The following is a 130,392-nucleotide window of genomic DNA, read 5'->3' as shown; positions in this document are numbered from 1 at the left end:
GGAGGAACCTAATTTTTAATGCCTGGCCCGGTCCGGTGCGGGTTGAACCCGGCACCCCGGCGGCGGCGGCGAAGAACCGTGAGCGAATGATCCAACATTAATCTTGTTAATCGCACGGTGCGCTCCCCAAGTTCGGAGGGCTCGGAACTTTCCGCCCGCCCGTCGGTCGGTCGCCCCGCGTGAAAATGGTAATCGAGAACGAACGGACGGCGAACGAACGGAGCTGAAAAGTCAATCATTCACACACGACGACCCGCCGGCCCAGGTCGTCGTTCGTGGCTCTCTTCTGCCGGGTTTTCTGTCCGACCTCTCCGTCCGTGACTCCCATCATCATGCACGGCGAGGGAAAAACAAGCAATCGCGAAAGTCATTAACATTCCGCAAAAAGCGACCCAAACGGCGTGCAGTGCGCGGCCAACGTGTCGATAGAACCTGCGATGGACTCGGGGATGGATCAGACATGGGTTGACTGGCTGTTTGGGGGTTGCAACGTGTGATTGAGATGAAACTGTGTCCACTTTGCCACACGAGACAGCCAACATGATCATGTCGCCCCCGGGTCGGGTCGTTAATTTCCGTTCGGCCCCGTGAGTAAGACAATTTTTCTGCCCAAAAGCGGGATTCTTTTTGTTTTAAGTTTGAAAGCGATCCTCTCGGTTTTTTTTTGTCCGTTTTATGAACCACTTGCGGGACCGGAAGTGAAATCCTTTACGAGCGCCCAAGCTGCGCGCAGGTTCTTTTTAATTCGAAGCATGCGGTGTTTTTTTTAACGTTTAAGACCCTAGGGCCGCTGGTGATCCAATTGCTCCTGGGGAGCAAGGCAAACAAAAACGGACGGATTCAAGTAGAAGACATCGAAACACATTGACCAACCGATGGCACCGCTTTCGTTTGCCGGTCAACGTGGACTATTTTTATGTGCCTATGACCCGGTGTCGCGTTTGCTGGACGCCATAAAAACGGCTTAGAGGCCAGGGCACGCGCACACGCCATCATTACCCGACCCGCTAGTGGACGCACGCTTCTTTAATTTAATTATATGGCGTGAGCATAATATTAAGAGCGGACTTCCTCCTCGTCACCGCCGCCCTGCGCCGTTTTTCTAACGAAATCCAAGCCGGGCACGAATCTCGTTATGGCCCGAACGTTTCGGGGCATCTACCTATTTCTAAGCCGCGTGCCAGAAAAGAGACACACGAACCAGTTCCACGCCGGTTCAGCGCAAGAGCTTTTTGGTGGCATCTAATGACGCATAATTGTGTCTCGTTACTTCGCGCGGCCAGCCCCGGTTTCCGATCGTGCTCGGGCCGGGTGATGATTATGATTAATCTCCGGGCTTCGGGCTCAAGGCTCAAAACCAAATAGACGGAGGCGGACGGACCCTTATCGTGTGTCTCAATCGGCACCGGCCACGGAAGTGCTGGCCGCTGTCAAATAGAGAGCGGCGCGCGCTTGACGCAAAACAAAAAACTCAAAGCGACGAACCCCCGCCCGGGAATGGGACTTTGCGGGGCCGTTTCACTGTGGGGCTGTTTGAAAGGTCGTCGATTCTTCGGCACTGAGGCGGGCGACGCCAGAGTCGTGATCAAGTTTTTAGGGCACACAATGGCACACGGGTCGACGGGAGCGGCCACAAAATGCCTCTCTTTAACCTTTCTCGGATGGAAATGGGGCCCATTTTGGCGCCCCCCCGGTGGATCATCCTTTTTGGGCTTTCGTGACGTAACCGTGCTCGTGATGTACTGGCCCCCGGGGGTGGGGGCTTCGTTATCAACCGAGGCGGCAGGATGATGACTGGCAGTGAGTTACAAATTACGGCCGCCTATCTTCGATCTTCGGGCGCTACATTTTCACACTGTCGCGGGGCGGAAAGCAATAAAACTCATCCCGTCCGATAGCAAACGACGTGATTGGTTCGAGTTTTCTTATCGCCTCACGAACATGCAGTAAAATCGATGCGCCCCCAGACCCCGGATCCGGATTTATCGCGGACAGGGCGAAGAATCAATTAATCGCCAGCTACGGTGAGGGAAAATGCCATCACGGGGATCGCTCGATCGATCGGCTCACGTGTACATGTGTTGTAATATTTTAATGAATTAATTAAATGTTTTGCCCGTTCGGTCTCGGAAGATCCGGCTGCGGCTGCTGCTCCTGCTGCTGGTGGTGACCGGTTCCACGAAGACGGCCCCCGGAACGGATTCACACGCTGACCAGCGAACCGCGGCGCGGCCACGCGGAACAGGTTGTGAGTGATTTCGTTTTCTCCCCTCAGTGCGCCTGGCCGGGCTTATCATCGTCGTCGTCGGACCCGTAACACGAACAAGCCACTCACTCGCACTCTGCTGTTGGTGAATGAACGAATGTTTTTTGGTTTCGTTCTCGCGGCCACCGTTTGGGCGGCGGCCTCGCCTTCCATTTCTTCCGATGCTCGTGGGAAGCGGCCCTTAGCTAGTGCAACGTGTTGCATTCCACGTTTTTCACCATTTTGTAGCTTGATTCTGGGAGCTCCACAAATTATAGTGTTGCCGCCGTCCCAGTGTGTGGGACGAAATCGGGAGTGAACCGGAACCGCGACCAGGCCGCCGGCTTGGTTCGGCTTCACCGATTATTGGCCAGCCGGAGATAAAAACAAATAGTGAGGCGCGCGGCGCAGCCGCTGAGAAGCAACATCTATGATTTAATTACTCATGTCATGTTCACTTTCACCGCCGACCGCGCCGCCAGGATGCGCCGGACGGATCGATTTCCGACGTAATTAGACAATTAGCAGGGAAAAGCTTCTCACAGACACAGGGCAGGCCGCAGGTGGAACCACTTTCTCGATGGATGTGCCGATCGAGTGTGTGGTGAAAATCGATCTCTGCGAGCAACACAAATTATCATTAGCACCGCGACGACCCCCGGGAGTCGCAGGCGACACATGCAGGCACCGGGGTGGCGTGGTGCTGGATTAGGTTTCACCGTTCGGAACCGCCCCTGGGAACCGAGGCGGCCATTCCCAGGCAGAACATGCGCCTTCCCCCCGTGCGAAAGCTGAATGCAAATTATGCACGGAACGGAAGAAGCCCTTCGAAGGGCATAATGGAAGGGTGGCGAACATAAAAACATGATCCCCGCATCCAAAACGCGCGGCATCGATGGCCACAACCCCCGGGGGAAGTGGAAGAAAGTGAAATTTTATGCCGCAATCGTGTGCAGCAGCAATAATAGAGAGCTTTCGACGGCGGTAGCGAGATGTGACTATAAAAGCTGACGAGAGACTCGAGAAAAATACACAACATACAATCCATCAAAAAACTCGTCCCCCCGGGGGGCACAGTAATCGACACTGGTAATTTACATTTTCACCCTCCGCGAGAGCCTTCGATCGCATAATGATGCGAAACAATAATAATAAAGAAAGCCGTCGGCCGGGCCGGGCGATCGCGATGCTGGCTGGCGAATTTATCAGCCAATCCCTTCCATTTTCCGCGATAATGCGCGACGGCGGTGCGAAAACTTCTCGCGAACCTTTTGCGGGCCACGATTCGTGGGAGAGCCCAACGGGGCTAACATTTCGAAGCGGCCAAGGACCCGCGGGACTGTGACATCTTCGAATTTTCGAAAAGATCGCATCTGTTTTTGATCTGTATTCCGTTCGAACGCGTCGACACTCAAGTCGTAAGGAGAAGTGCGAAGTCAAAGTGTGTGTTTTACCATCCCGAGTCCAATTGAGGGTCATCTTTTCAGGCTTTTGGCCAAGCTTAACCTCGCACCTTTCAACGGCCGCGCTGGGTATGTCGCGCGGTTGGATTCTTGCCCCCAAACAGGAACCAAGAGAAGATGCGTGGTGTGTTCAAAAAGTTCTGATAATTTTGTATTCGATGTATTTGATTTTTTATTTTTTGTGGTATTATGTTGCTACTCATGTGGTGCTTATGGTGACAAGTTCGGCAGTTTTCAGTGATTAGTCCATTTTTGACAGCTGCTTTGACTGGGCCTGTTTTGGCTCATCGTCGATTTTTCTGTGCTCCGAAAAATGGATGGCAAAGAATGTTTATCAAATTTTGTGTGAAAAACGAAATTAAGAGTGGCGTTTACTGTGGCTTATGGTCGAAAATCGAATACACGTAGCCCGCGGAAATTGTCAGTTGAGCCTTTTGAACACACCACGTAAATCACACGATCGCCGTTTCTCGACTCTCTCCGGCTTGTTGGAACACACACAGATCCCTCACAACTATCGAAATTTGTTTCAGGGACGAATACCTCATCAATCGTGCAGCTCCCTGTTGTTCTTGGAGTTTAAATTCCAACAAGATGCCGGTGAGATTGAGATGCCGAAATTGACTGAACTGAACTCTTTTGCCAACCAAACAGCGCCACAGCCCAGAAAAGGTACCTCCGCACGGAACGGAAAATGAAGCCCCAAAAGTCGTTGACTTTTCACCGGGCAGTGGTGGCCAGGCCAGGCGGTGAGGAAATGGAATTTTCTTCCGCTCACTGACGCGTATCGCGTGTCGGGTGCTGCTGCTGCCGCTGCCTCGGCGCCCGACGAAATGACAAATGCCTCGAAGGTCGCCGCCACCGATTCTGGCGAGGGCCAGAAGAAAAATATGAGGCCCGCCCGGATTTGGAGGGGTAGGTAAGGTGCGTGCGGCACACTAGTGGAGGCCAGTCAAGAAAACATGACACCAGCAGACACACCGAAACGGGTTTCAACGGGCCCCCGGACGACTACCGTTTCGAAAATCTGTCAAATGGCGGGCGCGTGTTGTGGGCTTTGCGCAATAACTTGCGTCGCTAGTTGGTTGGTTGGGTCGGGAGGGCCCTATTATTTTGTCCGCCAGGTGGAAGAAGTGTAGGCCCAGGCAGGCAGTTAATCACTTTATTGCGTGGAACTCACGGTTTTGTTCACGGCGCAAGGCGCAGATCCTCAACGCAAAAGATGACAGCCGGGCGCGGCTACTGGATGAAATTGATCAGCGCAGCGCAGAGGTGCGTTCCTCGTGACCCTACTACAAGGTCCAGAACAGAAACAGTTATGAAACTGCGATCAGCCCTCTTGAGTCGGTGCCCAAGCAGTTAAGTAAGTTGTTTTCTGTAAAGTGACAATTAAGTGGCCGTATAATGAGCGGCGAACAAGTGAAGAGTCCGGAGACTCCGGAGAGTGGTGCTTTGCCGTTTGCCACTTTCGAAGCCGTAGAGAAGTGTCTCTGTGTTTGCGCAACGGAACTATGCTAATTCTGTGTTTTGGAGGTTTTGATTAAAACGCATCATCCTCTCACAATTCTCACCTTTCGACGAGGTTTGTTTTCTTGGCCGAAAAGCTCCAATATTTACACATAATAGGCCCCCACCAGCCCACTCTCCCAGTGCTTGTTGACCCAATTCCTGACGGACCGGCGGTTAATTCGGGTGTCTTAACACAAAAGTTTCCACGGATTGGCCAGATCAGGAGAAAGAAAACGGCAGTCGGGAAAACACACACACACCAAAGAGCCCGAGGAACGGTACATTCGTAAACGGTACCTACACCGAGAGCGCTAAGGGCCCGATTTAAATTGCTTTTCGATTATTGTAATGCATCCAGAGACGTAAGGAGATCGATCTGTGCTGTTCGCTTTGCTTGCCCGCACGCAACCCGACACTTAATGGGTCATAAAAATAGATTGGGTGTCCCGCGTTCGGAAAGTGACGGGAAATGTCCGGTTCGAACGACCAACACGATCGGGATCGGTGTCACAAGCGCGTCGCAATCAAATGGGCAGCCGAAATGGCAATAAACCACCCATGAGGAGCTCTGATGGATCGTGCTAGCGATCGTGGTAATTTATTTCGCCAATTTCGGATGACGAGAGTCTGACCTTCTCGAACCTAAGACGGACCTAACGGACAGACGGTGCGCGCGCTACAATGGGAAATATTGGCCCTCATCAACAATGAATCCCCCGCCTCAATTACTCCCCATTTCAAGAGAGTGTGGCACAACACAGTTGGCCACTTGGCGTGTGGCCCGGTGCTGCTGATCGATCGCTCGTTCGAAACAAAAAGCCTGGTAATCGGTGAAAAGTGGTTCCATTTCACGAGTGCGCCTGCCGAGTAGTCTCCCTCTTGAAGGTCTTGCTCTCTGAGCAATAGAGTGTGTGATGAAATATCCCCTCGTTTTGGTGTAACAACGGAGGCATACGAACCCGCGGGGAACCGCGATCGCGCGAAAAAGTAATTATCGACAACCGACGCGACATGACGACAATTTCCCGAACCGCGCACCGGATGCCGGATATGTTTACTGCTTTTTTTCCCCTTCCATCCGGGTCCCATCTCCGGGAAATCTCAGCCCCTCTTAATGGGGCTGATCGATTACTGTCCGTCCGCCAAGGGTTGTCACACACGCAAAGGCAGTAAATTGATACGGCGGCGAACGGTGCGCGCGCTGAGGTGGGAAAACTCAAGACGTACGGCACTTTCCTGTCATCGTCCCGGACCGGACTTGTTGAGGTCCAAAACAAACGAGTCGGGCGCCATTACCCCACAACACTCACCGCGCGCGCCTGATTGGAAGCTCAACGGTTACTGCAAACAGGCGAAAGAAGAGCGACCGGCGGTCGGAACCAATACCGGTCTCAGACGACTGTCCTCAGCCTCTGCCCTTTTATCGTTTCTTTTGCTCTCGAAGAGGGACTAAAGTGGACTATTTAGCAAATTAATGGTGCGGGGCCATTAGAACTGGAGCGCGTAAATAATTTGCCGCCACTTTTCTCTAATTGATCGCGCGCGCGCGCGCGGGGCCTCATGCAGATCATGTGCGCCGGGGTCCACTCAAAACTCGCCCCGGACCGCCTAGGCCCCGGATTGAGCCTAAGCAAAATGTCGACGTCGACGGCGAGCCCCATGACTGGGTGTCAAGGCCTGCGAGGCCTGCAGCGCAATAAAATGGCACCTGTTTGCCGGCCCGCGGCCCGCCACGATCACGATTTATTGTGATTCAATTGCTTCGGCCGCCACCGAGGACGGCGGCGGGCGGCCATTGTAAAGGTTTGCAACAAATGGTTACAAAATCCGTCACACCTTGCTGCCGGCTGCCGGGTAGCGCGGAGTCCGGATCGTGGTATTTGGTTTGCAGTGGATCGTGAGCAGTGGTTGAATGTTAAAGATTGGAATCGATCGATTGGGGACAGAATCGGGGTGATCGACAATGATCACGTGGTTGCAATTGTTTTAAGGAGCCAAAGCTTAAAGATCCAGTTGGGATGCATGAGACCTGAAAACCCGTTCCGATGCCTTGGCTCTCCGCCGTTCGATCGGAAGAAAGCTCGATACACTTTCATCTTTTCCCCGGCCGTGGATCCAGTTCATCGAACAGTGCCAAACATAATGGCCCTCTACTCGGGCCACACACACCCAAAATTCTCTCTCTCCCCTTGTCCCACTCGAACGCCCCACAACACCCGACATTGTGTCTCAATTAGTCGACAAAGTAAGAGGCAGGCAATTGGCCGGCCGTGTGGAGGGAGAGAGGCCAACATGCAACATAAGTAGACAAGCGAAGAAAATTGTTGTGTCCCCGCTCCTGGCGGTGGCCCACCGATCGCCGATCGCCTCCTGCACCACACCCAACGATCGATCTTCGTTCGAACCGCGTGTTCGTTTCGAACGGCTCGGGCGCTCGCGCAGGTGGTGTCTGGCGCCAACAGCACCGATCAGTGGTCTGGGTCTGGGTGGTGTGGCTGATCAGAGCACGATCGGCAGCAGCAAGTGAAAAACAATGGAGATCAACCTTTCGCGGGCAGCCGCGGCTTGCTGCGGTTGTTAGATACAATTGAACCACATTTTCCCCGCGGTTCGGTTCGGTTCGGTGGGCCAACAATGACCGGGTGCCGGGGCCAACAAACCACCGATTCCGGTGTTTAATCACCAAAGAAAGTTTCCAACTCTTCGCTCACCACTTTCGATAATTCCGGGCCTCTCGGGCGCCCGCGGGTCGATCCGATTCCCTTTCCTGTGAACGTCTTTCTTAACGTCCACCCTCGCGGGCGCGGTCCGCCGGCAGAAACTGGTTCTTGTGTGTCCGATGGCCATCCAAATCATGCACCGAACCCAACTGCACTGCACCGCACCATCATCGTCGTGGTCGTAATTGTCTGCACGGCGGCAGAGGACGGCACCACAACCCCAAAACTGACCGCAATTATCCAACACAAGATCGAGTGTACGTTGAGAAAAAATGGGCCCATTTTTTCCGTTATTATTGTTTCTCCCTCCCATCCGGGCGCAAGGCCACCTAGTCAGAAAATCGGGTGAGTCCATCTCCGAAATACGCGAGTGCCGAGTGCTTTCGGGTCTACCGGGTTTTTGTTGCTTTCACCCCTACGGATCTGCTTTGCATACGGTTATCCTTTATGGCGGCCCGTTGGCGATCCGTGGCACGCAACCGTGTGCACAAGTTGCAACGGAAACGGCCCCGGCGGAAGGCAGCGATTTCGAAGCCGTTGCTCTGGGGGATGTTTTTCGACTGCGAAACATCGGCGGCGGCGTCGGTGTCGAGGTCACTTAAACGGACCGTACACGATCTTTTTTGGTTCACATCTGTTCAATCATGAGGGGCCGCGGGGCGTTCGAAAAGTGTTCTTGAACGGCCAGACGGCTCTGAGAGAAAAATAAAATCAGGCCAAAAGCCTTAAATGCCGTGCAGAAAACAAAAAAATCTTCACCGAATACCAGTCGGTGGGCCACACGGAGGAGCACACGCGAGAGGAGGCAGCCTCTCTCGTGCGCGCCACGTGTGTGTGTGTGCCGAAGAATGTGTGGAAAGAAAAATTCCAATCGCCACCACTCTCTGGCCGCCGCCGCCGCTTAATTCCCTGAAATCCGCCCAAGAAACGCGCACAACACAACTGACATCGCGTCTGGGTTTAACACTAGATATACCACCGTTTTCAATATACCTATTTATACCAGACCAGTCAAAATGACTGGTCATGTGAAAAATTGCTTTTTATGACTTCAAGTGTTAAAAAAAAGTCTATAAAAAAATTAAAACAAGTTTAGTAATGTTAACTGTAAACGATAAATGGATTTGTATACATTTTTATATAACAGAAAACATTTAATTTTTATCACTTTGTTGGACACAATTTCTACATAAGAACGTTATCTACTACGTTGCCGAACTACATAAGAATGCCTTCAATTTTGCTTGCGTAATTTTCCGCTTTTTCCCCAAAACTCTAGAGGCTTCTAACTCTGTACAAATTCGTATATATTCCAAAATAATTGCACACATCAATGGTCTGGAGTGCCCAATCTACTGCCCAATCATATTTTGAGCAACAATTGCCCTTTTTGGCCTAAATTTGTTCATGGAATAAGGGACCAGTCATTTTGACTGGTCATGGTATAAATCTCCAAAAAAAAAAAAAATTTTTTTTCCAACATATATAAAAAAAAGTTTATTTGTGAAATGTATTCTATGCTTAGAGCTATTAAAAGTCATAACATCATTTGGGGAAAAAAAAATTACATGTAGTGGAAATTTGCCATTCAAACTGCCCGACCAGTCAAAATGACTGGTGTGGTATATCTAGTGTTAAAGTTGCGTTTCCTCGCCTGCTGCGGCGTTCAGCTCTTTCGTAGCCAAGGCAACGCGCACACCGTCCGTAGTAGCAGCAAGCAGTACCCCCCCGGGGAGGGAGCAACGCACGCACACACGCGACGGGCGAATGATGCTGCGAGATGAGGAGGAGAATCGCAACGCGCGTCTTCTTCGATGTGTTCGCTCACAAAAAATGGAAGAACAAACAGCGGGATGATGACGAAACAAAAGCATAACCCCGGATCGGCGATGGCGCGGAGTCTTGAACACACACACACACACGAACGTGGAGGACTCGAGACTCACCTGGCTCACAGCGAAGGACGCGATGCATGAGTGTGTGCTCGGTGCTGCGTTATCGGCTTCACGGCCCCCACGGAACAGGCGTTTTCACGGCCTACTACCACCACCAAGGAGCGAGCGCGCGCGTGAGGGAGATAGAATGCACGCCTCACCTCCTTTCTTTTTCGCACACGGCCACTTTTTGCTCCTCGTTTAATATTTTTACTGTCGCGCAATTGCTATTCTCTGCACAATTCCTCACTCGCGACTCGGACTCGGATGATCAGCGAACGATCGGGCGGGCGCATGACATCGCGCTTCCCGTTCGCGGTTCCTTTTCACTCGCACTTCTCGCACACACACACACACACACACGCAGATGCGCCCCGCCGAACCGGTTCAAAATACCGCCGGACCGGAACGGAGCGCGGATCGCGCGCGCCGCACACAATGCAAACAACACACTCTCGCGATTAACAACGATTCTTTGCTCGGCCTCCCCCGGGGGTGATCGTGTGTTGCAAGTTGTTGTTGTGTTGTGTTGTTGTGGCACTAAACTCCTTTTCACGCACGCAACACAAAACGGCAACGTAAACACTACATTAAACAGCTCAATGCACGTCACAAATCACACCGCCGTTAATTGATCACATCAGGGACATCAGGGACCCTCTGTTCCCTCCCGTGGGTTGAGTGCACACATAATACATTCGATGCGCCGCAGTGCGGGGACAGCTTAACCACAAACAAACGCCTAGCCTTCGAGCAGCCGGGACGCCGCCATGTTTACCCAAGGAAGGCAGCACCACCGTCCGGGGTTCCGTCCGGCCCGGGCGGATCAATGCTGGGCCTTGTCACGAAGCGAGCACACACACACACGAATATGAACACGCCAGGTCCGCGCGGAAGGAACGGGCAGATAGAGAGAGAAAATTAATATATCAACCCGTGTACATGTCAACCCGACAGGCCCCGCCGACACACGATCGCCATGGGGACGGCCGACCGCAAACAAACGGCCAAAACTGAAGCGCCCATTCGCACCGACGCCGAAACAATGGGCTCCAGCAGACACAGACTCCACTATTTTCACACAGACTATTCACACATACAAACAGTGCGCACAAAATGTTTATCGGGCCGAGTGTGGCCGATGTCCGTGCGACATCGGTTGGTTCCCTTTTCGTATACACACAGTGCACAGTGTGGCGGTCGGTAGCACAACGCGCGCGTCCTACGCCGAAACTAACCCTTTACTAACCCGAAGTCGACATACAATACATACTTACGAAGGGACCCGAAGTCTAAACATTACTTACGAAGGGGACACGAAGCAAAAGTGACTTACGAACGGGAAAGGGATAGCCTGACGCTAGAGCGAGAAACTGCCAGATGAAGTCGGAGATCGACGCGCGATCGAAACCCGTCGCCCGTACACAAGGGTTAGTCTCTCTGCGGATGCCCGTTCAAAACCTGTTTTCAATCCGAATCCTTCTGCGAGAGAGCGAAGCAGAGAGAGAGCGCCACAAGTCCCCGCTCTTGCCACTGGTAAGCGCGCGGGTTGAGCTTTGTCGAGCAGCTTCACGGGATCGTGCAGTTTAACGGTAATGGAAGGGTTTGAAATGTACAAACAATGAAATTAGGAAAGTATTCTGGTTTATTTCCCTCAATAGGTTTCGTATTCTTATGCACAAACGTTGACGTCGCTTCACTCATCATCGTCGTCGCTGTCGGAAGAGGACTTCTGCTCCTCCTGGCACGGTCCTTGCTGTTCGTCGATCGCAACCATGACCTCGTCTTCCTCCTGCTCGTCAGAAACTGTGCCAATCCCGGTGCGCTTCTGATAGTTCTGCCAACGGATCACGAACCTTCGCAGACTGGTGACGATCGTCACGGTTGTCCGATCGACGCCGGCCTCTGTCAGCTTGCGGCCAACCAGCGTGTCATCGTCGCATCCGCCGCTTCCACAAAGCCGCACGTACCGTACGCACCAAAGGTGATCGCCGAACAGTTTCTCAAAGTACTCGATCATCTGCTGTAGCAGTTCGTCGCTCACCAGCGTCAGTAGCCGTTCGGTGGCGAACCGGGCCCCGGTGGTTCGATCGAGCAGATGCAGGAACCGGATCAGCGTTTGGCTCGAACTGCGCGTGGATAGCAGCGGAAGAAGCTTGAGAGTCGCGATCAGCACACTCCGATGGAAAGGCACCGTGGCCGAGCGGTGCGCCTTCTGTGACCCGACCGCGGCCCCCTTTGCCGCCCTCTGATCGATTGCGATCGTTTGCATCGAGTACCAGCAGTTAGTTAGCATCCCTAGGAACGCTTCGATCGTATCGAACTGGAAGCTTTCGATCGTGTCGATCCGCTCGTGGATCCACGAAACGAAGCCCAGCGAGTTGACCAGCACCTCGCAAGACCGCGGGATCTTGGCGAGCGCGTTGAGCGAGTTCAGGATGAGGATGTTTAGCTCGCGGTTCGACAGCGGCGACGCGTAAAAGGTCATCATGACGCGAACGATGGGTGATCCGCGCAAAACCACAAAGTCGTCGTGCGTCCGCAGGCCGTGCTGGATCGTGGCGAGCATGAACGAGCGGTGCACGTTGTGCTTCACGTCCGCACTGTGGAAGAGGACCATAAAGTTCGGGATGGCCCGGAAGTCGAACGCTTCCCGGTGAAAGATGTAGCGCGTGAGCGGTCCGTGCAGTGGGCTCAACACATCCGGCAGCAAGTTGATCGTTTCGGCGATGAAGATTGTCGATAGGAGAGGGACTTTCGGTAACGGCTGTACGCCGGCGTCTTCGCGGCCCTTCCCGGGCCGGATCGCCACCGCCAGGCCACGCTGGACGGCGCCGAAGAGGTGAAGCCAAAACTTGGAATCGATAAAGTGGCGCGTCTGCTCCAGCTGCCCTCGGATGCGCACGATCACACTGGCCGCTGCGAGTCGCATTCGTTCGTCGTCGCTCGCCAAACAGAGGAACGGCAACGAAAGTGCCCCGATGCGACCGGCCAGATTCAGCATGTCCGGGTTCTCGGGTGAAAACAGGTAGCCTAGCATCGGGATGAGGAACGCCGGATCGTAAACCTTCGACCGTTGTTCCGGCTTGAGTTCCAGTGCGGTTAGCAGTTGCTTTGAGCGTCGTGCCCGGTCCCGATGATGCTCCACGAAACGCTGCACCTCATTCACCGGTTGATAACTACCCGGTGCCATTGAGCTGTCCTCGTTTAGGTTGTCAAAGTTTACGGCCGGCAGCTGCGAACAGGAGTCGAGCTTCCGCCAGACGGGGAAATTCTCGATCGTGCTTCGTACGCGATCTTTCGAAAGCAACGAAAACACTTCCACGTTGTTTACGCGGAACGCACGGGATCGCGCCCGATCGGGTTCGGTGGCGGTGGTTGCTGCGCCGCCGCCACCGTTCGATTCGAGCGAAAAGTGCTTGATGGCCGTTTCACCCCACAGGAACGGGCGGAACTCGTGCATCTCGACGCCGGCCCGTTGCTCGTAGTGCTGCAGTAGGGCCAGAATGTAGCGGTTCGTGTCGGTCAATGTGGCTCCGTACGCACCGAGCAGGATCGGGACGTGCTTCCGGTCAGCCACGCGCGGGTTCTTGCGCGCCAGCACGAGCAGTAGGTACAGGAGGTACGTCTTCGGTGCGAACTCGTACTGCGTGAGGAGCACCCGCAGCGAGTTGGTGTGCGTCAGGGCCCAATCGTAGTACCGCTCGATGTCGGCGGCCGCCACCGCCTGTTCCGGCGCGATGTCGTTGGCGTAAAAACGATCCACCAGCACGGCCATCAGCTTCGGTAGGACGTACAGTCGGTGATCGTAATGCCGGGCGTTCGTGGCACAGCGCGGCATATCGATGCCGAGTTTGAGGCACGTTTTGCAGAACGAGTTCCAGGCCGCACTGCCCGTCACGGCCGCGTAGCTCATCTCCTGGAGCGGCTTGTGGCGCCTCGCATGGCCAACCCAACCATACAGCGCTAGCACCAGATCGTTCAGCTTCTCGACTGGGCTGTCGGGACGCTGCAGGAAGTACTCTCCGGAGGCCACGGTTCGGAAGAGAACCTCGAAGCACTGCAGCAACACCACGAACACGTTCCCGTAGACAACGGTCTGCGCCGTCCCGTCCTCTTGCGAGGCTTCCAACGCCCGGCCGTATATCTCCATCAGCACGGCCAGCTGGAACGGTTCGATCGCCTCGATGCGCAGCTTTTTGCGCGCAAAATCCACACACTCGTTCCGCGGCATGCAGGCCCGCACGAGGCGCACGTTGGCGTTCGTATTTTCGCGATAGATAACGGCCGCTTTGTGTGGTTTTTCCAACGCCTTCTGAATGCCACCCTTAAACTCGGCGTATAGCTTCGCCAGCAGCAGCCGCCTCGTGGTGTCGTCTTCACTCGACTCGCCACCGTCAAACACCGATCGCTGGAAGGCCACATCTAGCAGCGGGTACACGAGTTCCTTCTTCGTCGTGTGCTGTCCGATCAACTCGAGAACCGTGCCATCGAAGCGGGAGTCGCGTGCAAACAGGAAGCAGGCCAACTTTACGAGCGGTTTGCCCAACCTTTGGCGCTTCTCGAACAGCACCGCCATCAGTGGGACGTCCACGAATGCAATGGCGTGCGTGAAGACACTGAAGTAGCCCAGCAGTGCCGTTTCAAGCTCGTCCAGACTGCTCTCCGTGCTCGCGGTGGCCAGCTCCATGTAAAGACGCACCAGCCCACGGACGGTTCGCTCGGAGAGGACGCCACCGGTGCCAGCACCAGCGGCTAGCTTCTTGAGCGCGAGGCACAGCTGCTGATAGTGGTACGATCGTTCGTTCCCCTTCACAAACGCATCGCCCGGTAGGGCCGCGTAATGGCGCAACAGTGTTCGGCAGTGTGTCTCGTTCAGTTCGAAAATGGCTAGCAACTTCTCCACCAACACGCCATCCAGCTCGGAACCACTGGCCCGCTGTCGTTCCGTGGACGTGCGGATCAACTCGGTGACCACCTTGTTCGAGTACAGTGCCGTGTAGCGGTCAAAGTGGGCCAAATGCTGCAACTTTTCCATCAATCCGTACACGAATCCGGTCACAAGCCGGTGCAGGGTGCGCGTCGCTTGATCCTCGCTTTTCACGATGATCGTAAAGTGTTGGAACAACACCGGCCGCTGAAGGAACAGGCCAGCCATCAGCTCGTCTCGGTCACCGTCCGACAGGAGCGTTCCTTCGCCGAGGAGCAGCTCGAGCAATCGGTCGACGTAGAACGTGGCCACCTCGAGCTGCGCCTGTGTCAGGGTACCGGCGACGATCCACCGCGACACACAGAAGATCGTTTCGTGGAGAAGGTGCAGGAGATCGGAGCGTGTGTTACGCCACGGCCCATCATCGGCCGGATCGAGGACCACACCCTTGTCTCTGGCCACGAGCGCTCGGCTCACGGTGCCCAGCAGTTCCCATTCGTTGTCGAGGGCGCACTCTTTCCCGGCCATCCACTTGCGGACGTATTTGCTCACGCGTGACGCTACCTGTTCTGCCCCGGACGAACCGGGGTCCTGCATTTTCTGCACAGCCCGCTCGACGATCTCCGGATGGGGCAGATAGTGGAAGTAGCGCAATAGGACCGCGTCCAGGTACCGACGGAACTTGGCCGGATGAAGGCGCCGCTGATCGAACATGTACACGAAAAAGTTGTCCGTCACGGGCAGTTCCTCCACCTGGAACTCCGCCCCACCGGTGGTGGTAGCCGCGGTGGTGCCCTCGTCCTCCTGTTCGACCCGCGCAAAGAGCGCATCGAGATCGGTTCGCCGGACGCCCGACTCTACGAAGGCTTCGTCGATCAACGAGTGTCCAGCCGATGGAGCGCTGGTGGTGGCGGCCGACCGTTGGCTGAGCTGACCGCTTGCCGTGCGAGCCGATTGGGCCAGATATTCCACCAGTTCCGGTACGGTCTTTGGTTTCGCGTCGTACAGTGCCCGGAACCAAAATTCGATCTCCGCACCGCGATGCCCGAAGAGAGTCGTTTTTCGAAACAGCGCCAGAAGCAGTTCCGTGGCTTCCCGTTGCATCTCTGGTGAGCCGTTCAGGTACACCTTGGCCACGAGCTTTAACACGGACGGGAACAGCGTGGAACCGAACGAGACGCTTTGCGGTTCGAGGGCGATCACCACCTTGATCGCTTTGAACTCGTAGTTGAGGTAAAAGTGCTCGACGGCCGGCGTCCGGTAGGGAGGCTTCAGGATGTCCCGGTAGGTGGTGATGAACGAGGACGACTCGATGTACGCCGGGAACGCGCGAATGCACACGAGCAGAATGTCCATCGCGTGCTCCAGGGCCAGATTCGAGTATTTCACTGTCCGATCGTCCCGGTGCGTCGTCATGGCCACCAGAATCCGATCGATGCTGGGGAAGAGGGCCAAAATCTGATTGATCACATCGAACTTGATCTTCTTCATATCGAACTGATCGAGCGTGCCGCGGTGCCGCTCGATCGCCACCATGTACTCCTCGCAGCGCGTGATCATCGTGCACAGGAACTTGAGGCAGAACGGGATGTTTTGGCGGTGCTCACCGATGGCCACTCCGATGTATTCGAGCACCGTGCTCGGCAGCGTACTCTTGACGATAAAGTGCGATACCAGTTTGGCCGTAATGCCCGGTTCGAACCCTGCCACAATGTCGTCCGGTTTGTGGAGCCGCAAAATGGCCAACACCAGGTCACGGTTCGCTGCCTGGCGTGTTTTGAGCAGCGAACCAAAGTTTTCCAGCACCGCCGGCAGCATTTCGGGGCACGTTTCGAACACGCGCAGCACCAGACGCCGCTGGTGATCGTGCAGTTGCGAGTTTTTCAGTGCCAACAGCACGTGCTTGTGACGGCTACTGGCCCGACCCACGTCGATCGCTTTGGGCACGAGAAAGTGCCGCCGGGAGGTTAAAAGCGGCATCACCACCTCCTCGGTGGCGGCAAAGATCGTCTGCTTCATCTCCTCCCGTGGCGCTTCCTTCTCTGGGCCGACCCACTCGTAACCGGCTACGAGCGCCTTCAGAATGTCGGTCGTAAATACCGTCCGGTAGAGGTACTTATCGACCGCAGGACACTCGAGCACGTACTGGCGCAAGCTTTTCATCACCAGCACCACATTCTCCGCGTGATCGTACACCAGATTGACGGTCAGTGCGTGCAGCAGGTGCGATCGGGACAACCACAGCCGCACGATCTCCGGTGGCGTGTCGATCAGGAAGGCGAGATTGAAATCGATAAACACCGTCCGCAGCGTTTCGTTCGCTAGATCGCGCCCACCGACCACGACCGTCTTCGATTCGCGGCACTTGTGCATCTCCAGCTCGGGCAGTGTCACGTCCAGCTGGCGCAGAATGTCCTTCCCGTGGGCCGCTGCATCCACCAGCAGGATGGCTTTGAGTATGCGAAAGCCGGCCACCCGGCAGGCAACTGCATGGTCCGCGGTGCGATCACGCAACACTTTTACGATCACTGTCCGGTACTCGGTTAACAAAGTTTTGGCACACTTTGCAGCCTGTTCCGCGTGGCTTTTGTCGTAGTTGACACACTCGATCAGCAGCAAATGAAGCAGATTGAGCAGCACGGCGATATCGGGAAGGTTGTCCGCTTCGCACGAGGACAGCAGATCCAACAGCTGCTTGACCGTTCCGCCGGTGCGAATGTAATCCACAATCAGCCCTGGATCAGCGTACGATCGTTGCAAGAAATGCCGAATCGCTGCGGGACGGGGCGGAAAAGAGGGTATGTTACGTATTGTGGCCCCAAGCATTGGTACCCCGCCCGTGGAACCCGACTCTTACCATCCGTAGCGGCCAGTCCGGATTTCAGCATTTGCCGGAATTCCTTCACATAATCAGTGCCCTCGGCGGTGGCCACCTGGTTCCTCCGTTTGAATGCCACCGAAACCGGTCCCTCCGTCACGCGGTTGGTGTGCTCATCCGATGGTTCGGACCGCGGTTCCGTTTTCCGCTTTTTCGTCTTTTCATCAACGCCATTGTGAGACGTCCCGTTCTGTTTGCGTTTTGTCACCTTAGTAGTCATTTCGGAGCATTCGGTACCGTTCACTATTTTACCCCGCAAAACCATGCGGTCGACACGCGAGAACTCGGCCACAAGAATCGGTATCTGTCAAAACAGCGCGCTGCACACACACACAGACGCAGCGTTTGTTTACAAACGGATTGTCAAATTGATGTTACAACTAGCGCCAAACGAGCACACAGTGGCGATTCGGAGAACTACACGCGATTCAAATATGCGCGTTAAACTCCGCAAAGAACAAAGTAAACATTGATATGACAAAAGCAAAACCGAGCGTAAGCCAAATAAATGGCATCACAATTTAGTGGATTGTCATCGTTTTTACGGAGGCGGTAGAATAATACATTTAAAGCGAACTATAAATCGAACCTGTGTGTCATGAAAGGAGTGCTCGCGAAAGAAGTGTCTGCTCCGTTTATTGTTTTCGAACGTAGCAACCTATGCAGCAAGCTACAATGTTGCGTGGTGTGAAGAAAAATATTTCAATGGAGGTGCTAAATCCGACCGGGTTCCCCCCGGATATGGTGGTTTGAAACAACGCCAATCGGGCAATGAAAACAAAACCCTCGCCACAACATGGCGGGGAAACGCCCAGGAACAAACAACATGGCATTCGGACACGCTGAGGTTTGCTCTCTACCAGGACCGTTCCCCGATCCTAGACGTAGCTCGAAGGTGCGCGCTCTCCCGGAAAACTCTCGATCGGAGCAGAACCGCTCTCTAGAGCCCGAGAGTGCGCAGACGGATGAAAATCTTGCGGAGCACACCGGATCGAAACTGCGGCCAGTTGGGTTAGTAGTGTTGGGGCCGTCCGCACGTAATCGTATCGCATCGTCCGGAGGAGCAGCGTTATCGAGGGGTCTGGACAGGAAGGATTCTAGCGCCGGTGAGATGGGAGGCAGGGTGGCACCACTGATCACGCGATCTTCGATTAACGTACCAAATTCATTCCTTTGTAGCACGCATCGGAATGGAAGTCGCCCCTCGGAGCTCTATTTAGGTCAGCCTAGGGTTTCCGCTCCCGACCGGCGGTGATCGATGACTTAACATCAACAACGGGAAAATTTGGCCCCGCAGAACCACAGAGAGAGAGAGAGCTGCGCCATATTGGAAAATTCTAGTCCCGAATCAAACCCTTTCTCACACACGTTCTGTGAGGTCGCTCTCGGACTACTAGACGATCACGGTGGGCCACGCGGCGACGGGTACATTCCATCGACCGATCGCAGGGTGTCACGCGGTGCGTGAAGTTTGGTTGTTTGGTGCTCTCCGGATCATCCCGTTGACGCTGTAGTGAGGTTTTCGGTGATCCCTTCGGCGGCACCTCTGCCCGCTCACCTGGGGGCACCGCGAGGTCCACTCGACCTGCGTGTGTGGCGCGTCGGACAGGAAGCGTACGAAAAATCGGACCAACCCGTCCCACCGCCGGACGAACCCTGTCGCTTTTTGGCTAAAAATAGTGAAACGAGAGATATTTTTACCATCTTACGGTGTGTTATTGCCGGCGGGAACCGCGTACGTGTGTGTGTGTGTGTCGCGACAAGCGGGTGACTCAAAGCTACGCAGTACACGCGACGCGGGCCGACCGTGGTGGTGTGGAAATTATTTACCTGGCCTCGTTCGCAGACGGCAAATCCTTGATCTTTCGAAAGCATTGAAATAAAACGACGGGTGGACGGCCCCCGGATGTGCACACTTGCGGCCAGCAGCGCTGCTTCCGGAACGGGCCGAATGGGGCTCCAAACGCGACAGGGTAGTGCCGGAAGCTGCGATTCCGATGGTTTCGACAGTACACCGGCCGCTGCTGCCGCTGCCGCGCTGCAGTGGTACTATCTGGCCAACTTGGATCCGCTTTCGAGCGATTCATTACAGGTACGCACGAATCGCTCGCCGTTTCCATGACAACGCGCTAAACGTTTGCTTCGATACCAATTCCAGAGCTCGAAACTGTTCTCCCCGACCGTTTGGGCCGGAAGTACCGTTCCGTTGCGCACACTGCCAACCGAGAGTTCGTCCCCAGTGAGAGCCGACCAGGAGCAGGACCACGAATCTCCGCTGCCACTGTTCGCCGACGATATTGCGGAACTGTGTGATCAGTTCGTCGATCTGGGGCTGTTCGGTGGAGGGCCGAACTTCCGATCGGCACAAACCTTGGGCACTAGCCCTGGTGCGAACGGTCACTTCAGTCCGGCCCACCATCATCAGCCGGTTTACGGCGTGCTCCCGAGAAGCGACTCAACCGCCGTCAACTACGGCCGATGTGTGTCCCCTTCCGGAAAGCAGCCATTACCACTGACGAGGCCACATCAGCCATACTACCCGTTCCACCAACAGCACCAACATACGTGTGACGGTGGCCAGGATGCTGGCTGCCATCTGCACTCGTATCACCTTCGCCATCATCAGCACCACCACGAGGCGTACGAACCGCATCAGCATCCGGCCGGATTGGTTCCGGAGTGCCAACGGTCGTCACAGTCGCAGACCGTTGGCCACCGGTACAACAAGGTCCCGCCGGTGAACTATCTGTGCCATTTGTGTTTCAAGAAGGGCCACTACATCCGCGACTGTCCGCAGGTAAGTGTCCCCAGGCGGTGACATTTGGTGCCGGTTCTAATTCTCTCCGCTTCTAGGCTCGCCCGAAAGCGGAAGGAAAAACTCCGTACCAGGGAAAGAAACGTTGCTTCGGCGAATACAAGTGCCCCAAGTGCAAGCGGAAGTGGATGTCGGGCAACTCGTGGGCAAACCATGGCCAGGAGTGCATCAAGTGTCACATCAACGTGTACCCACACAAGCAGGTATGGGAGCGCCGGGCCGGCCAGAAGGACCGCCGCAGTGTTCTAATGGTGTTCCTGTTTCGTTTCCAGCGTCCTCTGGAAAAACCGGACGGACTGGACGTGTCGGACCAATCGAAGGTTCACCCGCAGATGCTGTGCGAAAAGTGCAAAACCCTGGGCTACTACTGCCGAAGAATACAATAGCGGCCACCAGGATTAACGAATGTGTCTGTATATATATAATGATTACGAGACGCCCACGGGCGGACCGCCCAATTCTATGCCCAAAAATTGTATTATTATTTTGTGCGCTAGTGCAATCGACACGAAAGTCTAATCGGTTAACGATGGAGAGGTAACAACAGTTGGGCACAATAGGGGGATATGGGCGATTGTTGAATAAATCGTCTGATCTTTGGGACACTTTCAAACGAGAAGAATGAGCATTTTTTCTTATTCGCTCAACATTCGCAGGCTTAATCACCATGGCAACGAAGGCAAAGAAGTAGGCCGGTTAACATGGCCGATAGATAAATGCTTCGTTTTGGCAGCAATTGGCCAAGAGTTGCGTACGCAGTTTGTTTTCTGTCCAACGAGAGTTATGACGCTTGACGGAGAGGTAGGCCCCAACGAAAGTGTCCTCTGATAGTAAAAATCTCATCTACCCATTATTTCGCACGACCTTCTCAATGCTGCTCCTGTACCAGGGGCATTACTTGGCCGTGTACCAGTGTTTCAAGTGCCGGAAAATGTGGAGATCACTGAATCCGTCGGCAAACCGCGGTGCCGAGTGTACAAAGTGCCACGTCGTCGTGTACCCAGTCGGCGATTTGAAGGTAAGCAAGGGACCAACGGAACGGCAGCATCCGGCAAATCGGTAACCTGTTTTTGGTACCATAAGCACAACGAACCGAATTTGAACGGTCGAAAAAGGCGCCATTTGTAGAACATCCATCGCGGGTATTATTCCCCCTTCTGGAGCATGATGATGGATCATACGAAGCACGGATCCGGTTGTTCGTCGATGGACGGTGGATAGCAATTTGAAGAATATACTAACAAAATATAGTATGTACACATTTATGCCAGTTCAGTGGTTAGATTTGTGTAGGTCGGATACGAGGGATCGTCGTTAAAAAGCAATTAATGGGCCGCTCAGTGTTTTGCTCCCGAATCACTGGGCACGCGTTGAAACAAAGTATACCATTTATGGCCTTCGGCTGAATCATCTCAATTTTATGTTGGCAAACAAATATATTCGCCTCCGGTTGGAAATCCAGATGAGGATAGACAGTGTTTCGCTTATTAGAAACATCTTGCGCATCTCGCATTTCATTCATCTTTATCATTTGAGTTTAAATATTGTTCGAAGAAAATCAAACAGAATGCCTGCTTGGAACATCAAATATCAAGCTTCAGCTTCCTACTTTGTTTGAGGCATCAACCCACGCTATCGGTGACGAATGCAAGCTATCGATTAGCAAACACTCTTATTAAGACGCGTGGATTTGAACGGAAACAGTCACAGCGAAGCAGTGGAGTAGGAAGTGTGTTCCGAGTGTGCCGTCTACCGGAAGGAACCATGCCGATGTTTAGAGGAGTAAGTCAAGATTTCGATGCTCTAAGGGTGTGCCCAATGTGACGCTTTCCGCTTTATCAGAAACGCTGCTTCGGCGAGTACCGGTGTCCCCAGTGCCATCGTACGTGGATGTCGGGCAATTCGTGGCCCAACTACGGTCAAGAGTGCGTCATGTGCAAGATCACCGTTATGGCACAAGCAGGTAAAGCGGCACAGCTGGACGATGGAGACGAACGAACCCGCACTAATCTGCCATTTTCTGCACGCCACGTAGAGACCGCTGGGAAAACCGGACGGCCTCGACAAGTCGGACATGACGCGGCCTCACCGGGCGGAGTTGTGCGGAAAATGCAAATCCTTGGGCCACTGTTGCCGGAAATCCTATTAATTACCGCGGCGAAAGATGAACGTTGGGACCAGATGAAAATTGAATAAATCTCGCCTGGTTTGATGTAGAATACGGTGCAGTTCTTGTATTTGTGAGGCCTCATGGTTGGGGGTTGGGCTTACTTTGATCTCGTTGCTCACAAAGAAACGTGCGCATGTGTGTGAGATTCCCTACAAAGGGCACCGGAGTCGCCGATAAACAACTATAAACACGTTTAATGGTGTACAAACTAATGGGCTCTCTAAGATTGAGATAGTGGCGTCTGAATCATTTGTTGCTAAGTAGCCGGGTTGAAGTGACCTACGAGATGGAGCAAGCCATGACGAACAAAGAGGTATTGTGGCGTCGTTTTGAAGCCTGGAAGCCGGGAACACACACTCACGGGCGGAATTATTGGTGAATTTCAGGATACCTTGAAGCTAACGCCCTACCAGGGAAAGTGTCGTGCTTTTGGAAAGTTCAAATGTGGAAAGTGCAACAGAGAATGGGCTTCGGCACACACATGGGCCAACTGTTGGCAGAAGTGTTTCGACTGCGGTGCCCAGGCTTATCCGTTCCGGCAGGTAGGATTGGCCGCGCCGTGGCCATCTCTTCTTCCCCCCGCATTATTACTCATCCATCCTGTTCTTCTAAACCGCACAGTCGAAGCTGAAGAAAAGAGTCACCAAGGCCACGGTGGAGGCTTCGCCCGAGAAGAAACATCAAAGTTCACTGTGTGGCAAATGTAAAACGCTGGGTCACGCGTGTTCCAAATTAGGCTCTAGAACCGCCGCTGGAAAATAACCACACTACAATTTACTTACAATGGCTACAGCTGGCGGGGGGCAAAGGGACGCAACACACACACACACACCCGGGGGACGGATTGATTCAAAGTTTCAGTTTATTAAACGACAAAAGAGTGTAGTTTTGTACACATTGTTGGCATCATCACCGTCGGCTCGCGGGGCGCTATGATGGCCGCCTTTTCATCGGTTTCCAAAGAATCGTCCAAATATGCTACTTAACACACACACACACATACAAACATAAACGGGCCGGATGACAATCGTCGTCGGCGCGAATAAAGGAGGAAGAGAAGAGAAAGGAACTAATCAGCGGAAAAACAGAGACCACACAGAGTGAAATATAAACAACGATTAGTTTCAACAGACGCTTTAATATGGAACGCTCTTCTTCTGCGTGCTTGTTTTGTGTTACTTTTTGTGGATTGTTGCCTAAGCTAATACTTGAACGCATGCAACACACGCGCAGAGGGTGGGACACAGAGCACTGGAAAGAGGAAATGGAATGAATAATAATACTCCGTTATGGCCGCGGCACTCCTCGCCGGCGCGCCGCGCGCGGCACGCGTTGGTTATCACATTTGGACGCTTCGAATGTCGGGTTTTATCACACACACGGAACACGTGCGAGTTTATGCGAGACGATCTGAAGTGCTGAAAAAGTAAGGATCATAAGTAAGCAACGATCGTGGTTTGGGACCCGTTTGGGACATCGCATTACTTACCTCACCCGAATACGCCCACGAAGAATGCAATGATCGTGGCAATGAGCCCCGTGTTGACGGAATACGCCACCAGCGCACCATTTCCGTTGTCCCCGGGCTGCGCCGTGTCACTTCCTTCCTTATCGGCTGCGAAGCGAAAGGTGTGCGTTAGAAGCACGATCTCCTTGATCTCTCGATCCGGTGATCGGTGATGCGGGTACGAAATGAGTGTGATGGACGATTTTGTACAAAAACTTACATTTCCAGGATGATATCGTGCTCGGAGAGGATGGCTATGAGGCGACCGATGCGATCGTTCGCACACAAACACACACAGAGATGGCAGATGATTCAGAGTTTCCCGGACGATCACACAGACGAGCGAAGAGAAGGTGGTGGTCAGTCAATGTGAGGGGGCGGGTGTGAGATGAATGAGGATTACTTTCGATCATGATTCGCGCGCGTTCCATGTTTATTGTTTCACATCACATACACACACACACACATGGGTGGTGTGCCCTTTTACATGTTTCTCGAGGTGATACACATAAATCATGCACCATTTGTTTGTGTTGGCCGTATCCACTACGATCAACCTCTATCACTATGTCATGCTACCTAGCTGCACGTGTACGGGTCCCTCTCTGGCTGGCTGGGACACGAGGGTCTGTCTACCCCCTTCGTTGTCGTTCTCTTACTGTTTACCGTTCCGTGTGTCTTTGCATTGTATAACTTGTATCAAAAGGTCTCGTGGTCCCTTCTTCGTCCCTTAACACATCCCTGCCCCACCTGGCTACTACAACACCTAACTACAACCTACTAACATCTGCATCAAGCCCTGCATTCGGTTATTGTCCAAAAGATGTCCACCCCTGGCGTTGGAGCATCGTCAGTTTTGTACGATCCTTTTCGACCCGGATGATGATTACTTTTTGTGTGTTTTGTTAAATTCGCTGATCGCTTCGTCGCGAGATAAGAGAGGTGTTAGGAGGTGCGCCACATACCGGACCACAAAGGACACAAAGGGATGAGAAGGGGGTGCAGGAGGCATATACAACCGGTGAGGAGCATGGGACGGAGGAGGACAAAACATAGAATGAGAGGGAAGAGAGGAAGGAGAGTGTTCCGTTCACTCGAGCGCACCTGTCGTCAGTCTGTCACCGTATTTGTTCATCAGGTCCATCGCGGCCCCATTCGTCCAGCCGAATCCGGTCTGCACGTCGTACTCACCGCCGCCACCATGGCCCCCCAGTTCCTGGGCATCGTACTAAAATAAACCCGCAAACGAGGATTAACGCTGGGTCTTTCCCGCCCGGCAAGGGCTGACGATCATCTTACCTTCTCGAACATGGCGTGCGTTTTGTTGTAGGCAATGTAGTTGCTCCGCACCCACCGTTGGCCCCAGCGGAACGCGAGCTCCTTGGCCTCCGCGCTGTCGAGTGAATCGAGGCCCATCACGAGCATGTGCTGCATCGGGGCCCACACGTTCGGGAAGTCCCACTGCTCGTTGGTGCTCTGCAGCGTATTGGGAACTCCGCCCGGGTAGCGATCAAGCTGCAGCCGCTCGATGTACGCGAGGATGCGCTTCGGCAACGCCGTGTCCCCCTTGTCGTAGCATCCGACCCACAGGGGCGACAGGTTGGTGGGTGTGAAGTACTTGCGGGGCTTCTTGTTGATCAGATCGTAATCGAACCAGGCGCCCTCCTGCTCATCCCACAGCACGGCGTCGATCGCTTTCCGCAGCTCTTCCGCCTTGTCCAGGTACTCTCGCCGCTTGTCCGCCGAGTGGATGTCGTTCCGTAGGCCGTAAAACTCCGCGATGATCAGGGCGTTCCAGTAGAGGATCGCGTTCAGCTCGACCGCCACGATCGAGCGGCACTTCAGGTCGGTCAGGTTGCCCGCGTTCGTGCCGTCCTTGATGAACCAGCGGCTCGAAAAGTCCATGCCACTCTCGGCGGCCGCCTTCAGCTCACAGTAGTAGTCCTGTTTGTCCTCGTCGCGCTCGAAGATGGCCGCCGTTTTGACGTCCTCGCGGTACGATTCGGGCCGCGGGCCGCTCGATTTGTACCCGTACGTGGCCAGCTGATGGTTGTGCACCTCCGTCATGTAGTTGTTCATGAAAAACTGAAACTCACGCTCCAGCGTCTCGACGCTGTCCATCGCGAACTTGGTGTCGTTCGTCGCGTCCACGTACGCCTTCACCATCCCGCACAGGAGCGGCGGCTGCGAGCGCATACTGTAGTAGATCCGGCCACCGTTCGGGATGAACCCGAACCGCTGCACGATCGAAAGGAAGTTCTCCAGCATACCCTTCGTGGTGGAGTACATCTCCGACAGCAGCAAACCCTTCACGATCCAGTACGAGTCCCAGTAGTAAAACTCACGGAACCGGCCACCCGGCACGATCACCGGATTGTCCACGTGAATGATGGAGTACAGGTCCGGATTGAGCTACAATCGGATACGGATAGGTTAGGAAGAGAGATTACGGCACCGGCCAGCCGATCCACTTACCGCCACATCCGTCGTCATCTTGCGTCCCAGCTGGTGCCAGATTTGGTGCAGCTGGTTGGCGAATTCGCGCAGATCGGCATCCTGGATGCGGGCGAGGAACTGCGGCCGGGGTGCCCAGTCGTCCGGGATCCAGTTCTCGAACTCGGCCCCGGGTTTTTCGAAGTTCGCCTCCACCCACTCGAGCAGCTTCGCGTTTGAGGGTGCATTATTTTGGCCCACCATAAACTCGTGGAACGCGTCCAGCGTGTCGTTCGGCGATTTGCGCATCTTCATGTCGACGAACGTCTTTGAGTCCGGGTAGATCTCGCTCATCTGTACCGTGCGCAGCAGCTCCCCATGGCAGTACACTTCGCTGTAATGGGTGCGGGAAGAGAAGCGAATGGATTAGTCGGTAAATCGGTCACTTCGGAACTGGTTTGTCGGTCGGTGCGAGAGGTCCTTCGCTTCACCAAAAATCTTCCACTCCGTTCGTGATTTTGATTCTACTGCACTGCATCCGTAGGTTACTATGATCACGACGAAAGGGTACCGTGTTTACTGTATTTTTCAAAAAGGTAAAGAACTTCTGCTGCTGCTGCAGGGGCCCCCGCGGCGCGTCGTAACGTCGATTCGATCATCATCCGGTGGTAGTACAACGAAAAATTCAATTCCCGGCAGTGACTTCACAGTTTTTTTTTCCGACTCATTACTCGGATACAGCGGTGCGGTTGTGTTGCTCAAGTTGTTTTCGCTGGCGGCAACAAACTTGTCGGAATACGTCGAATAAATTTCGTTCGAACGGGCAATATGGTTGCAGCAGGCACCGAAAACCGAAAACACGTGACACGGCTTTCAATGCAATTAGGAGCACCTTTCTTGCTGATTCTCACCGGACCGGTGGCTGAGCGGCAGCAAAACAGTTACCGTTTCATTTAGCATCTTCATTAGCCGAAAGATTAAAAAGTGGGAGCCGCGCGCGGAACGTGTTCAAACAGATTTGCATTTCTAATGCGGTGCACCGCTCGGGAGACAGACTCTGTTTTTAGAAAATTGCACCCCGGCCCGGAATATTGGCAAGGTCACCTAATGCATCGTTTTAGTTTCGCCGAGGCCTAGTGTAATGATGATTAATGACGACGGCGCGAACGGTCACCTTCCCTGCGCCATTTGGCTTTACTTTCTTACCTCGGACAGGAGGGCTCTAGGGCGTCCCGCTGTCGATTGTCTACAATGAACGTCACTTCTTTGGCCACACGGGCCGTCACAGGAACCAGTACCACACAGAATAGGACCGCGACGGTCCAGAGTGGCACGTCGGCAGCACACGGCACCAGGCGCCTCCTTATCGAACGACACCGCGTTTGTAACATCACTAACTATCGTTGCGGCCGGTTCTGTCTGTAACACTGTCGGACCGATCTCGGTTCTCGGATTCCGGTATCTATCACAGAAGGGATGCTTAAGCTAGAAAAAGTGGGGGCTTCAGTTTCTCGGGATCTTCCGGCCTTTGGAACCGGCTTTCCGGGGCCTGCACCCGAAAGAGTTTCAGGAATTCCGGGGAACTCCGATAGTTGCGATGTAAATTATTCCGCAACAAGACGGTCTCGGTATTATATGCGGTGTGTAGTAAAATGGAATCACAGAACCGGGGGTTGGTAAATCAAGCGGCGCAGAAAGTACCCCAATTATGCGAAACGAAACTGGAATTTAGCGCGAAACAGGTTTCCGTCCTCACGAGGACTTCTGGTGCAGGACAAATGGACAAATCAATCCATATCAATCGCCCGTCCTGTCCGGACAGGTACGAAATTCAATTGTAGACGAATCAAATAGACGATCGAGAAGCGATAAAGAACAATGGAGGAGATCTCACCACGTGACCCGCGTCTGGTGGCCATCGAATTATCGTCACTCAGTGCGGTCAATTATAAACCTGCCAAAAACAATCGTTATCATATTGCACAGGGGAACGTTATCACTTAATAGAATTATGGAGAGATAGTGCCAGTCGGTGATATAACCTCCCCCCTTCGGAGAGTGCCGTCGTTAGACAATCCTTCCGAGACAAGTCGGAGGATGCGAAACACGCGATAACGTCGGCAGTACGGTGGCCAAGTGCCTCTTGTTTGCTGGCGACACAACGACGCCCAATCGGATGACAATGGGGACACAGAGTGCAATGAAGCTCTCAATAGACGGTCACTTCTTTGACGTCAGGTGTTTCGCGCGATTCGTTGCACTTCTGACCCATTCGGCTTTTATTGGCATGAGAGCTGCCAGTGGAAACCTTTGCCAGTTTTCGTTCACTATTTCCAACATTTGACAGGGAAGTATTGGTTTGCGAACAGAACACCAGCCGAGAGAACACTTTCACCGATTAAAAACCCCGACTGACGATCGCACCACGTACACACGCGATCAGCAGAGGATCCGCTGATCCGACGGCGGGAACTACCTAATACCTGTGCGGACCGTACGTAAGTGAGTGGATCAAACCGGCACCCGGGCCTTTTTTATCACAAACCACTCGCTCGGCGCAAACACCTTCACCCGACCAGCGGATGACGACGACTGCCGGGGCCCGGGACCGATGACGATGGCCGCCGCTCGATTGCCGGGTGGAGCTGGGGCACACAAAAAACCCGACCCAACGAATCGAAACCGAAACCGGAACGACCGAGCGGCGGCGATCGTCGGCGGGCAAAAAGTGTCCCCAGAGAGAACCAAGCCCGGCGGGAGACCGGCGGAGACGGGTTTGTCCCCGGATAGCAGCGTCGAGATGTGGGAGAGCGAACGCAAAGGGTGTTCCCAAACGATGCTCTCTCTGTGTGTGTGGGTTTAGTGCGGGGCGTGTTTGATTGCGGTTTTAGTACACCGCAAATTACTATTATCTTGGCCATGGTAGTGTTGGTGGCGGCACCGAGAGAACCGATGGAACCGTAATCAGAAATCTAGTTCTCGGCGGTTCGAAGAATGTGTCACGTACGCGAACGCATATCAACAAAGAGAGCGAGAGGGCCATTATCTCTATTTTTGGCACTCCGGTTTTTTGCGCTCCAAATTGGAAAGTGTTGCCCGCCGGTGTTGGGATGAGAATCGGAGAATTATCGCAAATGAAGGTACCAAATTGCGGCCCCTAATCACCAACCGACCCAACGGTAAAAAAGTTTTTGACAAACATCCATTTCGAATATGCGCCTTAAATGTCACACTTCTCGTAAACATCAAAGTAACCCAACTCTGATTTGCAGCAATTGCGGAAATCATCGAGTTACCATCGACAATCGAGTGCAAAAAATGTTGTTAGTCTCGCGTTGCCTTCACTCGGGTCAGTGTTCCAGCAGTCCCAGTCTAAACTAAAAAACAAAAAACAGCGAATGCCACGAGAGCGTTATCAGTGGCGCATCGGTTTAGTCGAACTGCGCGCGCACATGGCCCCAGCAGCTGACGTGTGGTGCTCGTGTCGTCACTCCGTCACTCCTGATAGTGACGTTCACGGCCACGCACGCGCCGCTCCGCCCCAACGTACGTGACACGACGGGGCGCACCCGGCCGCTTCTCGAGCCCGGTCATTTATCTGTCTCTTACCTCATCAATTCCCAGAGCGTCGGTTCCCGCAGCTTGACACTGACACTGCAAGAAGTCCTTCGCCATTGGGTGCCCCCGGTCGAGGCCAAGGTTCCACCACCACCAGTGCCGTCTACGGCAGCTGCGCAAACCGCAAGAAATTCCCGATGCCGGCGTCCCGCATACCGATGCCCCGATCGGATTAGCCGCACCAGCACCACCATGGTTGGTTGAACTTGTTAAACTTCTGTTTCAGATACACGCCCGAGCAGTACAACGCCCCGACTGGCCCGGGTTCATGTCCAGCACGGAGCAACGCGAGATGCAAACTGAATGTCTAATGCGATCGATCGAGGATCGGACCGTTCTCTCGCTATCAAAGGGCCGAGGTACTTGGGAGTGCAAAATCGTAGCAGACACGTTCCGGGTCCCCAGGCCACGTGGACACGTGAGTGGCGCATCATCACGGGCGGGGATCGACGATCGATCGATCGGTCGATCGTGGGACGAAAGGAAAACACGTGCTTCGCTTCGCCTGATAAGGAGTGCCGTCTGCTGGTGGGGTTTTAGTGCCTCTCTCTCTCACTGCCTCGTCTCTCTCTCTTTCAGGAAGTATTTACTCAAGAGCACTGACACGCGTTTGAGTCAGCGACGCTTCCTGCTGTCGGCCCCAAAAGTGTGCGTCTTATCACGTCTTCGTCCAAGGGGAGCAAGGTGTGCTGGGGCCGGATAATTCTTGCACCTCCGACAGACAAGAGATAAGCCACACGCACGGACGCACGCACGCGCATGCTTCAAGGACCTTCCTATTTATGGCACCGGGTTCTAGCAGCAGCGGATAGCGCGGATCCTGTTTCGGAAGGCACAAATGCAGCACACCGCCGAAAGCAAACGGAAACGCGCATTAATTACTGTGCGCCACAAGTAAGTTATCTTCTCTGCCCAATGCTAACAAGTGCTCGCTGCTGCCAACTCGGGGCGCGTCAAGGATTAAGTCCCACGGTCCCCCATCCGCCAGAGAACAAAGCCGGTTTGCTAACCCGGTCCTCGCCGCTTATCGGTTAAACCAGCCTTCACAGGGCACCCGGACACATATGCAGCCCGGAGGCCAAGAATATACTATCGGAGGTCACGTCGCGGGCGGGAATTGGTCCGCGAATCGGTAACAAACAAAAAGGGGGGCCCGAAGTTCGCCTCGTTCTCGATTCTGCTTTATCGTTCCGGTTTTGTACCGTTTTTTTTTTCGCCTATCCAGAATTGTTTCCACGAAAAGCTCCCCCCGCGAAACTAATGGCCGAATCAGAAGGCCTCCGTCCCCAACCATTTTCGACATGGCCACGTTTTGGAGTGTTTTGCACGATTACTTCACGCCTAATTCTAGTAACCTGCCTGCCGTGTGCGTGCCGTGGCGCATATCTGACAGCTTATTTGTGTCGGCCTGCGGGTCGTTTGCGAAAATTGATGGGCCGCCGTTTGTACCGCTTTATTACCTCTTATCCCAGGCGCTACAGTGTCACACGCTCCGGTGCGGTCCGACGGCCGCCGTAGCAGCACAAAGCACACGCGCGAAACATCATCCCTGACACGGGGAATGGCTTTTGATATTTTCGATCTTTCTTCTGCGAACCGCTCCCCGACGACTGTAACCGGCGGGGACCGGAGCATTTAATACGCGCTTTCAATCCGTCCACCCACACGACAGGCTGCCAGACGGATTTCGCCAGGCGGAAGGTAACGGAGACTCAAAAACCTGTTAAACCATGATTTGCACCGCGTACCTGCCGGGGAAAGCCTGGATCGGACCGAGTTCCGTAACGCCGTTGCTCGACACCAGCAGCATCGTGTCAGTCGTCTCGCGGCACACGCGGTTCCGAAATGGCCAGTTGTGGTGGATTTTCCAAAATCACTTCCTACACTCGTCGCTGCGGCTGCACTTGTACTCTGCCGCGTCCGCACGATTCCGCCACCACCGATCGTCCGCCTTTGTTTTAGCAGCTCATTTTGTCTGCACAAGAACTCGTGGGAAGAGGCTCTTGCTGGACGTAAATCGTCGGAAAAAAGGGGGACTTGGAAGTGGATAAAATGAAAATCGAAATTGATCTTTCGTCAAAGACCACAGCACGCCAAACGGGCGATCGGACGAAGGAATTCCGCCGAATTGCGCCGAATGCGGGAAGTGGCTTGACGGGATCGGTCGGAGCGCGCGCCTTCTGGAGTCCACACACTGCTATTCTAGACTGGCCATGCGAGAGCGCATGGCATGGCCGCGGTTGCGTGCGTCAGCAGTAATCTGACCACCGCACTGACAGAAAGAGGTCTTTTTCGTCCGCGCTGCGGTGCAGAGGCCTTTTCCCTGGCGGCGGCGGCGGCGTGCGGCCCTTACAGCAGCAAGGGGAACTTCGCTCGGAACATTCTATTTGCGGCCACGAGAACGCACCGCTTCGCCACCGCGGCGGGGGGTCATTAGAAATTGAGTTCAATTGGGGTAGATCAGCGCGCGGAGATCACCGAAAGGTTAAACTTATCAAGGGCAGAGTTCAACAGATTTTCCATTTGCTACTGGCCACGGTTACGGTTACGGCCCTCGGTACCGGCGTTAATAATTTGCAGATTAACCACAAATTACCCCGAAGGTGTTATGCGCGCGCAATTAAGAGGAAGAAACGAAGGTGAACCCACATTACCGCGGGGCCCTTTCCCCGTAATGGCCCGTAGACAACGGTTCTTTCGGCCGCGAGCAGGCTGTAAGTGTTTATAAAGAAGGTGTGTTGTGCAAGCATTTTATAAAACAAAAAAATTAATCTGATAAAAAAGATGGCGAACGACACACTTCCGGAATGCGCAGCTAATCGACGGCCACCTCGGCCACAATAGATGTGCGATGCACCTCTGCTCTGCTCCATTCTATTGTTACGCCGTTACGCAACCCAGCATCACAGCATTCTTCCCACGGCTTCCGTCTCCGGGTTCCGATCGGAATCCGGGTAACCATCCGGCCAGATAGAGCGAGAGGGAGAGAGAAACGCGCGTTATCAACAACGTGACCACCGCCGATCGATACCGAAGCGCCAAGTGCACGATCGCTCTAGAGATTGCCAACGGATTAATCGGGCTCCGGGTGCTCCGTTTCGAGCGGCTTCACTTTCACAGCCGCCACCGCGCCAAGGTTGATCGTGACACGATCGCTGTCGTTGCTCCGTTGCTCTTCAGCCACCACCGGACCGGACCGGACCGATTTATTCCCGCTTTTTTTTGTTACCGATCCGCCCTCCACCTGGGGCCCCTCATTCTAACTCACTCCGCACCGCGCCTACGAAACGGGACAGCCGGAAATGACATTCGGAAATGGCATTCACATTTTCGCCATCCGTCGCCGGGGATGGGATGGGTGGCCTTCGGTGTGTACGACGACCGGCGAATTTTAACGCACGGGCCCCAAACCACACACAGACACACAGACAGGGGCACGCAGCGGTGCAGCGGTGGACAATTTTTGCGCCACGCAAAGCGATTTTTTTCGCCTCTTGTTCGCAACGCACGCCACGGGCCGCGCGATGGAAACATAAACAAAGTCACCCTTGAACGGTTCCGCGGTGGCCATAGAAACACGGCAAGCGAGTGAGCGATAGAGAGGGCAGCGCGGTTTAACGGTTTTCGGTCCGCGATCCCGTTCCAAATCGGTCACTAAACCGCGGTGACTCCCCCCACGAGGGGGTGGCGGCATATTAATCGGATTCGTCTCATCGCGTGACGATGACGCAATCGAACGTGTCGTTATCACGCGAAGCAATTGGGTGACGATCATCACTCACACACACGCACGGACACACGCGAGGAATGCACTTTCACTCTCGTGAGCCAATAGGTGGCCCAGCTCTAGAGCAAAAGGATCACCGCAATTCCGGTTACACCCGGAGATCGCACTAACCAATGTTCGGGTTGGGTGCGCACGGATCGCGAAACTCGTGCCACAATCGCACCGAGTGCCAGTGCGAACTGACCGCGGGGGGCACCGTCGTCACGCAGTGCCGTGGCACTGACCCCCCCACCAACACGCAAGGGTGGCCCATTCTCTCGCGCGCGGGTCCGCGCTCTCTCGATTGCGATCGCAGCACAATCTCCCGCTTTGTCTTTGCGCGTTCTCGGCCACGCACACTCGACGCACTCTCTGTGTCGGAATTGTGAGAAAATTATGCCGCTGGCCACCGTTGAGCAGCAGGTGAATTTGGTCCTGTCCACATGCACACGACCTTCGGTGTAGTAGGTTACGGGTGCACCGGGGCATCAGGGCCGGCGGCATTGTGTCACCACCACAACCGCGAGCGAGTATGTGCATGGTTTGTGATGTGACGCTCGCAGCAGCATCCTATTACACGACAGATAGCAGCGGCATGGGGTTGCCCCCCCCGCCGATGTTCGGTCATTGCTCTTCGTTGAAGATGCGAAATCCACGGGAGGCAGCTCAATTCATTCATGCATACAATTAACGGGCGATTGATTGAAAGCGACCAAGTTCGTGGAATGATCCAATCGTGGGGGTCGTCAGGTGCCATGATCCGCCACCGAACCGGTTTATGCTTTGCAAAACGTGTGACACGGCACCGCACCGGCCGCACTGTCAAGGTCCGGTGTCGAAGTGCCCAGTGGGTCAAAGTGCCCGACCAGAACCCTTTTAACGACTTCGGAGGCTTTTTGGTAGTTGAGTGAGTTTATTAAATATGGAGTAAAAGGAAAATACGTAGGGTAAGCAATGAGCAATGCGAATTTTAAACCTTCCATGTTGCGTAGATTCCGAAAATTCCTCTGTCGAAGTCGAAAGAGTGACAAAAATAACTCTTTAAATCCAACTTTTATTAGCAAACTTTAACGCGATCTTTAGCACAGTTCAGCAACAGTAATGTGCCTATATTATACATTATTAGAAAGGTAATGGATCCTTTTTTGATATGAAAAAATCAAATGCTTACATTTGGCATTGCATGTACATTTTTATCGGCAATTAGTATAAAATGCTACGAAAAAATACAGTTCATCAACTTTGATAATGAAGCAAAATTATGGCATTACAATTAAAATTTAGGTAATTTTTAATTATTTCCAGTAAGATTTGCATCCGTCTCAATCCGCCCATGTGCGCTATGCTTATTTTTAGATACACTTCTATACATCAGTGGAGGCACCTGGTCTTTTGTAATCTATGAAATGGCCATACAAAACATGTTGTAAAAAAAACATATTATAAAATATTATTTAAAACATTTTATGCAAAATAAACATATTGCATTTTGCCTTTATGAACTGTACGACTTTTTTGCCCGTCTATGTCGCACGAATTCCCCATAGTGCCATGTCACACCAATAAGTTGCGCCATAAAGTTGCGTTACGTGGCATAAGAAAAAAGTATTCACGAATTTTTTATGGTAAATTATTTCATCATTTTCTCGATAGATGGCAATTTTTGAACTGAATTTTGTAGTGTGAAAAAATTCAGTACAAAAATGTGTGTTAGTTTAAATAAAATGATTTTGAGGATCAATAATAATAATACAATAGCAATAGCAGTGCTACACATAAAATGTTGAATTCAATCAAAAAACATCCAAAGAAAACAAAGACGTTGAAAAACAGACCGTAGATTCTTCCCCCGCCTGTCCGCCTGTCCCCTACAAATTGTGCCACGTGGCGCCGCGCTTTGTTTTGGAACGGATTTTTGGAGGAGGATGGCCACTGACCCACGACGTTACTTGCTCAGGGACCTGGGTCCTAAATCCGGGGGAAGGATGGGATGGGATGGGAGGATGTGTCGTAAATCCGGTGGCTACACCGGAAGTGCCAATTCGCGCCGTCAATTTGTTGCCACTTTATGCTTTATGCCAAATTATGCAAATACTACGCTGCGCGGTGCGCCTTTTGCGCAGCTCCTCTCATAGGGCGCGTGGGGGGGATGGGTCCGAGAAATTACCCGAATTGACGGAATTGGGTGTCCGTTTTACGTCATACGCAGCAACGCAGCGAGCATATGTTTGCGTCATGCGCGCCCCCATTGATGAGATGAAATTGTCCCCACATCGATGACGTCCTCCGCGGTACCGGTGGTGGCCACATGAGAAGCAAACTTAAAATATTTGCATTTTTTCGTACAACGCGCCCACAGCCGAGTACTCGGAAAGACTACCGCAAAGGGTGTAAAGTACAGTCGTGACGTGTGAATGATAGGATCGTTATCTAACCGCCGCAACGTGCTGATAACATCCAGAACCAGCTGGTGGCAAGTGGCGGCCGCACTAACCGGTCGCCCGGAATTAGCGCATTTTACACAGAGTCATCCGGCACAGATTGTGACTCACGAGTCTTTGGTCGCAACCGCCAAAGCGTTAATCAATACACGATTTAATGGACGGGGCCATCCGGACTATTTTGGAGCATAAAACGCCAGCCACGAAATCATTGCATCATGTATTGCTGAGAGACATAATAAATTTGTTGTCTGTTGCCACGAATCAATAAAAATGCCATAATGTAAAACAGACACTGTGAACAAGGAAGGACAAAGGTGATCGTATTGCGCTAATGACTGCTATCGATCCTCAAGGCCTTAATGGACAGACTCTGTGCGCTCGCGAACAGGTGCGCTCGACGCGATTCCGAGACAGATCGTGACCATCGTGATTGACGCATGTATCAATTCACTCGGCTCGACGGAGATCGGGTTGTCTCTTTAACAAAATGGCTACATTGTGCGCGGGGCTGGGGCTTCCGTTCCGAGAACGAGCGGAAGGTTAATCGTCATGACCCTCTTTCGGAGAGCGCAAAATACAGAAGATCTATGCGCCGCCGCGAATCTGTGATGCGAAGCTGTTCCGTTCGGAGCATCAAACACGCGCGAAAGACGCGTAAACAAACCGCTCGCGCCCGAGGACGGATACAGCTGCTCAAGCCGCGCGATCTCTGGCGGCCGCGTGTGTTCCCCCGCGACTGTCCGCGACTTTCGCACATACTTGCGCACGCGTTTGGAGTTCGTGCGTGCGATAACACGACGAGAAACAGGCAGACAAAGTACGATACCGTTCGCCACCGCATCGATCGATGCGATGGTATGTTTACGTCTCGGTATCGGAAAAAGCGACGAAAGAAAAAACGGAGCCGCGAATGGCCCCCCCCCCAACGGCCAACCAACGTGAGCGTGTGAGCGCGGTGTTTGATTAATTTTAGACCGGCAACGACTACGACGGACGGACGACGGTGGCCCTGGCGCTCGTCGAGGATCGAGGTTTGACATTCAGTGTCCGTGGCCAGGGTCAGAGTCAGAGTTTTTTAGAGATTTTTTCCCTATTTCAAACACACTGGCGGGGCAAAGGGTCCCCTCAAGCACTTGCTGTTGGTCCGGTGGGAAGGACCGGCAGACCGAGAGACAGACACACTTTTTACGGACACGGTGATGATGCAACAGCAAACTTCCGGGAAACTCACCTGGCCATCCTGTGGCTGCGAAAAGCGGAACAGGATACGCGTCGCAGCAGCAAACGCAACAGCTTGGGGCGTCGTCGTCACGCACACGCACGCTGCACGTGGAAAACACGCACGTGGAAAGCGTAGCACACACACACAGCGACGGGAACTGGAAAAACGGCTGACAGCTAGATTTTCCCCAAACACGCCAACGACCGCGCAAAATCGAACACACACACACGCGCGCGCCCTCGTTATCCTTTGGCTGTTTGTCGGCAGTGGCCGACGAATCCGTACGACTGACTGGCTGTGATTCAACTGACCAACCACCAAAAACACCGTCCGTCGACCCGACGAGAAGGCACACGGACTTTCGCGAAAGAAACTTTCGGGTCTCTCTCTCTCTCTTGTGGCTCTCTCTCGCTTACGAGTGGAATGCGTACCCCGGGGGAGGGCTTTCCCAAAACTCGCGAAACACTAGCAACTACTGTCAAGCGCAACAATGGCAGTGCCGCCAGCGCCACCGATCGCCAATGACTGATGGCCGAGCCGAGAGAACGGGCGAATTTTTATACACATCACCAGCACCATTTTCTTCTGCCATTTTCTGCTCCCCTCGGGGGCACGGGGGGCCGTTTGCGTGGCTCGCGTGTTGCGAATCGCGCGGAGCCATCGTGTCGCGGCGCGCGTATCGGTGTGTTGGTATCGCGTCTCAAGATACACACGCAATCCGCGAGAGCGAGTGAACGGGTTTTGAGCGACTCACAGTAAGTCGCGAAGTTAATTTGACCATCGCCGCTTCGAAGCATAACGGACCGGCGCGTCACAGCGACCACGCGGCCACCAACACCGAGCGGCGCGCGCAAAAGTGTATCTGTGCGTTCGGCGGTTTTTTTCGAATTTCACAACCTTGAACGGCAGTTGCCCGCGCGGTTGGGGCCCCGGGCGAATCCGCGTCTGGAGGTGTGTCCCTTTCGTTGGTTTTAGTGCGGCACGCGCGTCACGAAGACGAAGCTCAAAACGGTCGGGGGGGGGACGATCAAATCACCCCCCGAAAGATGCATTAATGCATTGTCGTTTATTCTCCGTGTTGCGCCGGCGTTCATTAGGCGGATCTGTCGACAGACAGATTTATGAAGATCGCGAATCGGAGAGCTTAATGTCAATCGAGTTGCTCGAATCGGCGGTCGGTGGTGACACGTGAGATCCGCTCCATCCGTTCATTAATTATTGATTCAACCGGAACCCGTCCAACCGCCAGTCCGTCTGGCTTCCGATGAAAAATAGTTCAAGGCCGGCAGACGGTCGCGTGCCAACAAACCCGTTTACTAGCGCGCGCTGGAACGCTGGAAGCTGGCGCGCGTGTTTCTTCATTTTAAATTAAGATCAATCTAGCGATCAACGGCGGATGCTGCGAGTGTTGCGCCGCGCGGTGTCACCACGCGGTGTTGCGTGACATCCGTGCGGGATCGCGTCGTTGCCGCCGGCAATTAACGTCGTGTTTACGATCGTCGATCGCGATCGCGCGGGGTTACAGTGATGGTAGAAACAGTTAGCACGTGGCGCGCTTTAGCACACGAGCACGAAAAATGGCAAGGGCGGCTTTAAGATAAAACGGGGAGCAAAAACCGACACCTCGCGTTGCTAAAATCCGTCCCTCCGTCAGCTACGTGCCAGAATATCGTGGGTTCGTTCTCACCTTCCCGCGGTTCCTTTGGCGGTTCCGATGTGTCTTCCGGCCGGTCGGGGAGCTGCAAAGCACAAACATAGAGCAATAAAAAGGGGGTCCCCATTCTCTAGTAATGCATCACTGCCGGTTTTTGTATCGTTTTTAAAGTTTTATTTATTATTTTAATTCTCTCTATCCAATAAACGATTCTCGCTCGCCGTCGGAGTTAGCGTTAGCTTATGTTTCGTTTGGCGGAAAATCGCTCCACGCGATGGCGGTGGTGCTAGGGGTGGTGGTGGTGGTGCTCATATGACCTCTCTCTCTCTCTGTGGCCGCTTGCTAGTTTGTAACAAGACAATTGACAAGTGCAAAGGTTTTTGAAGGCTTGTGCAGTGGGATGTGGCAAGATGTGGTGAGCGGGCAATGGGGTAATGATCCGGTCCCTCTGGTGGACCGGACGTGACCCTCGCGGGCCGGGAAGAATTCGGGATCGGCTACCCTTGTGGGCCCCAGCATTCCACTTCACCCATCGAGTTCGATGGAAATAGTTTATTGTACGTTCCATTTCTTCGTTCAATCATTTCTACAATGTTTTTGCTGCTGTTTTATTAACTGTAATATGTTGCTTGTTTTGGTCTCCATGATTATTATTAATATTATTATTATGATGTTTCCCGCGAAACAGCTGCACCGTTACGATAAAAGCTAACTTATTTTGGCCATTGTTTAGCTTCCTTTTTCGTTCTAGACTTTTCATCCCATTCCGTCGCCCAGCGTTTGGAGTACTTTGCACACAAAATACCAAGAGAGGACAATGATAAACGATAACCGTTTTGCTGGTGGAAGCTTCCTAATGGCGGCCCTATGATTTATCACTTTCAAAATGAGAAACTCGAAAATGTATTACTCCTTATAATGGTACGTTCGTTAGGCTCCTTAATATAGTTCCCTAATTTGCTTCCGTAACCTCGTCTTGGCGGAACTTGCTTCCATTCACCCATTGGCTGTATTTATTTACATGTTGTGGGAGAGTCAGGACATTCAGCCACTTCCACACGCACATACGCACACACATACACACGCGCTCTAATCCTGTACGGGTAAACACGCTACAGAATATAGCATAGACACGGCGGGCATAGTAGTAGTAGAGATGGACGATACGCGGTCACTGCTAAGTAGTAGTGGAGCGGAGTAGTTTTTTAGGCATTACATCAGTATCCGGGTTTCGGTTCTCGATTGTTTAAGTTGCGCTATTTGGTTGTTTGTTGGTGGTTTCGGTTCTGTTCGGCCCTTCGTTTTGTTTAGCGGAACTTTGAGCTCTACGACACTGAAGCGGTGCCAATATGCTATGTGTGTGTTTCTTCAAGTGTGAAAGAATCAAGCTACTAACTTTAAACAGTTCTTGTATTCGATTTTGATTAACCTTAAAATAGTAGTAAATAGATCGCTACTAGAGACGGTGTATACAGTCACATACAGTTCATTTAAAACATTGATCCCTGACATTGCGCAAAAACGAGTATCGTTGCTGTATTTTGGTTTACTAAAATGTTTCTCGCTCGCCATCTCTCTTTTTTGTTCCTTTTTGTAACACGGTCTCGCGAACGCAAGTTTGGTCAACTTCAACAGAGAATGCTGTAACAGAGACTAGCCAGAGAGAGAGAGGTAGAGCGAAAGCGATAAGAATAGACACGATCATGCGTTACGAGGTGGGTTCAGTTCCAGAGAAAGAGAGAGACAGAGAGAGACACAGAGAAATGATATCAAAGGCTACTAATGATGCTTCCACTCCCGCGGGAGTTTAGAAATGTCGGTAATAAAACTGGTCAACAACAAAATCAACCCACTGTTTTCTTGGTAGGAACTACGCGATCTGCGACTTCAGGTGTCACTTCAGAAATGGAGTAGACGTTTAGTTCACTTCTACATCCAATGCCACTCAGCTTACGTCGCTCCGTTTACTTCCATGCGCTCTAGCACCATCATTAGAAGAGTTTTGTAACTAAACTGGCCTTAATTTGTTAACGTTTCTCGCCCTAGCTCTCTGCTACGCTCTCTCTCGCCTTCGCTTTCCGTTATATATTAGTAATTGACAGTAGAGACTTTTGCTTCACGCCATTTTCATTTGTGGTCATAATTATTCTACTTTATCTCGTTTGCTTCTACTAATGTGTGTGTGTGAGTTGCTGTTCTAAGTGTTAGAGCTGTGTGGTATTGTGCTTTTGATTATTTGAATCTGCAGATGTGGGAGATAATGTAGATTGGCGTTTTCTAGTGTTTACGGTGTTTTGCGGATGCATTCGCTATTTATTTACTTATGCGCAGTAGGTTTACTAACCGCAACCACCGTTTCGCCATTGATTTGCTTTGTAGTTTTGTATGCTTCAAGTGCTTCCGGGTTCCGGGGTTCGTTACTGGTTTTTGTTCAACTGGTGTCAGCTAGTTGAATAACGGGCAACGGAGATTTGTGCCGAAAAGGAAAACGAAGCCATTTCGCAAAAAGATCTCCTCCTTGCCAAATACTACTGCCTGGCTTTGCTTTGTGCTTGTTCTGTTCTACGGTGCACGGTGTACTAGATCTGAAACTGACACTAGCTTCTAATACCATCCGACTCTCTAGGCTACGAAAATTGAACTATTTGGTTGCTATGGTCACCTATTGTGCACCGCTACTACGTGTAGAGAGCCTGGGTTCGGAGAACCGTTCGCCTTGTGTCTTGGTTCGTACGTCTTCAACTACTTTATCGTTAGTTACCGCAACTAAAAACTACATTTTAGCTAACAGTATATACACACAAGTTGACTTGGAAGTTACATCGAAAAACATAAAACAAAACAAAGCACGAAAAAACGTGAAACTAATGAACATGAAACAAAACGGCCACATCGAGTCGAGGGGATCACTATTTACACGAGGTGTTGTGATGGGATGCTTGATGCTAAAACATAAATTCCACATGGAAACAAACGATTGTGTGTGTTTACTTACCCCACTAAGAGTTTACTGTTTTACTATCCTACTAGAAAGATTGATCCTATCCGCCCTGCTCCGCCTTACACACCACGCAAAGGCTCTCTCCCTGCTGGAACCAGGCGCTTTGTACGAGTATCTCTTTGTTGTATGGTGTGTGTTCGTGTTTGTGCGTGTTGAGGATGCTGCGCGAAGGTTGAACATGAAAGCAGAGAGACAGAGAGAGAGAGAATGAGATAGAAGTTTTTGATTGAGAGACATGAAGGAGCAGAAGTCCGAAACCTGCGCCGAGCGATGTACGAGTGTTGTGATGGGGCGTTTTTTGGGTTTGTTGGCTTGTGTCTCGCGTGCCCGGGAAAGTGTCCATCTCGGTGCACCGCGTCGCAACTCTTTCTAGTAAAAACAAACATTAGAACTGAGCCAGAGAACCGAGAGACCGAGCACCAAAAGCCGAGCCGAACGTGGAAAACGAAAACGAAAGAGAAACAAGTAGAGGTTGGTGTTTTCTTCTGTGTTTAAATGTATATGCGTGTATTAATGTATTTTGTTTTACATGTAAGAAGGGGTATTAATTTATACGTTTTTTTTGTTTCTAGCGCGTTGGTAGCATTTTACTTTTTTGTTTTTGTTTTTTTTGTGGTTGTTTGAAGTTTTCCATCTGTAGGTTTGCTGTTGTCGGTTTTCTTTTGTTATGTTATTTAGAGTTGTTTTGGTGGTTTGTTGAATGTATATATATGCTGTTTATGTATTTTTTCGCCCGGTTCACTTGCCGTCCACAGCGACGGTGCGGGCAGTGCGGGGAGTGTGTGCAACTTTGTGGGTTCTGTGCTGTTCTGGGTCCTAAAGATGCTAGATGTATAGCAGAGTGTGGGTATGTTGTTTACATGTTTAGTGTTTTGCTCTGTTCCATAGGTTTAGTATGTTAGCCGCCAACCAGCGATCAACTTCCGTTTCTTTATCGGTCGTTTCACTCGTTTAATTGAACTCCAACCACCGATACGGTCTCTCATTCATTTACGTGTGAGCCTCTCTCTGTGTTCTGTGTAGTCTGTGTTGTGAAATGGTGTGTTGGCACCACTTGTGTGTGTATCTGTTGCTGGTGAGTTACACGTGACATTTATGATTCTTGTCCATTGCTTTATAGACTAGCGCCTCTTCTCGTCGGAATATTGCAAGGTATAGTTAACGGGGGTCGTCAGAAATTTCGCCCACATCCGTTGCCAATAGGTTATAATAGGGGGGGCGTGGTAAGCTAATTTGCTTCTTTCGACACTGACTTACTAGTGTAGCAGCGCGCCGCACAGGGTCCGCGAAGGAGTCCGGGACAAACGCCGCCGCCAGTCACCAAAAGCAGCGCGTTTGTTCTACAGCAAAACTTTCTTGACACTACGTTGCTTTAATTTTCTATCTTACGCTTGTATTCATATAATGTACGTATGTATTGTATTCATGTATGTATGCCATTATGTTTCTGCGTGTATGTATGTATTTGTTGTAGTATGTTCGAACAAAGGTATGCACAGGAGGTGTGTGTGTGTGTGTGTCCTGGAGTGTTGCGTGTTGTTGCACCAGAGGATAGGATAAAGATTATTATTCTCGCAAACGATATGTTTTGTTCTAGATTTATTTCCTTTTTCCTTACTTCCGATATTGTTTTCTTATATTGCCCAACACACACACACACATTATTTTGTTAGTTTTTTCTTTTGTTTGTTTTTGTGTTTCCAAACACCTTCGCTGGCGTACCCTCGTCGTTTCACAATATGTTTTCGGCTACAAAATGGTGTTCTGTCTCAGCTTGTGGTGAGAGAGCTGTGTTACTTCTCGTCGTCGACTGATCGTGAGTTTCGTGTCTTATGCGTGTGTTTGTGTGCTGTGTGTGTCTGTGTGTCCGTCTGCCCCGTAGTGTGTCTTCCCTTCCCTTTCGATGTTCGCTAGTAATCTCTCTCTCTCTAGTCGCTCGCTATCGATCCGAACCGACAGGTCACTCCACCCATAAAACACTTTAATAACACTTAAATCCCTATCCACATGTAGCGTACGGAACAAAAGTGACGTCGTCGATCGCGCGTCGATAGCATCCTCAACAACGGAAACGATGGAACGGAAATCGATTAGTTCGTTGTGTGTCGTTACTGCCAATCGCGTCTCTCCCGCGCCCCGCGCGAGGGATTGGCAAAAGCAAGGGAGCAAAACCAAAGCCGCCAAAAACCAGGACACACCGGCCACTTCCGCACCCTTTTGAAGCCACTGCGTGCGCCCGGCCGGCCTTGACAACATGATAAAAATTTGCTAGTTTTTGTCTACAGAGAACCGTATTGTGTTAAAATTAACTATTTTTTTTCTAAAACTCTTACAGCTTCTCTCTCTCGATCGTCAGCCTCACGCCGTCACGTTCTGCTGAGACGTTTTAGCTTTCCCATCCGTTTAACACGTTGCTTCGGTTCCTACAAATTACAGCTTCTTTTTGGCACGTTAATGTCTTTTTTTACTATTTTGTCTGGTATGTATTCGACCGGTCTAACCCGGGGTGACGATGATTGAAGCGAAAGAGGCCAATTCTTCAGATTGTGGCGCACAAAACGGCACGTCCCAAAACAAACGGTACAACGAAATCAGCTACCGACACAGGCAACAAACAAGTTAGAGTAACAATAGAGGTAACACTGTTTCTGTTTCTGTGTCTATGGTTTCGGATTCTGCGTCGATCTTTTCTCATTTCGGTGTGTGGGCGTGTTTTATGGGGTGTTTGTAAGAAGTGTTCGTGCTTTTTTCGAGTCCCGGTTCCGTAGGCACATACATTTTTATAGAGAAAAATAATTGACACTTGCCTTCCCAATGCATGCATGCACACTGATCTCTCCCTTCATGAGCGGAACACGTTACCATGTTTGTGAAGGGACACAACCGCGACCGATCACCGATCAGGAGTGGAAGGACTTTTCCAACCTTTTTTTGCCGCAAACATCTCCACATCTCTCAGTGTGTGATGGGACCGAAAGCTATTATCAATTGCAAAATACATACACATTACGGTTTGGCGTTTTGTTTCCCTCTGTTTCGCAGCGCAGTAGTAATCGTACCTTGTCCCTAGGGGGGTTTTGCTTGTGGTTTTTCGTGGTATCGTAATTCGTTAGTCACCTCGTCACCTCGTCCTACAGTCTTGCGTCCTTCGTAAAAGTCTTGCGTCCTCGCACGGTCGGTTTCTTTTCCGATTACGGACTCCGTATGCTGCTCTGTATGCCGTTAGTGCTAACATTTAACCTATGGTGGCTTAGAATATATCTTATTTTTTTGTTTGTTCGCTAATGCAATAATACTTACTATATAGCCTATTCCTTGACCGATCCGTTCCCTATCCTTCACCGTCCATCCTCCCCGGCCGCGTTTTCTTTCTGCATCGGTTCGCTCCAGTAACTGCCTAATTTACTTGATTCAAACATTGATTCTGATAAAGCGATCATGCGACATTAAGTTACAATTGAGTTTTGCATTCGGATCGGAAGGGAGTAGACGGTCAGAGACGGTATGTTTCGACTGCACATGTTTGTGTGAGTGTCCGGAAGAGCGAACCCCCGCTCGATTCGGGGGGCTAGACCCCCTAGAAGAAGTTAATTTGACTTTGATGAGTTATTTGTGTGTTTTGTCTTGGTTTTTTGATTTAGGTTATGCTCTGCTCTCCGTGTAGACTACTCAACCCTCTAGAAAAGGGCCGGAAGTAAGGGGCGCCACACGGCGGCGGTTGTTTTCATTTCGCCAGGGTTCATCTACTCGCTTTCACTAAACTATTAACACCGCTACAGCGCTCTAGGGTATGGTTAGGTAATCAACTGCGACCGGATCGGGTTCTAGTGACCGCGGATGTCCGCACTCTAGAGAAGAAATAGTGCGCCATAGTGCAACGCGATGCAAACGAAGGGGCTAGAGGACTCTAGAGTGAAAGAAAGATTCATAACAAAAAATAAATTAATAACAAAACCGGCAACGATGGTCGATATGTTCAATTCGTTAATATCTCCCACAACGCGGGCCAATCTCTGGCCAACACAGATTACCATTTTAACGCCTTCGCCGCCGTTCAATATTGTCGTAAGTGTTTCTCTTCACAAAACGATTCCTTTCTCGTGTCCGTCTTTTCGTTCGCACGGCTTTTAAATAATGTAGTTTCACTCTTGTCCTCCCTTGAGTGGCCTTGCGATCGCGCCACTGTGGGCCGCGGTTGTGTTTTAAAGTCTGTTGTATATTAAAGGTGGGAATAGATTTTCAGAGAGAGTGTGCCAGCAGCATTCGCGGCCAGCTAGTTCCACAGCGCGGCCTCCGCCACCGAGCCCAGCGCGAGGGCACCGGGAAGATAGTTAATAACTTGCTACGGATTGTGGCGAGGGTTTTACCACACGTAGCACCCGTCCGTCTGTCTGTGACTCTCACACTCTTGACCTAACACACACTTACGCTTTTTACTAAATTCTCACAAATTAGTCTACTTACGGAGCTAAACAACTAAAAGTACACAACACAATCTCCCAGAAATAGGCGAACTTTTGTTCAATGTTTTTTCTCATGCTCTGCAAGCTGATTGCACGCGCTGCTCGAACACGAAGTTGTCTTGTCTTGAGCAACGAATTCGTTTTTGCAGACTCGATTCTCAAGGATTGCTTTGATTGATTCACTCATTTTCGCTATCAGCAGCAACAACAACAACAACAACGCTGTCATTTCCAGAGATTTAAAAGAACACTCGCCCATTAGCCTATTTGGAAAGGTACAATAAAAAAACGAGAACGTTTCGTTCCACACACTTTTTGCTGCTGCTAGATAATGATTGCACATAAATTATCATTTCGCTTCGCTCGCCGCCCGTTTGCAGCGCACGGCGCCCTTTCACCCTTTCTGCTCACATTGAGAAACAAATCACCACACACATACACACGCACGCACACACAGGCATTTGCAGCAAAAAGAGAGGATTGGTGGATTTTTACAGAGTTACAGAAATAGGGGGCAATAAAGCTTTGCTTCCGAAAAAGGATTATTAAAAGCTAGAGCTTAGAGAAAACCAGAGTTCAAAAACGAGAAACGGGAAATCGCCTAGCAACCGATTGTTACGTGCGGGGAGAGACAGAATGGCTACACTCTGTTCTCTGTGACTGATTGTACGGATTTCGATTGTTTTGATTGGCGCCGCTTTGTGGGCCGCATATAATTGTGAAATTAAGCAAAGCAAAACAAAAACCTGCCAAAGCCAGTAACATACGATTAAACAACCCAATGCTTGGATACAAAACATTGCCATTAATAGCTGGCAATTTTTTCCCCTTTCTCGTAATTTACACTGTGGGCTCTGTTTGGTGGGTTCTCTTCAGGGGGATGTTCACTACAATCTATAATATATCTTCTTGTAGATTCTCTGATCGCGTTAATAAAAAATGTGTAAACAATCAAAAACAATAGAGAAATTAACGCGCCTTCGCGCCAATCGGAAATCTGGCCGCACACAGCCGGCTGTGCCACGAAGCAATAACTGTTGGGGGGAGGGTGCGTACTCCAGTAGAATAACGGTACGCGTATGCCTCTCTCTCTCTAATAGGGTTGTGTGTAGAGCTTAACGATTCGTTCGTCAACAACGGCGGTTGGTTTGTGTCTTTGTTTTTATGTAATAAAATGATATTTTTTCAACATTGGACCACCATATATCATCATCATTGTTATTATTATTATTATTATTATCATTATGTCTAATAATTATTTGTGCCATTGAGAGTCAGCCCTCCGCCCTCCGCGCGGCTTCCGGGGCAAAATATGTGCTGTGATCAGCTCAATATCGATTATCCCACGTTAAACACAGCTCTGTACACGGGGTTCACGGTACTCACAATTTGGTTCCAACTCTAAATGATATTCTGCCGGTTTGTAAAGGGTCGCGTTCCCGTGACCTGCGCACGCCACTACCGTGGCTTGATATAAGAGGGCTTTAGGGGGGGAGGGCCTTTTGCACTAGAGATGCCTAGAGTGTAGTTTAACCTTTTAACGGTTTCTGCAGTGTTTGTAAATATTTGAACGTGTAAACCAGTTTTCTGCGCCATACGTTTGCTCGCTCGCTATTCCGGATAGGGGGTTTGGGCTAGTGTGTTGCCAAACGTTTCGTGTCAGATTTGGTTAGTTGTACGCTACTACGTGACGCGCGCGATGGTAGGATATGTTACTTCTGAGTACACAGGAAAAGGGGCTACACACAGCATGGACCGCATTGCGGGGAAGGGCGATAAACCAAACCAGGGCCGGTGTGATAGACATCTTGCATCTTACGATCGGGCCGGGACTTTTGCTTCTTTCAAACTCAGCTCCCGACTGTTTCGTAGCACTGGTACTGCACAGAGGAGCACACACACGCGGGAGGCGGGTTCCAAATCTGAATATCTTTCCTCTTTATTGCAAACAAAATAAAAGGTACCGAAACGAAACGAATGTTGTGTTCAAATAAAAACAAAAAGTAACCAATTGAACAAAACAATAGTAACGTAACTGAACGTACGAGTTCCTTTGCTCTCTGTCGCTCTCTGTCTCTTGCCTCGCTACTATTGCCGCTTTTCCACAGCAGCTCTGTTGTCCGCCACTTCAGTCAGCGGGGGATGGATAGCTCCTCCTTTTGCTTCGGTGCTCTGCTCTATCGTATTCTAATATTGCATTTTACGCCACAAGCGAAACGATCACCGCTTCCTCACCGTCCGTTATTGAAGTAGTTAGAACTACGCTAAACTAGACTAAATACAGTAATATAGTTAAGAGTAAAAGCTCTAACAAAACGACTTATACATCAAATCGAACCTAGGCGCTAACAACGTAGTGAGTTGCGAAACGAACAATTAAAACAAACAATGATGATCAGATAATATCTCGAATCTTTTCCAATTCCAGTGAGTGCCCACGTTTTGCTTACATGTCCTTACAGCCGCGGCTAACAGTGGCGCGCGACAGCGCCGATGGTGGCGTTCGCTTGCGGGAACAGAGAGTATGTGTAAAACTATTGTCTTATGTGAAGCCTCTCCGTGGCCGTGGGGTGTGTGTGTGTGTGGTGCAGTTGTTTCGTGTGTGAGGGTGGGTATGTTGTTGTTGTTGCTGTTGTTGTTCTATCAATTAACGACTTACACTAAACACATTTTACGGTGTATGTGTGTGTGTGTTACGGGTAAACAATTGATGAGCAGAGTAGTGTACTCACCTTGCCTGTTGCACTTTGTTGTGTAGAGTGCTTAAGCTTCCCGCAAGTTTAATTGTGTCACGTGTGTTACTGATGTTTGTGGCGCACAAAGTGTACCTATTGGAGCATCGAAAGCTGGCGCGTAGTGTGTTATGCTTGTTTTTTTGGTGGTGGATGGTGTATGTTAACCCCACGCGGTAGCCCTAACAACCTGCGCTCGTCGCCCGATCTTCCTCGCGATCTTCCCCCCTCACGACGTTTCGCTTTTGGTACATTGCCTCCGAACTCTAAGCCTAACTCGAAAGTGACAAAATAAAAAAAAGTCGCAAAACAAATACCATCCTCTTTTATGCCTATGCCTTCGTTGCACTCTACCTTTATCTAACGTATACACAACACGCTCATTAAATACAATTGGCTGCTTTCATTTCCCCTTGCCCCGATCACACTTTGCATGCATACTTTCATCACAAAAACAAAACGATCGAACGATCATGCGCAGCGGGAGAAGCTGCCGTCTCACTTTTGTCGTTAGCGCGATTAAATGGTCCAATCAGCGCACACATTCTCCTATTCTGCGCATTTTAGTGATTCATTTTGCCTCTCCCCGGTCGTGTGCATGTGATTTCTCTACAATCTATTAGTAAACACAATAAATAATGTCTTTTTTCTTCTTCTTGTGTAAGTGGTGTGTAGCTTCTAGCGTCTAGAGGTCTCTAGAGAGTAGCAGTAGAGCAGAGAAGAGAAGAGAACGGGGCGAAAGTTGAAGGGGCTCAACGGAAACGAAAAGCGAAAACAAGGTACTAAGTATATGAGAAAGAAACAACAAATGGGAAAATGATCTTCACAATAATGGGGCACTTAATTAAAAAAAAAATGAACACACATCGAATTTGCCGGGCCGACCCGCCGACACGTGTTTCTTTTTAGTGATTTTACCACCCTCCATCGGTTTTTGGTTTCAAAGCTAACACATCCACCGTTGCTCCACGTGACTCTTGATTTTCGTGACCATTCGTTTGCTTCTCATCTGTGCTCGCCACACGGCGACAGAGCGGCGATCGGTAGGGTTTTGTTTCCACCAGTCTTTTCTTTTCCCAGTTGATTGTGTGACTCTCTGTGGGGTACTATAATGTGAATTCCGTGTGGAATTCCGAGGGGAACGGAGCGGGGAGACACCCAAAATAAAGCCTTTCCGGTCCGGTCATCTTGCACGTCGCTTCCCATATTAGCCTATATTAAAATATCAGCGCGTAAACATTTATACGGTGCACGACGGTCCACACTCTCAACTTGCACCAAAAACCGGGCCGGAAAACCGGGTCGCTACCGAAGATTGTGGGGGCTGCCCTGGTGATTGTTGAGAAGTCTCTGTATGTCTGAGAGAAGAAGACTGATGTTCGGCCGCCTGTCCTAGTTGCAGTGTTCTTTCACACACTTCTTTTCTGCTTCACGCGGGGTTCGTATTTGATGCATTCCTAAAAATATTTCTCTCTCAATCTCGTAATATTGATGGACGAATCCTAATGTTCATCACAACTGTTGTGGGCTAGGCGAAGCATTTACTCTGCACTGCGTTTGTCTTTATCCATATAGATTTGCCCCTTAGCTGCCCCTGGCAATTGGCGGGATGATAGGTTTCTGGCCCCGTTCATTCTCGGGACGTTCCCAACGCGTAGGTGATAGAAGAGCGTATGCGATGGTAGAACCTACGGTGATGATAAGGGTTTTCATGAATGTGCGCCATAGTCGACACACAAGTACGATGGTTTAAGATGATGATGAGTTCTGCTGCTGCTGCTGCTGGTTGTTGTGTTGTGGCCCGCTAGGCTGCTGCTGCTGCTGGATGTAATGACGCGGTGCCACACTGTTTTGCCCCAAACTGCTTCTTGATGATGTCTCAACTGGCGCTGCTGCTGCTTATCTACATCGGTTCGTCTTCCGCGCCCGGTGTCGTGGGGGCCGAAACGCCAACCTGCTTCAAGTTCTCTATGTTCTCATTGTTCCACGCCCCGTTCATCGTTTTCGAGGACGAAAAGCAGAGCTTCATGATGAACGGAAATTTTGTGCCTGCAAAACAAAGGTGTTATGGTAGGGCTCTTCTTGGGGTTTGCGTGCGTTCGCGTGTGCGGTGGTCCTGTACCTTTGTGATCGATGGCGGTGTGGTTACATTTCATGATCGCCTGGACGGCTAGTGCAACGCTCGGGAACTCGACCAGACCGGACGACGAGCGTTCCGATTTCAGCGGGAACATGCGGACCTGGGCCGGGTGGCAATCGCTGACGGCGAACGCAGCAATCAGTTGCTCGTCGGTCAGACCCGGTGGGGTGTTGAAAAAATGAAGAATCTGCAACGGAATCGGACGATCAGCGGTGCGCGCTCTCCGGAGGCCCATCCCATCGCCTGTCAGTTACCTTGCTTGGCGGTTGGATGCGATTTTTGCTCGCCTGAGTCAACGACAGGAAACGGTTGTTCTTCGAGCCGGTGTACTCCTTGAAGCTGGGCGTGTGGTCCGGCAGCGTGTACGGGTTGGTGACCTCGGACAGGAAGTTTTGCTTGGAAAATCTGCAACGAACGTAAACGGAATTTCGTTTTTACGGACGGGCAGGTCATAGGGAGGATACCGCCACTTGCGACTTACGCGATCTGAATTTTGCCATCATTTCCTATTGGAATGTTGTTCAGGTGCTGGACGCAACGCTCGACGGCGATGGCGTCACCCATCTGTACCATGGCGGTGCCTTCCTTTGTCTTCAGGAACTTTATCTGCAATGTGGAGGGGTCCGAAAGAGTTAATTTAAGAATGGCAAACGAAAATCTCACTCAAGCACTCAATTAGCTTGAGCGCTATCACTAAGGGAGGCTTAGAGAGAGGTCTGCGCCAGAGCTTCCCGGGATGTCCCGTGTCAGAGAATGTGTTTTTTGTGTGCCCAACACCACATCACAATGGTGTGTCCCCGTCGTCATGGTGGAATGAAATTAATTATTGGCCCTCTCTCCCTGCTCGTGGTGCGCGCTGGGTGACGTCCAACCCATCCATCTATCCTAGCCAGCCAGCTGGCCGTTCTTGGGGCTATTTTCAGCAACTCCCATTTTCGGGCGACACGATGCGTGTAGCTTAGAACCGCCCCGGCCCCGGCGACTCGGTGCGGCCAAGCGCGACAAGAATGCTTTCGCTCTTCCAATCGAATGGCAGACGGGAATTCGTTCGTTCTTGATTCGCATCGGAGGGACGACCGGGACTCGTCTTTCGAGGGGGGCTAATCTTTCGTTCTTTCGGTCCGAAGGAAGCGATATAAATCATTGTGATTGAAATGATTCGTAGCGACGAGTGAGCACGATCGTTCGGTGCACGATCTCGCACAACAGACCCAACTCCCGGCCAGGCGCTCTTTTCCCCAGGTGGAAGGTCCCGTCCGTGTCGAAAGAAGAATATTGTCTAAAGTATGATTGCCACTGAACTGGTCCTCGTTTAGTGCGCAGCACCATAACGTGACTGTAAAATTGAGAAAACTCGGCCACTCGGATTTTGGAACGACCCCCCCCCCCCGGGTGTCCTTTTTAGAAACACACGAAAATTGCATTAAATTACACGACCACCCTTGTTCTGTCTTTCTCTTTAGTATTCAGCAAACGTCCTTCTCTGAAGGGACCCCGGGAATCAGAATGAGGTTTTGTTCTCTGATCGCTTTGAATCAGTTTTGAAAATTAGACCTAGCGTCAGCTGTTCTGCCCCATTCGAAAGGGACGCCACCGGTGCAAAAAGTGTGTAAAATTGACAATGATGTCTATCTTATGGTCGGTGGAGACCAAGCCGGATCCGTTCCCCGGTCACAAAAACCGAGGGTTTCAAATTTTCGTCCAATTCCCGACCAATTTTTCTCAGCCTCTCTTTTGTTCGGTTCCAGTTTCCGGTTCCGGTTCCGGGCCCCGGACCCTTCGCCGGGTGGCAGCGGCTGCCGGGAATGCTTCTTGTTGCACTCCTTCTTTTCGATTGGATTTTCTATCCGGGATTGCTACTTCCCACTCGTCGCAAACGGTGCCATTTCCGTGCCGGATTGTGCGGTGCGCGCGTGTTTCTTATTTGAATTTTCCATGTTCTGCCGCTCCATGTTCTATTGTCCTTATATAGCAAAGTTGCTGGCCAATGTTTACGGCCACCAGCTGCTGCACGTTCAGTGGCAACGAAAAATACCAACTTTTTCGGGATTTCATATCTTTCAAATCGTCCGGCGGTGGCTTTTACCGATGTCCTTCGAAAGAGAACGTACCACTTTGAAGAAAATGGACTGAAAAAGACCACTTGCAGGGCGGTGATGGCGCACAAACCAAAGCCGATGCTTTGCCGAAACAAATAACCTAAAATGGCTGCCAACTAACGGCACGACCGAAGGGAGATGCGATCGCGCCATTGATCATTCTAGAGCTTACGTGGAAATTCCTGGCTTCGAGCACTACCACGTGTCTCATCAGCGTTTCGAACCGAACTGGTCACCGCAGTTATTTGGGCCACTTCCTGTGTGCGGTCGCGCTCCTGTCCGCCCAAAGGTCGGTGGTTACTGTTACGGTTCATCTTCTACGAAGGGATTCTTCGCTGCTGATTTATGAATGTGGCATCATGTTTTTTGCACTACTTTTTTCGGCTTTTGGCAAAAACAAACAGAATCATTTCACTCCCTGACAGTCGCTTGAGTGACAGGCCATAAAATGTAAACTAATTGGTTACCATTAGCTTCCCCGACTCCGATGGTGGCGGCGGCGGTTGCGGCCACCATTTCCGAAGGGGTTTAAAGAATCCGGCCCGACACGGATCTTAATTACGAAACCACGGCGGCGGCTGCTGCGACGGCCGCCGCTTGCTTGGGGTCGTTTCAAATTTCGAGAATTACTTCTCGGTACCTGTGATAGTAGAGCCGGGGCCGGGCCTTCGCCGCCGCCGCCATCGTGTGATTGGTATTTTTAATCCCAACAACGCCCAATGCTCGGTTTGCGCACGGTACTCGTCGGTGCGGCCGCCGCGCACGCGGAAATAAGTTTCCTTCTCGAGTGACACGAATGAGATGGCTTTCGGAATCGGAATGCTGTCGCCTCGCTTTTTTTTCGGCTCATTTTATTGGGCCGGCTGTTGCCTACTTACCCGGACCACGTTGCCGTACAGGCAGAACAAGTTGAACAGCTTATCGGTGTTGGCCGTTCCGTTATCGAGCCCGTAAACCATCATAACTGCCCCCTGTGGACACGCCAGAAACAAAAGAGAAAAAATCGATAAAATTATTGCGCTTTTAAAAGCGAACCCGGGAGCACAGGCTGCCGGGATTAAACTCGTCGATTAAAGCACCAGCATTACGTTCGGCATTCGAATTACGCGCTTCGCTGCCGATGAATGCGGGTCATTATCGGGCCTGCTAGTCGAAACCGATATTTTTTGATGATAAAAGAATTCGCCTTTGTGTGGGCCACCATGCGCCTCCATCGGCACGACATTTAAGGCACGCAGCAAATGGCCACACAAAAGCGGTGTAATTACTAGAGAAACGGCAGCGCCTCTTACCTGTTGCTGTGTCGGCTGGATGAAGTTGGTCGGTCCGTTCCGTGGCAGCGGTGGGTCCTTCATCAGCCCGACGTGCGTCCCGGCCGCGGCCGGTTTCCAGTTTTCCGACGGATGGAAATCCGGTGGCGAAAAGTTCGGTGGAAACCCATTTCCTCCGCCAGCCCCTAGCAGAGCGGGTTCTGCAACGGAGACAAACAAAATTAATTGCCATTAATCCTTCAGGAATGTGCTCGTGTGTCAATGACACGCGCGCGCGCGCGCCAAGGACTCTACCGAGGACTCTATTTGCTTACTTGCTAAATGTTTCGAACCAAAAAGAGGGCGTAAGGATAGAGGAGCCACAGTGGGAGGATGGAACCGGGTATTGGGATGGTTTCCATTGTCAAGAGTCAACCTCAGGCGAGCGACGGGAGTACAAAATTCGTGTCGGTCGCCAGCAGCACGAAGATGGCGTAAGATGAATCGATAGCCATTTTCGCAGTGGCGTCACAGTCACCGTACGTGCACAATCTATTCTGCGCCCGCGTCTACCACCAGAGAGAGCGGGTTCCGTTCAAGAACCGAAATGGCAGACCGAAATGGATTAGAAAACTAATGAGCCCGACAAAAAAAAGAACAACCAACGATTTATCTCCCAAACAGAAGGGGGACAACACCCGGGCCACGGGAACGGCGATTCCCACAGAGGCACCACCATAGTTAATTATGAGGTTGGCCAAGGCCGACACATTCAAGGGCTCTCAGGCTCACAGAAATGGTTTAGAGAAACTGTGTCAAAAGCACAAACATCAATTACTCAGTCTCAGATTAAGCAAAGTCCAGATGCCTTAATGGTTTATTTGCAAACTACGGACAGCGTTCGATAAACAATATCATTCAACCCATCATCCATCAATCAATTGGGCGGTGATCCCGTTGCATTCTGAGAGCTATTGCGAAAGAATTCACTCGAAACCCCCCCCTCCCGGCTGCGCGGATTGATAGCATTCCCCGGCAATGGTATCCGATTTCGAGTGGTTCAAGTGGTTCTTCACGGCTCTGGGCCAACGTCAAGGGCCGGGTGTGTTTTTGTGGTTAAATTTGTCAGTTTTCAATCCACATCCAAATGTGCATCGGCAATCCTTCTTTGCTAGTCATCTAGTTTTCATTGCACCAGCATCAGTCATTATTGCCATTAGAGTTCGAGAGACCGACCGTACGTAAAGAGCGCGTTCCTGAACCGGAAGTGCAGCCGAAACAGTCCCGGGTCCAATTTGAACGTTTCCGTGAGAACGATGCCCACGCACGATGCGCCAACGTGAAGAGTTTCGAACTTTACCGAACTCTGCTCAGTGCAATGCGCGGCCCACGGCCGGTTGATCACGTTTGATTGAAGTCCAGAGCCCGGAGAAAGGAGTGCCAAAGTGTCCTGTTACTAAAGTTGCGGACATCGACGGGGCTCGATCACGTGCCACACCGATGGTGGTGTTGGCGAAGCGTGTTTACAACTAATTCTCTGTCCACAACGTCTCTCTGTGTGTGGTTTGTTCACAATTTGTGTTCAGCTCAGCGGCGAGTTCCCTCAAAAGCCTGTTGCCATGAGAGAGCTCCAGATACGTGACTCTTGAAAAGTTTCGACCCAGCGTATGTATGCACCATGGAAAGGCGGAACACCCTCCGTTTTGGGGGGGCCTTCCCAACCTAGAGAGCACAAGAAATGATTCTCGAATTGGTGTTAAAATTATTTGCAGAAAATGGTGCAGTCAACAACCGCACAGCAACCAGCGAAAGGACATTCCGCCGTTGATTGAATGGCGTTTTATCGAGAATGGAATTGATAAAAGCCCGCGCCCGAGCGAGAGAGAGAGAGAGAGAGAGAGAGTATAATAAATGTCATAAGATGCTGTCGAGTGGACCATTATTTGAGGTCGCCCGTCGCTAACTGCCTTTTGCGCGCAGCAGACAACATACCTCTTCACATCACCCATCGAAGAACGCCACTTGAGTCACCCGCGGGCCCCTGCTCTCGGGCCGTAGAAAGGAGGAAACAATGAAGAAGGAAAATGTGCTCCGGACGGGCCATGAGGACGACTTTTGAGTCTCCCCGTATACACACACACACAGAGTGGCTGGCTCTCGGGTGTGGCTTAGAGCCCTTTTGCCTTTATCGCCGCACCAAATATCACGTCCGTTGCAACAGTTTGATTAAGGATCTGCCGGCCAGAAGGATGCAGCCCCGACACAAGAGCCCCCGACATAAGGGGATGGGGCGCAGAGCATTACTCTCGGAACGCGTCGATGCAACACTCAATTAGCTTGAGCGCTATCACTAAGGGAGGCTTAGAGAGAGGTCTGCGCCAGAGCTTCCCGGGATGTCCCGTGTCAGAGAATGTGTTTTTTGTGTGCCCAACACCACATCACAATGGTGTGTCCCCGTCGTCATGGTGGAATGAAATTAATTATTGGCCCTCTCTCCCTGCTCGTGGTGCGCGCTGGGTGACGTCCAACCCATCCATCTATCCTAGCCAGCCAGCTGGCCGTTCTTGGGGCTATTTTCAGCAACTCCCATTTTCGGGCGACACGATGCGTGTAGCTTAGAACCGCCCCGGCCCCGGCGACTCGGTGCGGCCAAGCGCGACAAGAATGCTTTCGCTCTTCCAATCGAATGGCAGACGGGAATTCGTTCGTTCTTGATTCGCATCGGAGGGACGACCGGGACTCGTCTTTCGAGGGGGGCTAATCTTTCGTTCTTTCGGTCCGAAGGAAGCGATATAAATCATTGTGATTGAAATGATTCGTAGCGACGAGTGAGCACGATCGTTCGGTGCACGATCTCGCACAACAGACCCAACTCCCGGCCAGGCGCTCTTTTCCCCAGGTGGAAGGTCCCGTCCGTGTCGAAAGAAGAATATTGTCTAAAGTATGATTGCCACTGAACTGGTCCTCGTTTAGTGCGCAGCACCATAACGTGACTGTAAAATTGAGAAAACTCGGCCACTCGGATTTTGGAACGACCCCCCCCCCCCGGGTGTCCTTTTTAGAAACACACGAAAATTGCATTAAATTACACGACCACCCTTGTTCTGTCTTTCTCTTTAGTATTCAGCAAACGTCCTTCTCTGAAGGGACCCCGGGAATCAGAATGAGGTTTTGTTCTCTGATCGCTTTGAATCAGTTTTGAAAATTAGACCTAGCGTCAGCTGTTCTGCCCCATTCGAAAGGGACGCCACCGGTGCAAAAAGTGTGTAAAATTGACAATGATGTCTATCTTATGGTCGGTGGAGACCAAGCCGGATCCGTTCCCCGGTCACAAAAACCGAGGGTTTCAAATTTTCGTCCAATTCCCGACCAATTTTTCTCAGCCTCTCTTTTGTTCGGTTCCAGTTTCCGGTTCCGGTTCCGGGCCCCGGACCCTTCGCCGGGTGGCAGCGGCTGCCGGGAATGCTTCTTGTTGCACTCCTTCTTTTCGATTGGATTTTCTATCCGGGATTGCTACTTCCCACTCGTCGCAAACGGTGCCATTTCCGTGCCGGATTGTGCGGTGCGCGCGTGTTTCTTATTTGAATTTTCCATGTTCTGCCGCTCCATGTTCTATTGTCCTTATATAGCAAAGTTGCTGGCCAATGTTTACGGCCACCAGCTGCTGCACGTTCAGTGGCAACGAAAAATACCAACTTTTTCGGGATTTCATATCTTTCAAATCGTCCGGCGGTGGCTTTTACCGATGTCCTTCGAAAGAGAACGTACCACTTTGAAGAAAATGGACTGAAAAAGACCACTTGCAGGGCGGTGATGGCGCACAAACCAAAGCCGATGCTTTGCCGAAACAAATAACCTAAAATGGCTGCCAACTAACGGCACGACCGAAGGGAGATGCGATCGCGCCATTGATCATTCTAGAGCTTACGTGGAAATTCCTGGCTTCGAGCACTACCACGTGTCTCATCAGCGTTTCGAACCGAACTGGTCACCGCAGTTATTTGGGCCACTTCCTGTGTGCGGTCGCGCTCCTGTCCGCCCAAAGGTCGGTGGTTACTGTTACGGTTCATCTTCTACGAAGGGATTCTTCGCTGCTGATTTATGAATGTGGCATCATGTTTTTTGCACTACTTTTTTCGGCTTTTGGCAAAAACAAACAGAATCATTTCACTCCCTGACAGTCGCTTGAGTGACAGGCCATAAAATGTAAACTAATTGGTTACCATTAGCTTCCCCGACTCCGATGGTGGCGGCGGCGGTTGCGGCCACCATTTCCGAAGGGGTTTAAAGAATCCGGCCCGACACGGATCTTAATTACGAAACCACGGCGGCGGCTGCTGCGACGGCCGCCGCTTGCTTGGGGTCGTTTCAAATTTCGAGAATTACTTCTCGGTACCTGTGATAGTAGAGCCGGGGCCGGGCCTTCGCCGCCGCCGCCATCGTGTGATTGGTATTTTTAATCCCAACAACGCCCAATGCTCGGTTTGCGCACGGTACTCGTCGGTGCGGCCGCCGCGCACGCGGAAATAAGTTTCCTTCTCGAGTGACACGAATGAGATGGCTTTCGGAATCGGAATGCTGTCGCCTCGCTTTTTTTTCGGCTCATTTTATTGGGCCGGCTGTTGCCTACTTACCCGGACCACGTTGCCGTACAGGCAGAACAAGTTGAACAGCTTATCGGTGTTGGCCGTTCCGTTATCGAGCCCGTAAACCATCATAACTGCCCCCTGTGGACACGCCAGAAACAAAAGAGAAAAAATCGATAAAATTATTGCGCTTTTAAAAGCGAACCCGGGAGCACAGGCTGCCGGGATTAAACTCGTCGATTAAAGCACCAGCATTACGTTCGGCATTCGAATTACGCGCTTCGCTGCCGATGAATGCGGGTCATTATCGGGCCTGCTAGTCGAAACCGATATTTTTTGATGATAAAAGAATTCGCCTTTGTGTGGGCCACCATGCGCCTCCATCGGCACGACATTTAAGGCACGCAGCAAATGGCCACACAAAAGCGGTGTAATTACTAGAGAAACGGCAGCGCCTCTTACCTGTTGCTGTGTCGGCTGGATGAAGTTGGTCGGTCCGTTCCGTGGCAGCGGTGGGTCCTTCATCAGCCCGACGTGCGTCCCGGCCGCGGCCGGTTTCCAGTTTTCCGACGGATGGAAATCCGGTGGCGAAAAGTTCGGTGGAAACCCATTTCCTCCGCCAGCCCCTAGCAGAGCGGGTTCTGCAACGGAGACAAACAAAATTAATTGCCATTAATCCTTCAGGAATGTGCTCGTGTGTCAATGACACGCGCGCGCGCGCGCCAAGGACTCTACCGAGGACTCTATTTGCTTACTTGCTAAATGTTTCGAACCAAAAAGAGGGCGTAAGGATAGAGGAGCCACAGTGGGAGGATGGAACCGGGTATTGGGATGGTTTCCATTGTCAAGAGTCAACCTCAGGCGAGCGACGGGAGTACAAAATTCGTGTCGGTCGCCAGCAGCACGAAGATGGCGTAAGATGAATCGATAGCCATTTTCGCAGTGGCGTCACAGTCACCGTACGTGCACAATCTATTCTGCGCCCGCGTCTACCACCAGAGAGAGCGGGTTCCGTTCAAGAACCGAAATGGCAGACCGAAATGGATTAGAAAACTAATGAGCCCGACAAAAAAAAGAACAACCAACGATTTATCTCCCAAACAGAAGGGGGACAACACCCGGGCCACGGGAACGGCGATTCCCACAGAGGCACCACCATAGTTAATTATGAGGTTGGCCAAGGCCGACACATTCAAGGGCTCTCAGGCTCACAGAAATGGTTTAGAGAAACTGTGTCAAAAGCACAAACATCAATTACTCAGTCTCAGATTAAGCAAAGTCCAGATGCCTTAATGGTTTATTTGCAAACTACGGACAGCGTTCGATAAACAATATCATTCAACCCATCATCCATCAATCAATTGGGCGGTGATCCCGTTGCATTCTGAGAGCTATTGCGAAAGAATTCACTCGAAACCCCCCCCTCCCGGCTGCGCGGATTGATAGCATTCCCCGGCAATGGTATCCGATTTCGAGTGGTTCAAGTGGTTCTTCACGGCTCTGGGCCAACGTCAAGGGCCGGGTGTGTTTTTGTGGTTAAATTTGTCAGTTTTCAATCCACATCCAAATGTGCATCGGCAATCCTTCTTTGCTAGTCATCTAGTTTTCATTGCACCAGCATCAGTCATTATTGCCATTAGAGTTCGAGAGACCGACCGTACGTAAAGAGCGCGTTCCTGAACCGGAAGTGCAGCCGAAACAGTCCCGGGTCCAATTTGAACGTTTCCGTGAGAACGATGCCCACGCACGATGCGCCAACGTGAAGAGTTTCGAACTTTACCGAACTCTGCTCAGTGCAATGCGCGGCCCACGGCCGGTTGATCACGTTTGATTGAAGTCCAGAGCCCGGAGAAAGGAGTGCCAAAGTGTCCTGTTACTAAAGTTGCGGACATCGACGGGGCTCGATCACGTGCCACACCGATGGTGGTGTTGGCGAAGCGTGTTTACAACTAATTCTCTGTCCACAACGTCTCTCTGTGTGTGGTTTGTTCACAATTTGTGTTCAGCTCAGCGGCGAGTTCCCTCAAAAGCCTGTTGCCATGAGAGAGCTCCAGATACGTGACTCTTGAAAAGTTTCGACCCAGCGTATGTATGCACCATGGAAAGGCGGAACACCCTCCGTTTTGGGGGGGCCTTCCCAACCTAGAGAGCACAAGAAATGATTCTCGAATTGGTGTTAAAATTATTTGCAGAAAATGGTGCAGTCAACAACCGCACAGCAACCAGCGAAAGGACATTCCGCCGTTGATTGAATGGCGTTTTATCGAGAATGGAATTGATAAAAGCCCGCGCCCGAGCGAGAGAGAGAGAGAGAGAGAGAGAGTATAATAAATGTCATAAGATGCTGTCGAGTGGACCATTATTTGAGGTCGCCCGTCGCTAACTGCCTTTTGCGCGCAGCAGACAACATACCTCTTCACATCACCCATCGAAGAACGCCACTTGAGTCACCCGCGGGCCCCTGCTCTCGGGCCGTAGAAAGGAGGAAACAATGAAGAAGGAAAATGTGCTCCGGACGGGCCATGAGGACGACTTTTGAGTCTCCCCGTATACACACACACACAGAGTGGCTGGCTCTCGGGTGTGGCTTAGAGCCCTTTTGCCTTTATCGCCGCACCAAATATCACGTCCGTTGCAACAGTTTGATTAAGGATCTGCCGGCCAGAAGGATGCAGCCCCGACACAAGAGCCCCCGACATAAGGGGATGGGGCGCAGAGCATTACTCTCGGAACGCGTCGATGCATAATGCGATCGTTTAACTCGGGGCCACGGTGAGAGGATAATCGCGCATGAGAAGCTGGCGCGCGCGTTTAACGGGGAATATTTTCATCCTTAATCGGTCCCTGCCTTGCGCGTATTCGAGCGTCCGCGAGTCGGGGTAAATCCTTTTTCCCGGAGTGCACTGGATGGGATTTACGTAACTCCTCGCTGCTCGCCCAATGGGCCGCAACCATTTGCGCGGCGACCGGGCGCGTGTTAATGAAATAATGCTCGCTTAACGGCCCACCACCCTGGTGCCAGAAAGTGGAACACGAGTTCCACTTGTCAGCGCAGGGCTGGTGGGGCGAGAAACTTCTTCATCCTCGCGGCGATTGTGTGTGGCTTAAAATGTGTGAGAAAAGTCCGCAACAAAAAACACCGAACACAGCAACCGAGTGGAAAATGGAGGACTTCCGTTTCAGAAGTAGTTCCGCTTCGCAAAATTTTCAATTCTGCTGCAATCGACAGCAAATAAAGTTAACCCAAAAAAACCGGTACAATAAAGTACTCAAAACCTAATTTAAAAACTATTAAAACAAGGTTTATGTTTCCGATTTAAACTAATAGGTGGGTCAATAAATAGTGAGCTTCGGTAGCAAAGAGTCGGTATTTTGGGGCCTTATTTCACCAAAGAAGGGGCTTAAAACCATAGCTTAACTTCTCATTCACCGACCGATTACGATTCCGTTTGAAATGCTGCATCCTTTGAGACCCCAGAGCTTCGCCGGTAGCCGTATTCGCCAGCGCCTCTGCACCGTCGTTACGGTCACGGTAATTTGTTGTGCACTTCCGTCGCGCTCTATCGCGGATTTGTTTAGTTTTCATGAGTTACTTCCGGTGCCCGGGTACCCGGCGATAACAAATGTGTGCTTCCAATGTGCGCCACCCGGTGGTACGGCACCACCATACTGACTGTGCCCGGGATTACTGACTTGCAGTCCCTCCTTCCGTGCACGGCCGGAAGCGGGGATTACACCGTACACAGAGCGGAGCTCAATACAATTCAGCGTGATATTAATTGGTCGGTGGCTACCGACAACACAACGGAGCAGCACCCCAGTAAAGGAACTGAAAGCAGCAAATTGGCGCAACGCAAAAAACACAAACGATCGCGTTCCGGTGCCGGCGTTTTCCCATTTCCGGTGCTATGCGCTTCGGATCCGATCCGGGCTGCTGTGGCACCGGGATGCTGGGTACGTAATTTTCTCATTCAACACACCGAGCGCACCGGCCGGTGTGGCGGCGAGAGGCTATAAATTGTGGTAAAGACAGACCAAGAACAATGCAACTGGCAGCGCTGGAGCTTATAAAAAGTAAGCGGAAACCACCACCAAGTCGCGACGACCGGTTGCAGATTCCCATTCTTCCATTTCCAGATAGTTGTGAAAAATCAACATTTTTCCAACCCGGGCGAATTTCTTTATTCAAATCCTTGGTTTCAGCTTTCGCTTGGCCATCGCGCGGAGATTTTGCTCCTCCCCCCAGGTGCCCTGAGGCCGACACGACTAGGGACGGCCCGACCGAAGTATTGTCGGCCAATGGTGCAGAAGGATCGCAAAGGGTGTGATGGATCCCGTGAAGCGGACAATTAATTTTCTACGCCACGCCGTGTCACTCCTAGCGGCGAGCGGCAAATTAAGCCAGCCACAAGCCAAACTATTCCGCCCGTAACCACCCTCTTTTTGGCAGGCAGAGGCAGAAGTTGAATGAATGACAAATTTTACCGTTCCCAGTAGTAGAAGAGTCCCGCCCAATTCTTGGCACGCGCACACGTCGGCCACGGTTCCCGATCCGCGATTCGCCGCGGGGATCAAATCATGTTTAATAAAGTCGTCCGAAACTTTGCGAGTTCCATCCTGGCGGCTTACGGGAGACGATAATCCCCGCGCGCGGGACTTTTGAGCCGGCGCGAGCCGGAAATCTGATACACAAATCTCGTTGTGGATCCCCCGAGCCGCCCGAAACGTGATAAAATGGTCATAAAGTTACGTTACAACACCTGCACACTGGACCCGGCGGCGCGGTTTCGGGTTCGAAAAAGAAAGCCTCATTTTAACTTAGTTTTATCTGTCAGGAAGCCCAGCAGCAGCAGCAGCGGGTCCTTGACAAAGCGCGCGGCCTACAAAAGTTTATCCTCTTGCGCGCGTCACATGCCAAGGATACCCAGAAATGGGGTGTGAAGAAGTTTTCCCCGGAGTTTATTAAACCCGAGTTCCGGTTCCGTTCCGCTTCTTTTTTTCAAAATGTCCACCCAATTCACCCACAGGGACACAGGTAAAATTTTGTGCAAATTGTATTCTAAATTGCAGCCATCACCCGGGTAGGTCGGTCGGTTGGGAAAAGTTTCGCCGTGGCTGCTGACCCTCGTCTCGGACTTTTTTTGCTGAACACACAACGAGAAACTTTAGCGCTCGCGCTCGGGAAAGTCATCAAAGTAACGGTGGCAAATAACGGGGCGGTGGCGGATCAAAGTAGACATGGGGGCTCACGCAGAAGCTTGTTGTGACAGGAGGCGCGCAGCAGTTGATGAAGAATGGAGCCGTGCCGAAGCCGAGAGAGAGAGAGAGAAACAAATGTGAATTAACACACCAAAAACCTCCTGCTTCGGTATGGCGGCGGCCGCCGTACAAGGATTTGTGTAAGAAAACTGATAAAAAAAGCCCCATAAACAGGATTAAAGCCATTAAAGACAGACTCCGCCGGCCGCCCGGTCTCATCGAAAGAAGAACCATTTCGCTCTGGCATCTCTCTGCTCGATTGCTCTCGAGATTAGAGCTTCCATCCATCTGGGTTGGCCGGGCGATGGGCGATGCTTGGGAGTCCATCGAACACACCGAAGCATTCGCTGTGCGCCATCAATCAAGTTGTGAAAATATGTATTTCCACCACCAAAGTCCGTGTTTTTCCAGCACTCTGGGTGTGCCGTGTGTGTGTGTGTGTGGCGGGGTAAGTGCTCAACTTGATCTGCCACCGGGTGCCGGTGGTGCCTGTCGAACGGATCTCCATTAAAACGGTTTGGCAGCAAAAACATGCGACATGGCGGCGGCGGCGGTCCGCTGCTTTCGGAGCATGCTTTGTCGATGAATTAAAACGACATCATAATCCGTCAGATAATGTTCATAAATCAGAATAAAATATATGGCTGTGTGTGTGTGCGTGTGTGTTTTGCGAGTGGTTTTTGGCGAACACCCCGAAAGAGAGGAAAAGGCAGAACTGAACCGGGTTGCAGCAGCAGCAGCAGTGCACTTCTCCCGATGTACGGCAAGCACACGGTTCATCAGATTAAATTCATATAAATAAACATGTCCGCTGCATGAAATATGAATTAAACTTTGCCATTCTCGACCGGCGTCGTTTGTTAAGTGAGCGACACAGACGCGGATAGAAATAGCCTTTGGGACTCCTCTCTCGGACCCGTCAGTCGGTCGGTTGTCGGTCGTGTCGCCGCCGTGCCGTGGTTTGATGGATGCAAATTTGCCACCGCGGTGTTGTGCAGTGTGACGAGTTGCGATGGGAAAGAGTTTGTCATCTGGCCGGCCGGTCGGGTGGCGAGGATCATATTTCAGTAGCGTGAGGAACCGCCGGCGCAGGAACACGATTTCACACGATTGATTTATTGAAGGTGTATCCCTCCCCGCCGGCAAACCTTTAATCATGTTACGGAACCCCCTACAAATGGGGAACATTATTGGACCACATTAAGGTGGCCGTTTCGTTCCGGAGTCATTTGTAGGGAACGCCCGTCCAGGGCTCCATCTCACATTATCATTACCATCAAACAGCTTCATCAGCAAGCAAGTTGAATGATTCCAAAAACATCCCGAAACGAACCCCGATTGTAATGGCTAATGTTGGGGCCCTCCTTCGAGAGCATAACGATTGGCCATTCCGCTGGCCTACTAGCAAAATGACAAAACACATCCTGCTCCGCGCCACGCTCACCGTCACCCGCAATTGTCAACCATTAGGGGGACACCCGAACATTAACCGGGAGCAGCAACCCGGCCCCCCAAAAGCAGCGAACGAGCAGCGAAAGTGAAAACAAACCTCCTTCTCCTTCTTGGGCGGTGTCGGTCTGGTCTGGTAATGCTGCCTTCATCCGCCACACGGCGGCTTCCATTAAGTGGCGACCAACCTCCAACAGATTGACCCACTTACTTTCGACAACTTCTAGTGCACGTCCGCCTGATAAGCAGCGCAAAAAACGGGGCACCTTCGGACGAGAAGAAAATCCATCGCATCGTGTACGGATAAGCGGATACCTGCCGCTGCTGCAGCGGCACTGAAGTTACGCCCGTGTGTGGGGTGCAGAAAAGTGCTTCTTGGCGGTGTCGGTGGTGCTCACAAATTTATGCTCCGCACGATGCCGCCAGCCAGCGTGTGTGCATCGTCTCGAACGAATATGAAGCACTTATCATGAGATTGTATGATTATATTTGGCTACATTTACATAGCCACACACAGAGAGAGGGAGAGAGACCGCCAGAAAAACAATGTCAGCAGACGTTGGGCGGATCTATTTTCTGAAGGCTTTGCGCAGCAGCATCGGCAGTGGAGCAGGTGTACTGGTGCCTCAACTGATTGGAGTGCGCCTCGGGTGGTTTTGCCCGCCACTGTTTTCGTTCATCATGCTGATTATGCCTGATGTGTGTGTGCTCTGTTGGAAAAAGTCGAACCCCCCCGTCAGATAAGGACAGAACTTCATGTGCACAAATAAAAGTAGATAAATTCTGCTCCGGGCTCGGGCGGCGACTGAAACATAAAACATAACAAGCGCGATCGATTGCCACGGCACGGGGCACAAAAACTCACAACAGCGCACATTGAGAATAAGGCAGAAAAATAGGAAGGCCCGGCCGTGCTCAATTTTTGCTTCAACAGCGCGGGGTACAAAAAAAAGCAGAAAGAAAACGCTGCACACGCTCCGCTTGTGCCCGGGAAAACCGGGAGAAAACAATCTGAGAAGCCTTGCACAGCATTTGATTGAATTATTTCGTTCCGAGTTCCGATGAACCGGCGCACCGGTTGCTGACAAGAAGTCGGACCATGAAAATCAACTTGGAACGCGTATGATTGGGCGAGCTCGTCAAAATCGAAACCGCAGCTGTTACGATTCCCGAGGCCAATTGCCTGTGAAAATGGAGACCGTTACACGGCGGGACACGGTCCCTACAACAGGTTAGCCCCTATTTATTTTGCATGCGAGGCGCAAACAGGTGCTGCCGGTGGCCACGCTGGCGGGCTAGGCTTCTCAACTAAATACTAGAAGTTAGCGAGCTCGAACCAATTTACGAGCCGTAATGTGATTAAAATTTGTGTGTTTGCTCTTTCCGGTGGTTTAAAAAGGGCACCGGCGGTCGGCTGTGTCTAGAACATAAAAAAGCATATCTTCCCATTTCCCAGATGGCCCCCGAAAGGCGGACCCAAGAAGTGGACGAGTTGCGAAAGAATCCCCGTAGAAAGTTCGGTTGTCGGCGCGCTGCCCTGCGGTTAATCAATTAACTGAATTTCCGTTTTCCAATGACCTTGGGAACCACTCGCACACGGTGGGTTTCGCCGGCCGTTGCCAGCAGCAACATAAATCTTGCCCTCCGGTGGGAAGGAAGTTTTTAACATTCGATTGGAGGTGGATTTCGGTGAATGATGCTAATAAATGGTGGCCCCGTGTAATTGCACGGAACTCTACAACACGTCCTAAGTAATCGGGGAACCGCGCAAAGGGAACGGAACTCCCACGGAACACCGTCGTAATGTGATACATTCAACCGTGCGCCGCAACCATCTGTCAACCGGGTTTCATTCACTCGATTTGATTAATTATCACCGAAGCGTAGCGAAACGTCAAAACGCGCGATGGTGACTTTGGAGACACTCTCGGAAGCCGGAGGAACATGGCAAAAACTCCGCCACCGCCGAAGAGAGCGGCACTTGGCAACAATGTCGCACCCGGGCCGGGGGGCAGGACGCCAATCGTCACACCCGGGCCCGCGGTTCACGCCTCTCGGACACACATCTCTTTGCGGAAAAGATTAATTATTCGCGATTACAAAATTGCGCCCTGCCACGGGCCGGCTACTTGCCGGTTGAGCTCCGGCTGCTGTCACCGGGCCCTGACAGGCGAATGAATGAATCCCTTCGAAGAACCCTTCACAGGAACTTTTCAAGAGCCCGGCGCCTTGGCCGTTGTTGACTTACTCGGTAATGAAAGAAAAACATTGGATTTTTGGAGTCGAACTGTCGAGGATCGGGTGAGGTTAAAACACAAAGTATCGCACGGTACACGACGGGGGCCATCGCTAAACCATTAGCCTGGCTGCTGGGAAAGCAGCAGATAAGTGTGATTGTTATGCTTGGGCCGAAAACTCGGCCGACCGAGTGTCGGATTCCATTAGAAATGACTGTGTCGGTGACGCGGTCAAGCACCAGGCGTCTCCATCGTCTGTGTGAGAATATGATGGATCGCGTAAGCGACCGAAAGCGGTCGGTCGGCGAAAGAGCAGCAGATTACTGGACACAATTTTTGCACTAATTAGCTGCCGCCGCCGCCGCCACCGGGGTGACGAGGACGCGCTGATGGCAGGTTTGGGTAACCGGTCACGGTGTGTGGTTGCGCGTTGCGGCCGGCCCACAGAGCACGTGCGCCGTGTGCCCCGTGTGCGCCGTGGTTGAGGATATTTATGTTTCACGCCAACCGGCCGCAGCTGTGTGTTGAAGTGCGGACGTCACCGGTGCGCGCTAGGAACGCGGCCGGAGCAGCTGGAACACTCATCCGTGATGAGTAATTATTGGCCAATTTAGAGAGACAGAAAACGAACGAGAACCCTTTTTTCAAACCGATCTCAACCGCATTAATCGCATTCAGTTCGATGCGTCATCACTCGGGGGTCCATTTTTGGGCGGAGGATCACAACGGAAAGTAATTTACAATTCTAATAAATTCCTCCCGATAATCCGATTAGAGGGATCGGATTACCGCTCCAAAGCCGTTTTGGGGCACATCAAAAGGTGCATTTAAATGGAACGAAAAAGTGGGATTTATACCATTGACAACAGCGTTTTATGTAAATGCAACACACTAATGCATAACCCAATGTCCTGGGGTGCCCGGTGCTGCAGGGATTGTCCACCTTAAGGGAGACATCCAAGCACGAGACACATTCCCTGACAATCTGGTGTGATCAATTGTGCTCTATTCCCCGACAAACCGGGAGTACCGAGAGAAAAGTCAGTGGAAAAACCGGCGCACGGCACAAGATTCCGGCATCGTGTAATATCGGTTCCTTTCGGTTCGGAGCAACAGGACTTGCGGCAGCAACAAATCAATAAAATATTCAATAACACAACACGTAATGCTTCTCTGCCCGAACCGAAGGCAAGGCAGACTCGTCTAAAAATGTAACCGGACAGGGGCGGGATTGTGCAGCCAACCGGAAGATGTTGCCCAACCGTGCTGAGTTACTCCCGAAGAGTCTCCAGATGGATCGGGCGCTCTGTGCACCAGAGTGTCCAACTGCAAACAATCCGAGTGGAGATTGGATAATCTCACACATAAAAATGGGTGCATTCCGGAACACTGCTCCGGATCCCGGGGCCGGTTTGGTTTTGCATAATGGGTGTCGTGTGTCCGGTAAACATTACTTCCGGAAGTCGATAGAAACAACAACCGACAATCGACTCGTTCCCCGGATTTTAAATAGAATTTGTCCCTCAAGAACCGGGGGTTCCTCTTGGCAAGAACCGAGTCCCTACTTCCTGTGCCAGTGCCGACAGCATCCGGCGCAGTGCCAGGAAGAGGATAAATATCAATTTAGAAACAAATACCAGCCTGACCATTGGGGGTCTGATTAGATTAGTTCGGAATTGGATTACATACGGAAAGTACGACCCCCACTTTGGCGCTGGCTGGTGCACATTAAAAGCAACACTTCAATATGCATCGAACGCGCCAGCCAGCGAGAGAGTAAATCCGGAGCCATCCTACATTGCCCACGCCATCCGCGGGGAAATATGGAACGGATCTATCATATTTATCACACTCATCATCGCCACCCAACCCCCCGGACCGATAAGCGACGATTACGCGGGTTTTGGGCGCCCGGATCGACGGATCAACGACGGTTTCTAGAGGGCCGAAAATGAGAAGCAGCACCGCGCGGCGCTTTCAATGGTTTTATGTGTGCTTCCAACGCTTTTTATGCCACGGCCCACACGGCAGCATACGAAGGGAAGCAATAAGGCATCGGAGGAATATGTTCGCCGTTGCCGTCTCGAAGAAGATAATCTTTCATCATCCTCACGGACACACGCGGTCCGTCTGGTGCTGGTGCTATCGCAAGAAATCAATAATAAAACCCACCCCGGCGGCCGGGGCATTTGATTTGTTATCGCTTTTACGGTGCGCTCCGCCTCGGCTTGATGTGGCAAATGATTGAGCTTTTGCTGTTTGATTTCTTTCATCATAAATTTTCGATGGCCCGGCCGCACTCCCGGGTGGTGGTGGCGGTGTGTAAGGCCCCGTCCCGGGCTTTGGCCAATATATATTTTGATCATTCAATTTCGTGGTGGCCACGGCCGGCCGGTCGGTCGGTCGGTTGCTCCTGCCGGCCTTCCACACCGTGTGTTCTTTGGCTGGGAAAATATTTTGAAACGGAAAAGTAATCGGATATACGTCCGAAATGGACACGCACCGTACCGTGCCGCCGTAGGGCGGCTACACGGATATAATCTTCTGCCGCTTCGCAGGCTTCGAAAGGAAAGTTCCTGTTAAAAAAATATTTTCCAATCTTTCACCGGTGGCCGGGCAGGAGTCTCGTATGTTATTCTTGATTACGTTTCAATTCCTCGACCCTCTTCGACCGAGCGGCCGAGGGGTTCATTAATGAGCGTCCGGGAACGCGGGGATCGCTTTCGGGACACTCTTCGGGCGGGGCACATTTCAAAACTCAGCGCACGGTTGATCCGCCAAAATGATGATGGATTTGAGGCGGCGGCACACTGCGAGAGAAGTGGTCAATTATATTTTCCCACCCACAAAAGTCCACCTCATCCATCCAAGTTTGATCTCGGAACCGGAAGCTCGAGACTAGGGAGAAACTTTTCTCATTTCAAAACTTATCGCAGCTCGCAATGTTTGTGTGACACAAACCGTGGACCGGTGGCTCTCGTGTGTTCGTCGTCTCTGAGCCGGCGCTTGTTTTACGATCCTTGTGTCCGTAATGACCCCGTAAATTTGAAAATCCTTCGCCGAAAACTTTCGAAAGAATGGATTGATACGACGTATGACGGGTGTCAAATCGGCGCGAGAACTCCGAATCGGCGATAACTAAATCCTACCCCGGTCCTAAATCCTTCCATGGTCCGGATTTCGAAGCCAATAGCCATACTCGAAGTCCGGAAGTCCTCCGCAAGTTCGGTCGATCAGTCGGTTGGTCCGTTATCTTTGTCACAAAACTGCTGCTGACCGAACCGCAACTTTGACCATTTCCGGACACTCACGTACCCGGACCACTTGTCCGCTTTTTAGCAACCACCACCACAGTAAGGAACTCGTAAGATAAAAAGATTAGGCAACAGGCGACAGAGCTCGCTCGGCTCGGGACACTTCCGTGTGAGTAAAGTGTGAAAAGACACACCACAAAAACCGACCGACCGGAACTGGGACCGAGGCAACTTGATGCTTCTTATCACACACGATGCCGCCGGTCCGGCCCCGGTTGTTCCGGACGGTGTAATCGAACGGAAAAATAATTGCCCCCAGCTGTAAGGGCGCGGCCCGAGATCCGGTGCATCTGCGGTGCATCATCCTCGGGTGCCGCGCCAAGCAAGCACGAAGGTTGGCCACGCTTGGGCGCGTTTAACTTTTCCAACATTTCCACCCCGTTGGAGTCGAAGTGGGCCGGCGGCGGGGTCGTTATGCGCGTCACTACTTTCCAAGACGATAGCGAACCCGAACGGGTACTCTTTCGAGTTTTCCCGGATCGATCAGATTAATCCGTTTCTCGAAAACTTCTCCAAGGATTGGCCTGAATTTTGAGCACACTTCCAACCGATCGGAGCGAGGGTAAATCATCACCTGAAACGGGTGCCGATTAATATTCATATTTTTGAAATGGACTCCCCGGAGCCAGCCGTCGGATTCACAAAGAAAGATTCTCGGAGGCAATGGCAATGTGGAAGCGGACTTGTAGGACGGACAGCGGGCAGGGGGGTGCAGGAACTAGCAACTCGGTAAGAACTGCATTACTTACTTGAGCGGATTCCTTGAGTAGGTTGAGAATACTCGTTGTAGGGTGTTTGTGATGGTGAAAGGTACTTACCTGAAAGTAGAGAATGGGAAGAAAAAAAACGTAAACGATAAGTTCGACATTTACCACGGCGGCACGGAAGAGGAAGCGAGAGAATGCTACATAAACTCGGAATGGGAATCGATTAAATATGGCACAGATGTTATATAAGGCGCAACTTATGAACGAACCGAAAGAATTAAGCCAAAACGGTGACCAACAGACCAGCGCGCAGGAACACAATGGGCGACGACGGGACGGCCGAGAAAGCGATGGATTATTCGAGCGTACACACCCGCGCTGGATTGGTGTTGGTGTGGGTTCGTGTGTGTGTGTGTGTCCATGTCGGTGTGTCCGTCGGTGGAAAGCCGATTATATGGCCACCGCGAATGTGAATGGGAAAAGACACATACATGATTGATCGGTCGCCGAAAGAAGATAATTAAATCAAGCATAAACAACGGGCTACATGGAACGGCGCAATGGAATGAATGAGACCACGTGGCACACGTGGTGGTACACGTGGCGTGCATAAAAAATGGCCATTAATTTGTTCTCTTATCAAGCAGGTTTGGGGGACAGAAAAACGAACTCAAATTTAAAACAAATCAACGTAACGGTGTCGAATTTAGATAAACCGGCGAACCAATCGGAGAAGAGTGTGTGCGCGATTGTTTGCATAATTTATCGAAGGCCAGCCAGCCTGCAGCAGATCGAAACGGATCGGTTGGTGGGCTTGCAAGCAAAAACAAAAAAGCCGTGCCCTCCTGGAAAGCCCGGGAACCGGAACAGGCCTAATGAATAATCAATCTCGGGATTATAATCGGCACCATCATCATCATAGGACTGTGTGTGTGGATTAGGATTATAACTAAAATCGACACCGACTGGCACTTTGTTTGGCCCCTCGCGCAGGAAATTAATGTGTTAATTAGATTGTCAAAATGCCACCACTAGGGACCATGGGACCACGACGACGAGAACAATCGAAACCGCACTGCAACTGAGGGGTCCCCACAACAATAGAGAGAGCCTGCCTCTAAACTCGTCAACGTCATCGTAGTCGTTGGTCATTTTCCGCCCCGGTCAGCCTCTGATTGACAGCTCTTGTTCACCTGCGCGCGGTCGATCCTGCGCGACCGTGAGCTAGGACCAGCCATTGGCAACGGCCACTCACAGATGACGTTCGTTGCGTACGCAAGTTCTCTCTCTCTCTCTCTCTCTCTGTCTGCTCTTACGGGGGCCTTGTTGGTCCGTTCAGTCGAGCTTTATAATTCAATCATTTCCATCTCCATCATCATCGTCGTCGTCGTCGTCGTCGTCGTCGTCAGCACACCGTATGCCCAGGGGGGCAAAACGCTTCCGGTGGGCCGCGTCCGCTTTTTTCGCGTCCGGTTCCGTTTTGATTGACAGCGGCCTGACACCAAGGCACTTGGGCCACGGGCCACAACAGCGAAAGGGTGACATCTATTGAATTACGCTTGGTTTGGCAAAGGTGTTCTTTCAAAACCCGGCCAGTGGTGCACTGCTGTCCCGCGTGAGGATTCGAAGTGCAATGGTGTTAAAGTGGGCGTCTTAAACGGGCCTCAGTTTTCTTCTGAATAACTCCCTAAAAATGGTACACCAATTGTTGTTCAACCATTTAAAATTTCATTTAAAATGTTACTAACAAAAATTTTTGGGGCAAAAAACCTGAGGCAAACAGACAAACGGCGCCATACTTTGTAAGGGGAGCACCAAACACAGCCACACATAGCAGCGCGGGAGGTGTTTATTAGCATAGAAATCGAATAAAAAATAATAAATTACTAGGCCCCGCAGATTTATGAGGCCCAGTTTCCAATCCAAACCACCTTCTAACCACCACGATTACGCCACGGACGAAAGGTGGCCTGCCGCCAGTGGAATCGCCCACAGCACAGCTGAACCGATTTCCGTAACCCTCGGCTCGGTTAGTTCGGGTTTCGCTAGAGAACTGGTTCCCTTCTGGGCGCTGGCCTGCCATTCACCATTCATCAAGTCGGCCCAACGCCCAGCGCAAAAAATCGGAACCAGTTTTCGGAGCCCTGCCCAAGTGCCACCAACCAGGAGGCCACCCGGAGAACAACTTTCACACGCAGCAACACCCACCCACGGGTTGGCCAGGCCGGCCTCACACCACCTCTCTCTCTCTCTAATCGGCGAACGATTGGAAACTAATTTAATTTTGGACCAAAAATGTGCGGCATCCATTCGCCACTGAAAAAATCTATTCCTCGGACCAAGGATCGGCGCCAATGGAAATGCCGACCCACGCGCGTTTTAAGTGCATCGATTTGGCCCTGAAACCGAGCCAAAGATTAATGGAACGGGGATTCGAACTCGCAGAGAAGAGACTCGCGGGATCTTCAATTGGGAGGATTACGCTGCCATCCCAACGAAGATGTCTGTGTGTATGTGTGTGTGTGTCTGTGTGTGTGTCAGCACCCCGCCTTCGCCTCCAGAGATAACGGACATTCTTCGGCGAGAGGAATGTGTCCGACCATCAACGCAAGGGGGCCGTCAGTCAGCGAGACTTGCACAGGGAGCGATGCATGAATGGTGAAAAGCGTGACTCGTCGTCGTCGGATGCATTAGTCGGAGATTGGAACGTGTAATTAAAGAACAGAAACACGGGTATTATTTAACAAACAAACGAACGTAAAGGATGAATAGAGCTGGCCAATAAGAAGCAATAAGAAGAACATAGAGTGAGAGTAACGTGCCTGAATAGAAAGACAAGCAAGGTAGACAGAGACAGAGAGAGAGAGAGAGAGAGACAGAAAGAGAGAGAGAAAGAGCATGCAGCAGAGACAGTACAGTTCCAAGACGTCCCTGGCTGGCGCACTGACGGCCGAATTTTGGGAGGGAAAGGTAGGTGGTACAAACTCCGGGACGCGCGCGCTCGGTGACCATCATCATCATCATCATCATCGTCTCGGTGTGGTGTGGTCTCTCTCTAATCGATCTAACTAACTATCTAACGGTGTTTATCAAAAACAACAGCAAAACTACTCACTGTACGGCTGTGGGCGTCCACCGAAGAGCGTTGGATCCTGGAGCAGGGGCGAACGTCCGTTACCGACCTCCTTGACCGTGGTAGCGGCTACTTTTGGTTGTGGTTTGGCATGTTTGCGTTCGAGTGTTTTTTTTTTGTGTGTAATGTTTTTTGTTTTTTATTTATTCGGAGGTGTGTTGGAGGTTGTTCGGTGGTGGTTCGATTGGCCGGTAGCACGGTAGGTAGGTAGTGATTGGGTAGCGAGAGGGTATGAAAAGTGGGGAGTCGTTTCGTGTGTCGTTTGGTGTGTCATGAATTTATGCGCGCGTTTCGATTGTAATTTTTTCAACGTATTTTTCACCGAAATCGTGTATTCGTGGGTTTGGCGGCGTGTGGCGTGTTGCGCAATGTGTGTGTGTGTGCGTGTAAGAGAGTCAAATATGGATGCGCACAGTCAATTTTTTTTGCAAGTTTTTTAATTTTTTTGCAGACAACATAGAGTGAGAGAGAGAGAGAGAGAAACGGAAACGGTAATGAAAAAAGAAAGAAAAGCAGAAGAAAAATCCCAATTAGAAACTTGGTTTTAGGCACTCGGAAACTCGGGCGTGAAACGCGGCGGCGGGACACGGGAGAAGCGGGAACCGGAGGGGGGGAGAAAAAACGGTGGCTAACAAGATAAGACAGTGTGGACAGTCCCCCGGGAGGGAATTGACCACTGTCTGGAGCACTGTGTTGTACAGGCGCGGAGTCCGGCGGTGGTGGTAATTTGATAGCAATATGAAAATGAAAGATAAAAACGGACAGACAGACAGAGAGAGAAAGAGAAAGAGAGAGAAGGGGAAAGCGACAGAAACTAATACAACTGGTGAGGTACACTGCAACGGAACACATGGCGGAAACGGATGCAAGATGTAGACACATGGTATTGGCGGCATGTGGCATGTGTGGCGGGCGTTTGATACTTTGACCGGGAGTCAGAGGGCAGAGTGCAAAAAAGAGTTTAAATATTAAGAAGAAGTACTAAAGTTCGGGCTTTTTAAGCGATTTCCTTGAGCTTTTATCAAAATAGTCGGTAGATGGTCGATGGTGATCCCATTTTTCCGCTTCCAGGTACTTCCGCCCCGGAGCTCCCGGACCCGAATCGGATGCTGACGACGCGACGAAAAGATGTTGAAGCGGGATGGCTGTTTCGTGTTTTGTCGTGTAGTGTTGTGGCCTTACTTTGTTCCGTCGTACTGTTTGGTCCAAACGAAATGATTCGCAATGGATAACTCACAGCCACCGATCCTTTGAAAACCAGTGTTCACGGATAAATTGCATAAAAGTGCATCCGAAGACGTCACTTTGGGAACCGTTTCAAAACAGATTCGAAATCGGTTACGAATCGGTTCGAAGTCGGTTTTGAAACGGTTGAGTATCACAATTCACCCAACCGACCGATTCACCCAACCCAAGTGGACATTGAACGGTTTGCTGCATCCTTGGGTACAAATATGCATAAAAGTGCTTCAAAAGCATGCGTCCTTTTACTACGATTAGCATGCGTCACGGACGATTCGCAACCGGTTCTCGTAACCGGTTACCGTAACCATCGAGCAAAAGTTAATTGCAAAGCAAACTAGATACATCTGAGAGTGAAGACCCACAACTTGGTTTACCCCGCTTAACGTTACGATAGCCAACCAGAAGAAAGATAAAAGTTGCTAAATGATAAAAGTACCGAAAACATCAACCTCAAAAAAAGAAAATGCTAATGGTGGCACAGGTTTTTTGTTTATAAAAAGCACATGGGATGAGTAAATATGAAGAGATAGTGTTGAGAGCTTTGACCAAAGAAGGGGACAGTGAGAGGGAGTGCAAGATCGGGGGTGCTCCAAGCAAAGTGATACGGAAGGGATCGTCCAGGTTCTCGGCCTTTATTCACATACTCCACACCAAAAACGTTTCGATTCCGAACAAGTTAAAAACAACTGATGCGGGGCCGTGAGGTAAATGCTTTCGCAACGAGTCCAACGAAACATTAAACCCACAAAAACGAGTTTCGTGACGCTGCGACCGAGACTGAGAGACAGAGACTAGGCGCCTCCATTTGTGCGCCGTTCGTTCTGACGGACTGTTTTGCGTGCGAAACTTGCGCGTCGTGATAACAACACTCGCCGCCATCGCCGCCCCAGTGTGTTATCTATTTTTGTAAAGTAATACACGGCATGCGTATGGCAGAGCGAGCCAATGGGAACAACAGTGAGGCAATCGGGGTTTCAGAGACACGGCTCCGAATATTTCACATACCACAACCGGCGACTGACCCTGTTCCGCGCGAGAGACCCGATCCAACCCGGCCATTGCTGCAACTTGGGTGAACTCGTTTTGCGGTCACGCAAAGAAGGTTACGTAGCGTTAACAATCGTGCGCGAATCGGGGTCGAGAGCGATGCAATCCGCGCGCCTGTTGCTGCTGTACGTAAATACACCCATTCAAAAGACGGTTCCAGACTCGCCTCTGCCTCGACCGCCCTTTGATACTTCCGCATCGAACCCGGCATCGCATTTTCAAGAGTGACCCTGGCTACCGACAGCAACCTTCGAGTGCGCGCGGTTTGACGTTGGTCCCGCACAGTAACGTAGAGCTCTGGCTTGTCCAAAATACGCCGCCATCAATCTCAGGACCTGGCGTCGGCCACCTCGCCGTCATCGGAGCTGTCAACGCGCCGCCCCGCGGCACGGATCGAAAGAGTTTTTGTACATTGACGGACGAGTCGCGTTGACTACAAAGTGGCGTGCTTAAAATTAGACCCACAAGCAGGCAGTTTTTGGGGGACAGAAAAATGCATAGGCCCCCAACTCTTTGATGCATTTTACGACACAGGTTGCCAACGGGCTGGCAAAGCCTGACACATGACTACTGGTTGAGGGCACGCATGATAACGGAGGACAGTAATTCGGCACAAAGTGCACTCATCAATCACCCACCAAAAAGGCGCGCCCTATCGGGGATCGAATCGGGGGAACGCCGCCTAGGCCCCATCAGCAAGGATGATGCAAGGAATTTGGCCCCGGTAAAATATCTGTTTGTTTGCCGGCCGCCGTCCCAGTAAACCGATTTGGCGTGCTCTGCTTTCCATTTATTTTTAACCGGCCCCGGGGCGGCGGCACCGGCGGCCCAACACACAATTCTCGAACCGATTGCGCACACCGATTCGATGTAAGCTTTTAATTGCTCAATCAAGATCGAATTTCACATCTCGTGACTGCATATTTCTCTGCTATGTCCAGTCCCGCGCGGACCGCAAGTCCGAAATTGAATCTGTTTTAATTGAACGTCAACAACGGGACGGGACGACGGGAAGCCATCTGCTGCCGCGGGCAGCGACGCGACAGCGCATCAAGGCCCCGTGTTGTGATGGGCCAACAAATTGGACCCGGAATACACGGGGAATCAATAAAGACGATCTCTGGGCATGTTTTAATCGAAAAAAGTCCTCACGCACGATGCGTCCGTTTTGCCCGCCTCGGGGCGAGTTATCCAAACGAATTGCCCGCGGAAGCTTGTGACGGAACCAATTATCTTTCTGACGAGGACAGGAAGTGGCCAAACCTAGCTGTGCGTGTGTCTGTGCGTGTGTCTGTGTGTGGGAGTGTGTGCGTCTGTGTGTTGCTTCCCGTTATTCCGAAAGCGCGATCGTAACTCTACCCTGTGTCGAAAACTAAATCTAAGAAACAATGGCGCAAGCAGAACCAAGCAGTGGCGCTCACAAGCGAAACAAGAACATGGTGGTGTGTGGCTAGTCTAAGAACACGAACGCTGCCTCGGAAAGGTGCCACGGCAATCCAAAACAGACGGTTGGAACTTTGAGTTTAGAGGTCTTTTTTGTTCGAAAAAGGAACAACTCTAATAACGAACGGAAAAAAACGCCACGGACACAACAACAACAACGCGGGGAACACTATTATTGTGGCGTGTGGCTGTGTGTGTGTGTGGTAGCAGAATGAAGGAACCGTGCAAAGTATATGATGTACACATAAACGTAAAGCAACGCACACGGCGGTGGATCAGTGCGGTTTTCGTGGTCCAAAAGAGGCGAAGACCAATGGGACACAAACGTGAATGAGCACGATGAAATGGGCAAAAAAGGAGACAGTGAAATGAGTAGCGGAAGTTAAAACGAAAAAATACGATACTCAAAAAAGGCAGTAGTAAGTAACCAATGAGTGACGGAGAACTGCGGAATGAACCAACAGAAAAACAAGAGGGGCAAACGAATGATACGAACAAATCATGAAACACACAATTCTTATTCGCGCAGCAGCAACAGAGGGTAAGAAATGTATGTAAGTTCGAACGCGGGGAAAGAAGTTGTGTCACAATACGTATATAGATAAATATATTCGCTTTTAGATATTTCGTATTAGAAGATGAGGAAAATTGGAGGAAACAGATGTAAGAGAGAATATCGAAAAGGAAAAAGAAACTTGAACAAAGTAAAGGAAGAAAACATCCTTACCCAGCGTGTAGTCCCAACTGGAGTCACTGTCGTTTTTGTAAACATTGAGTTTTTCTGGCTGTTGTTGCATGTTGTTGTTGTAGAATGATGTTGTTGCATGTTGTTGCATGTTGTTGCAGGTTGTTTCGAATGTAGGTTTATAAGATGATGGTTGTTATATATATTTATATATATAGGTTGCAGAGTATTAGCATTTGTTGTTTTGCAATAGACATATTTTGGCATGGCATCGTAATGATGATGATCGATCGAGAGAGAGCCCGGAGCAAGGAAGGATACCGTTCGATCGTCGCGCGATCGGTGTTGCATGTTGTTGTTCAATGTAAGAGGTTCGTTTTGGTTGTTGGATGGATCACATCACACGGCCATCGCGCGCGCGAGGGGAGAAAGTTGTCGCAGAAGGGTGTTGTTGTTGCGTGGTCGTGGTGGTGATGATGGTTGATGTTTTGTTGGTGTTTTTGTTGTTGTTGCATGTTGTTGTAGGGTGGTGGTTGTTGTTTGCGATTTTGCGACAGATTCGGAAAGAAAAGAAAGACAATAAAATGGACAAAACAATGGAGAAAAATAAATACTTTGGTTTCGATCTGTTCGGTTTGGTGGTATAATGTTTTTCTTTTTTTTTTGGCTTATCGTTTATCTGTAGATATAATTAGAGAATAGGTGAGTAAGTAGAAAAGAGGAAGGAAAAAATGGGAGTAGTAGTAGTGGAGTAGTAGATAAACAACAGATTTTTTGCTCGCGGCATCTCAAAAATCAAATCAATTTTGTTGCGAAGGAAGGTGGTGCGTGGTTCGGTGGTGGGTCAGTTGGATCGGTGGGTGGTGGTGGTGGTGGCTGGTGGTGGGAATGAATAAGGCATAGAGGCAACAACGATACAGCAGCCGGCGGTACATTGAGAATGGAGTGGAACAGTTTTTGAACCGTTTTCGGGAGGGTGGAAGTGAGAAACATTAGAAAGAACGACAGAGAAAGAGAGAAAGAGAGAGCGAGTATAAAGAGTGATACAGAGAGAGCAAAATCAATGCAAAAAAAGGAAGAAATGAAAATTCGAAAGAAATACACCCTAGAAGTCTTAAGAAGCTACTTTTTACAAATTTTGCACGATTCTCGAGAGGGCATACTCTAGTTGGCACCCAGAGACCAAACCAAATACACCCGGTGTTGGGCCCAATTGAAACATAAATGAGATTGCCGGCTCTTGGGGGCCCCGCAGAGAGAGAGAGTGTGTGAACCAATAAAGTTCTGCTTCTTTTGCTCGTTTTGAAATAGGAACAGGCTCTGCTAGTGATTCGTACGGGTTTTCTGTATATTTCTGTAGCATGTATTTTTGAAAAGAGGGCACAATGAAACAAAATAAAGAACGAATCAAACAAACTGAATCGGAAAAGAAGGACTTAACGTTCAAAAAGGAGAACTAAAAATCGGAAAGGTGAAAGAGGAAGAGATAGGATTAATCAGGAGAAAGGATAAGAGGGAAAAGAAAGGAACTCGAAGCAAAGAGGACAGAACAGAGTACAGATAGAGAGAGAGTAAGAAAGAGATCGGGGTTCTCGGAACGGGGGAAACAGTAGGACGACGGACACGCCAAATTACCTTCGCATAGTCGATCTTCAGTGTGCAGCAACCGGAGTAGATGTCGCATCCGTTCAGGCTGTCTTTTGCGCGCGTGGCTGACTCTATGCTGTCGAACGTGTTCCCGTCCCGGTTCGACGGGACGATCTTGGTTAAGGGAAATTCACAAAACTCTTCAACTCTCTCGATCTCGGTTTGAGGAAGGCAGCGATTTAATTAAGCCCTCGCCAATAGGCAATGGCCAATGGCAAGATTTAATTCCCAGCTCAAAGGTGTTAATGTGCCCGGGGAGAAAACATTACGCTCTCCCGGAGCGCTCGAGAATCCAATTACGGCACCGTACAACGAGAGGGGGATAGCCACGCCTGGAATACGGCCTGGAATTGATTGCCTCTATTGCTGTGTAATATTTTTGGCCATTTACTAGGCAGGCGAAATGCTGCCCCGGCCATTAGCTTAACGCTTTCAAAGTTTGCTCTCAAAAACTGTTGCCCTGAAAACTAATCCTGCTCGAAAGTCAAGATGAACTTCCCAAAGTTGGTTTATAGTTCTTTGATGCGCCATCCAAACGTGAAGCCGGAGGTTACGGAGTTGCTCGGCTGGAAAAAGGTGGAATCGGTCCCTCTTCCGTCCGTCAGCCGTGAATTTCGCCACGGGCGACCGTTATTATTAGTTTCCCACTATCCGACCTCTCCCTCCGAGCGTTTTAGAGGAACCGAGAAGCCAGGACGATGGGCAAATTAAGTGCCATGGCACAGATTTGCGGATCCTGAATATCCGGAACCGATCTCGCCCCGGCCACTTCTTATGGAGCAACACATTAAATGATCCATAAACGAACTCATCTCGGCTCCGCTCAAGTGCCATGTGCAGTGTGCGCCCTGGTCTGGAACCCCATCGAGGAAGGATCATTGATGTTTGCGGATACCGGATGCCGGTGGTCATCCGCAGACGTCGTCCTCGGAATGAGCGGTTCCTTCCGTCCCATCAAGAATCGCTTCACGGATTCACGGGCTCGCTAGTGGAAAGTTTTCACGCAATTAGGGCCACCGGGGAGTCCATCGTTAGAGCTCACCACCGGGGCACCGTGTTCCCTGGTTCTGGCAGGTTGTTGGACAAGTGGTCCGATAATTTACCCATACACACAGGCACAAAAGAGAGGCAAGTCGTAAAGTTAATCTTGAATTCGAATCCGGCACACAACTGACAACATGCAACAAATCCCGGACCCCGCTCCGTCCCCTAGGGGACGCGTTGTGCTAAAATAATAATCTGGTTTCCCTGAAAGATGAAAAAAACCCCGGTTGATGGCTTTTCCAGCTTCCCGGTGGCGGCGGCGGCGGCGCGTTACTCGTGTTCATCAATAAAATATTAAGTATGACACCACCGTGTGACCAGGTTTATGAGCGGGCTGGCTCTAAATCTTAACGGAAGCCGCCCGGTGGATGGATTGCGGAACGAAAATAGCCTCAGCGTCGTCGTCACCTGCTGCTGGATCAGAGAGTAAAATCCGGACGCCATTTTGAAGGAGCGAGCAAAACAAATCGATACGGAAACCGAGTCGTGCTGTGTGTTGCGGGGACTAGACTAAAGTTGTGTGAAGGTCAGTGGTGGAGTGTAAAGCAGCCGCAAAACATATGCGAACATATGTTCTGGTGGCCGGTGGATCTAGTAAAAGGGTAGTTGAACTACTACGTAGTGTATCTAAGCTTGAAATAACTAGGTTTAGGAGCCTAAAACAAAGCACGAAAACATCATTTTGGAAGCATCCATCCGAGAGCACGTCGAGTAACGTTCGTGAAATTAGTAATTAAAAGTTGCACCAATTCCACCTCAAAACAGAGAAGTAACAAGCTTTGTGGACGTGACACAGTGGCCCAGGGAATCGAACCGACCGAGACCGCATGGCTGCTGCCACACGTCGTATGTAAGTACGACCTGAGGATAATCTAAGACTCGACTCTGACTGCCTCGCTTCGTGCCCGACAGAAACCGACGCGGGTGTCGAATGTCGAAGATGATTACGTCGTAAAATCCGCAACATCCCCACCGCCACCGGGGAGTCGTATAAAGAGAACAAAACTCCAATCCCCCGTCGCCCTCCTTTTTCGGGCGACGGAACGCGAAGAGTCTGCTGCTGCTGCTGCTGAGAAGACCCGAGCCAGAGCAGCAGACCGGAAGGTGGTTCGCGGCGCGGCATCGGCGGCGGCGCATTTTATTTACATTCTCTGTGCCGGGGTGGTGTGCAGGTGTAATATTTTCATAGCCCAGAACCCGGGATGGGGCCAGGGGAATACCCACAAGCGCGAGGCGCCGTTGGAAAATGCGCTCACCTGTGAAAAATTAAAATTCCTTTCTTTCAAGCCAACCGCAAAGCAACGTCCGCCGTCCACGCTTAAGTCGCTTCTTTACGGCAATCATTAGCACAGAGCAGAGCAGAGACTCCTCTCCTGTATGGCGCAGCAGCGCAAGTGCTCCGCATTGTAAGCCCCCCGCGAGGACACACACAAACAGGGCGGGCTTTCACCGGGAAGGAATGTGGCGCTTGAAAAAGCTGTGAAAATTTATCACTGATTAAGGCTTAAGCGGACGAAGCCAAAGTGTTATTAGGGGGCCGCCTCAACATCTTCGCGCGCTCGCTCTCCCGTTCTCAAACGGCGTGGACTCTTGCGCGTGACAATGCACACCGGGCCACTACTATCGGGGAAGTAATTGTAGCACGTTGTCGCAGGCACTAGAGGGTGGCCACCGAGAGAGAGCGGTCACCGAGGAGATCGGGCTCAATTATCATTTATTACTACTCTCCAGACCAACAGACCGGTCTCGCGATGACCATCCTCTGCCGTTATGGGGCTGTTGTTAGCCGAAGGCGATTAAGGTCCTGTGAGCGACCATCGTGTCGCCGGAGGATTTGCAGCGCGTCTAATGAGGCACCAATTAGCGTATCGTTGTCCCGGGCGGCGCTTCTACTCCACTGTGACACGTGTCTTTGTGGGACGGACCACCCAACAAATATCGTTTGCAGGAAAAAAGGATGAAGCCCCATTTACATTAATGGAGCCCATCGTCAGCGCGATAACGCGGCCAATATCCTCGTCGACGACGACCGGCGGTGCCATTGACGAAATCCTTACGATGGTGGTGGTGCTCCACCATCGTAAGGATTTTCTTTGTTTTAAAATCCTGGCATTTCGTGGCACCCATCATAAGGATTGACGTGACCGTGTAACGACTTCGAGCCGTTTTCCGAAGCCGAAATAAAATAGATTGTTTATGATCGCATTAACGCTGGCCACGCATTTCCAATCCGCAAGTGGTCCCGCTGTGCAGGAAATTGAAAAACTTCACCGACACCGACCCGACCCGACGCCGGATTTTAAATTGTAATTACCCGGGGCCCGACAACCACAAAATATGGTGATAACAGCAGCGCGCGGGGCCGTGCCATTAGGGATAATTTTCGGGCTTCGATCGAGCAACAAATCTTAAGACCTAGCGGCGCTCCGTGGGGGATTCCGAAAGGTGCGGGCGACGATAAAATGAACTTCGCTCGTTCACAGGGTCTCCGCACCTTCCGGTGTTCGATCCTTCGGCGCCATCCTGCCGCGCAGCTTCCGGGGCGCTCCAATTAACGGGCGCCACCGACGACCATCGTTCACGCGGCTGACAATTAATTTTGAGTGACAATTTCGCGTGTACACCAAATTAATTCCCGGTTCCGCCGCCCGGGGCCTGGGCACACACCACCAGGTGGAGCAGATTAGAGGTGACCACGCTCGGGCGGTGCTCCGGTGCTCGAGAATAAATTTGTTTGCCCAACCGTACTGCCCGACCCGTCTTGGCGGCCGATGAATGAGTAAAATTCGCTCAACGAGGTGCGAAACGGTGCGTAACTACAGTCGTTTACGTACGCAGGGGCCTTCGTGGGACGGGTGGGACAATTTATCGCCCCCGGCACGCGCGCCCCGGAGCACGATTTTTACGATGTTTGAATCTTGCCGCCACCTTGGCGGTACGATCGTTCGGGGGCCGTCGTGGGCGCGATCGTTTGCCGACGATGGAAATGGTGCAATTTTCCTGAACAAATAAACGATAGTGTCGGTGGTGGCCACAGGATTTATCGGTCGTTAAATTCATTCAATTTTTCCGCCATCTTACGGTGAGAGCAAAGTAAAGTGGCCACGTGTGTGGCCGCACGCGCGAAGCAATCGTCAGTTTGGAAAAGGATATTCAACCATCGCTTGGACACCGTTCTTCTTGAATATCACGATGCGCTGCACTTGGCCATTGGGGTGACAGATCGTGTACAGGACGTCCTAAAACGAAAGGAAACAGACAGAGAGAGAGAGTCAATTAAAATGTCAACTTCGCGAGGACAAATGAATACATTAATTCTTGCTGCCACCCAAAAGTTTGACCTCGTTGACGACACGTGGACACGGCGCGCTTTCCCGCCCGAACCCGGGCGTCATTTACAACTTTTCGCCAGCATGATAAGAGGTCGGCTCCAACCGAGCGCACGGGCACTCATTTACACGGAACCTAAAAATTATCTCTCCCTACACTCCAACCAGACACGAGGCCTGCTGCCGGGTATCTTTGTAGTGGACGGAAATGCGCCATCGAGACGGTGGCCACCGCCATTAATTCCGTGTCGTAGTCAGAAGTAACAAATCGGTCACAAACCCGTGCAGGGGGCGACCACACTACACCACACGTGTGGTGTGATGACTCTATTCTGGTAAATTAGAGAAGGACAGAGAGAATGAGAGCGATCCGAGACAGGATGCGCCATAAATCAAGCCGGTCGGCCGCACTCGTTCGGAAGATCCATCCAACCGTTACTAACAAATGGGAACCACCGGGCACCGGGCACGAAGCCGGGCTTCCTTCTGTCTGGGGGTCAGATTGGCGGTCCCGGTTTTATTTCTTATCGTTTACTTAGCGCTAATCTTTCGCGTTTCGAAGGTCCGACCGCCAGGGATTGACCGATGGGGCGTTTCAGAGACCCTTTTACCTGTGGCCCTCTTCCAGCAATCCGGAATTACAGGGATGTAGTAATGCGATTTAAATTTACTTCGGCCGCAGCGCAACAAACAGCTTTTTTGGCACCATCCGTAATTAGTTCCTCGTTTAACGGAAGAAAGTTTGCTGTGACAGCATCATCAGGTCCACCGGGGGTCCATTAGTTCCGGGTTCAGCCCGGGAAAAGTGTGCTCAATTTACAGATCTGGCCGCCCCCCGAATGTCATGCCGGAATGGCCTCCCGTCCGGTGCACTAATCACTCAGTGGCCACCACCGTTAGCAGCATCCTGAAATAACGCCGCCAGAGAGGCCAACCTGGGGCCAGCGTGGAGGCCTCGATACAAAGTTGCGCCGCCGCCGACTAACCGCGATTCGCCGATTCATCGTCGGGAACCGTCCGACGCGGCACTTCGACTTCCGACTGAAGAAAATCAAATTTTCCTAATGCCATCGAAGCTTCGAAGCAGGAGAAGAAAAACCGAAGCCTGGCGGCTCCGGCAGGGAATCGACTGCTAATGACTGCAAAGATTATCGTCGGCGAAGGTCCACCCCCCGGGTGTCCCGGCCCCGATCGGAACTAATGTTTGTCAGCGCGCGCCCATACGTAACACGGCGATGACGATGCGAAGCTCGGGACGATGACATTGTCCGGGGGCCCTCCGAAATGGTAATCCAATTAGAGAGTCCCAGCAACTCGGACCAGCACACGGACACACGGAGTGATTCGGTGTTCGAGTTCGGTTTTGGGTAATTATCGTGGTCTAATCAGTGAATCAATGCGGGTCGCCCGCTTTAATGCCCTCCACTTCCACGCTAGTAATTGATTTAAAATGGGACCCAGGAGAAGATGTTCTTTTGCTTTTTGGACGTAGCGTTTAAGTGGTCCTTGTTTGGATACATTTGTTTTACTGTATTGGTTAAAGTGTCCCCTGAGAGTGGAACCGATTGAACTACCATTTCGAGCAACATGTTCCCGAATCCCATTCACACTAGGATCACTCATCTTCGAATGCCCACTGGGTTTTAATTTGAGTCTTAACTATTTTATAGCATTCAAATTTGCAATCTATCTAAACAAATTTCGGTTAAAGTGTACCTAAACATCAAGCGGCGTAGCAGAAAAGGACATAGAATTGATCAGAGGTCCGTGCGCTACGTGCACCGAATGGGAATCGGAAACAATATTTGCCCGTTCACCGCCGCCGTCGGCAGCATAATAGACGTTTATAGATCGATCATTCGTTTGACACATTGTGTGACCCCAACGCGAAAGGTACGCCGGGGTTCACTGTCCGACCACCTTTGAGCACCGCTAGGACCTCTGGAATATGATTTCCCTATTTACTTATGCTAAATTTCGATGCTTATTCTCGTTTATTCGGCATCAATACGCAGAGCCCAGTGTGCACCGGTGGTTGGTGGCTGTTGACAGTTCCAATCAGCCCAGGGAATCGATACGTTACGGCGTGGCGCGGGCGTCGTATGTAAAGTTCCGCCCGAAGGAAGCGCTTGACAAACATTCCCCCGGAGGGACAATCAGTGCACGTTTATTGCATTCTTTTTCTCCATCTTTTTTTGGGTCGAGAGTTGTTCGAGGGCTCATGTGGTCCTCAATCGATCGGAGGCACACACACACACACAGAAGGGAGGATCAATATCTCTCGTCCGGGGTTGGGTCTCCTTTCGCCACTGCTGACCACCGAAGGAGGAGCCGAGATTCTGGCGAAGGGCTCATGAATAATCATGAAGCAGATGCTGCCAGGCCAGACAGACCGAGCTAGAGAGAGAGAGGGGTCGAGTGATGAAGTCTCAACTAGAAACTAAACGGGGACACATCCTGGGCGCCCGCCCGAGCACTGAAAGGATTGTTGGTTCGGACGAAAACCCCGTTCGATAAGGGGGGCTCCGAGACCTACGCGGGACACTCACACGGGGATGCGCTGCGGTTATCATCAGGATATGACAGAGATTTTGGACACAAAGTTTGTCCTTGCCCCGGCGCTGGTCCAGCGCTCGTCAATTTATGATAAACGAAACCAAATCCGGTGTCCGGTCGGCTTTGCGAAGCCGACGCCTGTTGAGCGGTCGTCGTGTTTTTGTTGGACTTCTGTTGGAATTAGAACGCTTTTCTCGTTATTCAAATCACCCAGACAGAGTCCAGAGTGTGTGGGCCATCCGATTGGGCCGATTTCTTGGGCTCGAGCTCCCTAGGGGGCTTCAACTGGCGAAAGGTTCTCTAAAAATGCCATTAAAAAGTTACCGAACGAAGAACGGACCGATTGAAATTTATGATTTTATCAACACGCCATCACCCCGGGGGCGCTTCGTCGTGATAAACGAGCGAGAGCGAGATTTTTTTTTGGGCGTTAATTAAGAAATCTGCCAACCGCGGAGGAACCGAATTTCCATCCTGCGGACGCCACGGGACGTCCGCGCGGAATTAATGGTGAAAAAATCCCGAATGTTTTCCCGAGCCAGAGTAAAATTGATAAGGTAACGCTGCTGCTGCTGCTGTGCGAGATTTCTCTGCGCCTTTCCCGGAGCAATACCGAAGTTCTTGGTCCGCTCCACGCCACGCCACGCGGGAAGCTTTCAAATGCCGGAAAAAGCCAGTCGCGATTTCCAGTGAAAAATTATGCAAATGGCTCGAAATTATTCACGCTGCAGGCGGTTAATGCATGGCCGCGGCCGGCGGAAAACTTATGCTCTCTTATGCTCTGTGTGGGTCACGCGACATGAAGCTGGGGGTCGAGTGCGATTTTTTCTGTGTGTTTGGCGCACCAAATTTAAATTATTCTTAGTGGCGATTGTTGGTATTCCAATTTTTTTCCGGTGACCAAACCGACCCACCGAACTCAGCTGGATCCATCGAGCAGGATTCGCGGTCGCCCCTGAAGACAGTGATTAGTTGTTGGTTGCGCCATCGGTTGCGCACTGTCCGCATTCCGACCCCACACAGGAGGAAGTTTTGAATGAAAAATGGACGGTAATTTAATTTCAACAAGTGAAAAATTAATTTCCACCATTACCGGTGTGCACGCTGGTGGCCGCGGCCAACCGACGGAGCCCGACAGTGGCATAATTATTCATTGATAAATAAGGCAGGACGGCTTTCGCTAACCACCGACCATTTGTTACACAGGACACATAGATCGATGAAACACGGGCTCAAAAACCTATCAAGCTGTAGCATCGGTCACAAATGTTCCGAAAATCGATTCGATTCTGCGAAGAAAGTTTAGCGTCGGGACGGTTGTTGATGTAATTCTAGCTTCTTTGATGTTCCCTGTCCCACGTAATCCGCTTATCGGTGACTGCCGAAAACGAATTTTCTATTCATCGTCACTCCTCGCGACGGCGTGAGGTTAGAGACCCAATTTTTCCCAACCCAAGAACCCCTCCTGACTGCGGTCCTGTGTGGCCCAAATAGGTTTCTAGATCGATCGGTGGTCGACCGCCGCTGCTGGATGTGTGGTGGAATAATTTTATTTATTAAATTTAATGACGTAGCCACTTTTGAGGCAAGTTTATTAAAGGCACAACAACACCGAACGGCGGAACTCGATTTTGAGTTTGCATTCAAATTGTTTTGAGAACCCACGATAAAGGCCCACGCCTTTAATGAACACGCTTATTGAGTTCGAAATCTCATTCAATGATTATCTTTGTATAGGTTGATAAAAATTGGGCCCGGTGTGATTGGAAAGCGCCATCGAATCCTTTTTGGTCGCTTTGAGGACTTCTTTTGGAGTCTACCCCTCACCAGAATCCCTCCTTGGGCCTTCGTTATGGCGCAATGAGTTTCTGGACTTTATGTCCAGCAGCAGGGTGTGAAAGTCCGGCGCACATTTTTGCACGACAAAATAAAGGGCCACAGAGAAATTTGATTTAATTCCACGCCTTCGCTCAGGCTTCTTGTTGGCGCACCACCTTGATCGCTGATACAGCACAGGCTAAGAGGCGGGGGCTAAGGACCGAAGACTTGCAATAAATTCGGATCAGATTCGCATACCGACGACGACGACTGGGGCCCGTTTCCCCTGCCGCCACACTTGAGTTTGCTTTTGGCTTATCATCCGTGAAACGATCTCTCCCTGGCCCCCGGTTCCCCGTGGCCGAAGGAATATTGCCGAACGCTGGCCATTTTGTCATGTTTCCCGCCGACATCCCTCTGGATCCCTCTGGATGAGTTTTCACAAACATTGAAGAATTTAGATCAATTTTCACTCATATCAATGCACGCAGCTGGGCTCTGGCCCTTAGCTCTGGGCCCGAAGCCCCCGAAAGGCCACCACGTTTCGGTCCGTGCGGAGTGGTGGTCCTTGGTGGTCGGTTGGTAGACCAGATTTTAATGGAAAAGCAAAGCACCGACCCAACAGATGATAAGCAACACACACACGCCAGAATGGAGCGCAAATGGTGGAGAAAAATCTCCGATCTCCGGTCTGAGAGGATATTGAACGATTTCGGTCGGTCGGTCGGTCGTTGGCCAATGTTGAGAAAGATAGATGAATGGAGCAGCAATGAGTTGAGCTTCTCCCCGGTGGTCACTCCGCCGCCAGTGAACGAAACATTCAACGGTCGGAGTGGACCGTCATCATATTTTAGGGAAATTTATCGATCAGAATTTGGCCGATTTTGGGCACCCCGGGGAGCTTGGGGATATTTAGCTGTTTTCAAACACATAAAATAATTTCAAAGGCAATTCCGGCGGTCAAAAATCAGCTTTTCGCATAAACATGGAGTCTCGATTTTCAATCACGTGAATGAGGCTCAGAATGACACCCGAGCTGGGGGTGCCCGAAACCAGGCCAATTGGCTGAGAGCATTGGACACCGTACCGTACGCGATAAAACCGCACCGCAGCGTGTTAAAATACGGCCCCAAGCGCCAGTAAAGCATCCGGGGCCAGTTGAAGCATCGGTTAAGCAGTACCTGAAACCCGAAGTGCTTTCAACACCCCCAAAGGATCACTCTTGATTGAACGGGGAACGAGCCGCGTGACCGTGAAAAATCGAGAAATAAAACGTCCCAACGACGTGTGGGAAATTCAAAGCCCGCCGGGGTGTGTGCTGCTTATCCACAAGAGGCAGATGGAAATTAATAGTGTTATCATTTCATTTGAATTTTTAATTCCCATCCCGGCACTGGCCGCTGTAGGGTTTAATGCTGCATGAAAATCTCCCTTTGGCTTATTTCTTTTAGGACCCCATCACTAACGAACCAGTGCTGTACCTCTCTCTCGGGAGAGGGCTCACTTTCTAACGCATTATAGTATAACCTTCCGATAGGACCTCTCATTAACCCCTGTGTATGAGCGCGCGGCCTTTATGAGCGAGCGACGGTTGCACGGCCTTCACATAAAATAAACTTTTTGTTCCTTCCCTCAAACTGGCCCATAAACCTCCATCTCTCGAGGTCTGCTTCATAATATAAGAATAATAAAGAGAACATCCCGCGGCGGCGACGGCGGCGACGATGCCGAAATGGGATACGTTTCAATGAAAACTTCTCGGCTTCAATTTATTATCCTTTACCATCATCAGCATCAGGCCAACAATCAGCTGGGTTTCATCAGCAGCAGCACACGGGTCAGCGCCATTTTATTTGGCCATTATTGTTTGTTTCGGGGCGAGCGAGCGAGCGGGCCAACAAAAACACTGGGCCATAAAAATAGTTCTGTCAATAAAATATGACAAACTTTCTTGCGATCCTTTAAACACTCAACACTCTAACAAAAGGAACAAGTCAGCCCGAAGGTTCCTGGTCCCTGGGCTGGGTGAGGTGTTAATGAACCACTTCGTAACGTCCCCCCGGGGGCACTCTCGTGTCTGTTCGCTCTCGCTCACGAGATTAACCAACGTCTGATCGGCACACACTTGTTTGCGTAGCCACATGGCACACACATGGCACCACCGGCGGAGGACACTAATGAACGCGTGTCGTCGTATATTGTTTCATTTTATTTTCCCACTTAAGCTAGCCCCCGCCCGCTAGTGGCCAGGTTGAACAAAGAAAGGAGTCCTTCGAGGGGTAGGAATTCTAAACATAACCTCAAATTTCAAGAAATAAAGCTGAGCTTTCGTTAGATTAGTATAAATGAAAATTCAAGTTATGAAACCCGCTTCGCTTAAGTGCCTTGGCAGGAAACGGTTCCTGAAGGAACTCGAGACATTAGAGAGGGTTCAATAAAGTACGCAACTGTACGCTTTCCTGAGCCACGCGAGGAGACCCAGCGAAAAAGAAGGAAGATTCTAAAAACGATCCTCTCATCCGCAGGACACACTAGACACGGGAAATTATGATGAGCTCCGCTCCGAACCGGTCGTTACGCCGTGGCGTGCGCAAATATCATAACAACGCGCGGCGGATGGGCAGCCCTTTTTGGGGCCACTTTCTTAGGAAGCGGAACACAACAACAAGAACATCGAAAACAACATCCGGTTGCGGTTTGATAGCGACCGAGCGCTAATAGAGCCCGACTCGGGAACTCTCGTTATCTTCGAATGCTGGACGGACAAAATGGACACTGCCTTACTCCTTGCTCCTCCTTCTTCAGATGGGCACCGTTTCCGAACGTTAAGCTAATGAATTGATGACATCGTCCGAAATCATAAACTGAGCCTGAGGCCCCTTCAAATTGGCCGGCTTCAGCGTAAATTATTACCGATTCTAATTGAAAGGTACTGAAGAAACGCTGCAGAAGGCGCACCAAAGGCGCACGGCAATCCGAACCGGGGCGGGGCTCTCCACAGAAACACAGAAGTACTTAAAACCGTAACTGCTCTGGGACATCTGCAGTCGCTGCGGACACACTCCGCGCGGATTCCGCCTTATGTGAAATATTGAGGTTGAGGTCTCCTTCAGAAGGCGAGTTAGTTCCAAATCCACCCCGCTGCCGTATGTGTGACTGTGTGTGTGTGTGTGCAACACTAAAGCGAAACGAACCGTATCATCCTTTCCGGAGAAGATGATGCTTCACCGGATATGAACCCTTCGCTCGTTCTCGTCCCGGCGTCGGCCGACCATTTGAAAGATGACTGCAACGAACACGAACCCCCGTATTCTAATGGACCACGCGGTACCCGACCAGGGTCCCGGTCTCCCGGAGGGTAAAAGTAATCCGGTTAGTAACAACCCTCTCTTTCTCTAGTGGCCGCCCTTGTCGTTGATTATTAATTCAAAACATTTCATTTCATGTATTCCCGGGTTTGGTGCGCAGTTCAGTGTGATGAAGCTGCATGCAGAGTTAGCTTTTGGGCCGGAGAGCACCCGGGGCACCGGCGGGTTAAAGTTCTTAAACGGTCCATTGCATCGGGCACCGGAAGCGGCGGTGGCAACTTTTCGGCCTCATCAAATGTTATTTGACAAAACCGTAAAATAATGAACCGCCGTCGGCGCCGCCACCGGCCAGTTGGCACCCGGAAATCGACCTAATCCCTCCCTGCCGGGAGGGCTGGCAGGCAGCCAGCCTGGCCCGGACTTATAAAGCCGACCTGACGGCGACGACACGAGTTCTGTTTCGGGCTTGATAATCCCCGACCGCCGGACCCGGACCAACATTGTCAGAGATTGGTGTTCCAGGACGGGGTTCCAGGACCCGAAAAAACTAACCGCCCCGAACCCACTAGATGGCGCTGTGATGTAGCTGATGATGATTTGCGAACGTGTAGCGGGCGTTCTTGGCTGCATTTTAAATATTCCACAAACGGTGGGCCGCGAGCCCCCGGGTAATCCAATTTGATGCCACACCACCACTTGTCCGGAGTCCTTTTTATTCCCAAAATGGCGGCGCACGGACGGCCCGGATTCCGAAGATTAGTGCAGCGAAGCGAAGCGCGTGTGTACTACATGGCGGTCGGTCGTGGTTTGAATTATTTATTCAAATTCCATGCATACCAAAGGACGAGGCGATCGCGGTTGCGGTCCCGCGCTCGAGCGTGGCGCTGTTCCGGGCTGATTTTAGCTGATTACAATCGCGCGTGGCGGAGGCGTTGGGAGACCACTCAAGCCAAGCCAAGCCATCGAAAATTGAAACGCAATGAAGCGGGCGCACTCCGGTAGCCACTGGGATAAAGTATCGTTTTACGTGGCGCAGTACGTGCGAGGCGGGTGAAAGTGTGTTGTGCGCCATATCATATTTACACTACTACCGCTAGTGGCGCGGGACGAACGATAAACTACTATTTGCTGCAATGGCCATAAACCTCCCTGAGAGAGCGATACGTCGGTTGTCGACATTTTTATAGTCGACCAGAGCGGGCGCCTGGTGTATCCTGAGGCGAGTCGTCCTTCGCATGAAACGTTATCTGCAACCCCAAGCAATCACACACACACCGGCAACGGCAGCCAGACAAGTGGCAAGTGAGCTGTTTTCCTTTCCAACGCAGGAAAAACACTTCATTAAACAAATGCCCGAGAGCGCTGGACCGACCAGCAGCGCAGGAGGCCAGCCGGCAACCGAACCGGAGTCCATCTAGTTTTACGAGCCCCACCAGCCAGCCAGCCAGCCAGCCAGCCAGCCAGAGGCAAGATACCGACAATGGATCCTTAAGACTTATGTACATCTGGCAACGCCAGAACCTTTTGTCTCGGTCTGGTCGGTCGGTCGGTCGAACCGAAAGTGAGCGACCGACGAAAGAAAGTGCAGTCGATGATGGGAGTAATGTGTGCCAACAAACTTAAAGTCCTTCAGATGTCCTGGCTCCCTGGCGCTGGCACAGTTAATTGAGAGTGCCCGTTGCTACCCGTCGATATCAGTTACCAAAGGGACATACAACAAGTCGTGAAGAGAGATCGTTAACGAGTGGTCTACATTACACAAACGGCAATAACCTGATGATGAAGAGGCACGCCAAGAACGCCAGGATCGATCCAATTATTTAGGGAAACATTCGATTAGTCTCGTGACTCGATTTTCCAAATGTCCTGGCCGCCCACGGAACGTGCCGTTTAAATGCAAATGAACGACCTCCATGCAGTGTTCTCCGTTTATCTTGAGAGGTCACCTTCGAGCTCAAAAGTAATCGCACACTCGCGATCAAAAACGCGCGGCGCGCGTTGTCAATCAAATCGTGACACCATTTAATCACCGAGGACCCATCACCGCGAGAGGGGTGAATAAAAAACGGATTGACCTTCGTCGAGCGCGCAACCAACCAAAAGTTGAGTGACCACTTTTCGCCGAGGGCGGGCCATTAAAAGAGGGACGCAGAGCGCACGCGTTGCTGCAGCGTGGATTAGCAGCAGCATGGGCTTTAAATTATTAATGCTCGCTCAACGCGGCTAAATCTCCCTTCCGCCGACGCCGCTCGATCTCTTTGAATTCCGGACCGTGACTAAGACCTGCGACGGCGTGTAAGTACCCAACAGAGTGGTGACTGGTTCGCTTGTTTTTTTATTCTGGTTGCTTACTTAAAACGAGAAGAGAACGGAAAACGAATGGCGTTAGAAACTGGCAAAGCTTCACACACAAGCAAGCAAATGGGGGGGCTTAGTTTTGTTTCCGTGCAAAAGGCTATAATCAATCATTTTATTTATCGTCATTTCACGAAACAATATCGCTAAGCCGGCCACGGGTTGAAGGGGGTTAGACAGCGTCTATAGATGAAATCGCCCTCCTTAAATGTTCTTTTAGAGCGTAGCCTAAAATTGCGCATCGAAAATTACTCTCAAACTACAAGATGTTGCCTTCCACTGGGGTGTTCACTAAGTTCGTACGATCGATAACAGAGGGCGCTGCTACGAGTCTATTTCTTGTTTTGTTAAGTTGTTATGTGAAGTTTCGTATCAATCGGTCACTTCATTCGGTTTTTACAAACCATTTAGTATCAACGTATCACAGTATTTTAAACAACGGCAAAAAATCAAGTATCGTGCAGTGATTGAATTTTTATTTTTGGAAGGTTTAAAAGCAAACGAAAATTATGAACGAATGTTGGAAGTTTATAAGAACTCTTCGCCTTTAATTAGTACATTGAAAGAGGGTGTTTTTGAAAATAAGCCGAGAAGACGATCCATGCCAAAGGCGCCCCAAAAACAGACACTACTCCCGAAGTCGTAGGAAAATTCCAGGATATCGCATTGAAAAACTGTCGAATGACTGAAACAGATTTACAGATTAACAGACAAGGCCTAGGCATCTCATTATAGGCATACAGGCATTATAGGTAGACATAGGCAACAGTATAGTCACAGTTTTGACAGAAGTATTGGGTTTCTGTGTGCAAAAAATTCGCTTAAAATGAAGCAAAAACGCATTCGAATGCAACTTTCTTGACAACATTTAGAGCTATTTCGAAAGGATAAAGTGGATTTTGGGCATTGAATCATCACTGTGGACGAGACCAAAGTCTCGTGATCGTGATTCAGGATCACAATGATCCTGAATCAAAACAAGAGGCTGAAGAGCGTCAAATGATGACGTCATAACAGCTGCGTAAGCGTATTTTGAAGTCCTTCCAGATTCTCCCGACTTCAGGGATGAAATTTACAAAATGCTGTCTCGTTGGAACAAGTGTACAGATGTTCAGGAAGGCCATACTGAATAATACAGAGTATTTCAAACCATAAACATATTTTTTTCTTATCGACCATACGAACTTATTGAACGGCGTAGTAAAATACATTCTACCGGGTTACTACCCAAAAACGGAACGTCGTTCTTTCGATCACTGCGGTTATCCTATCGACCCACTGAGTGTTCCGCGATGTGCAAAGCAACAGAGCGAAGTTTAGTTTAAAAGCCATTAGCCCATAAAAAACGGAACTCTTTCGCAACAAATGGCCACACATATCGGCCCCATATCGTCCCCCGCGGGGAGCGCATGACTTTCCCGAACCCCGGGAAACTTTCCTTCTCGTCGGGCCGGAGCAGCGCTGCATGCACACGCGGATCGAGGCTGGGAAAAGTGAAAAGTTTCCCACGCCGCCGCCCAGTGCCCACAACACAAAGTTTCCATTTGCATGCACATTTTCTTGACGGCGTTACTGGCGGTGGCCGCGCCATTCTTCGGCACGGTCTCTCGAGTTTTCTCACCACTGCGAGAAAAACGGGAAAACAGGAAAACACAACACCGTGCAGCACACCGAAGTGCAGTTTCTCTGCGCGCAACACGCGAGCGCACCGTGCAATATTGTTTCACAACATTTCGAGCGGTCCGGAAAGTGCACTCTGGAGATGTGCAATTGTGCAATTATTGGAACTAGAAACGCACACGTACAGCCGCGGGCGCTCGGGGTGGGGCTGTGCGAAATTTATGCTCGCTTCTCGTTGGGAAATTATCGTGGGAAGCGAGCATTGGCCGGGCTTCGACTCTATTCATTTCGCATCATTTTCTGGTTAATTTACCGCCCTCGATTCGGCAGACCGAGGGCATTGTGGATCAGTGGAATTGAAATCGATTATTGCGATTAGCATCCAGAGCGACGACGACGACGACACCAGCGACGAGGCTTTCTGGCTCTCGGGTCTACATGAAATGTTGCCCGCGAGCCCGACGAACCAATTTTGTCTGAAATTGTCGCGCTGTAATTATTTTAACAGTGCACACTCTCGAGAGAGAGAGCGAATTTCGCCAACCTAGGACCAAAGCGTCCAAATGACCATCCCGACCGTTGCGTTGCATAAGCGGCGCTCTGAAGGGGAGGCCTAGTTCCGGCAGGGCTACAACACAGTCAACCGGGCACCGGGCTCTTGGCAATTAATTTGCCCACCGGTTGGTCAATGTTAAAAGCTGCGGCTGCCTTGCCTACGGTTCATGCGGGTCATCGTCGGCCAGCAGAGTACACGAAGCGAACCCGCAGCAGCAGGCTGGACCCGTTTACCGAGACCAAGTTACGTTAAAATCGTTACGTTAAGTGCTTTACAAACGGACCGGTGGGCGCCTAAAAGGGGTGTGTGTAAAGCGCGCTTTCGGTGCTCCGGTTTTAGGCACATTTTCTTTCGATTTCTATCGAAAGTGCCGGACTCGAACGCACACCGGAGTGTGTTCGCTTCTCTACAGCCCTTTGAAGCATATTTTAATACTTTCATAAGCTGTGTTAATATGCTGGGAAACATAGCACATGGGCTGAAAATTACCGGGCTTAACCCATAAATAGCGTTGTTAAAATTTCTTGACACTGTTTTAGAACTTAATTTAAACTCTATTTTAATTTTACAATGCTTCTTGAGGAACCGGTAACACCAGAAAACATTGAAAAAATCCTCAAAAATGTTTTAAATTTTGGGCCTCGGTATTTTGGGATGTGCGTGACTCGCATCGCTATCGCTCACTATCTTGAGCAGGGAAATACCATCAACAGTGAATATTATAGAGCGTGCTCATCGGTGAGAAATTATGCTCGAATGAAGAGGTTATGGTTGAAACTGAGACCTTTTCTGGGGCAGAAGATAAGAAGATAATAATTGAAATGTTACAGGATCACTGGAATGATTGTGTGGCTCTTGAAGGAGATTGCTTTGATGAATAATTCCAACTTTGACCAATAAATCCAACCAATAAATTGTGTTTCCCCAGTTAGGCCCGGGTTTTTTCAGCCGCTGTGTTACGCTGAATGGTGCAACGTCAACGACTCGTTTCACTTTGAGTTTTGAAGCTAAACAATCCCTTTGAGGATGTGACAATTGAAAGTGAATCGTTTGGAACAAAGTCGATAACTCCCAAAATACATTAAAGCTATGTCCTTAATCGAAGCTTGAAAAATTTAGAGCAAACAATTTAGATGGTCCAACACAGCGCTAAACTCTGCGTCATTCAATTTCAAAACAGAACACAGAGATATAGAGAGAGACAGAGAAAGCTCGCTCACTCGTTCGCGCTGCTAATGATGCGTTCAAAACGGTTCCGTGAAAAGAAGAAATCATTGCCATCATTGATTCGCCTTCGCCGGTCCGAAGACGAAGATAAATCCTTCTCACTTTTCTCCCGCCGAGCGCCACTAAGCCCCCTAAGGCCGGTCGTGGGTTAGACGGGGTCTAATCCGAAGAAGACACCCGAATAATGACGTAACACTAATCCCGAGGCCTCCGCGGGACGCCTCCGGGAGAGCAACAATTTTCACTTTTCCAACCAGACCAGGCAGCAAAAGCCCCGAACCCCAAAAGTTTGATCATCTTTCAGCAAAAATTTTCCTCACGTCATCGTCGGCAACAAACTGGCGTGGCGCGGATACATGATCTCCGGGAAAGTGATCTAATTAGGACCCGGACTTTGTTCGGCCTTCCGTCCGCCCGTCCGCGGGAGCTCGGATCTCGCTTGACACCTCATTTGCTGTGCGCTTTTTTCGGTTTTCCGCGTCCCCACGTCCGTGTGTGTTTGTTGTTTCCCTTTAGCTGGCTTCCGAATTCTTTCGGGTGCTGTGGCCGTGGCCGTAAGGAGCCTCCTGCGCGCGCGCGCACGGCGTGAATGATTGATGAGCGAACACATGTTCCGCACCGTGTTACACGCGCTCTTGTCTCCGCGGGAACCCGGGGCGGATTCCGGAAAGATTGGGACGCGTTCAAAAAGATTGTCCTCCCGCCGGCGAGCGAGCGGGTTACGGGAACATTGTAAAACACCAATGTAAGCCTCACCGGAACACACAGCCCGGTTTGTTTGATTGTTTAACTTGCATTTTTAATGGTACTCCATTTCTCAAACGCGGGAGTCGGGAACACGCGTCTAATCAACTGATTGGTGGCGGGAAGACTAATGGAAGGAAGGGCGAGCGCACAGATTAAGCGAACATTTGTAGGAGATTTTGGTACAACAACGATTCATTCTACGCCCAGAGCAACCGGCTTAGAGAAGAATCGAGCGAAAGAAAAATAGACTCCGTCGGCGGTAGCATCGACACTAGGCGCTCTATAAATAATCGCCCCGAGAAGTTTGACGGGCGCGCGTCAGGAACTCCGAGCGCTCCGAGAGTCCGCGAGATTCATTAGCGGTGTTTATGGTTCCGAATGGGCCCCAGCCGCAGCAGCAGCGCGCGGACCGCTTTTCGTATTTTCAACAAGAAAACCAATTGTATTCGATTTTTTCCTTTGAATGATGTTATGATTTTCATCCTCCTTCACGGGCAGAGCGAGAGAGAGAGAGCCAACGGCAAGCGTCACGCGCGAAACCAATTCGCAACAAATGTGCCGGCCCCCAGACCGACCATCCCGCTACCTACAGCCGTTGACACATTTATGTAGTTATGTGACGCGACCCCCCGCGGCATTGACCTCCTTACCCCGCGCGGACGATATGTTGGAACATCTGTTGGATTTTAATTTCGTCGAGTTCCGAGAACGAAACTTCCTCCGAGTCCGAGTTACGACGAGCGAACACCTTGCTTTTAATGTCGTCGTCGTCGTGTGATGTGTCGGTGATTTGTGTTTCCATTCATCGGTTTATGATTCGTCATGTTTGGCCCGCCAGCCCGCACACCTTCTCGGGGCCATTCCCGGCCATCGCAGCCGGACGGTGAGGTTTGTTTGTTGATGTGAACCGAAGATGGGGTTTTGTGGTTGGTAAATAAAACGGCACACCACACACTCTCCGGCGGCGTCGGCGGCGGTGGCGATTGGTGAAAAGAGGAAAAATCAACAGGGAAACTGTCCACCCCCGACGGCCAATAAAACCGCTTCACGGCGGTGTTGGACGGAATATAAAAATCAATCCACCGCCAATCGCGGCATGTTAACTGGAACGACGCTCCTTTGATGTCGATGGCCAAATATTTTTGCTGTAACTTTTCCCGAGGCACCATTTTCCCGCGGGACCGAGGGCGCCGCTTGAAGGGGGTCGGAATCGAATCGGACTTGCTTATTTATTGGCCAACATTATCATCCTGCACCGCGCGTGATGGATGGGTTGGGTTGTTGACGAAACGGATTGATATTTTTATGGCGACCACGGAAAACCCTGGGAGCCACACCCGCGGACGCTTGGGACAAAGGAAAAGGATTCGCGCGCGGCACTTCAAAAACGCCGGGTGGTTGGAAAATCATAAAACTTAAACGAAACGAAAGCGCGTGCGTCATAAATTTGTGCACCAATCGCGCGGATTGGCAAGAGTTTTAATGGTGCGCGCTCGTTTCAATCGGTTTCCGGTAGCGGGCAGAAAACAAAACAATATTTTATTGGCGCTCTTTGTTGTGCGGTGTGCAGTGGACCAACGCGTTTGACGACGATTGTCGGATTCGAAGGAACACACACACTAGGAGGGATGGCTTTTGTTGGGAGATCAAGTGAAAAGTGCATTGTTGCAGCGGCAGCGCTACTTTCCGAACCGGAGAAAGGCCATTCACAACTATTTTCCTGTCCCGTCAGCGCATAATTTAAGGCAGCGTGCAGCGTAGGCATGCTGCGTACACATCATGGAGCAAAATTTGCAGCCTCACCTTTGGCCGCGGTGCAAAAGAGCACCGTCGGCAGCATTTTTATGTAAAGAGAGACATCACTGAACACACACACGGCGCGCGCAGGTGGCATTTATTATGAAAAGCCGTCAAAGGGATGACGCAGGTGAAAATAAGAGTCCGCGTCTCCGCGAGACCCACGAAGAAATTCCCCGCGAGCGTCGCCTGTAGTAACCGTCGTCGCACTCGACAGCCAATCCTGGCACACGGCCGACGGAAGGAGTGTCGTGGTGGAAAGTGCATTAAATTTTCATTATTATACTATTTTCATGCAATTTTCCCGAACCGCGGGCGAGTGCATACACAACCCTCGTCCGGCGTTCCGGAACGCTACTCCGGGGGCGGCGCATTTTATGTTACTGTCTGTCAACACGTCCACTGCCGGAACACTGCCCGGGGAGGAAGAGCGGACAGCAATAGTTGAAACATAAAGGGTCTATAAAAACGAAGCCCAAGCATTGAGGCAATGGGTTTCAATGGGCTCACCGCGGCACCGCACGGCACCGTGAATCGATTACAACAAACGATTGGCCAAAATGGTCCCGCGGAAATGTAATTTTTATACAGCTTTCCTCGAGTTTTCAAGATAAACAAGAGGGTCGCGTTGGCTTCTGAAGGCCACTTACTTGCGAGATACTCGCTTCAAGAACGTTTAAGAAGCGACTCCGAAAGCGACTCCGAGCAACATGAGCTCTTGCCACAGGGTAGAACGGTTCATAAGGAATATTACCTGCAAGATATGCGCAGCCTGTGACTGTTTCTTGTTCCCGAAACTAAAGAGTCCCATGGAAGGACGACGCCACACTACGATTAAAACGATTAAACGCTAAGGAGATAAAGACGGCATCGAAAAAGGCGCTGAACAGGATCACAAAAAATAATTTTTTGAAGTGCTTCTAGGATTAAAAAACGTTGGAATTTAAGCAAATAAATAATTATTGAAAAAAATAAAAGGGGAAACCCAATTAGGGTAAAAAGTAATCCATTATTTAATCGGTAGCTGGCTTTAGTGCACGATATCTCGCGGTTACTTTTCCATTCGCGAACCGATATCTCAACCGGTGCCCAAACCAGGACTAACGACCAGGAATGTTTTACTAGGTCTATGCGTCGACATTCGGAATTTGTTGACACACAAAAAATGTTTATAAAATTTTAATGCGATTTTCGATTTTACTCAAAGTATGTGCCATCACTAGCTATACATTTCTCGTATCTCTCTGCTAAATCATGGATTCCCAGACGAAAGAATTCTCCCACTTTTTAAGTAAACTCATTAGTCATCCCATTTCGACTTCTTCGTAGAAAAACGAAGGGCTGCTCAGCCAATACGTGTCCCATCGATGAAAAGGAATGATATTCGGAAAGAGCCAAGTCTGGTGAATACGCCGACAGGAATAGCAACTCCCATCCAAGTGATTTGATAGTATCCTGAAACAGTTTTGTTTTTTGGGGGGCCTGATGCTTGCCCCCATTGGAACCCACTAGAACTGCATTTTGGTCGTTTTTCGATCAATGCATGGTTCAAATTGATCATTTGTTGTCAGTAACGATCGGAATTAACGTTTCCATCAGGTTTTAGGAGCTTGTGAAATACCACACCTTTCTGTCCCATCAGAAAGTCCGTTTTTTGGAGTCCTTCGACGCTTTTTTTTGTTAAGTCAAAATCGCCATTTTGGAATTTTTTAAACCACTCAAAGCACTGCGATCTTCCACAAGTAAAGTCCAACACAAGTCCCGACAAGCATTTGGTGCGATTTCGAAGCAGGTTTCTTCAAGAGGAGCAGAAAACTTATAATGTCCGCGAAATGTCATTTTCAGGCACAAAACTCGCCATGGTCTAACCCTTTCAACGGCCGTTTGGAAACTAATTACATTTTGTTTCGACCTGGACTCATTTACCTGATGTCAACACAAGGTAATGATGAATGAACAGCAAAACTGGAAAGTCCCAATCGGCAGGTACAGCCATCATTCTAAAATTCCGAATGTCGACGCATAGACCTAGTAATGTGTATATGATGGGACTTATTATGAATTTATTTATTTTATTTATTATGAATTGCTTCTAAGTGGCCAAACACTAAATTCAGAGCTTTACTGTCAACAATTGGACCGTTTGGAACAAGTGGACCGCCAACAAAAAAGGTTTTGTGTTCTATCAGGACAACGAAACGTCTATAGTGACTCGCCAAAAAGTCCGAGAGCTTGATTCGGAAACTTTAATGCGTTCAGCGTATTGTCCGAACTATGCACCAAGCAATTATCGCCTTTTTTGCGCATTGCAAAACATTCTGAGTAATAAGAAATTGAGATTAAGAAAGGTTTGGAAAATAGATTAATCGAGTTTTTCGCCAATATCGACCCAGACTTTTATGAAAACGGCATTATGAATCTACCTTTAAAAAGGCAATAAATTTACCAACAAAACGGTACATATTTGACGCAAATCTGAGCATCGCAAACATCTTAAATACCATAATGGATTACTTTTTCCACAACACAATATTTATTAATTTCTTTAAGTGAACGTTATTATAAAAACGTAGCTGATTTGTTGTAACTTTGTATTATTTTGTTTCGTAAACGACCACTAAGCAGAACAGTTCGTAGGTTCAGTGACGCTTCAGTGACAGTCCATCTGTCAAAACCACTGAGCAGGACTCGACACTCGGAAGAGTTGACCGGATTAGTGCACACCGAACCATTCCATATCCCACTGTGCAACATTGTTCCGGATCTCCCGCCGAAACATGCAGGCCGCGGCGACTTCTCCACGACGCAACACACAATCGTCAGTAACGGAGCGCGTCCCAGTAACGCCAGAAAGTAACGTTCTGCACCCCGTGTAAAAGGCACGACAATGCGCCAGTGTCACCGACAGTCGCCAGTGTGTCTATTTCCGGAACACCCCGGCCTTGACGTTGCAGTTTTAATTCGCGTTGCAATCCTTAATGCATTGCCTCCGTCGCCGTCGACGTCGTGACATTTTGCATCGAAACAGGGCTTCCTCTTTCGCGCCCCAATAACAATGGCTGGTGGTGCTCCTGGTGCAAGTTCCGGTCCCTTTTTTATGCAACGGGAAGTGAAGGCTGGCATGTTGATCCTTCATGCACAGCCCGCCACTCTCGCGTAAAGTTCCGGTAATGCCACCTTTTAGTCAAAACACGATTGGTGATGTCCTACCCATTAGCTGATCACTCGAAGGTTGGACTTCCAGGTTTGACCGAAACCGGGGCCGGGATGTCAAAACGAATAAAGGTAATTAAATCCGGGTCTCGCTGAGTGCTGAGTCGCGACGGGCAGGTGTCACCCGGCTTCTCACGATGGGAGACAATGTTGGGGCCTGATGCTGCTGACATTTGTCAGTCGTGTTCCGTATGTGTGCGGAGAAAATGCAATATTGTTTGCTTCTTTCGCTCTATGTGTCTCCTTTTCTAGCAACAGATGGCCAGGCCACGGATTAGATGACGGTGCACTGCGCGATGCAAATGCATTTCGGTGTTCCACACACTCGAAGCGCTATAATGCAATAGGCAATCCCCCCGTGGCGAACCGATTCGTAATCGAATGCATCACATCACGGTAGGCGCCGGGGGCCACAGAAACCAATATCCTGGATATTGGACCGGTTGACAGTGTTTGGGCCGCCAAGGAATATTAAAGTTTCGCTTCGTTCTTAAAGAGCGATCCACCCGGGTGGTCCTTTGATACGATTGTGCCCGCACGGTATCTCTGAAGAATGTCCAAAATGGTGGCCGCAGTGTGCCGCAGCAGCAGCAGCAACAAATTACAGCCATTGCGACAAAGTGTAATACCTTCGCACCCCGAAAAACCCGAAGCCGCCGGAGGACGGCTACATAGTTAAACGAAACTCATCTCGAAAGCCCGAGGACTCTGGGTCACATTCCTCGGCCAATGCGGGGATGCCACCGTAAATCAACGGGTGCCGGCCGTGAGATAGAGATGGAATGGGGGCCAACAAAACCAGAGGCAACGGAATCAGCAGAGACTCCTGTGAAAAACTAAGCCTTCACATAATGTCCGTCTGTCCTCTCCATCATCCTGGCACGGCGGACGGTTCGGCTGCGTAAATCTTCGCACACGATGCACAACAATAATTTCTTCATTTTGAAAACTAATCCCACGGTGGCCATAACGGCACGTCGAGAAAGGAGCGTCTCCTTCCCGAGTTCTGAATTCAGTCAGAACTTTATCACCACACGGAGAGCCCGGAGACGCCGGTGCAGGAATTTATTGCGCCGTCCATCGTCATCCTTCCCGCCGATTCGAATGGTGTGGTCATTTGCCAGGATCACCACATACCATCAAGCGGGCAAGCGGCGATCACCTTTGGGTCCCGCAACCTGTGTTGGCGCGACCTAAACGACTTCGTTAGCCTCGGAATTGGTCGCTCCGGGAACGACACCGAGCTGGCGTTTTATTAAAGAAGCTCTCTTCGCGGAGAAGGTCATCCCGCCAGTCAGATTCTAGATATCCAGAATCACATTCACCTCAGCGGCGACCCACTTCTGTCGATCACCGTCGTGAAAATCCTGGTGGAAAAATTATAAAAATATGCAAATGGCCATGCGGTGCAGAAAAGATGGTGGCGCACACTAAATGATGATACTTCAAACGCCCGTCGAGTAGTCGAGTCCCCGGAATTGATCTCTCTCTCTCTCTCTCTGTCGGTGGGGCGCGCAAGGGCACCCAAGTTCATTATTCAACTCGAGTCCACCCGTTCAGACTCCGGGCCGCGTAAGACCGTGTTGGGCGGAGAGACCTTACCCGAAAGAATAGGGTGACAATCAGTAGTTCTCGTCGCGACCCACCTGTAGAATGACGCAGAATTGCGAAACGAGAAACTGAGCGCGGTGGCGGAATGTAGGAAAAACTCTTTGTCCGCCGGTCGCGGTGCGCTGGCTGTGTCTCAGGTTGCACCAGCAGCTCGCTGAATGGTTGGATCTCCGCAGCCATTAAGGAACCAGCGCCACACACTGGGACGGAATCGCACGGAACGGTTGGACAAGTTTCACCAATTGGACTCTTTTCTTTAAATTTTGTAAAGGGTTTTACTGTCAAAAATTGGTCAACTTCAACTTGACACATTATTTTTCATAGTGCATCAAAACATCCTGTACACCTCTCGTTTTAAAGATTTGAAGAGATGTTTGTTCGATTTTGACATTTTCCTTTCATTCAAACCCTTGTTCGGAGAACGTTTGATGACAGTCAGAAGGACTGGATCAGGTGGAAGTCGAATCTAGGAGACTCGCCAGGCTTCGGTGGGTTGGTCATTTCATGAGAACGGCAGATGACGAACCAGCTCGTCGCCACCTGGTTTTGACCACCGCAAAGAGCCGCCACGCCACAATGTGTGTCCATACGTTTTACACGCCCAACGTACCCCCGCGGCTCGTGTGTGGCCACAGTGCACCGTGCGCGTGCATAAACGTCCGGGCGGAGCACAGAGCCACAGAGCGAGGCAGCACAGAGAGAAAGTAAATTTATTCATTAAAACGCTCCCATTTTGCAAGCGTTCCCATCCTCATCGACCACGGCACGACCTTCTCTCGCCCGGCTGAAGCTGCAACATGCAAGATGCACTTGTGCAAACCTGTGTCCTCCATTGTGCACTTCGCTGTCGCCAACGACGACGACTATAATGATGGTCCCAACAACGAGGCGGCACCATCGTTGAATTGATAAGCCATTCCCTAGCCCCTAACTCCGCGCGGCGTGTGCTCTCTCCGCTCCGCTCGGAATGATTAATTATTATTTATGCTTTCTCAAGAACTCCGGCACGTTCGACTGCAACCGGTGGTTCGGAGGCTTGGGGCCACACAGTACTAGGTCTATACGTTAAGAAAAGGACTGTTTTTAACACACAAAAAATGTTTATAATTTTTTTTTGCAAGTTTCTATTTTATTCGAAGTATGTGCTATCGCTAGCTATACATTTCTCCTATCTCTCTGCTTAATCATGGATTCCCAGACGAAAGAACTCTTAGACTTTTTAAGTAAACTAATTAGTCATCCCATTTCGACTTCGTCGTAGAAAAACGAAAGGCTGCTCAGCCAATACGTGCCCCATCGATGAAAAAGAATGATATTCGGAAAGAGCCAAGTCTGGGGAATAACGCGGGTAGGGATAGCAGCTTCCATCCAAGTGATTTGATTGTATCCTGAAACAGTTTTGTTTTTTGGGGGGCCTGGTGCTTGTTTCCACGGGCCACCAGGCGCCCCCATTGGGACCCCCTAGAATTGCATTTTGGTCGTTTTTCGATAAATGCATGGTTCAAATTGATCATTTGTTGTCAGTAGCGATCGGAATTAACGTTTGCATCAGATTTTAGGAGCTTGTGAAACACCACACCTTTCTGTCCCATCAGAAAGTCCGTTTTTTGGAGTCCTTCGACGTTATTTTTTGTTAAGTCAAAATCGCCATTTTGGATTTTTTTAAACCACTTAAAGCACTGCAATCTTCCAAACACAAGTCCCGACAAGCATTTGGTGCGATTCCGAAGCAATTTTCTTCAAGAGGAGCAGAAAAATTATAATCCCCGCAAAACGCTTTTTTCGGGCACAAAACTCGCCATGGTCTAACCCTTTCAACGGTCGTTCGCAAACTGATTAAAGTTTTTTACGACCTGTACTCATTTACCTGATGTCAAAATAAGGTAAGGATGAATGAACAGCAAAACTGGGAAGTCCCAATCTGCAGATACAGCCATCTTTTTAAAAGTCCTTTTCTCAACGTATAGACCTAGTATTCTCCTCGTCCATTAGTATTCGGTCGTTCGATTGAAGATTAATACCGGAACCTCAAACGGAGCGAAGCGCTTCTGCGTACCGCCCGGTATACCTAATCGGCCCGTGAGTTTTCCCGATCCCGACCCGGTGAATAATTAGCGAAATTGCTCTCGAAAATAGTTAAATTACACCCTTTTGGCGCTAGTTGTTGTGTAGCGTGGACTCACAGATACGGCACCGCCGCACTGCTCTCTTTAAAGTGAGCGAATCGACGGCAATAAATTACTGTGGGCGGCGGCGAAATCAGAATTAATGTGACCACGACGACGCCCGGCCATTACTGTTTAATGAAAATTTATTAATATCCCCCTCGGTGGGCGCCCCGACTGCTAATGCCGTCCGTTTTGACCAACCGATTTGACCGGACCGACATCTTCAACAAACTTTAACTGCTCCGAATCGAACCGAACTCTCTTGAATGTGGCCTCTCGAAAGTGGACTGGCTGGCTGCATCGGCGGTGTCAGCCACCCGCGAACGAGAGAAAGAAAAGTGGAAAATGGATTTTCCCCCCGCGGCCCAACAATGCACGAGAGTCGCGCGGAACTCAATCCGCGGTGGTGCCCAGATTGCGGCCACTTTCACTTGCGGCAGCGCAGGAGAGTCAGGATAGTGAATAGTGATTGAAAAATTAACCATAATTAGGCGGCGGGCAGGAGGCGGTGGTATTATGCAGCCCGCGAGTCGTGCCGGGCGACGGATCTTCGGAAAACGGGGCGCCATCGAACCTTCCGGCTGCATCATCAATCAATATTAGATTCAACTTCGACTCCATTTTGCAGACAAATTATGATTGAGGAGCAGACACGAGACGCCAGAAGTTGGAAATCCTGGTCTACACAGTCTAGAGTCTCTTTGGAGATAATGGAAGTCTTGCCCAAGATTTCCGATTGGCCCCCGCCGGCTCCGAATTGATGCAAAATTTTATACTCCGCCCATCACGCGGCGATGGACTCAAAGAGAAGCTCATTTTTTAATGCCCATTGACAGCTGTCTTGCCCCAGCGCATAGAAGAAGAGCTCGGAGATGGCTGGGCCACACAGTTGATTGCCCTGACAGATGGCGCAACAGATTGAGACGTAGTAGAAATGTGGCCCACTGAAGCTAGAGAGATCTCTGGACCAAAGGTACGTTGAGAGATTCATAGCGCTCGGAGCCACAAAAGTCCACGAAAAGCTTGGCCAGTGTCGGGGGATAAGAAAAGCTCGGCTGCTTGTTGACCGACCACAAGCTCCAAACCAAGAAACAGTGCTCCGTGTGGCTACACTTGCGACACTGGAGACACTGGCCTTGGACGTCACACGATGGCCGCCCGTGCCCGACGGTGCGGAAAATCCTTACACCACCGGACATGCTTTGTGGGTCGCCAGATTGGATGTGACGGCCACCGGAACAGCAGCCACCGGAGTGGAAACTCTCCCCGAGATTTTGTTGGCCTTTTTTGGGGGCCTCCTTCTAATGCACTTCCTTTGTCATCGTCGTGAGGTTAGTGGTTTAAAGCGTACCTCAGGGAACGCACGCAGGCCGATACGCGGCTGAAGTGATTCCACCGGACGGACCGGAGGGCGCACTTTCGCCAACCGCGCTCGCAACTTCATTCAATTACCGCCGTCTGGGCCGGGACCAGGGTGCGGTCCAATTTCACCATCGTCGTCGTCGTCGATAACGCAGATACAGAGAGGGGCACTCGCGCGCATTAAACGCGGTGCTCCCCAGTCGGCGGCACCGAAGTGCACCAGGGGTGCCCTACAATTACCCCATTATCTGCATCCCATCAACATTAAATTACGCACAATCGAGTTCCGGTTTTCCGGAGAGTGCGATGAACTGGTTCCATCCGCCGGAAGCACACCCAGCACACCGACTTGGCCGACGTGTGTCGTCGGAAGGTGTGTACACTATCGAGGGTTTGGAGTAGCATCGAGAGTCGGGATTTACTACCCTGCAAGGAGTGGTTTCTGTGACAGAGGCCTCCGGGGCCATTCTTGATCGAACGAAGCATTCTGCGAAATCTCTGTGAGCTCTACGCGAAGAATGGGTCACTAATTGGAACAGTACAATTTCTGGGCCGTTTGAATTATTCACTCTACACTCGCCTAAGGTTACATGAATACTACTGTGGCCAAAAAATATCGAGAAATCGATTAAAACTCGAAAAATCTTTCTTTATTATACTAAATCTATATGTTTTCTTCTAATCCAGCTACAATCGCTGAGTAGTCTTGGCCTGCATCAGAGACAATGTTAATCTCTGATGCTTTCTGTGACGGTGTGTTTTTACTCATGAGAATTGTTTCACTGCTCATTCTCTGAAGAATCTGCTCTTTTTTGACGAAAGAAATTACGCAAACCACGCATAAAACTCAAAAAGTATTCTTTGTTGATTCAGTTTGGCCAATTGAACAAAAATTCGTGACTATCGCGATGTGGATAATCTAAGAAAACTATTTCCCGTTTTTTTGTTCACAGTAGTATTAGTAACAACTTTCATAAAAGATTCAGTCTATAGGTAATACAAATCTGCCACGAATATCGCAACTCCTTGTCGAGATTACGGAACTTTATTGCCGCACCGTACAGGAAGGAAAAAAGTGTTGCTCGCTGTTCGCTTGAGGAGCGAAAATGGCGAAAGCCCCTCGCCGGAACACACCACCACGAGGACACTACACGCGGGCAAAAACCGTGGGATTTATTTATTGCCTTTGATCTCGATTCATCACTTCCGAAAGGGCGTTTGTTTCGGGGGCGCCACGGCCACCGCTGCCGCCGTTACCAAACATTTGGGCCCACCCCGTCAGCCAACAACACCCAGTTGATGGTGGCCGGCAGCAGTATGTCACCGAAGCTCGTCTCTTGACGTTTATCCTTTTTACCCACTGCTACCGGAACCATCAGGCAGAGTATCGTGTTACTATCGCGTCGAGGGCGCGCGCGTCTCTCACTCTCTTTGATGCCGCGTCGCCTGACAGACCCGCGTTCTGGGTCGTGGAATCCGCGTCACGAGCGCACACATACCACCACCACCACCACCACCACCACGCCATGCCACCGCTTATCACACGCACCGGATCCGGGCTTTTATTTGAAGTCCGGTGGCTGGCGTTAAAATCTCACAAAACGTCGCCATCACGCCCGGCAGCCGCCGATCATAAAAATCGTGCCCAACAACCGGCCTGGGCGGCGAAAAAGGGCACACCGAGGCACAAAAACAACACACGCAACGCAACTAGAAAATCCTAAAGGACGTTTGCTCATAAAAAATATTGTCCTCCTCCATTCCGGCGACAGGGAGGAGGTTAATATTTTATCACAACGCCACAAGGCGGCACACCACCACCACCGACAACGATATCCTTTCATCTTCCAGTTCGTTACTTTCTCTCGCTCGCTCGTTCGCTCGCTGCCAAACACCAGGACCAGGCTCAGCATATTTTTATGAAAAGACCTCCTCTGCCATTCGCAGACTTTATCAACCGTTACTGGGCGCGCGCGTTGTGCGTTGAAGTAATTAAGCCGAGCCGAGGCGTTGGACTGACACTCCCGGCTGGGAAGGTGTGCTCCGGCGGGCGATGAATCAATTCTCTTATCGGGGATCGCGCGCACCAGATGAAAATGGCCACAAAGGTTAGACAGGCGGCTGCTACTGCCAGGCCGGCGGTTGATTAGTTCCGTTCAAGTGGGCAAAACGATACGTGGATCACCGACGTACGTGCTTTGCCGACGCAACGACGCGACGTCGATGGCATACCGAATGTGTGGAGAATGTGTGGAGAAGAGCCGGGCCTCCCATTCGATTAGCTTTAATTCGCTGGGAGGGAAATTAACTAAAGTTGTGCGGGAGACGGTCATCAATTCTGTTCCTCATTAATAAGCTGGCGAAAGTTTGGTGACATTTGGTTCGTTAAGTCAGTAGAGAGGGCATGGAATTAACGGAATTGACACAGTAACGATAACAGAGACATGTAGTGGGATCGGTATGGAATAATTTATTATGAGCTGGTCATCAAAAACTCTTGGGCTCTTCCTCTACAAGACATGGGAATCCCAGAATTTTTAGAGAGTGTTCCATCACGATCCAAAGATTGAAATGTCAAATAACTCCGCTATTTTTTAGTCGATTTTGACACATCAGTCAAATTCTGAAACGTCAATGTATGCCATTCTAGTGATGGATCAATTTTGTTCTGACTTCTTTCTGTGGGGCTGTTTGTAGAGTAAGGTGTATACCAGCCAACCGTAGACCATTGAAGAACTGAAAGCTAACATCACAGCGGAAATTGGTGCTATTACGCCCGAAATGTTGTCAAATACAATGAAGAATGCAAAAAAGGGCCGCTTTCTGTGTGTCTAATGGAGGTAGTCATTTGATGGATATTGTATTCTGAGTAAATTATCAATAAACGGCATTCTATACCCAAAATAAATCTTGTTCATTTGTCAAAATCGACTGACAAATAGCGGACTTATTCAACATTTAAATAATTGGATCGTGATGGAACACACTGTAGGTATTCAGAAGCATTCAGAACAACAAAATAATTACGCTGACGGCACGGTTGGTAGTTCGTTTAAGGTTACCGGCGCCTCGGCTGGAGGCATCACAGGCCCGTTTTTTTTCTCTCTCATGAATTATTTACTTGCCCCGGCCCGCGGCGCTGAAGCTAATCAACACATCCTCCTCCAACCGGCCTCCTTGTTGACGGCGAGAAACAATCCTGCGCTTCCGGCCGGGGAGATTAGTGGACTAAATCACACCCATTTTCGGGATCAATCCCACCAACAACAACAACATCCCGGTGGAGCCCAGAAGCTATTTTGTATTAATTATTAACCCAAAATCTTATCACGCCCCTGGACGATATGCCAGGAAAATACCCGCCGCCGAGGGCCACTTCTTATCCGAGCGAGAGAGAGAGCAGAACCGGAGTCTATTTCTGGCCCTCGGGAGTTTGCTGTGCTGTGCTATTTGTGCTGCCGATTTGCTCTTTCTCCTCGAGACCCTCCTCAGTGTGGGGAGAGTAAATCTGTCAGTCCGTTTCCTTCCCGTCACCTCACCTGCACACCGGCCGTATTTGGCGTTATCAAGCTCCGACGACATTCAGACGCGACAGACGAGTGAAATTCCCACGCTCAAAAGCACATGTCATAACTCATGTCGAACTCAGCGCGGGACATGCGCCACCACCGGTGGCCGGCCACCACGTTTTACCCAATCGAATAATACCCGGAGGGAGCGTCCCAGGCCACAGGGCTCTGATATGGGGTCCGCAATCGAACAGATACCGGGCACCGGGCAGCTGATACCCGGCCACCCGGATTGTCTGCTCCGTTATGCGCGCTCCGGAATTGTCAAGCGAAGCGAAGGGAGAAGATTGATGTACTCGCACTGGAGAAGTGCAGAGAGTTGGCCCACCGCGTGACACTCGGCACAAGATTGGCCACCTTCAGCAACTCCCGGGCCATCGATTATGCCATACATGCGGCCAGGGCGTGCGCGTGTGTTGGCCTTTTTTTAACCAGATTTATCATCTCCTCTCTCTCTTATCATCATCTAAATAAAAATGTGGGCCACTCACAAGCGAGCGCGAGATAAATGATAGCCCCCCATAGCATAGATGATGCTGCTGCCGCTGGGGAGCACGATATTGCGCGAGGGCCGTCAAATAACAAATCACGACCTCAGAGCGCGGAACGATCCACGATCAATCACGGCGCGCGCCCAACCACAGAGAGGAGCGAGTTCCTTACGGTTAATGAGACTGCATCATATGGCACCCGCCACCGGTAAGGTACCGTCGTCCACCGGCAGATCGATATCATGCACAGCATAATTTGAGACCCCTTCTGGCCGCGACCGCGAGAAACATGCCGCAATTAATTACCACTCCCAGCCCGGCAGCCAGCCAGCCAGACGTCCAGAGACCCGGTACACGACGATGCACTCGTCTTTGGCGCGAATATTAATGAGCGCACCGCACCGAACTGGGTGACATTTGAGAACGTTCCGTCTTGGGGTCATTTTTGAGTCCAATCCGTTTGGTCACCTCTTCATTGTAACGTCGTCCATTTAGCACACAAATAATGACGAATCCTCGTCATCTATCGAGACCAATTACCGGCGCGGGGTGCATCAAATCGGGTCTCTCGCCACTCCCCGGCGCTGATTAATCGCGCTGTTGAGCGATCTTGCGTGCCGCAACAGGATGTGTCGTGAGCCCTAGATAACTCTGTCGCGCCTGGGGCGAAAGTGGTCCTCGCGACGCGACGCGATCAAAGCGCAATTATTGCATCCGCGATCCGCGACTTTACGTCCGCTTTTCATCAATTGGCCAACATAAAGCTGCCCCCCGATGCTGCTGCTGGCTGTGGTTGATCCACATTCCGTGCTCCCTTTACGAGCGGAGCCAATGAGGCCACCCGAGATATGGGTCATGCGCCGCTTCTTGGACTTCGGAGTTTAATTTACGCAATACTATACGGAACATGGAAGGTATCGAACAGTAAAAGGCGACTTACCACTGTGATCGGATAGATCGGGTTGAGGATCGTGAACAGCAGGATGTGGTTCGGGCGCGTCGCAACGTCACGCTTCCGGCGGGGTTCGTCTGTGACGTTGATGTTGTTGTTGTTGTTCTGCAAGGAAGAAAGGGAAACGGTTACATTGGGCTGTAGAAAATTAATCATCTCTCTCTCTCTGTCTATAAAATTGAATACCAGGAGTTAATATGTTTATCAATAAACATAAATTTGAGACACGAATGTTGGACACCAGCATTGGTGAACGCGGTCTGGTCTCTCTCTCTCTGTCTATTTGACGGGGCGGCCAGCTGTTACGGAAAACGTGAGTCAACACACCGTCTTGCGCCCTCCGTTCGGGAGGGCTATATTAAAACCAGCAGCAGCGTCCACGTCGTCGGCCACGTGGTTTGCGGCGTTCGTCATCATCCGCCGTCCGACAAATCGTGCACGCAAACAGTCAGAGAGTGAGTGGAAAAAAATCCCTGATCGATCCCTCATCAACCCGAAACCCGGCGGCACATCCGTCAACTCTCGCGCGCCCAAGGCGAGCGTCTAAAATTATGCCACAGAGAGCACGGAATGGAAGCGCGCAGTTTTAAAAACCGCCGAGCCAGCCCTCGAGAACGCCAAAAGTGAAGAGCGTTTGAGACTAATTTATGACGCGCAGAGATTCCGCCACCAGAATAGGGAGACAAATGGGTTCAGCACATTAGCGCAACGGTGCGGCGATGGCGGAGGCGCACGAGGAATCTGCGTGCGTCTGAACCCCAGCCCGACGGCGACCGGAGCTCAATCCGGCGCGGCGATAATGGTGATGCTGTAAACAGCAAACCGTACACACGCGTACTGGGTTGTTCAATAAGTTTTGAGCTTCGAGTCACTTTATTATTCAGTGTGACCTTCCTGAACATATCAATAAACTTGTTTTAACGAGCCGAAGAACCAAGACCACACCATTCTTTAGCTTTTAGGATCATTGTGATAGACCCAAGTCTCGTCCATAGTGATAAGTCAACGCACAAAATCCACTTAATCCTTTCGAAAAAGCTCCAATTGTGACCGAGAAAGTTGCATTGGAATGCGAATTTGTTACATTTTTAGCGAATTTTTTGCACACAGGTTTCTGAAATCCAGTACTTCACACAAAATATTGGTTTAAGTGGTTAATGAGATGGCTAAGCCTTCTACTAAATATCTTTCAGTCGTTCGACGGTTTTTCAATACGATACCCCGTATTTTTTTCTACGATTTCAGGTGTTGTGTCTGTTTTGTGCCCTTGAAGTGGATCATTTCCAAAGTCTGTACGACCACCTTTAAATTCAACAACCCATCCAGCAAAGAGTCCTTTATATACTTTCAACATTCGTTCATAAATTTCCTTTGCTTCCAAAAATAAGGTTAGCAGCAGCGCCCGCTGTTATTGAAGCTCAAAACTTATTGAACAACCCGGTATAGGTTTCACAGGTTCACTTCTATGACAAACTACCCGTGGTCAGCCCGGGAGCGGACCCGAGAGAGAGAGCATATCAGCCACACAGACTTTTATTGTGTTGCCACGGCCGCCGTTCGGAGTGGATTGATTGGCAGGTTGTGATGTTTAAAAATTTACCCCGTACACTGTTTACCTTCCGTCGTGGCCGACAGGAACACGAAAACACTATCAACCACCCATCGGGGCGGGAGAGAGACACAAGATCTTGTGCAAAATTGTAACCGCGCGCGCGCTTGATTAAAGCTGAAAGAAAATTACTTTAATTATGTTCTATTATTCACACCGTGACCGGACTTCCGGAAGCACCTTGCACAGAACGAACCTGTTGTTGTTTTCGGGTGGCCAAAGGAACTACTCTGTAATATTTACACACAAAAAAGGTGGCCAAGGCAAAACAGAGTTAATTATTCAACCTGAGAGTTCCTGCGGGTGGTTCCGGAAGGGAGGAGACGGTAGCCCCCGGTCCGCCATCCGTCAAAGACAGTGGCCGGCCGTGTGGTTCGTTTAGGAACAAATTTAAAATGCTTCGCAAACAAACACAACAAACATGATTTTTTGATGATCCTACCCCTGGCCTGGGCCCGCCGAGATTAAATTGGCGAGCTGTCAACATGCAGAGGCCAAGCTGGTCCCCCAGATTCCCACAAGGATCGCCTCTGAAAGGGAGCACATTACATTCAATTCGGGGGACCTCCGACGGGTTCTACTAATGCGCCCATAACAACTATGCCCTGGAAATAGGGCTTGTTAAATGGGGCTTGATGTGGCCCGAAATCGAAGCTAGAACAATCCTACCGGACGTCCGAACGTCCGTCCGTCCGGGTGTGGCGATAAAAACCTAAACTTCCGTTTATCATCCACCGGATCGTGGGCGGGCTTCGGGAGGTCCGGACAAAAGAATCACACACCAAATAGCCGATGATAAAACCGATCGGAAAGAGCTTCGATTTGCAAAACCATCCGGCAGCGGAGGCCGACCAACTGTTATTTCGACCGCAGGACCATCTCGTCACTTTAACGGGCGTCAGCGGATTTTGTGGAAGCCCGCGGGCGGGGAATCGGGGTCTAATGGCGCGCACGGGCGGCGCGGGCGATTATTGCTGACGATTAATGGCCGCAACCGCAACCGGATCATAGACCTATCGATTCCATCCCTTTCCGTGTACCGGGGCCGGTCGGCCGGCCGGGGGCCTAGGAACTCGGGGGACCCCAAATGCGTCAGCATAATCCGTCGGCGGGGGATTGGCAATGAATTACACAAGCCTTAAATTCTCGGAGAACGTCCGGCGAACGTCACCCGAGAAGCTTCCGACGTCGATCGAATTTTGGAACTTTCTTGACAATCGTTGGACGGTGGAATGTAAATTTTCACAAAATGGCCCAATGGGGCCCGACATTAAAAATTCATTCCCGAGAGACCCCCTGTCTCGAAACCCCCTCATTGGTACAGTCTCGAAACACCTAACACCCTACTCAGCGCGCTCCGAAATACATTAACACGTGCGGTGAGGATGCGAAAGTTTTGTGTAATTGTTTCGCTTCGCTGTCGAATTGAGAATTGGCCAAAAAATCGTTAGCCACGACGGCGGAACGGCGGTCCGCACCCACGACGACGACAGTGAGGAGCCCAAGTAATCGTTTGGTGAAAGTTTTGAATTATTTAAAAGTTTTTCACCACCAAACTACACACAAAAACAGACACTCGACGCGTGCTCGCAAGATGCTCGCCCCACTTTATGACCGCGTCCTCGTCCCCGCACGATACCTGCCGTGCTCCGGTCCAAAAAAAGGGAATCCGCATCTTTTAATTAGCTGTGAATGTGTAATTTTATGCGCCAAAAACCCAGCGCGCGCGAAGGGAATTTTGAAACTTCCTTCGGGGACGGTGGTGGGTTCCTCGATTCCTTTCCAACGACGACGAACGAACAGAGCGTACTGCCAATTTGCGGAGCACAAAATATACATTGGGCCACCCGCCCGTTCGCGAACAATGAATTCGTGCAAAATTCATTCAAAGCTTCGTGTTTGGTGGCGCGAATGAGAGAAGCAGGGTTCAGAGAGTCCCTTCAGCACGGGTCCTTTTGCTGACGAATTCAAATGACGAAATGGGCCAAAGTCTTGGTGAAACTTTGTGCTGCTGAGCGAGCAAATAGAACCCCCGGTGTTCGGAGGTGGATATTGTAAAGTACCGGCCGGCCAAGACAAGCGTGCGGTTTCTGTGAATCGGTCCCTCTTTCTCTGGGTCTTCTCTAGAGGACACTAATCGTGTAGTCGAAGGACCTCTACACGCGCTGCGCTAATTTATGCTCCTTCTTAATACCCTAATTGATCCCAGTTTCGTCTCGGCCCAACACAACACCGGTTAGCAAATAAATTCCCTAGAGACCCTCTTCCAGAAAAGGGTGGACCCACCTCAGCAGCGCCAAGGGTTGTGACCTGACCTGTTGCTGGAGCGTTTACTTTGGGTGACTTCGAACCCCGCTGTCGCTTTCGCTTGGTCCGCTCGCATAACACAAACGGAAACTCAAACACAGACAGACACAGAGCGGATCCTTTTGCTGGACCTTTACTAAACCGGGAATAGATTTTAATTAATTTCTCATTTCTCGCACGCCCACGGCCAGGACCGGGGACCCGGGACCGAAACCATTTATCGCGCGGGCGCCCGCGCTCGTGTCTCCGTCGAGTTGATTGGCATATTTTTCATTACGCCGAACGAAAGGATCCGCACCACAATGCAGCTCTCGTCCGTTCCAGAAATTGGAAACACACTCTACCGGCCACGTGGTGTTTGTTGGTGCGTCCAGCTTCCACTTAATCGCCTCGCATAGCAGTTGCTTAAATGCAGTGCGCGCGCGCGCGTCGTATAATAAATTACTCTTTCGGTTCTCGGTTAGAACCACCTTACGGGGTTTCTCCGTCCGAATCTGCTTCTGAACTCCTTCCAGAGAGGAAGATTAGTGGTTGAGCAGGAAGCCATCATTACTCCTTGTCTCGTCTGCGGATAAATGTCCATCGGCTGCTGGGAGGAAGCCGCCAGCCAACCGGGAAGGGACATACCATTCGAACCAGACGTCACACAGCGGTGCCACTCCGCCGCCTTGGCCGGCTTTTGAAGCACCAGTTGTTTGTGCTCCAGAAACTTCATCGTTTAAAATGTCACATTCAAATTCTGTCAACGTAAAATCCCACGCAAAATGTGTGTCTGGTATTTGCCAGGCCAAGTATGGCAGCTATTTGGCAGGTAGTTTGTTCAGCAAAGCCATTTGTAATCACCACTGGGACTTTCTGGGGCGTAATTGTTCCAAAAGTTGTTTACTGACCTAAACAGACGCTCCAAGAATGATTGGAGCTCCGTATCCATCCGATATGGGTGTTCCTGTATTTTGTTCTTACTCCTCAAGTAAAATGGCCACTTCGGGCAACACAATTCGTCGCAGAAAACGAAAAGAAATGTCAAAAGTAGGAAACGACCGCAGATGTCAAAAAAATTACTGAGTTTGTAAGCAATAATGTGTATTGGAAAATTACGTTGGTGTATTGGTTCTAAGAGGAAGGCTTACTTTGATGATGAACGAAACTTTGATGGTTGGGTTAAATTTGTTTTTTTCTGCTTATCTACAGTATTAAAGTAAAAGGGCTAAATATCACAAGAAAAATGAGGCGAAGCATAATCAAGCACGACATCGGAAGCACAAGAAAGGATGACAATTCAACATCTGCCCCCCGAAAGCGAAACATATTCTCTGTCCGAGATCGCCCACGGATTCAGCTACAAACGAAGAAGAAAAGCTGTCAGCCGCCCGTCAACTGAAACTGTAAAAAGGAGAACCAGCTCGGGTTCGGACAGTCGGAAATAAAATACACGATTCTTCTTTCCGTAACCTATTTCTTCGCGCTTTCCAGCAAAAAAGCGATGTCACCCAAAAGCCGGCGGCCACCAGATTTTGCCAGATTCTTGTAGTCTTCGCTCCAAACCGTGCAGATTGTGTTCCAAAAATCAAGTTCGTTCTTAATAAACGCCGTGCCCAGATTGCTGGGAAAGGCCTCCCGCCGGAGAACGTTTCTTCTAATCTCGGCTGATGCCGAGTTGGGCCGTACGTTGCGCCTAAGGTAAAGACATCACTCGTTTATTAGTTGACACATAGACACCCCGGCTCCGAGGAAAATTAACCAGCGGTCTGAGGCGGACATGTTTTGGTGATAAAATATGGAGAGATGGAGAGTCTTCCTTTCTCGCGCGCGGCCACAAGATGATTAATCGCTCCATTTGTGTCACTTGGGAAAGCCCGGCCCACGCCCGGCCGGGATCTTAGGAACTCCATCCGCCGAAAGAGCCACTACTTCAAGGCGCGTCAAGTCGCGGTTGGCGATGCCGTTTAAGATTTTTGGGGGCTCTACCTCTTGACGTAAAACAACGACTTCCGGCGATAAACTTTCCACAGTCCTTGGAGCCCAGAGGCGTTTAAAACAATTTATCCCCATTTTTCCGTCGGGGCTCCGGCACATTATTCTAATCCCGGATCCCGGGACGGAACGAGCACAGAAGGCAGGATTATGGTTTCGTTTTTAGTAAACGCACTCGGTTTGTGATGATAAACATCGTCCTGACAGGTGGCCGCCATGGCTGTGGGCCCCGCACAACATACGCGACGAGTCCCGTGAGAAGTCCTTAAAAAAGCAAAGACGTCACAACGCACAACAGACAAAGGACTTCCGAAAAAGTGTCGTAAAAAACTCGGCCCAACTCATGCGCTCGTCTATTTCCGTCCGCTTGGCGGCTCCAGGGCCGGATGGCAGATTTTATGCTTTCGGCGCGAATGATGGAAAACTTCGCCGTAGAACCCTTTTTCCATTTCCGTTTTTTTTTTCGGGGCACACCAGAGATGTCAAGTTCAGTCCGCGAAAGTCCATCAATACGCGCGCGTGGAACGGAGGGCAAAATGGGTTCCTTGGGGCCGCGCCCCAACGCACACTGGATTAAGGGGACGAGCTTTCTGCGACTTTCGCCGAAGGTTCTCCGTGTTGCTCCGGCCATTGTGTCAGGACCGTTTGGGCCGTTTGCCGAAGATATTGGAAGCATTAGAGGGCCCTTTTTTTCACGGCACAGGGAGGGATTATTGGCCCCGGCTTGCGGGGCTACTGAATTTCAATAATTTATAAACACAGTGGCCTCAGTCCCCGAGAAAGGCGAAAATGGCGCCCTGGGAGTCCTCCGATCCAGCCCGGGCCGGAAAAGTCCACACAAGGGGCGTTGAGAGCAACAGAACAGGCACACTTGAAAGATGCGGTGGCTGGTGGTGGCGGTGGCCGGGCTGGTGACTCGGGCCACTTGGCACGCTGTGCATTATGCATGGTGCTGGTGACGAAGGTTGTGTTTGGCTGAATATTAACGGCCCATCATTCGCCGGGCGACAATCCGGATTTCGCCCTCCTCCAACAGGAGACGCCATTCGCTCGTGTGTGTGTGTGATAAGGGGCCGAACGCAAGATGTGTTTCTTTTTCCCCCGAGGCACGTTTCGGTTGAGTTCCGTCGGTCCAGAATTGGCACCTGTCCCATATTTCGTGAACAAGTTCAACACATCATTATGACCCGGTGGAACGGGAATCGCTGAATGTCTGAGAACTCAGCCTCGGAACTTGGAGCCATAAAACTAGTCCGATTTGCGAAATGACAGTCGCTCCACCGAATTGGGACGCAAATGACATAAATTAATTCCCAAACCACGACCGAGAACTTCAAGATACTTTAAGGGGCGAAATTAAATCACGGCTTACGGAACGATACAACGCCGGAGAGGCGAAGGCGTTATGGAATTTGGTGGCCACCTCCGCCATCGCCTCCCCTCCAAAAGACTTAACCCTCTGCTACAAACTGCCTAAGCACACTTCAAAGCTGGAGCGCCCCGCGGAATGTCGGAATGCAAGCCGCCGTCGTCGTCGGATGCAGATTTTATCTCTAAATGACGAAACTTTCTGCTCAAGTGAAAGCATTTCCCCCTTATGGGGCACACACATACAGCGGGGGGCCACCCGTCTAACATGTGTCTAACGACGAGAATGCAACTCCTGTCGACCGAACGGCCTCCCGGGCCTGTCTGAAGATGATCTTTATCAAAGATTCATCCTCCGTCGCCGAGGGTATGCTGCCGTAAGATGGCCTCCACCATCGTCTAAAGCCTCCAAGTGGAAAAGACGAGGCGCACTGCAACTGCAAAAGTGCATTGTTGTTGCACTCTGGATGCACCGGATAATTTATCTCGCCATCTTGCACAACGGAGAGCGCTCACGATGACGATGACAGCACCCCGAAGGTACAACCCGTGCGGGAATCCGGGAACAGGTAGAACGGCACGTGGCATCTCTCAAAAACGATAACACGCACATAATGGGACACTCGGAGAACGCGATCTGTCTTCCGCCCGATTGCGCAATCCGCGCGAGCCCATTACGGGCTCCACCAACTCCGCAAACTCCGGGCCCCGGCCGGGTGTGGTTTCACTTGGTAATTCCCTAGTTTGTGGACAGATTTTAAACAACGAAGCAACGGCGGTGAAGCGGAAGAAGTGCACGAAATCTGACTTTATGAACCCCTGAGTGGCGCACGGGAGAGTGTTCCGTTATTTTCTTTTCCCCATTAATTTTTTTTGTTTGGTGGAAACTTTGCTGGTCCGATTGGACGGTGGCGCCCGGGTGGGCGCCACCGTTTAACCCGTGCTCTCGTGGAAAGTTATAATCGTGATTAAAACTTTGCTCCGCGCGCCAAGCTCAGCGAACTCAGTGTTTGTGTGACGCAGGGAGCCGCGGCACATATTTAGTGCACTTGCGTTGCATAACAAACTAAAAGAAAGGACCCAGTCGCGCAAGACCTGATTTAAGTTGGGAACCGTCTGGGCAAAAATTAATTGCGGTCCCCCGCCGTAAAGTTGCTGGTGTCTGGTGAAAAACGCGCGACACACAAATCAATGGTTCGCTATGAGATGGGGTGTCCTCAATCGACCACGGGCGGGGGTCAAAGTTTGAGCATCGACAAACTTATGCTTTTTTCGATGGAGTCGCTAGACCAGACTTTAACTTTTCACGGGATCGTAAACCGTTAACTTTGGCGCTACTGACGAGCCGAAGCTGTTGCTGTTCGGTGGTGACCGTTGACTAAACTTTGTTGGACCCCACCCCGGTGGTGCCAAAGAACAAAAGTAATACATGACAAATAACACAACACAAATCTGGGAAATCGAGGAACTCACGCGTCACTGAGTTCGATGCGTGCGATAAAACTCCCGAGGACACAGTCGGTGCGGCGCGTGCCGATTTTTCCGCCTACTTTGTGGGCTTGTTGTAAAGTTTTATCGTTTCCGGTCAGAAGCCGGATTTTTCCGGGGGTCCACTTCGACACGCGCGGCACGCTAGACACACCCCGATTGCTGTAATTCATTAGCATAATTCTATTTCCGAAATGGGAGCCCAAATTCTAGGGCGGGGCCTAGAAATTGTGACCCCAAAAACTATTGATCGACTGCTGCTGGACAGAAACCACATTTTTCTGTTGCTAAACATCGTGATTTTCTTTAATTTTTCCCAACTATGGAGCTTTAGTCAATAAAGAAACCCAAAGCAGACACGCAAGTCCTCCGCGAGTTGGTCGCGGATTTAGTAACAAAGTTCCCACGGGTCGTTTTAACGGGTTGCGGCCACCAAATGAACGGTGTTGCGTGCGTGACAGCCTTACAGAGAAACAATCGGTTCGCAGACAGGACCCGCGGGGACGATCTCTGCGATTTAACCCAAAGACCCAACGTGTGTCTCATTTATGATACGTGGCGTGGCCAGCTTTAAATTCATGCTTCTGCCCACGGAATGTTTATTTACTATTTATTCGCCGCATTCGCCGCACACACACACACCACAGACCGCGGGATGAAATTGCGCGCTCCCACGCCGTTACTGACCGAGGTAGAAAAAATCTAATTTTCCAGCCTTCCTTCCAACGGCCTTGGCCGTATGTTTGGCCGCCGGTCGACCGCCGACCGCCGCTTGTCTCAAACAAGACACTGGCCGAACCATAAACACTCATTTGTGGCCTGCTGGTTGGAATTTTGGAGCCGACGACGACGACGAGTGGTGTAAGCGGACACGAGAAACACACGAATTCCAAGAGGCGCGTGGCGTGTGGTGATGAAAATCAATCAGGAAAAGCGTCATCGGAAGCGGCGGCGAGATGATGATGATGATGGCGATGTGGTGAAAAGCACGCACACGACGCGTGAATTGGATTCGCTTCGCTAATGATCACCTATCGCCATGTGAACCGTTTGGCCATGAACTGTGCCGTTATGCTTTCGGCCATAACGTCACGAACCGAAAGAGGAGCGTTTTTCGGCCCCCAAAATTAATTTATCACAAGACGCGAGCGAGACCGGCGAAAGTCAACTCACCAACATACACACAGAAATATGGTAAACAGGTAACACGTACCAGCCCGCACGTCAAAACGTTAAATTATCATTATCACACCGCCGACAACCGCATTTATGATTAACACGCGGGCGGCGCCTACACACGTCGTCGGCGGGCGGCGAATCGAGCCCACACGGATCGATTTCAAGAGATCGTCTCCGCTCCGCTCTGTGCTGTGTGGCGGTGCCATATTTGTCGAGCCCGACGCCCGGTCGCTCATAAATCTTGTATAACGATGCAGAGCGGCAGCAACCGGTTCTCTATCGCCCACTCACTCGCCCGTCGTTGTGGCCATTGTTCCGTGCTGGTCGTCGATTTTTTTTTTTTGTGTGACAACCAGAAGACGATAAAACAAACATTAAAGGAACGGACACACAACGGAACACAACGGAACGGAAGGGCAGAGATCGCGCGTCCTGATCGGATATGGCATAATTGGCTGGGCCCACCTAATGAATGGCTTGAACTTAAAATGAAAGACGGACATTTCGGGTTCCTTGAAAACCGCTCCGCTTGGGAGTCCTTGGGTCACACGAAGGACCGTTTTCGGTTCGATTCTTGCTGAATATTAGGTTAGGGGCTAAGAAGAAACACATTATTTTCTCGGTAGATGGCCGTAGTGATCGTTGTCTCGTAAAGTATCGGTCATACTGTTTCAAGTTTATGCTTGTTTTCAAGCTGACCCATTTCTTAAACGGATGGGGATGAGCAATGGGTCACTTATGAAAATAGTGTGCAAAAACGATCATAGTCTAAGCGTAGTGAAAACCAGCTCAACCGGTGGCCAAACCAGGACTAACGGCCAGGGAGGTTGCAACATTAAATTCAGATCTTTACTGTCCTAACTAATCAGAAATTAAGGTCAAAAGAACATTCTGAAAATAGATTGCTAGAATTGTTCGCCAATAAGGACCAAGGCTCCAAAAGGATACGCCACAAAAGATTTTTTTTTCCATTTGGTTATAAAAAAACGGTTTAATATTTTCCCATGCTTGAACATTCGTTCGAAAGGTTGATTCATCAAATTTGTGTATAAAATACAATTTTGCTAGAAGAAAATTGGAAAATATGAAAAACTTTTTTCGAAAGTGATAGGTATGGTAGGTGGTAGTGGTACAAAAAAATGGATCTCTTTTTATCCAACCTAATATTTTGAATTTCGTCAGTTAAATGCCTCTTGAACTCACAGCATTTGAAGTATTCCAGTATTCCTGCTGGAAGGAGTCGCTTTCACAATCACCTAACCCGGCGTTAACCTGGCAGCCGGAGCAAAGAACGAGTGTCGACTCATTCCCACAGATTTGAACCCAATTCACAGTCCAATTTCTTCCGATTCGTGGGGTCCAATAATTCGTTTCGTTCATTCATTTTTAACACCCTCCGGCGCCGGCGTTCGCGCGCCACTTAATGGTCCTAAAGCGACTTAATGCGCCCTTAGAAGCGATGTGTAATCGAGTCGCAACGTTTTTCGCTTAATTTCGTTACCAGTTTAATCTATCACAACGACGGCGGCGGCGAAAAAGTGCAACATAATCGGGCGGCCAGGTCCTTGGACCATGTGCGCCTCACAAGACGCACCACGTAGCAAGAGTAGTGTGTAAAGGGCAGCCAGCTTCACTTAGACCCCGGCCCCGGACCCCCTTCATTATGCATGAGGACCATTGGTCCGTGAAAATGGTTTCCAGAGAGTCCTGGGGTTAACACGCGCGCACCACACACCTCGTCGTCGCTTTCGTTCTGTTTTATTCAAAACCGAGGCTCGGTGGCCGTGGCCGGCAGCATGAGTTTAGTTTTTCGCCGTGTTCCGCCGGCGTCCTGGACTCATCAAAAATTAAACCCCGAGCACTCTCGGGTGAAGAAAACGGGCTACACCTTGACAGTGACAGAGAGAGAGAGAGCGAGAGCGAGAGAGGTGCAAATGGGTTTCCCATAAAAAGTGGACCGAAAATACCAGAAAAAGATTACTTCTTCAAACTCCAGCCACTAACGCGGAGAAACCGAGTGGGACGAGCTCCCGGGAACCCGGGTGGGCAAGCACGGGGCAGCATATTACTTGGAGCAACATACGGATGGGCACTAAAAACAAACAATACCCCACAACAATGGGGAGCGCTCACTCGATCCGTGCTTAATTTTCGGTGCGTCACGATGTTAACGGGTTTATGGACACAGACTGTGTCTCGAGTGCATCTGACGGTGTCCTTGCACGGGCTTCCGTTTCTGTTCCATTCCACCCGTTTTTTGTGGGACGCTCTCGTTTGTCGCTGCTGAAGCTCGAAGCCAAAGCTCGATAAGAAGGTATTAAGCGAGGATTCCGCTTGACAAACATAACCTCAACTACATAGCATCGTGTCCCAGCGCCATGTGCTCTCGCTTTACATACCAACAGACACAGCAGCCAGGTGCTTCTGGTGGGGCACCGGATCCGGATCACGGCCAGGATGCGCCACAGGAGCATTCCCATGCCATCTTAATCCCCCCCGGAGCGCGCTCTGGGCTGGGCGGGCGTACATTATGTGCCAAAGGATGGCCCACCCCACACCGGTGCAGCATCCGACAATCGGAAGCGCAGTCTGAAAGCGCCCCGGCGATGCACACACACACACACACAATCAGCCTCTGCCGTCCTGTGCAAGGTCCTTCGTCCTTCGAAGCGGGGATTTTAAAAATCATAACGAGCTGCGCTGGAGCTGCTGGAGGTCTCTTCTGTCCCTGTCCCGGCTCTGCTTATCGCTTCACGCAGCACGCAACACGGTCCCTTTCGCTTTCATCTTTCGCCACCGGCGGGTCCTAGATTCGCTTGTCCATTGGCACTGCAAGCTCCACTCCGTCCATTAACGAACCCGCCCCAGCACCCATCAGCAGTCCCGCTAAGGTCCCTCAAGAGAAGCGAGTCCTAAAGTCCCCATTTTTCGACTCCTTTCTCGCTTTGATGTGATGCTGTCAGCTAATCATTTAGCGCGGGCGCGCGCGTGAAGGGATTTCCGGCATAATTCCGGCTAATGCAAGGGCTAAATGTTGCTAATCTAAACGGAACACCGGGTAGCGGGGCGCACAAATCATTCCCATAACATCGGCATTCGGCGGTGGTGTCACATTAGGTGGTCATTAGGCATAACGGGGCCGATCGCTATGGCCCCTCGTCGGACTGGCGTTTTAATATTCGCCTCTCGAGTCCGTCTTTTACACACTAATAGTTCCATTTATATGCCCCCCCTTCCATCCTGGCGATGGTCGTTCCCGGACTTTTATCACCTACTTAGCCCGGGTGGGGCTCTACGCGGGCCTTATTTCATATTCAAGCCAACAGAGTTCCTGATTAATCTCTTTCTCTCGGTCCGCTATTCCCGAGACCCGATAGTATTCTGACCACATCGTGCGCCGGGGGCTGCTACACCGACCATAAATTTCAAACCCCACACACACACCTGGATAAGAGGCAGCAGATGGCCCCGGAAAGGTGTTTGATAAAAAGGATGCCCCCTCACCGGAGAACTCGAATCATATCTAATTTAAAGCCCACCTTAATCGGTCTCCCCGGCTTGACGAGGCACCAGTTTGTTATGTTTTATTGGTTGGCCATCATGGGCATCGAGAAAATTTATTCATCGAACCCGGGACAGATTCGCAAACATAAACACTTCGTGTTTCTTTCAACTGGTCCGTTTTATTGTGTCCACATACGTCATCTGCCGCGGAATCGATCGCGAGGTTCAATTGGTGTTGCGTTGGCATTTTACATTTTACAACCGCCAAGGGTTTCTCGTGAATTATGCATTCTAAAGCTGTCTCCGGGGGGAACGGTCTCCACAGCGGAGTGGAGTGTCGTGGAGTGTCTTGGTAAGCGAACCTAACAATCCTAAGCAAACTCCTCGGCCAGGTGCTTTAACTCTTTTTGATAGAAGCGAAAAAAAAATTGTGCCATCATTTATTTATCCTGCACTGAGCACGACGACCTCGGGCCACTCTCGGGCTTCTCTCCTTCAAGAGGATCCTCGTGCCTCCCGGAGCGAAGGATGGTGCGCAAATATAACCTCATTTATTTCGATGTCCTTCACGAAGCAAAACCTGGCCGGCTGCTGGTCCTGCTCTCTAACTCGAACCCGCCACCGGCGTGCCAAAGGAAGCAAATGGCATCCTAAATAAATTACAACCCACTTTAGTCCCCGGGGCGGGGCGGAACGTTCGCCGGAGTTTGTTTTTCCAAAGCTCCTTAACGGATCGGCGCAGAAAGAGAGAGGTCAACAACCACCGAACGCAAATGATCATCGATCTCGCGCGACATGTCCGGGGCGGGAAAAACAAACTAGACGCCGGCGTGGCCGGGGCAGCGGGGACATAAACAACAAATTAAGGCTTCACTGTCACCGCGTACCGTAAGGGTGCCTCCGAAACGGATCAATTAATCAAAATGCTTCCACATCACCCCGACCGACCGCTTCGGTTCGTGGGATTGGAAATTAATCAAGTCTCGATATCGGGAGACGGTCCAACGGGATTTCTCGGTGCCCCTTGTCTCGGCATTTTGGTGTGTGGGATTCGGGCCATCCCTGCGTGTGGCACGCACGGTGCCCATCAAAATCGAAAAAAGGACTCATGCTCCGTGTGGCCATCAAACTTCCGGAAACCCTCTGTCCCGGGTTGTGTGTAGTGTAACCGGTCGCCGGTTTGTTGGGGGCCCTCGGATGGATTTTCCTCGCATTGCTCCAATATTTATTAGACCTTCCGCCACCCGGTTACCGATATATTTCACCCGTTTTTTCCATCCCACCTCTCTCCGGGTTTGGTTTGCCGCGCACCGGAACCGGAAACTCATTTCGAGTAGCCAGCCGCACCAGAGAGGGCGGCGACGGCGACGACAACGATGGTGGATCACAATAATTTGGACCCCCGGATTCGGGTTTCCGTTCTCGTCGCTCGGCACGGCACGACACTGAGTGGGTTAATAAGTTGTGAGGCTCAGTTTTTTTCCGAAAGTTGCAT

The 130,392-nt window shown here is 50.7% G+C and overlaps 5 protein-coding genes across 11 annotated transcripts; 1 reads left to right on the top strand and 4 right to left on the bottom strand.

The window, feature by feature from the left end:
* Positions 1 to 11,567: 11,567 nt before the first annotated feature.
* Positions 11,568 to 17,899, bottom strand: LOC128278429 (uncharacterized). The gene is made up of 2 exons (XM_053017158.1): positions 17,659 to 17,899; positions 11,568 to 17,575 (listed from the first exon to the last, which is right to left on the bottom strand). The coding sequence occupies exons 1-2, from the start codon at positions 17,897 to 17,899 to the stop codon at positions 11,568 to 11,570; spliced, it is 6,249 nt and encodes a 2,082-aa protein (XP_052873118.1).
* A 786-nt stretch (positions 17,900 to 18,685) lies between these two features.
* On the top strand, positions 18,686 to 21,082 carry LOC128278331 (uncharacterized). Of its 2 annotated transcripts, XM_053017043.1 has the most exons (5): positions 18,686 to 18,785; positions 18,859 to 19,771; positions 19,838 to 20,476; positions 20,533 to 20,697; positions 20,767 to 21,082. In XM_053017043.1, exons 2-5 carry the CDS (start codon positions 19,586 to 19,588, stop codon positions 20,878 to 20,880), a joined length of 1,104 nt encoding a protein of 367 aa, XP_052873003.1. In that variant the 5' UTR covers positions 18,686 to 18,785; positions 18,859 to 19,585; the 3' UTR covers positions 20,881 to 21,082. The 2 variants fall into 2 exon arrangements, with proteins under 2 accessions (XP_052873003.1, XP_052873002.1); XM_053017042.1 differs by having other exon boundaries at positions 20,533 to 21,082.
* A 2,422-nt stretch (positions 21,083 to 23,504) lies between these two features.
* On the bottom strand, positions 23,505 to 37,986 carry LOC128267550 (trehalase). 6 transcript variants are annotated; one of them, XM_053004412.1, is made up of 6 exons: positions 30,214 to 30,374; positions 26,647 to 26,998; positions 25,471 to 26,583; positions 25,276 to 25,399; positions 24,159 to 24,279; positions 23,505 to 23,642 (listed from the first exon to the last, which is right to left on the bottom strand). In XM_053004412.1, exons 1-6 carry the CDS (start codon positions 30,216 to 30,218, stop codon positions 23,612 to 23,614), a joined length of 1,746 nt encoding a protein of 581 aa, XP_052860372.1. In that variant the 5' UTR covers positions 30,219 to 30,374; the 3' UTR covers positions 23,505 to 23,611. The 6 variants fall into 6 exon arrangements, with proteins under 6 accessions (XP_052860372.1, XP_052860376.1, XP_052860375.1 ...); XM_053004416.1 differs by lacking the exon at positions 30,214 to 30,374 and adding an exon at positions 37,664 to 37,986 and having other exon boundaries at positions 23,563 to 23,645; XM_053004415.1 differs by lacking the exon at positions 30,214 to 30,374 and adding an exon at positions 31,971 to 32,058 and having other exon boundaries at positions 23,563 to 23,645.
* Positions 37,987 to 48,686: 10,700 nt separating this feature from the next.
* Positions 48,687 to 55,162, bottom strand: LOC128267944 (heterogeneous nuclear ribonucleoprotein L-like). The gene is made up of 6 exons (XM_053004909.1): positions 55,036 to 55,162; positions 54,622 to 54,714; positions 52,126 to 52,250; positions 51,899 to 52,049; positions 51,627 to 51,831; positions 48,687 to 51,553 (listed from the first exon to the last, which is right to left on the bottom strand). The coding sequence occupies exons 1-6, from the start codon at positions 55,096 to 55,098 to the stop codon at positions 51,408 to 51,410; spliced, it is 783 nt and encodes a 260-aa protein (XP_052860869.1). The 5' UTR covers positions 55,099 to 55,162; the 3' UTR covers positions 48,687 to 51,407.
* Positions 55,163 to 55,794: 632 nt separating this feature from the next.
* Positions 55,795 to 80,249, bottom strand: LOC128278428 (heterogeneous nuclear ribonucleoprotein L-like). The gene is made up of 5 exons (XM_053017157.1): positions 80,141 to 80,249; positions 72,588 to 72,656; positions 60,042 to 60,220; positions 59,628 to 59,720; positions 55,795 to 55,803 (listed from the first exon to the last, which is right to left on the bottom strand). The coding sequence occupies exons 1-5, from the start codon at positions 80,247 to 80,249 to the stop codon at positions 55,795 to 55,797; spliced, it is 459 nt and encodes a 152-aa protein (XP_052873117.1).
* Positions 80,250 to 130,392: the final 50,143 nt, after the last annotated feature.

Source organism: Anopheles cruzii, chromosome 2, assembly GCF_943734635.1.
Source record: "Anopheles cruzii chromosome 2, idAnoCruzAS_RS32_06, whole genome shotgun sequence".
Lineage (NCBI taxonomy): Eukaryota > Metazoa > Arthropoda > Insecta > Diptera > Culicidae > Anopheles > Anopheles cruzii.
Note: the sequence above shows the minus strand (reverse complement) of the source record. Positions and strands in the feature narration are given on the sequence as shown.

Coding starts and splice junctions, on each gene's coding strand:
- LOC128278331 (XM_053017042.1), top strand. CDS start 19,586: ATGTGCACACTTGCGGCCAGCAGCGCTGCTTCCGGAACGGGCCGAATG. Junction 19,772..19,837: donor TTTCGAGCGATTCATTACAG/GTACGCACGAAT, acceptor TACCAATTCCAG/AGCTCGAAACTGTTCTCCCC. Junction 20,477..20,532: donor ACATCCGCGACTGTCCGCAG/GTAAGTGTCCCC, acceptor CTCCGCTTCTAG/GCTCGCCCGAAAGCGGAAGG.
- LOC128267550 (XM_053004413.1), bottom strand. CDS start 27,995: ATGTTACAAACGCGGTGTCGTTCGATAAGGAGGCGCCTGGTGCCGTGT. Junction 26,584..26,646: donor AGATGACGACGGATGTGGCG/GTAAGTGGATCG, acceptor ATCCGATTGTAG/CTCAATCCGGACCTGTACTC. Junction 24,280..25,275: donor CGGTGACAGACTGACGACAG/GTGCGCTCGAGT, acceptor TTCGCTTCGCAG/CCGATAAGGAAGGAAGTGAC.
- LOC128278429 (XM_053017158.1), bottom strand. CDS start 17,899: ATGACTACTAAGGTGACAAAACGCAAACAGAACGGGACGTCTCACAAT. Junction 17,576..17,658: donor CGGACTGGCCGCTACGGATG/GTAAGAGTCGGG, acceptor CCCGTCCCGCAG/CGATTCGGCATTTCTTGCAA.
- LOC128278428 (XM_053017157.1), bottom strand. CDS start 80,249: ATGCAACAACATGCAACAACATCATTCTACAACAACAACATGCAACAA. Junction 72,657..80,140: donor CAGTTGGGACTACACGCTGG/GTAAGGATGTTT, acceptor CTCTACTTTCAG/GTAAGTACCTTTCACCATCA. Junction 59,721..60,041: donor TCCAGCCGACACAGCAACAG/GTAAGAGGCGCT, acceptor GCGTGTCCACAG/GGGGCAGTTATGATGGTTTA.
- LOC128267944 (XM_053004909.1), bottom strand. CDS start 55,098: ATGAAGGACCCACCGCTGCCACGGAACGGACCGACCAACTTCATCCAG. Junction 54,715..55,035: donor TCCAGCCGACACAGCAACAG/GTAAGAGGCGCT, acceptor GCGTGTCCACAG/GGGGCAGTTATGATGGTTTA. Junction 52,050..52,125: donor GATGGCAAAATTCAGATCGC/GTAAGTCGCAAG, acceptor CGTTCGTTGCAG/ATTTTCCAAGCAAAACTTCC.